This window comes from Pseudophryne corroboree, chromosome 2 (assembly GCF_028390025.1).
Source record: "Pseudophryne corroboree isolate aPseCor3 chromosome 2, aPseCor3.hap2, whole genome shotgun sequence".
NCBI lineage: Eukaryota > Metazoa > Chordata > Amphibia > Anura > Myobatrachidae > Pseudophryne > Pseudophryne corroboree.
This window is the reverse complement of record NC_086445.1, coordinates 945,204,642-945,348,820: the sequence shown is the minus strand read 5'-3', so window position 1 is coordinate 945,348,820 and position 144,179 is coordinate 945,204,642. Positions and strand designations below refer to the sequence as shown.

The 144,179-nt window shown below is 45.8% G+C and overlaps 1 protein-coding gene across 2 annotated transcripts; it reads left to right on the top strand.

Moving 5' to 3' along the window:
- Positions 1–31,240: 31,240 nt before the first annotated feature.
- On the top strand, positions 31,241–108,220 carry ZNF654 (zinc finger protein 654). 2 transcript variants are annotated; one of them, XM_063956302.1, is made up of 9 exons: positions 31,241–31,597; positions 53,498–53,643; positions 70,427–70,508; positions 71,493–71,628; positions 73,341–73,543; positions 75,207–75,346; positions 82,789–82,930; positions 95,912–98,234; positions 107,953–108,220. In XM_063956302.1, exons 1-9 carry the CDS (start codon positions 31,466–31,468, stop codon positions 107,961–107,963), a joined length of 3,315 nt encoding a protein of 1,104 aa, XP_063812372.1. In that variant the 5' UTR covers positions 31,241–31,465; the 3' UTR covers positions 107,964–108,220. The 2 variants fall into 2 exon arrangements, with proteins under 2 accessions (XP_063812372.1, XP_063812373.1); XM_063956303.1 differs by lacking the exon at positions 31,241–31,597 and having other exon boundaries at positions 53,520–53,606.
- Positions 108,221–144,179: the final 35,959 nt, after the last annotated feature.

The following is a 144,179-nucleotide window of genomic DNA, read 5'->3' as shown; positions in this document are numbered from 1 at the left end:
AGGGTATACCGCCAATAATTTTCTATCGGAGGAAACCCACGTATCATCACACACTTCATTTAATTTATCTGATTCAGGAAAAACTACAAGTAGTTTATTCACACCCTACATAATACCCTTATTTGTGGTACTTGTAGTATCAGAAATATGTAACACCTCCTTCATTGCCCTTAACATGAAACGTGTGGCCCTAAAGGAAAATACGTTTGTTTCTTCACCGTCGACACTGGAGTCAGTGTCCGTGTCTGTGTCTGTGTCGACCGACTGAGGTAAATGGGCGTTTTTACAAGCCCCTGACGGTGTCTGAGACGCCTGGACAGGTACTAATTTGTTTGCCGGCCGTCTCATGTCGTCAACCGACCTTGCAGCGTGTTGACATTATCACGTAATTCCTAAATAAGCCATCCATTCCAGTGTCGACTCCCTAGAGAGTGACATCACCAATACAGGCAATTTGCTCCGCCTCCTCACCAACATCGTCCTCCTACATGTCGACACACACGTACCGACACACAGCACACACACAGGGAATGCTCTGACAGAGGACAGGACCCCACTAGCCCTTTGGGGAGACAGAGGGAGAGTTTGCCAGCACACACCAAAAACGCTATAATTATACAGGGACAACCCCTTATACAAGTGTTTTCCCTTATAGCATTTTTATATATGTAATCATATCGCCAAATAAGTGCCCCCCCTCTCTGTTTTAACCCTGTTTCTGTAGTGCAGTGCAGGGGAGAGCCTGGGAGCCTTCCTCACAGCAGAGCTGAGCAGGAAAATGGCGCCGTGTGCTGAGGAGAATAGGCCCCGCCCCCTTTTCGGCGGGCTCTTCTCCCGGAGTTTGTGAGATCTGGCAGGGGTTAAATACATCCATATAGCCTCAAGGGCTATATGTGATGTATTTTAGCCATAAAAAGGTATTATACATTGCTGCCCAGGGCGCCCCCCCCAGCGCCCTGCACCCTCAGTGACAGTTGGTGACTGTTGGTGAAGTGTGCTGACAACAATGGCGCACAGCTGCAGTGCTGTGCGCTACCTTATGAAGACTGAAAGTCTTCTGCCGCCTGTTTCTGGACCTCTGGACCTCTTCAACTTCGGCATCTGCAAGGGGGGTCGGCGGCACGGCTCCGGGACGAACCCCAGGGTGAGACCTGTGTTCCGACTCCCTCTGGAGCTAATGGTGTCCAGTAGCCTAAGAAGCAAATCCATCCTGCACGCAGGTGAGTTTTCTTCTCTCCCCTAAGTCCCTCGTAGCAGTGAGCCTGTTGCCAGCAGGACTCACTGAAAATAAAAAACCTAACTTAAACTTTTATTCTAAGCAGCTCAGGAGAGCCACCTAGATTGCACCCTTCTCGTCGGGCACAAAAATCTAACTGAGGCTTGGAGGAGGGTCATGGGGGGAGGAGCCAGTGCACACCACCTGATCCTAAAGCTTTTATTATTGTGCCCTGTCTCCTGCGGAGCCGCTATATCCTCCCCATGGTCCTGACGGAGTCCCCAGCATCCACTAGGACGTCAGAGAAAAGTCTATGGCAGGTGAGGCAGTGCCTCACCTGGCTAACTTTTCCGCACATCTCTAATCAATTCAAAACGCGCAAAATTTTCAGGAGTTTATACTGCTGCACCTGTGTATAATGCCCCCATGTACCCTTTGGCTCATATATTGCGTGTAAATCTGGCTCTGGTGCAAGCCAGTGCCTCCTAAGCAATTTAGCTCACCGCACGTCCCTGCTACAGCAGCCAGTGTTATTTGCCCTGGTGTCTGGTGGCTCTGCACAGCACTACAATAAAGAAACTGCATAACCCACAGCTACCAGCAGCCCTTGCTACTGTGAGCTCTGGCAGCAAGGGCTGCCGGGAGCAGTGGTGCAGAGAGATGGGGGGATAGGGTACAAATTACCTGGGCCCAGGTTTGATGGAGGGGCCCAGTAAGGGCCCAGGTCCCCCCCTCCCCCCTTACCTGGAAGCATCAACTGCAGCTTTTCTTCTCAGCCCAGCACACACTGCTATGTGCTGTGCTGCAGTGTGGCCAGGGAAGTGCTTAAAATACAATTTCTTCTGTATTTTTTTTAAGGGTGCATGGCTATGCCTCCTGTGATTACGCCATGCCCCCTGGAAAGTACCTGTTCCCAGCCAGGCTCTCTACTGCCCTGGCTGGGAGGAATGCCATGCTTCTGTGAGTGGGTACTTCTCATGTGCTAGATACCCCCCCAAAGAGGTGTGGCCATGCCCCCAGCATGCTGTGGTCACACCCCCTCCAGGGGGGCCCAAGAAGTTGATGTACCGGGGCCCAGGCTTACTCTTGGCAGCCCTGGCCGGGAGCTGTAGTTTATGAAGAGTTTCTTTACTGTAGTGCTGTGCGGAGCCGCCGGACACCAGCGCAAATAACACTGCCTGCTGTAGTTGTAGCCGGGCGTCACTGCAGATGAGAAACTGAATGGGGGGTGGGGAAAACTGGTGCTGCCTCTACAGTGTGAATTTTATATATACTGTGAGTATATATATCAGGGGCGTCAGAACGTTTTTAGGTTGGGGGGCAAGATATAATTTCTGTTTGGCGCCCCTAAATCGCTAAATGTCGTCTCCTCTGTGTTATACCTCATAACAGAAATGGAGAGAGAGAGAGAGGTATACCATCATCAGCAGAATTTGAGGTGCCCAGGAGAGCAGTTACCTGGAGGTCTCCGGGAGGAGGCTGCATTGTCTCTCCGGCCAGGCAGTGGTTCTGCAGGAGCTATGCGGGGCTCCCAGGCCATAGGCAGTTGTACGGCAAAAATTTGGTGGTTGTGGGAGGGAGGTAGGCGTGAGGAGGAGAGGATAGGCTGATGCAGGATGGTGTGAGGCAGGGGTGTAACTGGAACTTTGTGGTTCCCACAGAAATTTTTTGAAAGAGCCCCCCCTGCTGTCACTATAATGCCACTAAGGGGTAGCAGGAGAGAGTGAGACAGACAAAGTGGGTATCAGGGGGAGAGAGAGAGAGAGAGGAGCGAGAAAGAGGAGGAGAGAGAGTTTCATGGAAAAAGAGGAAATGAGCATAAGAGAGGAGCGAGAGAGAGAAGGTGTCAGGAAGAAAGAGAAAGATGAGAGAGTGTCAAGGAAAGAGAGAGAGTGTCACGGAGAGAAAGAAAGGGAAAGAGAGAGAAAGAGAGGGAGAAACAGTGTCAGGAGAGAGACAGTGTCAGGGAGAGAAACAGTGTTAGCGAGTGAGAGGGAGAAAGAGAGCGAGGGAGGGAGGGAGAGAGACAGTGTCAGGGACAGAGAGACAGTGGCAGGGAGAGATATTTAGACAGCATCAGGGAGAGACAGTGTCACAGAGAGAGAGAAAGATAGAGTGTCAGGGAGAGAGACACAGTGTCAGGAATAGAGTGGGGTAGACAGTGACAAAGAGAGAGAGTGTGGGGAAAGGACAGAGAGACAGTGTCAGGGAGAGATATACAGGAGTATATTCAATAGGAGTCGGATCCATTCCGACATGCAGTTGTCGGAATGGATCCGGCAACCCCTATTCAATGGACAGCCAAATCTGACTGTCGGATTTGGCCGTCCTGTCAGACCACTGCTGTCAGCGGCTGCAGATGCGCTGACAGCAGCGGCCAGGGGAGCAGAGAGCGGCGGCCGTGAGTGGGAGGGGCTGGCTGTGGAGGACATATGTGGAGCTGCAGGCGGAGCAGGCAGCAGGAAGAGAGGGGCTGTGGTGGCGGGGGGAGCAGAGATCGGCGGCCGGCAGGAGGTGCTGGCAGCAGGGTAACATGTCTGCGGCGGGGGGGTGGTGCGCTGCAGAGAGAGAGGTGCCTGGCCTGGAGACGGCCAGGCACCTCTCTCCCTGAAACGCCTCCCCCCGCCGCCGCAGACATGTCCCCCCGCAGCCTGCTCCTCCCGCCGGCCGCCGATCTCTGCTCCCCCCGCCGCCGCACCACTAGTCTCCTCATCTCAATCTGACTTTTTTTAAAGTCGGATTGAGATTGTCGGAAACAGGGCTAAAACCTGTCGGGTTTGGCCCCGCTTCCGACAATGCACGCCGATTGGCGGCATTCCGATAGCATTCCGACAAGTCAGAATAAACGGGGCACTAATGAATAGGTCGGAACCCCTTCCGGCCTAAAACTGTCGGAAGCTGCCGTCTTTCTGACAAGACGGCAGCTTCCGACAGTTATTGAATATACCCCATAGTGTCAGGGAGAGATGGGTGCCGTCCACCTAGGAAAGGCACCGATGCAGGATTTGTCTCCTTGGGGACTGCTAGAGTGCGGGATCCTTTGTATGGTGTGTGTTTTATATATATATTATATATATATATATATATATATACACACACACACACAGTGGTCAAAGTGGAAATTTTGAAGTGGGGGTATGTAAAAGTGAAGGTTGCAATTATGCGCGCACCAGAAAAGTGGACGTGGCCACTCAAAATGGGGCGTGTCTTTCAGTGTAGTTTACCACACCATATACCCCTTATACACATTATGCACCACAATAGCAGGACCCCTTATACTATCTAGTTAGTACTGATGCCCCTTTCACATTATAGCACACAGTATGAGCCAAAATAAACATAATACACAGAATTATCCGAAATTCACATTATAGCACATAGAATGAGCCATAATTCACATTATAGCACACGGTATGAGCCGAAATTCACATTATAGTACACGGTATGAGCCTGAAATTCACATTATAACACACGTAATGGGCTGAAATTCCCATTATAGCACACGGTATGAGCCAAAATTCCCATTATAGGACACAGTATGAGCTGAAATTCACATTATAGCACACAGAATGAGCCGAAATTCACATTATAGCACACTGTATGAGCCTAAATTCATGGAATGAGACAAAATTCAGGGAGAGTAACAGCAGGGACATAGGGACAGGGAGAGTGACAGCAGGGACATAGGGACAGGGAGAGTTGCAGGGAAAGTGACAGCAGGGACATAGGGACAGGGAGAGTTGCAGGGAAAGTGACAGCAGGGACATAGGGACAGGGAGAGAGAAAAGCAGCAGGGCAAGATTAAACTATTTAGCCGCGGTGGTGGTAAGGATGATGTGGTCTGCAGTGCGATAGATGAGGAGGCTGTGGTCGGCATGGTGTGAAGGAGTCGGAGGTGCACAGAAGGACTAAGGGCGGTGGCGGAGCGGCTGAGGGCAGCGGCGGTGTAGCAGAGTAGGAGGCAGTGGGCGGCGGCGGTGCAAGGAGGAGGAAGCTGTTGTTGGTGGCACTGCGGCTCCTATGTCTGCGGCGCTACTATTTCAAATCTGCTGCGGGCCGGCTGCCAATCAGGAGCTTGTTCTTCGTTAGTGCCAGGTCATTTATATGTGCAGGCCAATATGGACAATCTCATCCATATTAGCATGCAGGGCTATGGGGCCGGGTGACCGGGGTGGGGGGGGTGAAGAAACTTCATGTCAATGTCATTGCATAGGTACTGAGCTTCCACTGCAGATACACAGAAGGTTTCCTATCTAAGTGACCTTTCAGTACCTTGGTTTCTGAATTTTTTATACAAGTTGTCTCACCATAAGGCCGCACTGGTTGTTTATCAGAAAAGCCCCGGTAATACATGGGATTTTCCACCATGCACGTGTGAACGTGTCATTTCGTATTATACTATTTGTATAAACAACTATACGTTCCAGTCATTTGAGATGTACCCCATATGAAGTCTTTTGTATAAGACGAAACGCGTTGGGTTGTCTGTGTTGTGATGCTATCTCCGAACAAACTTTCAGGAGAAGGAGGATATCACTGACCTGGTTTGGGAGCGTTGTGGACTCGGGGTTTCTTCCGGTGACCGGGAAGAGGAACCGCAACTGGGCCGCAGCAGGGATGGCCGAATGTAAGTTTTCCTCTTGCAGGATTAGGTCGGCAGACAGGAAGCACGTTTGGACGCTGAAGGTCTCCTGAAAGACAGAACTTGAAAGGCGCTGATGAATCAGTGAAGAATACCAGGTGCTGGAGGCACAAACTGCGCTAAAGTGCACTGGGTGCTTGGAGACACTGAGGTGCTTGGAGGCGCGGAGGCGCTTGGAGGCACCAAGGTGCTTGGAGGCACAGAGGTGTTTGGAGGCACAGAGGTGCTTGGAGGTATAGAGGTGCTTGGAGGCGCGGAGGCGCTTGGAGACACTGAGATGCTTGGAGGCGCAGAGGCGCTTGGAGGCACCGAGGTGCTTGGAGGCGATCAGGCGCTTGGAGGCACGGAGGTGCTTGGAGGGACGGAGGTGCTTGGAGGCACGGAGGTGCTTGGGGGCTCGGAGGTGCTTGGAGGCACGGAGATGCTTGGAGGCACGGAGGTGCTTGGAGGCACGGAGATGCTTGGAGGCACGGGGGTGCTTGGAGGCATGGAGATGCTGAGAACACTGGAGACTGTGAGATGGAGGGCACGCTGAATGCTGAGAACACTGGAGACTGTGAAACAGGGAACACGCTTGCACAAAGGGAGCACAGAAGTCTATCACTAAGGAGAGACGATACTCAGGCGCCGGGCTCTGTCCGGCGTCCACCTTTGAATTCCCCATCCTTCCTCCGATTGGTGGAGGGGAGCCAGCGACGTCACCCGCCCACCACCCACGTGACAGCCGGGCGCAATGGCGGCGCCCACGCTCTGGGGAACCGCCGGGAGCAGCGCCGCCAGACGCCGGGACCCAGCGACCACCGGAGACGGGGACCGCCAGGAGGACCAGCGGACACGCAGGGGTAAGCGCGGCGGCCGCTGCCCCTGGCGTGTGACAGAGGAGACTGTTGTGATCCATCAGCATTTGTATTCAACGCTAAGAGTTTTACCGCTAAAAGTGTGGAATAATACATCTCCTCTATCAATTTGGATAGTTGAAGTTGTTATGTTTTTAATAAATTTTTTATGATGGAACATGTTATTACCTTATTTCAAAAAGTGATAACTGTTTAAGGGTTAAAAATTGGAGGTTGATACGACCCCTTGGCGCCAATTCTCCTATTGTTGTATATCCCTATTTCTAGTCCCGTCTAACAGGGGACTTAGCTGAATTAGGCTGCCTGTATCAAATATTGTACTTTATCTAAGGTGACAGTCTTGACTAATTAGCGCAGAGGGAGAGTATTTGTTTGATATATATATATATATATATATATACACACACACACACATATACATACAGTACATCTGTACATATGTATAGACATACACACACATACAAACATCTTACTTACAAACATACGCACAGCATATACATAACATACATACACACAGAGGGGGTCATTCCGAGTTGATCGTAGCTGTGCTAAATTTGGCACAGCTACGATCATCTTCCCTGACATGCGGGGGACGCCCAGCACAGTGCTAGCCCACCCCGCATGTCAGGACGGCCCCCCCTCGCAGAAATGCAAAGGCATCGCACAGCGGCAGCGATGTTGGTGCGCGTATGGCCAGTGCGCGTATGGCCACTGTGGTTGGGGGTGGAGTCACTGCAGGGGAGGAGGTGGCATCATGGAGGAGGAGTTCGGGACCACCTGACCTAGGACAGTCGAGGAAGCAGGAGGAGCTGCTGCACATTAGCTGTACAGTGCGGCAGCCAGCAGCGGTTAAGCACCTGACCGTCTGCCGCTCCCCTGCTAAAGTAGACAGGCGCCTCTCTCATCTTTGCGGGGGGCAAGCTGCCCCCTTGCCCCCTCCATTCCGACGCCTCTGATATATATATATATATAGTAGTGTCAACAGCCCGGCACTCTCTTGAATAATGAAATATGAAATGCCCCGGTGCCCTCGGGATCAAATGAACACAAAGCAAGGAAAAAGGCTGCGGCACTCGGGGACTGCTGAAAAGTCACTGTATTAAATGCAATACATCATTCATCGACGTTTCTGGGAATTTAACCCTTTTCTCAAGATGTGAAAGATGTGTCTCTTTCACATCTTGAGAAAGGGGTTAAATTCCCCCGAAACGTCGATAAATGATGTATTGCATCTAATACAGTGACTTTTCAGCAGTCCCCGAGTGCCGCAGCCTTTTTCCTTGCTTTGTATATATACACACACACACACACACACACACACACACACACACACACACACACACACACACGTAGTTCATGTGGCGGATGCTGCTCTCATGGGTCTTGCTAACATCAGAACATCACAGGCATCTCCTGGCTGTCAACATTTCATTTATTTACATAAATGCCTGTGATCTGATGTGAGTGCTGCATCCGCCAAGATGAACTGTATGTGATTTCTTGATGGCACCCGGGCATAGTACTGCAAAGTGGATTGTGAGTGCCAGCTCTATCTTTATGATTTTATATATATATATATATATATATGGGTGTGGTATAGCTCGTAGACAGTTACAAGATAGACCGTCATTAGTTAGACACTATATGGTCAACAGTCAAAGGTCAGACAGTCAAAACTGAGATAGGGTCATAAGTCAGACACAAAAAAAATATGTTTTTTTTGTGTTTGTAAACATTTTTAACCCAAATTTGGTGAAATTCAGCCGCTCGCCACACTTCGGGCTTGGTGTCTCGCTCTGCTCCGCTTCGCTCGCCACAACTTTACTAAAAGGTAATAGTTTGTGACATGGATAGTAAATGAGGCAAAAGTTGTAAAATACACAGAAAACAAAAAAAATTTTTTTTTTGGGTGTCTGACTTTTGACCCTATCTGACTTTTGACTGTCGACCATATAGTGTCTAACTAATGACTGTCTATCTTTTAACTGTCTGTCTATAGATAGGAACCCATGCCATAAATGGTATCGTGCAGTCAGGCAAAAGTGAGATAGGGTCAAAAGTCAGTCACCAAAAAAAAAAAATTTTTTTTGTTTTCTGTGTATTTTACAACTTTTGCCTCATTTACTATCCATGTCACAAACTATTACCTTTTAGTAAAGTTGTGGCGAGCGAAGCGGAGCAGAGCGAGACACTGAGCCCGAAGTGTGGCGAGCGGCTGAATTTCACCAAATTTGGGTTAAATTTTTTTACAAATACAAAAAAAAAAAACATTTTTTTTTGTGTCTGACTTATGACCCTATCTCACTTTTGACTGTCGACCATATAGTGCAGGAGTGGCCAACTAGTCGGAGTCAAAAAGCCCAGAATTGTCTCCAAGAAAGCTGAAGAGCCGGTATCATGCGTGCGCCGTAGGCACGCGTGCAAAAGTGGGTGTGGTCTAGTAAAAATCGGTCCCTTGTGCCAGCAGCTCCGACAGCTGGCACAAGGTCACGCCCCATCCCCAGCTCTCAGAAAACTCCTCTCGCCTCTCCTTCCCCCCAGTTCTCAGACAGCTCTTCTCTCCACCCCCATCCCCAGCTCTCAGACAGCTCTTCTCTCCACCCCCATCCCCAGCTCTCAGACAGCACCTCTCCCCCCCAGCTCTCAGACAGCACCTCTCTCCTCTCCCCCCCAGCTCTCAGACAGCACCTCTCTCCTCTCCCCCCCAGCTCTCAGACAGCACATCTCTCTTCCCCCCATCCCCAGCTCTCACACAGCACCTCTCTCCTCTCCCCCCCCCCCAGCTCTTAGACAGCACCTCTCTCCTCTCCCCCCCAGCTCTCAGACAGCACATCTCTCTTCCCCCCATCCCCAGCTCTCACACAGCACCTCTCTCCTCCCCCCCCCCCAGCGCTCAGACAGCATCTCTCTCCTCCCCCCATCCCCAGCTCTCAGACAGCACCTCTCTCCTCTCCCCTCCCCCCCAGCTCTCAGACAGCACCTCTCTCCTCTCCCCCCCCCAGCTCTCAGACAGCACATCTCTCCTCTCCCCCCAGCTCTCAGACAGCACATCTCTCTTCCCCCCATCCCCAGCTCTCACACAGCACCTCTCTCCTCTCCCCCCCAGCTCTCAGACAGCATCTCTCTCCTCCCCCCATCCCCAGCTCTCAGACAGCACCTCTCTCCTCTCCCCCCAGCTCTCAGACAGCACCTCTCTCCTCTCCCCCCCAGCTCTCAGACAGCACCTCTCTCCTCTCCCCCCCAGCTCTCAGACAGCACCTCTCTCCTCTCCCCCCCCCAGCTCTCAGACAGCACATCTCTCTTCCCCCCCATCCCCAGCTCTCACACAGCACCTCTCTCCTCTCCCCTCCAGCTCTCAGCACATCTCTCTTCCCCCACATCCGCAGCTCACACAGCACCTCTCTCCTATGTCCCCCCAGCTCTCCGACAGCACATCTCTCCTCTCCCCCTCTCAGCTCTCAGACAGCACCTCTCTCCTCCCCCCCCCCCCTCAGCTCTCAGACAGCACCTCTCTCCTCCCCCCATCCCCAGCTCTCAGACAGCACCTCTCTCCTCCCCCATCCCCAGCTCTCAGACAGCACCTCTCTCCTCTCCCCCCAGCTCTCAGACAGCACCTCTCTCCTCTCCCCCCCAGCTCTCAGACAGCACCTCTCTCCTCTCCCCCCCAGCTCTCAGACAGCACATCTCTCTTTCCCCCCATCCCCAGCTCTCACACAGCACCTCTCTCCTCTCCCCTCCAGCTCTCAGCACATCTCTCTTCCCCCACATCCGCAGCTCACACAGCACCTCTCTTCTATGTCCCCCCAGCTCTCCGACAGCACATCTGTCTTCCCCCCCATCCCCAGCTCTCACACAGCACCTCTCTCCTCTCCCCCAGCTCTCAGACAGTACCTCTCTCCTCCCCCCCATCCCCAGCTCTCAGACAGCACCTCTCTCCTCCCCCCCATCCCCAGCTCTCACACAGCACCTCTCTCCTCTCCCCCAGCTCTCAGACAGCACCTCTCTCCTCCCCCACATCCCCAGCTCACACAGCACCTCTCTTCTATGTCCCCCCAGCTCTCCGACAGCACATCTGTCTTCCCCCCCCCATCCCCAGCTCTCACACAGCACCTCTCTCCTCTCCCCCAGCTCTCAGACAGCACCTCTCCCCCCTTCCGCTCTTAGACAGCGCCCACTGTCTGCAGTCTTCCCGCTCCTGGGACCCGTCCTCCTTGCGGCTCCGCATCTCAAGCGCTGTGCGGCTGTGACATCATGAAGTCACTTTGGACGCACAGAGCCGAGCGGAGATGAGCTGAGATACACATGAAGGGCAGGATGTACTAAGCGGAAAATGCGGTAAACCCCCTGTTTACCGCATTTTCCTAATATACTATCCCCCGGCCACCAGGTTAGCGCCGTGGAAGGGCTCGCCAGCTGGCGATACCCCATAGAAGCCTATAGGCTTCTTTCCGCAGTGTTGTGAGGGATCTGATCAGATCCCTCCCAGCATGCCCCACGGCTGCCCCCGTCATTCTGCACATGCGCAGAATGACACAGGCTGCCGGAAGTCAGGGAGACGCCGGGGATCACGAAGGACAGCTCTTATCGGAAGAGCTGTCCTTCGCAGCGCTAAGCGCATATGTAAGTACATATGCGCTTAGCATCGTGATGACGGGGGCGATGTCACAGAGTACATCCCGCCCGAAGCCTCCTCTGATTTGCTGAACGTCAGTCAGAGGAGGCTTCATGTGTGTAATGGTGAGCAGTGGCAGCCAGTGAGCCGGGAGCCGCATTAACACAAAGAAAGAGCCGCATGCGGCTCGAGAGACACGGGTTGGCCACCCCTGATATAGTGTCTAACTAATGACTGTCTATCTTTTAACTGTCTGTCTATAGATAGGAACCCATGCCATAAGTGGTACCGTGCAGTCAGGCAAAAGTCAGATAGGGTCAAAAGTCAGACACAAAAAAAAACAATTTTTTTTTGTTTTCTGTGTATTTTACAACTTTTGTCTCATTTACTATCCATGTCAATGTATGTGATTTCTGCTTGATGATTCCTGCAAACTATAACTCTTGATCTGTATTCACACCAATGTATAATTTAGCAGTGTATGTAATTGTATTTGTATAATATTAGTACTTGCTTATAGCTGATATTATCTCTTGTATGGATGTTGGTCAGTGGAGTGGAGTTTATTAGCATACATGGACTGGTGTTTACTTAACACAGGGTAATATAAGCCCTTTGATTAGATGTCCAATTGGCTTCAGCTGAAGCCTTTGTAAATTAGAACTAGTATATGTTAGCATTCAGTTATGGGGCAGTTGTCAGAGTTTAGAAATATACGAAGTTTGGAAATTACAAAGTTAGGAAATTTTAAAAAGAACAGTTAAACCAACAGTTGAACAAACATTGAAAAACTTTAGAAAGCAGGTAAAACTACCATTTAACTAACAATTTCCATAAGCATTTTCCTATCTATACTTTTCTCTTTAAAAACTCCACAAACTGTTTTTCCTCATAGCACTTCATGGTATCCTCTATAAAATGACATCGTCCTTTACTATTCCTGTTATGTATCGTTCTGTACACATTGCAGCCTCATTAATCCACTCCCCTCTTATTAACACTCATGAGCTTTTAACCTATCTATGTACACTAACTGTCACATCCTCTACCTGTCACCATAAGAAACTATCACACACCTCCCCCAACTATACCTATCTCTCTCTTCTTCTGCTTCTACTAGCTGGTGACATATCCCCAAATCCAGGTCCCATCCACATACCACGCTCACATTCAGCTGATTCACAATGGAATATAAAACCAACAAACCTTATCAACATCACATGTCTCCCATTTACCTCCAAGTCACTAAAATGTGTTTTATGGAATGCACGCTCGGTTTGCAACAAATTAACAGCTATTCATGACCTTTTCATAGCAAACAAATTCAATATGCTAGCCATAACAGAAACATGGCTCACACAATCAGACACTGCCTCCCCTGCAGCACTGTCACATGGTGGCCTCCACTTCACACCCCCCCCCCCCCAGGCCTGCTAACATTAAAGGAGGTGGTGTTGGAATATTACTGTCCAAATATTACACGCACATCGTTTTACCACCTGTCCCCTCACTCACATTTACATCCTTTGAAGTACACTCTATTAGGATTTTCACCCCTTTCTCTCTGCGTGTTGCAGCTATCTATCGCCCACCTGGGCAACCCAAAAAGTTTCTGGGAGATTTTTCTGCTTGGCTCCCTCACTTTCTATCCTCTGACATCTCCACCATCATTATGGGCGATTTCAATCTCTCTATTGACAGTCCACAATCTCCCCATGCCTCTAAACTACTCTCTCTTACCTCCTCTCTTGGCCTCTCCCAATGGACTGACTCCCCTACTCATCAGGAGGGCCACTGCCTTGATCTTGTATTCACCAGACTATGCTCTGTTTCTGAACTCACTAACACTCCTTTCCCTCTCTCAGATCACAACCTTATCACCTGCATGCTCTCCTCCATTACTTCAAACTCAATGTCCCTAAAAGGAAAAAAGGAAAAAAGTACTGCGCTATAAAACCAGCAGCTCCATTGAATATAAATGGTATATTTAATGTGTATATGGAGCGCTTGATAATGTGTCACTGTCTAATGCTGAAAAAGAAAAACAGGTTTAAACACAGTGGGGTATATTTACTAAGCTCCCGATTTTGACCGAGATGGCGTTTTTTCTTCAAAGTGTCATCTCGGTCATTTACTAAACACTAATCACGGCAGTGATGAGGTCATTCGTATTTTTTTGCTAGTCCAAGTTCAAAATTACGAATGAATACACCATCGGTCAAATTACGCCTGTTTAGATATGAATCTCGGTCATTTACTAACCATTCGTAATTGCATTTGCTGCCGCGAAAATGATTTCGCGGCCGCGAAAAATTACGATTCGCATTTTTTTCCTAAAAAAAAACGCGCCAGCCTTTGAAAACCGCGTTTACATGTGAACTTAATTATCCATTACTCACACCTGTTTTTTTGGGCCTATAAAAGTGTTTCAGGCACATTCTGAACTACTCTCACTCTGAAATGGCGGCTGTAGTGTGTGGCAATGGTTTTTTGTTGGCTGTGGGATACGTTAGACTGCTCCATGAGGCTTCCAGGAATCAGGACCAGGTAAGTGAACATGGCCAACAGGTTGTCCAGGTACCGCGGAGGCTGCGCCAGCCTCGTTTTTTTAGAGGGCGTTTAAACTTAAATGCATTGTCCGATGATAGGGTCATACAGATGTTCCGCCTAAATAGAAACAACATTTTCCACCTGTATGACCTTGTCAAACTGGGCATAGACCCTGAGACAGCACGCTCTCGCTCTGTCTCAGGCCTACACAAACTCCTGGCTGTGTTACACTTTATGGCTACTGGGAGCTTCCAGGCTGTGGCAGGCGACGTCATTGGGATCTCACAGCCCACCTTTTCAAGATTTTTGATGCAGGTGAGTCTAAAAATACATATGCGGTTATGGCTAAGTGTTGCTTGTGTAAGTTGAAACACCACAGTATTGTAGAGAATACCTAACATGACACTCACCTTAGCTTATTTAATGTCCACTCAGGTTTTGGATGTGTTGGAGCCACACATTAAAGCCTCAATCTGCTTCCCTACTGAGGAGTCGGAGTGGAGTGCTGTCAGGGTAGCTTTCTATGAGCTTGCAGGCATGCCCAATGTGCTGGGGGCCATAGATTGCACACACGTTCAGCTGAGATCACCTAAGGGCCGCCAGTATATATATACTAATAGGCATATGGATCAATCAACTAATGTCCAGGTGGTCTGTGATGCAAATTTAAAAATTATGAGTGTTGTTGCAGGTTACCCTGGTGCCTGCCATGACTCCTTCATCCTCAGTCAGTCATCGCTCTTCGATAAATTTGAGGAGGGACAAATGCCTGATGGCTGGCTGTTGGGTATGTTGAAAATGTTATGTGTGTATGTCTTTTAACCACAGCCTAGATTTTGGAGGAGGTGATAGAATAATCTAACATATGTCCTAATGTTGACTATATATGTTTTTCAGGTGATGGGGGTTACGGCTGCTACTCTTGGCTCCTTACTCCATTGTCCCAACCTGATTCTCCTGCTGAACACAGTTATAATCATGCACATAAGGCTACGCGGAATGTGATAGAAAGATGTTTTGGGGTGCTGAAGTCACATTTTCGGTGTCTGGATAAATCTGGTGGCCTTTTGTTGTATAGTCCCTCAAAGGTGACTCGGATTGTGTTCTGCTGCTGTTTTCTCCATAATCTGTGTTTAAGTCAACATCTGGCACATGGTGAGGGAGAAAGCAGTCAGCAAGCAGAGGAGTTAGATACATCTGGTGACAGTGTGAGTACAATTGTAGGGAGGCAGGTACGTCAAGAAGTGATCCTGCGATATTTTACAGGTAAGTTTTATTATGCTGTAATTATCCTTCACTAAACACTTTGCTCTACTTTCTATTGTGTGTTCTGTTACTTACTGTTTGTTGTTTATAGTGGTGTGTCCATTGTGCTTAGTTGATGCTAACAAAACATTTACAGTCATTACCCTTGAAAAACATAACTACATACATACAGACCAGCTTAAAAATTTTTGGAGACGGACACAGGAATGTGTTTTTTTAACAAATTTTTGTATTTATTTGCACAAAAAGATTGGTGTTATTTTTTTCGCTTGTGTGCTCTTGCTGGCTCACTGGCACGTGCTCTTGAGGAACGCCGGACAGGGGAGGTTACTGGCGTTTGAACAGGGGTCGTGGTCCCCGAGCTGGAGGTAACTTGCTGAGCTCCCATCATAGCAATATTGCTGCTCAAATTATTTAAACTGGCAATCAGCTGAGTGTTTGTAGCAGTGTGGCTGGCTACAATCCTGGATAAGGCCTCATTCACCACTTGATTGTGTTGAATGATCTGAACGAGTGCCTGCTGATGTCGCTGTTGCTCATCTATAATGCGGGATAAATGTGCATTCATTTGGCTGTTTTCAGCCCTAATTTGCTCCATTGAGGTAGCCATTCTCCCTACTTGTACTATCAGTCTGCCCGAGTTGCGACTAATACGCGGTAGATGATGGGGCAGACTGGCAAGGTGTTGTGTATGTTGGGTCAGGGTGGCATTGCTTTGGGCCTGTTGGCTTGTCCAACTGGCCCAAAAATCGCCAGGAATTTGGCTTGGGGGCGGAGCTTGTGCCAGTTGGGGACTGATGGATGGTTGGGGTATATCCTGCAACTGTATTGGCATGCTTGGATCAACAGCTGTAAGTTGCAGTGTGAAGGATGGCTCTTGTTCTGGTCCCTGCTGGTCCTCGGCGGACATCAAGTTGTGCTCTGTATGGGGTAGGCAACATGCAATGTTGTAATTTTTTTTAATTTGGCCTGGCTAATGCAACACATTAATACATTCCTAATACTACATTTTTGCATTATTAGCACTTGTTTTTCTCAACGTTAACAATTTATAATTTTTATATTTTAAAAAACCAACACAGGCGCAAACATTGCCAAATTTGCATATTCCTCACTTAACTAACTTCCCTCCACACCATTACACTGTTAGATTCCCTCCCCTCACCACGATATAGACTACTTACCTGTATAGTCCAGAGGAGCGGAGCAAGTAAGCCATCTACATACTGGACAGGGGCGATGTGTGAACACTCTAATGGTTTTTTTTTTTCGGTCCAACATTTAATTTTATTCATATTTTTTTAAAAATGTGAACGTGTGTGTGCTTAATGTATCCTCAAATCTGTTCTTTTTATACAAATAGGTTGTCTAGACCATCCACTAAGACCTTATCTAATTTTATTAAAGCACCTTGAGCAATTGAAGACGTTACATCACATTGATTGTTGAGGAAAACATGTAAACTCCAAACCAACTAACAACATCTTAAGTGTACTGTGTATATTATTGCTTATGTGTTTAATTTATGTTTTTACTCACCAGATAACTGAGGTGATCTGGCCTCATCACTCTGCGAACTCGACAATAGTGCCAGTGGTGGCTGGGGTGACACTGACGAAAGTCTTCGCCTGGGTGGGGATGATGGAGGTGCGGAATCAGAGCCAAGACGCCGTGTCTTAGTTGGCCTCCTGGGTAAGTGGCCCAAGCCCTGTGATGGGCGCCTTACAGGAGGTCGGCTTCCAGAAGCAGAACCTAGGTGCAAAATTTAAACTTAATATTTTGTACTTCTATGTGTTTTCAGAATATGTGACTACAGTGAAGACTTACCTGCAATACCGGCATCATCCTGACTTGTGTGAGGCCTGTCTGGGCGGCTGGTCTGTGTGACTGTGGAAAAAGTGACCCCAACATTATTACCATGTTTTTGGAAAAATGACCCACTGAAAACCATTAATGTACTGTAAGCATCTATATGGTTTTGTTTAAAACAAATTTTTAAGCTTAAGAGCTTCTACATTCATGATTTTGAGTTGAATATCAAAATGTACTTGATGTGGCACACAATAAATTTATTTAAAATAAGTTTTTGGTCTCAGATATTGCAGAGATTGAGTACTTGCAAATATTTTTAAAATGTAATGTTTTAAAAATTTCCCCGCTTTTCTGTTTTTTAAAAAAACAAAAACCTTTTGTGGATTTTAAACAAACACACATGTTCAAGCATTATCGCCAAAAATTGCAACAAAAAAGAAAAAAAAACATTCAAAACACAAACACACCTTAAGGGAGCATAGGCATGCAATCTGTTTTGTGAGAAAAAAATCATCCTTTAAACTTTAAAAATGAAATTAACTAAATTTTACAGACATTTTAAGAACAATATTACAAAACAAACTTACCATCCTGCGTGGGTCGGTCCGAATCCCGGACATGAGTAGCAGACACCACTTCGCCAGGAATCAATGCCCGCACAGGCTCCTCCCAGTCCCGATAGCTTACACGTAAAGGTGGCCCACCTCCGGTTCTCCGTGCAGATTTGGACTCTTTGGCCATCTTGGCCTTGACACGCCGCTTAATATCATAGAAACGCTTGCGGCACGTGTCCTCTGTCCGCCTCACCACACCCTCACTATTCACAGCAAGTATGACTTGCCCCCACAGGGCAGACTTCCTGCGGGAGGACACCCTGGCAGCATCCTGACCAAACAATTGGCGATGGTGCTTCATCAGCTCACGCACCAACGCCATGTTTTCAGCATAGCTGAACTTTATATTCCTGCCAGTCTTGGTAGTGGTGCGTGGCTGCGGTGCCACAACACCATCACTATCACTGGAAAATCCAGCAACAGGCACCCCCTCCTCCTCCTCCTCCTCACTAACCTCCTCCCTCTCACTACCCCCCTCCACCTCACTACCAGCCTCCACCTCACTACCAGCCTCCACCTCACTACCAGCCTCCACCTCACTAACCTCCGCCACCACACTGACCTCTGAGTCGGACATGACAAACAACATAAAACACACAAAAATGAAAACACAAAACACACTCCTCCACTACTCCTACTACACACCACACAGCCAACACACACGCTCACTCACTCACAAACAATGACAAAAGACTGGAAAAAAAAAACAAGGACAAAAAAGTTTACAAACTGGGAAAAAACAATACTACAAAGATCACAAGACTACTAACACACACAGTACAGCACTCAACAATCACCAAACTCCTCTCCAAATCCACCAAAAACTCCACCAAACTCACCAACTCCAAATACACCTTCCTCTCTCCTCTCCACTAGCTAAACCCACGAGGTGCGGAGTGTTTGGGGCGTTTTTATAGTAACATGCACAGACACTCCTCCTTCACGAATACAACCAATCACGGCCGCGTGACGTAAACGAAACTTAGGAGTAAAAACGCGGCCGCAAATTCCAAATCACTGCCGTAACAGACTTGTGACGCAGTCGTAAAAAAAACGCAACAACGCGGCCGCAAAATAGCAAACGCGGCCGCATTCAGCAGCAAAAAAGCACGAATGACATCGACATCGGAAGATACGGAAAATACGAATACGACTGCTTAGTAAATGAGTCGTAATCAATTCAAAAAGTTGCAGATTTACACTGTCGATGTCAGTCGTGATTGAACTTGAACATGATTCTGAAAAATACGAATCTTAGTAAATATACCCCAGTGGGTTAGTTGTAAACTCAGGGTGCCCTGTAATGTTTAAGCTCTTTTTTGAAAATTTTAAAAAGTCCCGATCTCCAGCTTAATGTGGACCCTCCAGGCACAATAGCAAGGTCCCCGGCAGGTGTACTAGCTGTCCCTATCCTACCTCTGGGTCCTCTGGTCTGTGGATCTCACACTGGTCAGTTCGTTCTCGGCGGCCGGCGTCTCTTCTTCCTAACCGGAAGTTGATGAGGCGCCGCGGGACGTCACTTCCGGGTGACGCGGTGACGGGAACTTCGTGTATCGACGCGTTTCATGCACTGCGGCACTTCGTCCCGTTAAGCGGCGCCTCATCAACTTCCGGTTAGGAAGAAGAGACGCCGGCCGCCGAGAACGAACTGACCAGTGTGAGATCCACAGACCAGAGGACCCAGAGGTAGGATAGGGACAGCTAGTACACCTGCCGGGGACCTTGCTATTGTGCCTGGAGGGTCCACATTAAGCTGGAGATCGGGACTTTTTAAAATTTTCAAAAAAGAGCTTAAACATTACAGGGCACCCTGAGTTTACAACTAACCCACTGTGTTTAAACCTGTTTTTCTTTTTCAGCATTAGACAGTGACACATTATCAAGCGCTCAATGTCCCTAAAGTCTACAAGGACACCTCTTACCCGCAGAAATATTAACGCTATTAATTTTCAACAACTATCTACCTCTCTGCAACCACAGCTCTCACCAATTTCTACATTCACCTCTCCAGAGACTGCTGTGTCACACCTTAACCAAACTCTAGAAACAGCACTTGATGAAGTGGCTCCAGCTACCCATCACACTCCACTAGACTTAGATGTCAACCGTAGCACTCTAAATACACTAGACACTTACAAAAACTCTCACGTAAAGTTGAACGCCAGTGGCGTAAATCTCGTAGTTCAAGTGACTTTCTCACATATAAGACCACCTACCACTCTTATCGTAATGCTCTGGACACTGCCAAACAAACATATTTTCAATCTCTCATCGTCTCAATCTCTCATATTTTCAATCTCTCATCTCTGCTCAAGCATCTAACCCCAAGCGACTTTTTAATACATTTAAATCACTTCTTGTCCCTCCCTCACCTAACCCACCAGCCACTGTCAGTGCGCAAGATCTTGCTTCCTATTTCAAGGACAAGATTGACAAGATCCGAAATGAAATGGTATGCTCTTCCACAGCAAGTGACCTGCTCAATTCCCTGCCTGAACCCTCTAACACCTTCTCTTCCTTTGATCCTACAAATGAAGATGAAGTATCTGCACTCTTTTCATCTGCCTACTCTAATACCTCTCCCCTGGACTCTATACCCTCACAAATTAGTAAAGCTCTGTCTACTGTGCTCATCCCAACCTTAACGAAAATCTGTAATCTCTCCCTGTCTACTGGTATCTTTCCTTCTCTATACAAGCATGCAGTGATTACTAGTGATGAGCGGATTCGGTTTTACTCGGTTTTACTCGGTTCTCAAAACCGAATCTTATTGGCTATCCAAAACACGTGACATCAGTGAGCCAATAAGATTCGGTTTTGAGAACCGAGTAAAACCGAGTAAAACCGAATCCGCTCATCACTAGTGATTACTCCCATTCTGAAAAAACAAAACTCTGACCCGAACTCTCTCTCTAACTACCGTCCCATCTCTCAGCTCCCATGCCCCTCCAAGCTACTTCAGAGACTTGCCTACACTCGCCTCACACACTTTCTTAACTCACACAGCCTACTGGACCCACTTCAGTCAGAATTTCGTGCCCAACACTCCACAGAGACAGCACTGACTAAGGTAGTGAATGATTTGGTCACTGCTAAATCTAAAGGACATTACTCTCTACTTATTCTCCTTGATCTCTCTGCTGCTTTTGACACTGTTGAGCACTCTCTTCTCATACAAACACTACAATCCCTAGGTATTCAGGACACAGCCCTTTCTTGGTTCTCATCCTACCTATCTAATCGCTCCTTCAGTGTTCGTTTCTCTGATTCACCTATCCTTCGCTACCTCTCTCAGTTGGAGTACCGCAAAGCTCAGTCCTAGGTCCTCTGCTTTTCTCTATCTAAACCACATCTCTTGGCAAACTAATCAACTCTTTCGGATTTCAGTACCATCTGTATGCAGATGATACTCAAATCTACCTATCCTCCCCTGATTTGTCACCATCTGTATTGGGCTGTGTATTACAGCGCTAATACAACTGATGCTAATGATATACAAATTTATTCATTAAAACAGACTGATGTTTAGTATACATAAAAATATAAAAATTGCTCTTAAACCAATTTATGGACATATAATAGACTCCTCAGCAATAACCTTATCTAGGCAAGTCCATATATTAATGTTTGGACAACAGGTCTAATTTTCAGCAGGACCAGTTTTAATTAGTTACCCATCAGGTGTTCCAATGCATGGATCCGGATCAAGGTCCTTAGTGGAATGGACTCTGGTTCACAGTTCGTTTTTATTTGACATTTCAATGTCCAGCACACTGTGTTCCACTTGTAAATGAATCCTGGAAAACTTTCCTTCCTTAGACCAAGTTGGATTCGGGATCCTGGTTCACAAATAGCATAAAGATGGGTGGTCCTGGGTGAAGAGCCTGATAATGCTGTCTTGAGTCGCGTCCAATGGTTAAGAGCAGTGTTCCCTTACGCGTTTCGCCGCTCCAGGCAGCTTTCTCAAAGGGTGATGTGTTGGTAAGAATTTGGCCCCTTTTTATAGGGGAAATGATGTCATCAGTCAATTAGCATAAACAATTTACTAAAATCAAGCATCAGATTTTTAATTTTCTATGAATACAGAAACAGCAGAGAATGATAAATAATAACATGTTTATTGATATTTAAATAACTACTAACAGATCGCCTAGAAAATTGCATTATAAGTTCCCAATTATTAGTCATGTGATCGGGTCACCGATCACATGACACTACGTGTGACAAGTTCCTCTAGTATTATCCACTTATAGGGGCAGTCTTCTGTCAATCTACATCTCCCGCCCCATTTAGGAATCAAATGTTTCTCTGACCTCGGAAGTGTATTGCTCCCCATGACTACGGAGCCGTCACTTCCTCAGTAACTCGTCACCATAACTACAACGTCGTCACTTCCTGAATGATCCGTTGCTGGGTGACCGCAACATAACAGGAAACGTAATTCTCGGAGGGGACGGTTTTGGCGGCCAGCGTGTTTACCGGAAGTGACTGGTTTCTATGGTGACGGGCCCGGCACATCCTGTTTTGCTTAGCTAATAGCCGTATGTCTCGTATAATAAAAGTAACCCGTTTTCTTTACCTACAAAACATGGTTACCTCATAACACGTAGTTCTGCTAGTTCACACAATATGTAAAAGGACTGCTTAAGAAACTTCATTATAATTACAAAATATTTATCAATTATAATTACAATTACCGGAAGTGATGGTTTCCATGTCAACGAAACCATCTCTACCCGATACACCGGAAGTGACCAATTTCTATGGTAACAATCCCTGCACTTCATGTTACATTTGGCTAATAGCCAATTATCCTTTGTATTAGAAGGGACTCAATAATTCTGACTACAGGATAAATACCTCATATCATATATTTCTACTGATTTTTATCACATATCGGAGGACTACATTAAAACTTATTTTAATTCATAAAGTGTTTATTAATTCTAAATACAATCACCGGAAGTGATGGTTTCTATAACAACAAAACCATCCATACCCGGCATATATTAATACTAAACACCCACATGGATGAAAGGGACAATATGTCAATTACCAAAATTAATAGAGGTTAATTGGATAATATAACAAAAACAAGGAGGCATATATAAAATATTATAGAAGTACTTTCCAATTGTAAATTTAGAGTTTATAGAGACAATAATTTAGGGATAAATTCAACTTATTTTTGGTAACCAACTATTTTATCAATTCTTATCGAAAATATAGTAACGAAATCAATCAAGTATTGTATTAAGTTCTAAAGCCTCATTAAGACCTTGTGGATGTAATGTGTTTAATTGAAACGTCCAATAAATCTCTTGCTTACACAACCTAGCGAATCTATCCCCTCCTCTTTTTGTTATTGGAATGTACTCTAGTCCAATAATTCTTAGGGATGCTGGATTACTATCATGATGTTTGTTAAAGTGTCTGGGTATACTATGATTAGTAATTCTATTAATTACATTCCTTCTGTGCTCCATGAATCTTGTTTTAAGTGGCCGGGTGGTTCTTCCCACATATTTCAAATTACAACCACATATTAGTACATAAATGACCCAGCTGGAGTCACAATTAATAAAGCTGGTAATGGCATAATTCTTTTGTACCCAATCTCGGGGCAGAGTTAGTGTTCTATTTATCGTATGCTGACAGGTAGTACATCTTGTTTTACCACATTTGAAAAATCCTTTTTGTTTCGTAGGCAGCCAAGATTGGCATCCAGTATTCGTCTCTTTTTCTTTTATTGGTTTCATATAACTGGGAGCAAGAAGGGTTTTCAGAGATTTATTTTTCTTAAATGTGAATTTTGGATCAACGGGAATACAATCTTTCAAAATCATATCATATCTTAAAACATTATAATTTCTCTTGATAATGCGTTTAATCTCCCCCGATTGATTATTAAAAGTAGATATAAATGAAATCTCTCTCTCATTGTTTTTCAATTCTTGTTTAGGTTTAGATGCCAATAACTCACATCGATCCATTAGTAAGACTTCGTCAAATGCTTTCTTTAACAATGATTCGGGGTAACCTCGACCTCTGAAAGTTTCCCACATTACTTTCGCTTGTGACTCAAATAAACTAACCGATGAACAGTTGCGTCTAATACGCATGAACTGTCCTTTGGGGATATTCAATTTCCAAGGCATGTAGTGGGAACTATTATAATGCAGGTAGGTCCCACTACCTACCTCCTTAATATAATTGGAGGTTTGGATGAAATCTCCATCTACTTTTAGGGTCACATCAAGGAAGGTAATTTCGGATGGATGATAAGTGTAAGTGAACTGTAAATTAAACGTGTTGGTGTTGAGAAAAGAAACAAACTCCTGAGCAGTGTTAAGGTCCCCATCCCAAATAAAAAATAGATCGTCAATGTAACGGCCATAGAGGACCAGGCTCCCCGAGAACCCCCCCCCCCCACACGAGCCGGTCTTCGACCATGCCCATGTAGAGGTTGGCGTAACTCGGCGCGAACCTGGTCCCCATGTCCGTACCCATGACTTGAAGGTAAAACGTGTCTGAAAAAAGAAAAAAATTGTGCTGAAGAATGAAAGAGATAGAGTCCAACAGAAATTTCCTATGTCTCTCCGTGAGGTCACCATCTGCATTTAGTCTTTCTTCGACTGCCTGCAAACCCAATGTATGTGGAATGTTAGTATAAAGGCTTTGCACATCTAATGTCAAAAAAGCGTATGTCGATTCCCATTTGACATTTTGAATGAGTTGTAAAAAGTGAGTTGTATCACGTATATGGGACCTCAACGAAGAGACACGGGGCTGGAGAAAACTATCTACATAAGCAGAAAGATTAGAGGTTAAAGAATTCACACCAGAAATTATGGGACGTCCAGGGGGTGAAGTGATGGACTTGTGGATCTTGGGTAAGTGATAATAGATAGGAATGACTGGAAATAAAGGAAACAGAAATCGAAACTCCTCTCTTGATATGACCCCATCGTGACAGGCCAGTGACAGCAGATGTTCCAATTCAACAGAAAATTCGGCAGATGGATTCTTTGACAATTTCCGATAGAACAGCTGATTCTCCAGCTGTCTATTTGCCTCTTCTATATAGTCACACCTATTTTGAACCACTAGCCCCCCCCCCCTTTGTCGGCCTGTTTTATTATTATTGATGTATCGCTGGTTAGTCTTTTTAAAGCAATCCTCTCTCTTTTACTTAGATTCCCACATGTTTTGAATTTTTTGTTTGATCTATCACATAAGGTTCTGAAGTTATCAAGTGTTGTTCTGTAGAAGCACTCAATACTACTGCTCTTCGAAGTGATAGGGAAAAAGTCAGATTTTAGTTTAAATTTTTTCCTATTAATATCAAAAATCTTATTCTGGGTGGACATGATCTCATTAGTCGCACCTTCCTGCTGTAATTCTTCTAATAGTGATAATAAAGGTTTATCTGTATCATCCAGCAGGACTGGGGAAAGATCATCATCAATTTTGTTGATTTTCTTTTGTGCAAAATATCTTTTTCTGCAGAGTGTTCTTATGAACCTATTAAGGTTCACAAACAAATCAAAAAGGTTAGGTTCTGTTGAAGGAGAGTATTTCAATCCTTTAGCCAATAATGAGATCTCATTTTTACTTAAAGTCTTACTAGACAGATTGAAGATACCTGTAGAGCCTGAACTCGTTTCTTGAGATGTTAGAAATTTCTTACATTTCTCCTTTTTCCCTCCTCTACATCCTCTAAACTTGGGCTTCTGTTTCTCTTGGGGGTCTGTGGTTGGTGCGTTTTGTTCTGTTGATTTTTGCGACGGCTTTCTTCTAAAAAAGAGTCGCTAGAATGGTCTACCCCCCATTTATTGCCTGTCTTTGGGCGTGCCCCCAGTTTTCTATCTTCATCAGAGTATCGGGGAGATGGTTGAGCATTCTTTCTATTATCCCTACTTGATTCTCTATTTTTCTGTTTTCTACTTTCTGAAAAACCTCTCTGTCTCATCTGTAGACGTCTAGAGGGATATCTATCTTCTCTATTTCTCCATCCAAGCTGTCTAGTATCTAGATTGGATGAATTGGTTCGTTCTATTTGATTTGTCTGTGATTTTTTCTTATAAGTCCTGACTTCCCCTTTCATGTAGTCATCTAAATCCCTTTTAAACTTTCTACACTTCAGATCAGTTATGGATTGTTCAAATTTTATGATTTTTTCAGTGATTGTTTGGTCTCGTTCTTTAAATTCCTTTGATAGACTATAGGGCTCAATTCTTTCTTTGATCTTATCAATCTCGCCTACTAGTGTCTTAACCTTATCACTTCTATATTTAATTACCAGTTCCATCAATGAGAAGGAACATTTATCTAAAATTGCCTCCCAGTTTTTCTGATATTCTTCATTTTCTTCAAAAATACTTGGTTTAAAGATGCGTAGTCCCCTCGGTATCATCCTTTTATCCAAATACTTTTGAAGATTAACACTGTCTAGCCAGTTCTTAGTTTCTTGTTTAAGCAAGTCCTCTAATTTAAAAAAAATCATCTCTCAAAGATGTTTCCTCACAGGTGAGATCAACTGATTCATTAGTCTCCCATTTAGACATGTAATTTTGTCTTCTGCTGTTTCTGTTTTCAAAATTGGAAAAACAACTAATTTCTGCTGCCCGGACTGGACTATGTGTAAATGCAAAAATGTAATATATATCAAGTATATATATACAGGCGCAATAAATGAGTGGTTTTCTCCTAGCTGCTGTAAATGGAGAAAGTCAATCTCCAGAACAAGGAAAACAAAAGGAAGTGAATTACAGCGCTAATACAACTGATGCTAATGATATACAAATTTATTCATTAAAACAGACTGATGTTTAGTATACATAAAAATATAAAAATTGCTCTTAAACCAATTTATGGACATATAATAGACTCCTCAGCAATAACCTTATCTAGGCAAGTCCATATATTAATGTTTGGACAACAGGTCTAATTTTCAGCAGGACCAGTTTTAATTAGTTACCCATCAGGTGTTCCAATGCATGGATCCGGATCAAGGTCCTTAGTGGAATGGACTCTGGTTCACAGTTCGTTTTTATTTGACATTTCAATGTCCAGCACACTGTGTTCCACTTGTAAATGAATCCTGGAAAACTTTCCTTCCTTAGACCAAGTTGGATTCGGGATCCTGGTTCACAAATAGCATAAAGATGGGTGGTCCTGGGTGAAGAGCCTGATAATGCTGTCTTGAGTCGCGTCCAATGGTTAAGAGCAGTGTTCCCTTACGCGTTTCCAGGCAGCTTTCTCAAAGGGTGATGTGTTGGTAAGAATTTGGCCCCTTTTTATAGGGGAAATGATGTCATCAGTCAATTAGCATAAACAATTTACTAAAATCAAGCATCAGATTTTTAATTTTCTATGAATACAGAAACAGCAGAGAATGATAAATAATAACATGTTTATTGATATTTAAATAACTACTAACAGATCGCCTAGAAAATTGCATTATAAGTTCCCAATTATTAGTCATGTGATCGGGTCACCGATCACATGACACTACGTGTGACAAGTTCCTCTAGTATTATCCACTTATAGGGGCAGTCTTCTGTCAATCTACATCTCCCGCCCCATTTAGGAATCAAATGTTTCTCTGACCTCGGAAGTGTATTGCTCCCCATGACTACGGAGCCGTCACTTCCTCAGTAACTCGTCACCATAACTACAACGTCGTCACTTCCTGAATGATCCGTTGCTGGGTGACCGCAACATAACAGGAGACGTAATTCTCGGAGGGGACGGTTTTGGCGGCCAGCGTGTTTACCGGAAGTGACTGGTTTCTATGGTGACGGGCCCGGCACATCCTGTTTTGCTTAGCTAATAGCCGTATGTCTCGTATAATAAAAGTAACCCGTTTTCTTTACCTACAAAACATGGTTACCTCATAACACGTAGTTCTGCTAGTTCACACAATATGTAAAAGGACTGCTTAAGAAACTTCATTATAATTACAAAATATTTATCAATTATAATTACAATTACCGGAAGTGATGGTTTCCATGTCAACGAAACCATCTCTACCCGATACACCGGAAGTGACCAATTTCTATGGTAACAAGTTCCCACTACATGCCTTGGAAATTGAATATCCCCAAAGGACAGTTCATGCGTATTAGACGCAACTGTTCATCGGTTAGTTTATTTGAGTCACAAGCGAAAGTAATGTGGGAAACTTTCAGAGGTCGAGGTTACCCCGAATCATTGTTAAAGAAAGCATTTGACGAAGTCTTACTAATGGATCGATGTGAGTTATTGGCATCTAAACCTAAACAAGAATTGAAAAACAATGAGAGAGAGATTTCATTTATATCTACTTTTAATAATCAATCAGGGGAGATTAAACGCATTATCAAGAGAAATTATAATGTTTTAAGATATGATATGATTTTGAAAGATTGTATTCCCGTTGATCCAAAATTCACATTTAAGAAAAATAAATCTCTGAAAACCCTTCTTACTCCCAGTTATATGAAACCAATAATTACGTTTCCTGTTATGTTGCGGTCACCCAGCAACGGATCATTCAGGAAGTGACGACGTTGTAGTTATGGTGACGAGTTACTGAGGAAGTGACGGCTCCGTAGTCATGGGGAGCAATACACTTCCGAGGTCAGAGAAACATTTGATTCCTAAATGGGGCGGGAGATGTAGATTGACAGAAGACTGCCCCTATAAGTGGATAATACTAGAGGAACTTGTCACACGTAGTGTCATGTGATCGGTGACCCGATCACATGACTAATAATTGGGAACTTATAATGCAATTTTCTAGGCGATCTGTTAGTAGTTATTTAAATATCAATAAACATATGTTATTATTTATCATTCTCTGCTGTTTCTGTATTCATAGAAAATTAAAAATCTGATGCTTGATTTTAGTAAATTGTTTATGCTAATTGACTGATGACATCATTTCCCCTATAAAAAGGGGCCAAATTCTTACCAACACATCACCCTTTGAGAAAGCTGCCTGGAGCGGCGAAACGCGTAAGGGAACACTGCTCTTAACCATTGGACGCGACTCAAGACAGCATTATCAGGCTCTTCACCCAGGACCACCCATCTTTATGCTATTTGTGAACCAGGATCCCGAATCCAACTTGGTCTAAGGAAGGAAAGTTTTCCAGGATTCATTTACAAGTGGAACACAGTGTGCTGGACATTGAAATGTCAAATAAAAACGAACTGTGAACCAGAGTCCATTCCACTAAGGACCTTGATCCGGATCCATGCATTGGAACACCTGATGGGTAACTAATTAAAACTGGTCCTGCTGAAAATTAGACCTGTTGTCCAAACATTAATATATGGACTTGCCTAGATAAGGTTATTGCTGAGGAGTCTATTATATGTCCATAAATTGGTTTAAGAGCAATTTTTATATTTTTATGTATACTAAACATCAGTCTGTTTTAATGAATAAATTTGTATATCATTAGCATCAGTTGTATTAGCGCTGTAATTCACTTCCTTTTGTTTTCCTTGTTCTGGAGATTGACTTTCTCCAATTACAGCAGCTAGGAGAAAACCACTCATTTATTGCGCCTGTATATATATACTTGATATATATTACATTTTTGTATTGGGCTGTGTCACTGAATGCCTTTCTGCCATTTCATCTTGGATGACATCTCGCCACCTCAAACTTAATATTTCCAAAACAGAATTAATTATATTTCCACCGGCCAATAGTAGTTTCCAACCTGATATCTCTATCACTGTTGAGAACTCGGCAATCACCCCTACCCCACAAGCTCGCTGCCTAGGTGTCATTCTTGACTCTGAACTGTCCTTTGTTACCCACATTCAATCTGTCTCAAGATCATGTTACATACATCTAAGAAACATATTCAAAATACGACCATATCTTACACAAGACACAGCAAAAACTCTAATCCATGCTCTCATTATCTCCCGCATTGATTATTGTAATAGTCTCCTGACCGCTCTTCCCAAACATAGGCTCTCACCACTACAATCCATTTTGAATGCAGCTGCGAGGCTAATCTTCCTTGCCAGACGTTCATCGTCTGCAGATCCGCTCTGTCAGTCCCTCCATTGGTTACTGGTATTCTACCGTATTAAATATAAAATACTTTTACTCACGTACAAGGCTATTAACCAAACTGCACCAACATACATCTCTTTACTCATCTCAAAATATCTCCCTACCCGACCTCTCCGCTCTGCACAAGATCTACGTCTCTCATCCACACGCATTACTTGTTCACACTCAAAATTACAGGACTTTATCCGGGCTTCTCCCACTCTGTGGAATGCCCTCCCACGCACAGCAAGACTCGCCTCTAGTCTCCAAACCTTTAAATGTTCCCTGAAAACTCACCTCTTCAGACAAGCCTATCAAATTCCAGACCCACCCACATAACCTTCAGTGCTTCCCTATCTAATTACATCCTCTGTAGAGTATTCATAACATCACATATCTTGTCTTTCTTTAGTCTCACACCCTCCTGACACTTGGCCAACTTTGTGGGGTATCATCATACAACCCATTAAGAACCTAGCAATCTGGTGGACCATTATGCAATAGGTAGCATCTATCCTTGTGTATCTATGCCTATTTCCCTATAGATTGTAAGCTTGCGAGCAGAGCCTTCCTACCACTATGTCTGTCTGTTTTTACCCAGTTTTGTTCTATTACTGTTGTTCGAATTGTAAAGCGCAACGGAATATGCTGCGCTATATAAGAAACTGTTAATAAATAATAAATAAATAAATGTCACAAACTATTACCTTTTAGTAAAGTTGTGGCGAGCGAAGCGGAGCAGAGCGGAGACACCGAGCCCGAAGTGTGGGGAGCGGCTGAATTTCACCAAATTTGGGTTAAATTTTTTTACAAATACAAAAAAAAAACACATTTTTTTTTGTGTCTGACTTATGACCCTATCTCACTTTTGACTGTCTGACTTTTGACTGTTGACCATATAGTGTCTAACTAATGACTGTCTATCTTTTAACTGTCTACGAGCTATACCACACCCATATGACATTTAGCATACTGTTATGCCACCATCAAGGATTGATGTATGTCTTTTAAATCTACGAAGAAGGACATCAGGTGGCGGCCCGAACCCTCCCTTGTGGTGCATAAACCGAACCCCTCTCTCCTTAGCCTAAACCCCCCGCAGTTTAACTCTAACCCTCCCTGGTGGTGCCTAACCTACCACCAGCACCCCCACCCCGGCACGGCAGCCTACTCTAGCCTCCCCTGGGTTCCCAAACCTGTGTGTACATGTGTTAGATGTATAGCTATGCATATATTTTTTCCTGCTTTTCTGACTGTTAAATGACTGCAGGTTGACAAACGTATTCTAGTCTGGATAAATGAGTAAGCAAAACATTACCTCACACACAAGGGAAACCATCATTAATGAAAATAAAGAACCATATAAAAATAGCAATGCGCACAATAAGCCTGCAGCCCGGTAGTTACAGCTCCCTGTCACATTATAATCACATCTAGTAGTAGAATCAGTGTGTGTTAGGAGACAGGGCTGCAGCACACAGCCAAGCAGCACAGGCACCAGCACTGAGTGTATACACACTACAAGGGGCGCACTACCGCCACCGCCCCGCCCACTCACTGTATGACAGACCATTCTAAAAGCTGTTACTGACAACTACACTCTCAGCCAATCGCTGGCGGCCGGGCTGAAACGTCATCTCTCCCAGAGACAGACTGTTGACGGATATAGGGGACGACCAATCGACGATGACCATTGAAACTTCGGCTAACACAGCCCCGCCCCATTCACTTGATCGAGTTCTCTCTTGGCCAGTGGCGTCGTGGCATGGGCGGAGCAGGAAGAGGTGGGGGCGGTTGCCCGGCGGTAGCTGTACGCGCAGGTCGGGGACAGCAGCATGGCGGAAGACGAGAGTGATCAGGAGTCGGAGAGGCTGGTGGAAGAGCTGGAAGCCATAACCGAGGAGGAGCTGGGGGGGCTGGGAGTGGGGGCGCTGAGGAGCCAGGAGTACTGCCGCCGCTTCTGTGAGGTGAGGGTATATGTGAGCGCAGGGAGATGTCTGCCAGGGGCAGTTACATTAGGTCTGTGCCTGTCTGTGGCCCGAGGCTTCCAACTGCCATACTCGTCTGGCCCTGCAGTCCTGCCCCTCACCTGAGTAATGCACTGCCCCTCACCCGGGTGTTGTTACACTGTCCATTACACCTGCCTGCCCCTCACCCGGGTGTTGTTACACTGTCCATTACACCTGCCTGCCCCTCACCCGGGTGTTGTTACACTGCCCATTACACCTGTCACTCACCCGGGTGTTGTTACACTGCCCATTACACCTGCCCCTCACCCGGGTGTTGTTACACTGCCCATTACACCTGCCCCTCACCCGGGTGTTGTTACACTGCCCATTACACCTGCCCCTCACCCGGGTGTTGTTACACTGCCCATTACACCTGCCCCTCACCCGGGTGTTGTTACACTGCCCATTACACCTGCCCCTCACCCGGGTGTTGTTACACTGCCCATTACACCTGCCCCTCACCCGGGTGTTGTTACACTGCCCATTACACCTGCCCCTCACCCGGGTGTTGTTACACTGCCCATTACACCTGCCTGCCCCTCACCCGGGTGTTGTTACACTGCCCATTACTCCTGCCCCTCACCCGGGTGTTGTTACACTGCCCATTACTCCTGCCCCTCACCCGGGTGTTGTGACACTGCCCATTACTCCTGCTCCTCACCTGGGTGTTGTGACACTGCCCATTACTCCTGCTCCTCACCTGGGTGTTGTTACACTGCCCATTACTCCTGCCCCTCACCTGGGTGTTGTTACACTGCCCATTACTCCTGCCCCTCACCTGGGTGTTGTTACACTGCCCATTACTCCTGCCCCTCACCTGGGTGTTGTTACACTGCCCATTACTCCTGCCCCTCACCTGGGTGTTGTTACACTGCCCATTACTCCTGCCCCTCACCTGGGTGTTCTAACACTGCCCATTACACCTGCCCCTCACCCGGGTGTTGTTACACTGCCCCTCACCCGGGTGTTGTTACACTGCCCATTATACCTGCCCCTTTACTCGGCTGTTGTTGTTACACTGCCCCTATACTCGGGTGTTGTTACACTGCCCGTTACACCTGCCACTCACCTAGGTGTGCCCTACACTGCCCGTTACACCTGCCACTCACCTGGGTGTGCCCTACACTGCCCGTTACACCTGCCACTCACCTGGGTGTGCCCTACACTGCCCGTTACACCTGCCACTCACCTGGGTGTGCCCTACACTGCCCGCTACACCTGCCACTCACCTGGGTGTGCCCTACACTGCCCGTTTCACCTGCCCCTCACCTGGGTGTGCCCTACACTGCCCGTTTCACCTGCCCCTCACCTGGGTGTGCCCTACACTGCCCGTTTCACCTGCCCCTCACCTGGGTGTGCCCTACACTGCCCGTTTCACCTGCCCCTCACCTGGGTGTGCCCTACACTGCCCGTTACACCTGCCCCTCACCTGGGTGTGCCCTACACTGCCCGTTTCACCTGACCCTCACTTGGGTGTGCCCTACTCTGCTTATTATACCTGCCCCTATCCTGGGTGTGCCCTACATGGACTATTGTTCCAGCCTCTCGCCCTGAGCTGCCATGCAAGCCTGCCTCCAAGAGGCACACTAACTTGATGTACTTATTATATATACTAAACTTAACCATTGCTCATATAGCATCTACATATTGTGCAGCACTTTTTATAGCAAACTTTTAATCATTCAAATGTATCCCTGCTCCTAGAAATGGAATGCATATTTTAATTAACCGCACAGTTTGTGTAGGTAGTTTTAACTAAATTCTCTGTTTCTTTGTAACTATCACAATTATTGATTTGAGTTGTGTATGGATTGCCTTAATACCTTTTGCAATACTACAGTTTGTGATCTCTTAGACATTATCATGTCAGCACGTTATTCTAAGCTTATTCAATATCAGGTTTATGGTATCATCCATGGTGCCAAACCATCTTTACTTTTTGTGGCCATTCTTGTTTCTCTGGATTTTTTTTGTTTTAAGTGTCACGTTGTTCCCCAGTGAGTCTTTCCTTTGCATTGTGTAGTTTGTGCACTGTTTTGGAGCTTTAACTTTACTATTCTTTGTTGAAGTGGGTAGTCAGTATTCACTTATAGGCCCTACACACTTGGCGATATTCTGAAAGATATGAACGATCTCGTTCATAAATGAACGAGAACTCGTTCATATCTTTCAGTGTGGAGACTTAAGCGATGAACGATGCGCGTCCCCGCGCTCGTTCATCGCTGGTCTCCCGTCGGCTGTGCATGCAGGCCAATATGGACGATCTCGTCCATATTTGCCTGCACTTCAATGCAGCCGGGTGACGGGGGGAGTGAAGAAACTTCACTCCCCCCGTCACTGCCCCCCCGCCGCCGGGTTGCTCGTCGGGCGTATCAGCCGTCGGGCACCTCGGCGGCGCATCGCCGAGTGTGTAGGGCCCCTTATTTTGCTTTCTGTTGTAAAGTGTTTACAATAACAGCCTTGTTTGTTCTGTGTCAGTCTTGTTTCCATATTTGCCCTCTACACAGGCACTTGTTACATTTATTGTTGCAAAGTTGTTTGCAATACATTTTAAATAAAAGCATTGAAATAGTAGAGTTGGGTTTGCTATGCTGTATTGTGTTAAGTTTAGTACATTGATTGATGAGCCCTGTAATGTGCCAGTACACTAGTAGTAGTGATACTCCATAACAAGTACCAGTCATGCACAACAAAACGTGCAGCGGTTAGTCTTTTTATACCAGGCCTGGCCAACCTGTGGCTCTCCAGCTGTTGTAGAACTACAGGTCCCAGTATGCCCTGCTACAGTTTTGCTATTAGGGAATTCTAGAACTGTGGAAGGGGATGCTGGGATGTGTAGTTTCACAACAGCTGGAGAGCCACAGGTTTGCCAGGCCTGATCCATTCTTTCCTTGTCACTGAGCTTAAACCCCCTTCTCCTGATCCAGCTGCTTGCTTCGTCCTTACATAATATTGCTCTGGCTACGTTCATGGTTTGGAGGGTAATTCAGACCTTATCGCTTGCTAGCGTTTTTTTGCTGCGATCAGGTCAGAACTGCGCTTGTGTATGCACCGCAATGCGTAGGCGCTTCGCACGAGTACAAAGCGGATCGTTGCTGGGCGATGGATTTAATGAAGCATCCATTCGCACAGCCGATCGCAAGGCGATTGACAGGAAGAGGGCGTTTATGGGTGGCAACTGACCGTTTTTTGGGAGTGGTTGGAAAAACGCAGGCGTGTCTGACGTCAATTCCGGCCTCGGACAGGCTGAAGTGATCGCAGCGGCTGAGTAAGTTCTGGGCAACTCAGAGATCCCTTGTCTTTTTCTAGAACTCAGAGACTGCACAAAGTTTTTTTTTTTGTTGTTGTTTTTTTTGTACCGCTCGGCTGCACATGCGATCGCACACATGCACAGCAAATATACATTCCCTAGTGGGCGGCGACTATGCGAACACTGGACTGCATAAAAACAGCGAGTGATGAGGTCTGAATTAGCCCCCTTGTCATTTGGTGTGAGGTTTGCTGCATGTGCAATATCAGTAACAATAAGGTATTTTTCTAATATAAAAAGTTGACTGCTTCCTATTGGGCAATGCGGCATTGTTTTGCCCTATGTCAGTGATTGCAGCTAGTGTTAGTGAGGAAATTATATTACAGACCTACAGTTTTCCATGCCAGAAGTAGTGTTGCCGGCTGTCACTAGTAATTTATCATAAAAATGGATATACAGTGCTAGTTTGTTTTAGATTATTCCGTGCAGATTGGGCATCATTAAAAGTTCTTGACAGGGATCTTATTGTGCTTGTGAATCGTCACATTCCGCTTATTGTGACTGCTCAGGAACATGTTGTTGGGGGTAACAAAGTGGTTTCTAAAGGCCCCCATACATCAGCAATTGACTGGGACGATTTGACGTTTTGCTGATAATTGTGTAATTAAATCTGCACTATATGGGGGATTAGAGATCACAGATTACAAGCAAAAAGTGAATGGGATTGGTAAATCAGGCTGTCCAACATGTTGGGTCTGTAGATTGTTACCATACACTAGCAAACAGCAGATTAGCAGACCTCTTCTACTAAACTGATGAGCCTTTCAAGATTGGCAGATCTGTATTTGCTGAAAACTATCTGTAATGTATGAGTGCAGATTAGGGAATCTTTAAAACTGGGGGGAAATCTCAGAACATGCAAATCTTAGAGGGGGTATTCAATTGTTTGAAAAGTCAGCTGCGTGTCTGTTTTTTCCTATCTAATAGACCGATAAAAGCAGACACCCAACTGACTTTTCAAACAATTGAATTCCCCCCTTATTTTGTGATTGCTCATGCCTTTATTTGCAAGTAATTAGCTCATTCAATAACTTGCTGTGCATGGTTTTATTGAATGACTGCGCTGTGTAATAACATTTGGGTATTGTTTTATATGCTACTGCATACAGTTCATAGTGAGCTGTTTATAAAACAGAGCTATCTCTATTTCTTTTGCTATTGTTAAGCTAACGGCTAATTTTTATTTATTCACTCTTTAGTCCTAGAAGTAATATCATCAACAGGTTGTAACAGTGGAGTCGCACTATAACTAATAGTAAAAATATACTTTATTACCTGTCATTACCCTATAAAAGAAACATTACTTTGCCCTGTTTTATTCAGCATGCAGGTACATGCTATTCACCTGTACTGTATTAAAAAAAATAAAAAATAAAAATTTTTCCCTTGTGTTGCCAATGCTTCTAGTGAAGAAGATATTATCGCTTCTTGTTGGGACATTGCAATAAGGATATGCGTTACAATTGAAAATAATGATAACATATTGTAGAAAGATATATGTACGTGTTATAGCGGTTTCCCTGCACTAAAGATTTGAGATGGTTTTTGGCTCTGAAATTAATTCCTGACTTCCACCTTCAAATTCTTTAACATTTTTGTGTTATAGTATAACCAAGTTTGGTTGTATGAACTACTCAATCTCCTTCTAATTACGAGGTGGGAGTGCTGTAATATTAAAGCCACCAGGACAATGCTAATACAAGTGCTATCATGAATTAGGATTTCAGTGATTTATTGGTTAGGGATCTGTCTATATATCCATTTATATACTTTTATTGCTCAACCTAAACCAGGGGTGGCCAACCCGCGGCTCTTGAGCCGCATGCGGCTCTTCCATCGTCCGCATGCGGCTCAATCCGCTCCCGGCCTCCGCTGCGCTACTTCAATGGACTCTCTCAGTGGCGTGTGAGGAGAGCGCAGCGCGCGCCTCTCCTGCCCTGACTCCTGCGGCGATGTCTAGCTTCAATTTGGTGCCGGACCATGAGCCAATCGGAGCTCGCCCTCCCCAAGTGTTGCTCACCGTGCTGCTGCTCTTGCTGCTGTGAGGGGAGGCGAGGAGAGCGCGCGCCTCTCCTGTTCCTCTGACTCCGGTGGCAGTGTATATCTTCAATACAGCGCCGGCCCATGAGCCAATCAGAGCTCGCGATCCGGCAGCTAAGGCTCCTGATTGGCTGCCGGATCGCGAGCTCTGATTGGCTCATGGGCCGGCGCTGAATTGAAGATATACACTGCCACCGGAGTCAGATCAACAGGAGAGGCGCGCGCTTCCTCACAGCAGCAAGAGCAGCAGCACTTGGGGGGGGGGGGGGGGGGGGGGTGAGCCACTGTAGGGACGTGTACCTGCACTGTGTGGCCATAGCTGGCACTGTGGGGGTATGAGTGTCTGCGCTGGGGGCATAGTTGGCACTGTGGGGGCATGAGTCCCTGCGCTGGGGGCATAGCTAGCACTGTGGGGGCATGAGTCTCTGCGCTGGGGGCATAGCTGGCACTGTGGGGGCATGTGTGTCTGCACTGGGGGCATAGCTGGCACTGAAGGGGCATGTGTGTCTGCGCTGGGGGCATAGCTGGCACTATGTGGACATGTGTATCTGGCACTGGGGGAATATCTGGCACTGTTAGGACATGTGTATCTGCACTGGAGGCATATCTGGCACTGTGGGGACATGTGTATCTGGCACTGGGGCATATATTTATCTGGCACTGTGTGGACATATGTGTATCTGGCACTGTGGAGGGGGGTATATATATCTGGCACTGTGGAGGCACCCATTTATTGGCATTTTTATATGTATGTGGCACTGTACTGGGACATTATATGTATGTGGCACTGTACAACATGACTAAAAACGGGGTTATGACACAAGGTCATACTCCTACAAATGTCATACCGAAAGGTGCGCGCACAAAAATTAGGTGTGGCTTGGTGAAAACTAGGCCACGCCCCCATTTTTGGAAGTTTCTTCACTCCACCCGGCTCCATAGAAGTGCAGGCAAATATGGACAAGATCGTCCATATTGGCCTACAGGCGACGGGGCACCAGCGATGAACGAGCGCGGGGCCACGCATCGTTCATCGCTGGTGCCTCCACACTCATAGATATGAACGGTATCTCGTTCATTAATGAACGAGAACGTTCATATCTTTGAGTATTATCGCCCAGTGTGTAGGGCCTATTACAGCTTATAGCCGTGTTGACACCTCTAGCAGTAAAATGAAGTTTAGAGTTTGCTTTAACAATTGACAGCTCCTTTTGAATGTGAATGGCACCATGTGAACTATAATGATTGGTAAACCTTTTAAAGAAATGTCAGTTTTAGAACTTTCAGATCCTTGACGAGTCTGCAGAGTTGGCTAAGCTTGAAAACGAGCACAAAAGTATTAAAATGTGATAAGTCATTATTTATGGTCTATAAAATTTCAAAACTTCAGCATTGTTTCTTGTATTTTCTGGGCCTTTGATTTGTATTTGCTAATTGTTTAACTGTTATCTGTTATGGTTAGTTCCTTATATAACATGTCTTTAGCGATTGTTGATTTGCTATGTTGCACTTGAAATGTAAAAAAAAAAATTGATAAATATAAAGGCACACACTTTATAATTTTTGAGTATTAGTCAGTCATAAATTTTCTTAAACATACTTTTGTTGCGTGGTCCACCATTCCTAGACAGGAGTAGCCCCATGAATGTGAATGAAAATCTAGACTTTGATCTCCTATCTGCAACAGGTCCTGTCAGGTAGTTGACACTTCTGTCGGTATAATTACTACTGGGCGATTTTACACTACCCCTAATTTATGCTTTCCCATGTTGGTAACTATAATTGAGTGGTCCTTAAAATAGTGGTGAATGCCCAAAAGGGCAAAAACACAACAAGGTTCATTCTGAGACCATTAGACAAAGTACAGCAAGTACTGACAGGCAGCATTTACCATCCTGTAAAACCGCCTGCACCTGTAAAATTTTATTTATTTTCTTTTCACTTTGTTTCAACAATTCTGCGGCAAAACTGTTAAATCTTAAGGTGTGTGTACACACGGTGAGATTCTTGCTATGCCCGATTTTGATTATGCGATTTCCCTTGAACTCCTCCAGATAGCACAGATTTTGACTATCTGTAATTTCTCTTACGTCCTAGAGGATGCTGGGGACTCCGTAAGGACCATGGGGTATAGATGGGCTCCGCAGGAGACATGGGCACTATAAAGAACTTTAGAATGGGTGTGCACTGGCTCCTCCCTCTATGCCCCTTTTCCAGACCTCAGTTAGATCCTGTGCCCAGAGGAGATTGGGTGCACTACAGGGGAGCTCTCCTGAGTTTCTCTGGAAAAAGAATTTTGTTAGGTTTTTTATTTTCAGGGAGCACTGCTGGCAACAGGCTCCCTGCATCGTGGGACTGAGGAGAGAGAAGCAGACCTACTTAAGTGATAGGCTCTGCTTCTTAGGCTACTGGACACCATTAGCTCCAGAGGGAGTCGGAACGCAGGTCTCCCCCCGCCGTTCGTCCCAGACCCGCGCCGCTGTCCTCCTCACAGAGCCGGAAGATTGAAGCCGGGTGAGTATAAGAAGAAAAGAAGACTTCTAAGGCGGCAGAAGACTTCAGATCTTCCCTGAGGTAAGCGCGCAGTGGTAACGCTGCGCGCCATTGCGCCCACACATTACACACACTACCAGGCACTGATGGGTGCAGGGGGGGCGCCCTGGGCAGCAATATAAACCTTTAAGTCTGGCAATATGGATATAGGCTGCGGAGGCAGTAAGTGTATAAATCCCCCGCCAGTTTTATAAAATAGAGCGGGACCGAAGCCAGCCGCTGGAGGGGGTGGAGCTTGGTCCCTCAGCACTAACCAGTGCCATTTTCTCCACAGAGCACTGCAGAGAAGCTGGCTCCCCGGACTCTCCCCTGCTGAACACTGTGACACAGGGCTGAAAAGAGGGGGGGGCACTTGTGTATTACACAATTTATTATATATAAAAGCGCTATTATCTGGGAATTCTGTTTCCAGTGTCAGTTGGCGCTGGGTGTGTGCTGGCATTCTCTCTCTCTGTCTCTCCTAAGGGCCTTGGTGGGGAACTGTCTCCTTATAGATATATCCCTGTGTGTGTGCGGGTGTCTGTACGTGTGTGTCGGCACGTCTGAAGCGGAAGGCTAATCTAATCCCCATCCCATTGTTTTGTATTGTATATAATCTAAGGAGGAGGTGGAGCAGATGATTGTGGTGTCTCCGTCGGCAACGCCGACTCATGATTGGGTGGACATGTGGAATGTTTTAAATGCAAATGTGAACTTATTACATAAGAGAATGGACAAAGCAGAGTCCAGGGAAAAGGCAAGGAGTCAATCCACGGATTGTACTGTCACAGGGCCCTTCAGGGTTTCAAAAGCATCCCCTATACCAAATAGCAGACACTGATACCGACACGGATTCTGACTCCAGTGTCGACTACGATGATGTGAGGTTACACCCAAGGGTGGCCAAAAGTATTCATTATATGATTATTGCATTTCACAGAGGACCCCTCTGTCCCTGACACGAGGGTGCGCATGTATGAGGAAAAGAAACCTGAGGTAACCTTTTCCCCGTCTCATGAGCTGAATGAGTTGTTTGAAAAAGCTTGGGAAACTCCAGACAAAAAACTGCAGATTCCCAAGAGGATTCTTATGGCGTATCCTTTCCCAGCACAGGACAGGGTACGCTGGGAATCCTCACCCAGGGTGGACAAGGCTTTAATGCGCCTGTCCAAGAAGGTGGCGCTACCGTCTCCAGACACGGCAGCCCTCAAGGATCCTGCTGATCACAGACCGGAAACTACCTTGAAATCTATTTATACGCATACGGGTGCTTTACTCAGACCGGCAATAGCATCGGCATGGGTATGTAGCGCAGTTGCAGCTTGGACAGATACCTTGTCAGCTGACCTTGATACCCTAGACAGGGATACCACTTTATTGACTTTAGGTCACATCTACCGTGGGTAAATCTACTTTTTTGCCTTTTGTTCCCCCACAGCAAAAGAAAACTCCACAATATCGGATGCAGTCCTTTCGGTCGCATAAGTCCAGAGGTAAGGGTAGAGGGAAGAGAACACCTGCTTTGGCTAGTTCCCAGGAGCAGAAGTCCTCCTTGGCTTCTACTAAATCCACCGCGTGACGCTGGGGCTCCACTGAGGGAGTCCGCATCGGTGGTGGCACGTCTTCGACTCTTCAGCCAGGTCTGGGTTCTGTCAGACGTGGATCCTTGGGCGATGGATATTGTATCCCAAGGATACAAACTGAAATTCGAAGAGGTGCCCCCTCGCCGATTTTTCAAGTCGGCCTTGCCGGCTTCTTCCCCAGAGAGGGAAGTAGTGTTAGCTGCAATTCAAAAGCTGTGTCAACAGCAAGTGATTGTCAAGGTTCCCCTAGTCCAACAGGGGAAAGGGTACTATTCAACCCTGTTCGTGGTCCCGAAGCCGGATGGCTCGGTCAGACCCATTTTAAATCTAAAATCCCTAAACCTGTACTTGAAAAAGTTCAAGTTCAAGATGGAATCGCCCCGGGCTGCGATCTCCAGTCTGGAAGGGGGGGATTTTATGGTGTCACTCGACATAAAGGATGCATACCTTCATGTCCCCATATATCCTCATCATCAGGCGTACCTGAGATTCGCTGTACAGGACTGTCATTACCAGTTTCAGACATTGCCGTTTGGGCTTTGCATGGCCTCAAGGATTTTCACCAAGGTAATGGCGGAAATGATGGTGCTCCTGCGCAGACGGGGAGTCACAATTATCCCGTACTTGGACGATCTCCTGATTAAAAGCAAGATCGAGAGATCAATTGCAGAAGAGCGTGTCGCTCTCCCTGAGAGTGCTACAACAACACGGTTGGATTCTCAATCTGCCAAAGTCACAATTGATTCCAACGACTCGACTATCATTCCTAGGCATGATTCTGGACACGGAACAGAAGAGGGTTTTTCTCCCGATGGAAAAAGCCCAGGACCTCCAGAACATGGTCAGAGACTTGCTAAAACCAAAAAGAGTGTCACACCAGTCATTTCTCTAACGTCCTAGAGGATGCTGGGGACTCCGCAAGGACCATGGGGAGAGACGGGCTCCGCAGGAGACATGGGCACTTTAAGAAAGAATTTAGTTCCTGGTGTGCACTGGCTCCTCCCTCTCTGCCCCTCCTACAGACCTCAGTTTGATTCTGTGCCCAGAGGAGCTGGGTGCTTTTCAGTGAGCTCTCCTGAGTTTGCTGATAGAAAGTTATTTTGTTAGGTTTTTTATTTTCAGGGAGCTCTGTTGGCAACAGACTCCCTGCATCGTGGGACTGAGGGGAGAAAAGCAGCCCTACTCTCTGAAGCTAGGTCCTGCTTCTTAGGCTACTGGACACCATTAGCTCCAGAGGGATCGGTACGCAGGATCTCACCCTCTCCATCCGTTCCAGAGCCACGCCACCGTCCCCCTCACAGAGCCAGAAGACTGAAGCCGGGTGAGTATGAGAAGCAAGAAGACTTCACAGGCGGCAGAAGACTTCGTGATCTTCACTGGAGGTAACGCCCAGCACTGCAGCTGTGCGCCATTGCTCCACACACCTACACATACTCCGGTCACTGTTAGGGTGCAGGGGGGGGGGGGGGGGGGGGAGCCCTGGGCAGCATTTGAGACCTCATTCTGGCAAATGAACACATATATACAGCTGGGTACTGTATATATGTAGGAGCCCCCGCCAAAGAAATAAAGTTTAAGCGGGACAGAAGCCCGCCGCCGAGGGTCGGGGCTTCTCCCTCAGCACTCACCAGCGCCATTTTTTCTCCACAGCACGCTGAAAGGATGCTCCCCAGGCTCTCCCCTGCTGATGCACGGTAGAAGAGGGTTGAATAGAGAGGGGGGCACATAATTAGGCGCAAAAAAAGTATATAAACAGCAGCTACTGGGTTAACATTAAGTTACTGTGTTATTCCTGGGTTATATAGCGCTGGGGTGTGTGCTGGCATACTCTCTCTCTGTCTCTCCAAAGGGCCTCGTGGGGGAACGGTCTTCAGAAAGGACATTCCCTGTGTGTGTGTTGTGTGTCGGTACGCTTGTGTTGACATGTCTGATGTGGAAGGCTATGTGGGAGAGGAGCGGGTGCAAATGAATGTGGTGTCTCTGCCGACGGCGCCGACACCTGATTGGATGGATATGTGGAAGGTTTTAAATGATAATGTAAATTCCTTGCATAAAAGATTAGACAAGGCTGATGCATTGGGACAGGCAGGGTCTCAACCGTTGCCTGATCCTATGTCGCAGGGACCATCGGGGTCTCGTAAGCGCCCACTATCCCAAATTGTTGACACAGATACCGACATGGATTCTGACTCCAGTGTCGATTACGATGATGCAAAGTTACAGCCAAAGTTGGCTAAATCACTCTGATATATGATTATAGCAATTAAGGAAGTTTTGCACATCACAGAGGAAACCCCTGTCCCTGACAAGGGTTTATATGTATAAGGGAAAGAAACCTGAGGTAACTTTTCCCCCCTTACACGAACTGAATGAGTTATGTGAAAAAGCTTGGGAATCTCCAGATTAAAAAATGCAGATTTCCAAACGGATTCTTATGGCGTATCCTTTCCCGCCAACGGACAGGTTACGATGGGAATCCTCCCCTAGGTTGGACAAAGCTTTAACACGCTTATCCAAAAAGGTAGCCCTGCCGTCCCAGGATACGGCTACCCTGAAGGATGCTGCTGATCGCAAACAGGAGGGTACCCTGAAGTCCATTTATACACATTCAGGTACCTTGCTCAGACCGGCAATCGCGTCGTCCTGGGTCTGTAGTGCAGTAGCGGCATGGACTGATACCTTATCAGAGGAGTTTGATACCCTAGATAGGGATACTGTTTTATTGACCCTGGGGCATATTAAAGACGCTGTCCTTTATGAGAGATGCTCAAAGAGACATTAGTCTGCTGGGTTCTAGAATAAACGCTATGTCGATTTCTGCCACAAGGGTCCTGTGGACTCTGCAATGGACAGGTGATGCCGACTCTAAACGACATATGGAGGTTTTACCTTACAGGGGTGAGGAATTGTTCGGTGAAGGTCTCTCGGACCTGGTCTCCACAGCTACGGCTGGAAAATCAAATTTTTTGCCTTATGTTCCCTCACAGCCTAAGAGAGCACCGCATTACCAAATGCAGTCCTTTCGTTCACAAAGAAACAAGAAAGTCCGAGGTGCGTCCTTTCTTGCCAGAGGGAGGGGCAGAGGAAAGAAGCTGCACAATACAGCTAGTTCCCAGGAACAGAAGTTCTCCCCGGCCTCTGCAAAATCCATCGCATGACTCTGGGAGTCGGGGCCAGTGGGGGCGCGTCTTCGGAATTTCAGCCACATGTGGGTTCACTCCCAGGTGGATCCCTGGGCAATAGAAATTGTGTCTCAGGGTTACAAGTTGGAATTCGAAGAGGTGCCTCCTCGCCGGTTTTTCAAATCGGCCCTATCGTCTTCCCCCCTAGAGAAGGAGATAGTGTTAAATGCAATACAAAAATTGTATCTTCAGCAGGTGGTCGAGGTTCCCCTCCTTCAACAGGGAAGGGGTTATTATTCGACCATGTTTGTGGTTCCGAAACCGGACGGTTCGGTCAGACCCATATTGAATTTAAAATCTCTGAACCTATACTTGAAGAGGTTCAAGATGGAATTGCTAAGAGTGGTCATCGCCAGCCTGGAAGGGGGGGATTTTATGGTGTCACTGGACATAAAGGATGCGTACCTTCATGTCCCCATTTATCCACCTCATCAGGCGTACCTAAGATTTGCGGTACAGGACTGTCATTACCAATTTCAGACGTTGCCGTTTGGTCTCTCAACGGCTCCGAGGATTTTCACCAAGGTAATGGCGGAACTGATGGTGCTCCTGCGCAAGCAGGGTGTCACAATTATCCCGTACTTGGACGATCTCCTCATAAAAGCGAGATCAAGCGAGCAGTTTCTGAACGGCGTATCTCTTTCACTGAAAGTGTTAGAACAACACGGCTGGATTCTCAATATCCCAAAGTCGCAGTTGGTTCCTACGACTCGTCTGCCTTTCTTGGGCATGATTCTGGACACGACCCAGAAAAGGGTTTGTCTTCCGATAGAAAAAGCCCAGGAACTTATGACTCTGGTCAGGAACCTTTTGAAATCAAGACAGGTGTCCGTGCATCATTGCACTCGAGTCCTGGGAAAGATGGTGGCCTCATTCGAGGCCATTCCCTTTGGCAGGTTCCATGCGAGGACTTTCCAATGGGATCTGTTGGACAAGTGGTCCAGATCACATCTACAGATGCATCGGTTGATCACCCTGTCCCCCAGGGCCAGGGTGTCACTCCTGTGGTGGCTGCAGAGTGCTCACCTTCTCGAGGGCCGCAGATTCGGCATTCAGGATTGGATCCTGGTGACCACGGACGCAAGCCTCCGAGGTTGGGGAGCAGTCACACAGGGAAGAAATTTCCAGGGTCTTTGGTCAAGTCAAGAGACTTGTCTGCACATCAACATCCTGGAACTAAGGGCCATATACAACGCCCTACGTCAAGCGGAGGCCTTACTTCGCGACCAACCAGTTCTGATCCAGTCAGACAACATCACCGCAGTGGCTCATGTAAACCGCCAAGGCGGCACAAGGAGCAGAGCGGTAATGGCGGAAGCTACCAGGATTCTTTGCTGGGCGGAGAATCATGTAAGCGCACTGTCAGCAGTGTTCATTCCGGGAGTGGACAACTGGGAAGCAGACTTCCTCAGCAGACACGACCTACACCCGGGAGAGTGGGGACTTCATCCAGAAGTCTTCGCACAGATTGTGAGTCGGTGGGAACTGCCACAGATAGACATGATGGCGTCCCGCCTCAACAAAAAGCTACAGAGGTATTGCGCCAGGTCCAGAGACCCTCAGGCAGTAGCGTTAGATGCCCTCGTGACACCGTGGGTGTTCCGGTCCGTCTATGTATTTCCTCCTCTTCCTCTCATACCCAAGGTGTTGAGAATAGTAAGAAGAAAAGGAGAACAATCCTCGTTGTTCCAGATTGGCCACGACGGACCTGGTATCCAGATCTGCAGGAAATGCTCACTGAAGATCCGTGGCCTCTTCCTCTAAGGCAGGACCTGTTGCAACAGGGACCCTGTCTGTTCCAAGACTTACCGCGGCTGCGTTTGACGGCATGGCGGTTGAACGCCGGATCCTAGCGGAAAAAGGTATTCCGGTTGAGGTTATCCCTACGCTGATAAAGGCTAGGAAGGAAGTAACAGCAAAACATTATCACCGTATATGGCGAAGATATGTTTCTTGGTGTGAGGCCAGGAATGCTCCTACGGAAGAATTCCATCTGGGCCGTTTCCTTCACTTCCTACAAACTGGAGTGGATTTGGGCCTTAAATTAGGCTCCATTAAGGTCCAGATTTCGGCCCTATCCATTTTCTTTCAAAAAGAATTGGCTTCTCTCCCAGAAGTTCAGACTTTTGTTAAGGGAGTACTGCATATTCAGCCTCCGTTTGTGCATCCGGTGGCGCCTTGGGACCTTAATGTGGTCTTGTGCTTCCTAAAGTCACACTGGTTTGAACCACTGAAAACGGTGGAGTTGAAATATCTCACTTGGAAGGTGGTCATGTTATTAGCCCTAGCTTCGGCTAGGCGAGTGTCGGAATTAGCGGCTTTATCACATAAAAGCCCCTATCTGGTTTTCCATATGGATAGAGCAGAATTGCGGACACGTCCTCAGTTCCTGCCAAAAGTGGTTTCATCCTTTCATATGAACCAACCTATTGTGGTGCCTGTGGCTACACGGGATTTAGAGGATTCCGAGTCCCTTGATGTGGTCAGGGCTTTGAAGATTTATGTAGCCAGGACGGCTAGAGTCCGAAAAACAGAAGCACTGTTTGTTCTGTATGCAGCCAACAAGCTTGGCGGCCCTGCTTCAAAGCAGACTCTTGCTCGCTGGATCTGTAACACGATTCAGCAAGCGCATTCTACGGCTGGTTTGCCGTTACCAAAATCAGTGAAGGCCCATTCCACTAGGAAAGTTGGCTCTTCTTGGGCGGCTGCCCGAGGGGTCTCTGCACTACAGCTGTGTCGAGCTGCTACTTGGTCGGGTACAAACACCTTTGCAAAATTCTATAAGTTTGATACCCTGGCTGAGGAGGACCTCATGTTTTGCTCAATCGGTGCTGCAGAGTCATCCGCACTCTCCCGCCCGTTTGGGAGCTTTGGTATAATCCCCATGGTCCTTACGGAGTCCCCAGCATCCTCTAGGACGTTAGAGAAAATAAGATTTTACTTACCGGTAAATCTATTTTTCGGAGTCCGTAGAGGATGCTGGGCACCCGTCCCAAGTGCGGACTTCTTCTGCAATACTTGTATATAGTTATTGCTTCAATAAGGGTTACGTTATTGTTGCATCAGGCGTGAACTGATGCTATGTTATTGTCATACTGTTTACTGGATTGTTATCACAAGTTATACGGTGTGATTGGTGTGGCTGGTATGAATCCTTGCCCTTGGATTAACAAAAATCCTTTCCTCGTACTGTCCATCTCCTCTGGGCACAGTTCTCTAACTGAGGTCTGGAGGAGGGGCAGAGAGGGAGGAGCCAGTGCACACCAGGAACTAAATTCTTTCTTAAAGTGCCCATGTCTCCTGCGGAGCCCGTCTCTCCCCATGGTCCTTACGGAGTCCCCAGCATCCTCTACGGACTTCGAGAAATAGATTTACCGGTAAGTAAAATCTTATTTTTCTTTTACAAAAAACTAGCCTAATGTCACTTTCCCTGATTCTGCAGAGTTAGATGACCTATTCAAGCTGGCCTGAAAAAATCCAGACCAAAAAAGTTTTTGCGCACTTTCCCATTTGCTTCTGAAGGTAGGAAATTTTGGGAGGAACTCCCGAGGGTTGATGTATCAGTCTCTCGACTGTCCAAAAAGGCGGTGCTGCCTACCCCGGGCTTCTTTACCATAAAGTGTCCTGAGGATAGAAAAATAGAAGCTACACTCATATCTATTTACATGGCAGCAGGTGTATCGCAAAGGCAGGTCATTGCGGGTTGCTGGATGACTCATGCCTAGTGTTCACTCTAGGGGACGGGCAGGGCGCCGGTCCATGAGGGGCACAAGCATGCGCCAAAAAGGGGAATGACCATGCAAATAGGGGCGTGGCCAATTACAAGTAATACCAGAGGGCGGTTCAGGCGGCGTCCCTGTTGGGGGCTTCCCCCAAGCGCTCTCACAGCGTGAATGGTGTGGCATCTTTATACGCTGAGAGAGCAGAAAGAGGGTGGCTGTTTTAGCAGGGCGCCGCAGAAAGGGCAGGGTGGGTTTTGCCCTTAAAAAATCGGGCAGGGCGTGGCGCCCTGCTAACACAGCCTAGCGTGAACACTGCATGCCATTCATTCATGGACCACTCAAATTCAGGAGGGCCTCTCCGTGGCTATGCCCCTGGTCACTATGGTGACCCTCCTAAAGCACAATCAGGTCACTACACACGTCCTCTGTGATTCGCTCAAGGAGATGAGCAACATTAATGCTAGGACTTCTGCCATGGCAGTGTCGGCGCAAAGAGCCTTGTGGTTGCGTCAGTGGATAGCAGACTCAGAATCTAAGCGCAGTGTGGAATCCCTCCCTTTTTCAGGGGAATGGCTCTTTGGGGTTGAGTTGGATACCTGGATTTCCAAAGTTAAGGCTGGGAAATCCACGTTTTCTCCCCTCTGGGGCCCCGCCTGCAAGACGCTCCTAGCCGGGGCCGTCTGTACAGTCCTTTCGGTCTCACAGATTTCGTTCTTAGGCCAGAGGTGCCTCCAATGCGACTTGAGGCACCAGAGGTAAGTTAAGAAAACCTGCAAGCACCAGCTCTCAGGAACAGACTACCAGTTCTGCTTCCACTAAGGCTTTAGCATGACGGTGCCAACCCAACCCGAGGGGATCTCGAGGTGGGAGCTCGATTGCGTCACTTCAGCCGCATCTGGGAGGCTTCCTGCCAGGATACCTGGGTCAGGGATCTAGTTTCTCAAGGCTACAAGCTGGAGTTCGACCGTGCTCCTCCCCAACGATTTTTCAAATCAAGCTTACCAGCTTTGGAGGATATGCAGGTTACGTTGTAACAGGCCATCCTAAAGTTGGTCCAGTCCCACATCATTGTCCCAGTACCAGTACTGCAACGAGGCAAGGGTTATTACTCCAACCTGTTTGTGGTACCGAAACCAGATGGTTCGGTAAGGCCCATTTTGAATCTAACATCCTTGAAGGTGTTGATGTTCAAGCTGGAATCCTTGCGAGCAGTGATTGCGGGCCTGGAAGATTAGGAATTCATGGTCTCCTTGGATATTAAGGACACCTACCTCCATATTCCGATATGGCCGCCTCATCAGGTGTACCTGAGGTTTGCCTTGCTGGACAATCACTACCAATTCCAGGCGCTGCCCTTTGGCCTGTCCACAGCTCCGAGGGTGTTCACAATGGTGATGGCGGAGATGATGTTCCAGCTCCGAGTCTAGGGAGTCCATATTGTTCCTTACCTGGATGATCTTCTGATTAAAGCAAGATCCAGGGAGCTTTTGTTGCTTCATATCGACCGCACTATCCAACTTCTGTCACACCATGGGTGGCCCCTCAACTTACAGAAGTCCCACCTGGAGCCAACTCTGCGCCTCCTGTCTCTGGGGATATTGCTGGATACTGTGGCCCAGAAGGACAAGGTGAGAACACTTCAGGAGATGGTCCGCATGGTACTCTGACCTACTTGTGTCCATCCATCTTTGCATAAGATTGTTGAGAAAGATGGTCGCTTCATATGAGGTGATCCAATATGAAAGGTTCCATGCCAGAACTTTACAGCTGGATCTCCTGTGCAAATGGTCCGGATCACAGTTTCAGATGCAGCGGATGATACGGCTGTCGCCTCAGGCCAGGATTTCCCTACTGTAGTGGCTGCAGTCACCAATCTACTGGAGGGCCGGCGTTTCAGGATTCAGGATTGGACCCTCCTCACAACTGTTGTGAGTCTGAGTGGATGGGGAGCTGTCACCCAAGGGGAGCAGTTCCAGGGCAGGTGGTCAGCCCACGAAAGCCTCCTTCCGATCGACATTCTGGGACTTCGGGCGATCTGCAATGCTCTGCTTCAGGCCTCTTCTCTGCTCAAGGATCATGCGATCCAAAAGTACAGTCAAACAACGCCACAGCAGTGGCGTACATCAATTGGCAAGGAGGGACAAAAAGCTGAGCCTGTATGTGAGAGGTGTCCAGGATACTCCTCTGGGCAGAAAGAAATGCAAGAGCAATGTCCGCAATCTTTATTCCGGGAGTAGAAAACTGGGAAGTGAACGTCCTGAGTCGTCACGATCTACACCCGGGGGAGTGGGGTATCCACCAGCAGGTGTTCCAGCAGATCATCCACTGGTGGGGCTGCCCACATGTAGACATGATGGCTTCTCGTCTCAACAAGAAGCTTCACTGGTATTAATTACAAACCAGGGACCCTCAGGTGAGGGCAGTGGATGCACCGACGTCGCCTTGGCCTTTCCGGCTCGTCTACCTGTTTCCTCCGATTCCGTTGCTCCCAAAGGTGCTCCAGCACATCAGAAATCAGGGAGTCCAGGCAATTCTAATTGCCCGGATTGGCCTTGGAGAGCGTGGTACGCGGATCTTCTGTACATGTCCGTTGAAGACCCTTGGTCTCTACCACTACGAAGAGATCTTCTTCAACAAGGACCATTCGTCTACCCGGACTTACGGCGACTTCATTTGACGGCATGGAGGTTGAGCGGAACATCCTAGCTCACAAGGGCCTTTCTAAAAAGGTTATTGCTACCATGGTTCAGGCCAGGAAACCTGTGACGTCAAAACAAAAATATGATAATATCTGGAGGAGATATGTCTCTTTGTGCGTGGAACGCACGTATCCGCCTGCTGAGTTTTACTTGGGATGTTTCTTGCATTTCTCCATTTTCTTCCAGAAGAAGTTGGCAGTGTTGCCAGAAGTTCAGACCGCTTCACATTCAACCTCTGTTTGTTTGTGCCGCCTATGGCACCCTGGGATTTGAATGTAGTGTTGGAATTTCTGCAGTCCTCCTGGTTTGAACCTCTGATGACTGTAGAAGACAAGTACCTTACGTGGAAGACTGTGATGTTACTGGCTCTGGCTTCTGCTCGACATGTCTCAGAATTGGGGGCCTTATCGTGTAAAAGTCCGTACTTGGTCTTTTATGAGGACAGATCGGAGCTCCGGACTAGACAGCAGTTCCTGCCGAAGGTTGTCTCCGCGTTTCACCTGAATCAACCTATTGTGGTTCTGTTGCGTTCTGGTTCTTCTGCTCCTACGGAGGCATTGGATGCTGTGCGAGCCTTGAAGATCAATATGAAGCGGAAAGCTCAGATCAGAAAGACTGATTCCTTATTCGTGCTCTATGATGCGCAGAAAAAGGGTTGTCCTGCTTCGAAGCAGTCCATTGCTTGTTGGCTTAGGCTTACTATCCAACAGGCCTATGTGTCGGCAGCCTTACCTGTTCCTAAGTCTCTAAAGGCCCACTCTACAAGATCGGTATCGGTGGGCTCTTCCTGGGCGGCTCCCCTTGGAGTCTCGGCCTTGCAACTATGCCGAGCGGGTCGGGGAAGAACACTTATTTTGTTAAGTTCTACAAGTTTGATACCCTGGCCAAAGAGGATACCCAGTTTCGGCAGGTAGTGCTGCAGCAGTCTCTGCACGTTCCCGCCTGTTCTGGAAGCTTTGGGACGTCCCCATCATACTAGATTCCCCAATATCCCTTATGGATGCTAGAGAAAATAAGATAATAAAATAAGATTTAAATTACCTACCGGTAAATCATTTTCTCGTAGTCCATAAGGGATATTTGGCGCCCGTCTCAGTGCGTTGACTATGCTGCAGGTTCTCTTTTAGGTGGTTACCTGTTCAGCTGCTGCTGTTGCCAGCAGTTGCTAGTCGTTATATGTTGGTGGTGTCCTGGTATATAAATCTCACCACTCTTTGTTCTCATGTTTCCTTCTCTTATATATGTCCTTTCTCCTTCGGCACGTTTTTACCTATAACTGCCTGTATGGGGGGGCATAGAGGGGAGGAGCCAGCACACCCAGTGAAGAAATTTAAAGTGCACCGGCTCCTTTGGACCCCATCTATACCCCATCGTACTAGATTCCCCAATATCCCTTAAGAGAAAAGGATTTACCGGTAGGTAATTAAAATCCTATTTTTAGCTTGAGGCAGCAGAAAAATAAATGAGATTGCAGTATTAGCAACTTAAACTACTGGTACATAAACATAGACCTTCAGAATGAACCGGTCTCCATGTTTAGTTAATTTTTTTTGTTATTGCGTAATGTCTTAGGCAATACAGCATCTCAATTTTAGAATTATGTGGTGGGAATAAGCTGTATTATTATGCATATTTTAAGATGTGTGCAAACTGGCATAAAAATGTAACTCCTTTAACCTATATGTAGGCCAAGATGAGTTTGAGCTGAAACACACATTTGTCTGATGTTTGTGTAAAAACATAGTAAGTGTATACATAAACACATTACAAATACAGTATCAATGTATACTTGGCATTACAGCGAATACATGTTATATAGAGATACATTTACTAAGCAGTGATAAGAGCGGAGAAGTGAGCCAGTGGAGAAGTTTCCCCATGGCAACTAATCAGCAGCTCTGTATAATTTTATAGTATGTAAATTATAGATGTTACTTCAGTGCTGATTGGTTGCCATGGGCAACTTCTCCACTGGCTCACTTCTCCGCTCTTATCACTGCTTAGTAAATGTCCCCCTAAATCCTTATATTTGCAAAATAGATGTTTACAAAGGTGTATCTTTTTTCCTAAGTGTACAACAGTACAGTGTGTGTGTGTGTGTGTGTGTGTGTGTGTGTGTGTGTGTGTATATATATATGTATGTATGTATGTATATATATATATATATATATATATATATATATATATATATATTTATATATATTTTTTTTTTTATTATTACAGGTTGAGTATCCCATATCCAAATATTCCGAAATACGGAATATTCCGAAATACGGACTTTTTTGAGTGAGATAGTGAAAACTTTGTTTTTTGATGGCTCAATGTACACAAACTATGTTTAAATACACAGTTATTAAAAATATTATATTAAATGACCTTCAGGCTGTGTGTATATGGAACATAAATGAATTGTGTGAATGTACACACACTTTGTTTAATGCACAAAGTTATAAAAAATATTGGCTAAAATTACCTTCAGGCTGTGTGTATAATGTGTATATGTAACATAAATGCATTCTGTGCTTAGATTTAGGTTCCATCACCATGATATCTCATTATGGTATGCAATTATTCCAAACTACGGAAAAATCATATATCCAAAATACCTCTGGTCCCAAGCATTATGGATAAGGGATACTCAACCTGTACTAGTTTAGTGGGACTCAGGTTCTGCCTGTTGATGCCTGCCATTGTAACAATATGAAATTACAGATTGGCTATGTAGATGTGTTATTCTGAGCCTACTGTTCCAGCTGTATGCTTATGATCCTGTTCTTGTGTCTCCACCAGGTTGTTGAGGAGTATACTGCGCGATGGCAAGTTCCACTGCCCCAGCTTCAAGTACTACAGACGGCTTTGTGTTGCTTCACATCCGCAAGTGTGTCTTTCCAAGCTGAATGTGAGCACGTACAGTATGTTTTGAGTAGACTAGCTTTGTAAGTACACTTTTACATTTAACATATTAGTCTCTTATTTTTCTCCCAGGAATATTGTTTTTATATTCTCCCTTTGTTATCCCTTGTAATGCTAAGTATTGTAGCTAGGTTATGCCCTTGAAAGATATACCCCTTTTCCACTAGCTTAAAAAACCCGGGTTTTCTCCGGCAGGGTCCACAGGTTATCCACGGGATAACAATAGGATATGATGAAGCGACAGCGGATTTACACCAATCGGTCAAAGCTTTTCCGAACTCCCAGCATGCAACGGGCCCATCCATATATCCCCGCCTCCTTGCTCAGGCAAATCAGGTTTTTGTTTGGTGCGGCAGGAGCCGGACCATGGTTAGAAGGCTGCTGGTTTTTAGCAGCCCTAAGATTTCTTATTTTATTTTTATAGTCTTACTATTTTTCTTGAGTGATCTTTCTAAACAGCGTCTTATACGTACCTTAGAAAGAGTCGCTACAACAACTCTCCGCCGGGTCGTGACAACGCATACCCACGAGTACAGTGCTGTTTCGGCGGGCGTCTGTGTTGGATATACTAGCAGGTCCAGCAGACGTTACCAGGCTGTGGCCGGAGCACGGGGAGAAGGTAAGGCATCAGTTCCGCTTAGTAGGGAAATACGGACACAGCCGCACTGTTTTGGGAGGAGACTACCAAACAGTCGCTGACGCGGCTGCCACCACAGGTGCGCCAGCGCTAGGCCTTAGGGATCAGAGGCTCCAGGAATAGTATGAGGCCGTGATCCCTAGGGTTGATGTCAGCAGTGGGGAGTCAGATGCTCTCCTGGTAGCCTCTCCCCCGGTTCTTGACCAGTTTCCTCTGAGTCTCCTGCCATGAACTGTAACAGGCTTCCGTCTCAGACGCTGTACATGCAGGGGACCCAGTCGCAGCATAGACGTCTGTATGACTGGTGCGTCGGTGTTCACTGAGTGTCTGTGCTCACTATAGGTACATGGAGCGGCAGTGTACACTAGTGGTGTCTGGATCCACTCAGCGTTCGCTAACGTATTGATCGGTCCTGGAAGCGAGGTGAGTCTCCCTGTATCCCACTCTACTGAGTACGGGTAATTCAGCACTAAGTCTCTATCTACCCTTTTGATTACGAATAGTTGGATAAGTGCCTATTGCATATGAGTCTGTATACATTTACTGTTTCTTTCGCAGTTGCGTCTGAATACGTTAGATCTGTTTAAACCTGATGCAGTAATATGTTCTCCTACATTCTTAAAATGTAGTTGATGATATGCTCATATTGCTTATTATACTAATGTATAACATGTGACTGCTAGTGTGATTGCTGACTTTACTATATTTCTGTCAGTTTGTTTATTCCGATCCTCAATGCTGGTGCATGGGTAGGGTCGGATTGTATGTCACTTTAAAAAGTTTAAAGTGATTACAGTCACAAATTGTGTAGTGCACTGTGGCAGTGTTGATTATTTATCATGTCTAAGAGCGGCAAAGGTGAAGAAGGTACACTCACAGCAACACCAACACTCATATCATGTTTGTCTTGCAAAGCTGTGTTATCCTCTCAGGATCTGGTTCAGGATGGTTTGTGTGCAAATTGTTTTAGCTTTCACCAGGGGTTAATGAAATATACAATGCAGATTAAGGTGCAGATGGATCCACCTTGGGCTATGTTTGCACAGACTTTATCCCAGTATAGCTGAACGGATAATTCCTCCAACTCCTGTACCAGGGATAGGTTACACTGTTAATCCTTACATGCAGCTCCCCACCTATGGTGTATTACTTCTAGCAGCAGACTCTCAAAAGAAACAAGCTGATAAGACGGTGGTAAGTAAATCTACACCCTCACAGGCTACACATGATTCAGATGAGGATTCATCAGAAGATGAAAGCTCAATAAAATCTACTTGGCATACGAAGAGGAGGAGTAAGGTCTCTGTTCAGTGGATGTAGCTGAGTTAATTAAAGCAATGAAGCTATTCTATCCTTAGAGGATTCAGCAGAGCCTGTGTTAAAAACCAAGGCACCTGTGTTTAAACTACCCAAAACAGTTAAGACTGAGTTTCCAGGGTCAGATCAGCTGACGGAAATTATGGAAGAGGCTTGGGCTATGCCCAATAAGAACTTTAGAATTTCTAAGAAATGGAATTCCAATTATCCTCTTCCAGCTGGGGATTGTTTAAAAAGGGAGGTGGCTCCTAAAGTAGATACGCATGTAATTCGATTAGTGCGAAAATCTACATTCCTATGCGTGACATCATTTAATGTTGTTGAAGGCAAAGGTAGAGTGGATGGTTTTCTAAAAAACATTTTTTTCCCTGTCTGGGACAGTCATAAGGCCAGCCTTGGCTTCAGCTTGGATGGCAAAGGCAGTGGCCGCCTGGGCTGATGCATTGGAGGGGGATTTTTCAATAGCTTCTAGAGACCAAAAATCTTATATAGCTCATATAAAACAGGCTGCAGTGTTCTTGGAAGAAGCAGCATTGGATATGGGTACTATTGCCTCCAGGGCATCAGTTTCAACAATAGCTGCTCGCAGAGCAGTTTGGCTACGAACGTGGAAATCTGATTCAGAATCTAAGAAGGTTTTGGAATCTTTGCCCTTTTCTGGAGATATTCTTTTTGGTAAAGAATTGACAGATATTCTGGAGTCAGAAGCAGACTCCAAGAAGGTCAAGTTTCCTTCCACGTACAATTTCAAACCCTAACGTTCCGGCTTTTTCAGCCCTTTGGGTCTCAAGGAAAAGCTAAAGGAAAAAGTGATGGCAAGCAGCCCCAATACAACAAGTCTGGTAAGACTAAAAAGCATTGGGCTACCAGAGGACCGGTTTAGATAAGCCATCAGCCTGATGGTGCGGGCCTCTACCTGAGGGACCCCAAGGGGGAAGGCCGACTTCTTTAGTTTGCACAGATCTAGCAGCAGTTTACAACAGATACCCTCGTCGAAGGTTTTTTTTTTTGTACCAACCCGTCTCCAGGGCTTTGTTAGAGGCAGTTCAGAAATTGCTTTGCTCGGGAGTAGTCATTCCAGTTCCTCCTGCACAACGAGGACAGGGTTTCTACTCCAACCTGTTTTTAGTTCAGAAGCGAATGGGTCATTTCGGCCCATTCTCAATCTCAAGTACTGAAGAAATACATTTGGGTACTCTGTTTCACATGGAGACGTTACGTGCCATCATTTTGGCCATGGAGCCCAGGGGATTATATGGTATCCCTGGATATACAGGATGCTTACCTACATGTTCCTATAGCACTGTCCCATTAGTGCTATCTCAGGTTCGCTATCCTCCAACAGCATTTTCAGTTCCAGGCCCTACCTTTTGGGTTAGCCACAGCTTCAAGATTATGGTGGTAGTGGCAGCTTATCTCCGCCAGCAGGAGATAAGAATATTTCCATACCTCGACGATCTTTTAATCCTGGCACGGACGCAGGAATTTCTCTTGCGTCATCTGCAACAGACAATAATGTGGCTGCAGAACCACGGGTGGCTCATAAATTGGGCAAAATCGTCTCTGGTTCTGTCACAACGGATGACTCACTTGGGTGCTGTACTGGATTCAAGTCTTCAGAGAGTAATTTTACCTCTGAACAAGATATCCAAGGATTCAGGACTTGCTATACAGTAAAAAGGTATCCATTCACGCAGCGATGCGTGTGATGGTGTCAACATTCGACATGGTGGAGTATGCACAATTCTACTCGAGGCCTCTGCAGCGTCTGATTCTTGCCAAATGGAATGGGTTGCATCAGACGATAAAAACAGACTATGGTTCTTACAATAGAAGTAAGAAGGTCATTAGCCTGGTGGCTACAGACATCCCATCTGGACAAGGGGAGACCCCTTTGGTAATCAGATTGGGAAATTCTGACGACAGACGCCAGTCTCCAGGGCTGGGGAGCAGTGTCAGGAAGGTTGTGTTTTCAGGGGCAATGGACCAAGGAAAAAAGTTGCCTGTCAATAAATATATTTGAACTTCGGGCCATATACATGGCACTGATTCAGGCAAAGGACATTCTTCGAGGAAAACCAGTCCAATGCGACGGCAGTAGCGCATCTCAACCATCAGGGACAAACTTGTAGCCGAAAAGCAATGAAGGAGGTAAGTCGCATACTAAAGTGGGCAGAACTTCATCATCCAGCCTTGTCCGCAGTGTTTGTTCCGGGAGTCCTAAACTGGGAAGCGGACTTCCTCAGTCGACATGCCATTCAGGAAAGCGAATGGACTCTACACCCGGAGGTCTTTCAGACTCTAGTAGACAAGTGGGGGTTGCCAGAGAGAGATCTCATGGCGTCCCGGCTGAACAACAAAGTACTCGCATATGGGTCAAGAACAAATGATCCCAGAGCGATCTTTGTGGATGCCCTGTCGTTGAGATGGGATTTTCATCTGGCTTATGTGTTTCCTCCAATCACCCTATTACCCAGGGTGGTGAGAAAGAGATAAAGCAAGGAAAAGGTGCCGTGATACTAATGGCTTCGGCTGGCCAAGAAGACATTGGTACACAGATCTGCAGAGGATGTCGATGGATGTTCCATTTCTGCTCCCTCAACGTCCAGATCTACTGATGCAGGGTCCTTGTTTTCACAGACATCTGGATCGACTGTCTTTTACGGCGTGGCTCTTGAAACCTCTATCCTGAAGTCAAGAGGATTCTCACAACAGGTAATTCAAACTATGCTCAGAGCAAGGAAACCTTCCTCAGCTCGCATTTATCACCGAGTATGGCAAACTTTTATATTCATTGGTGCAGTGAACGGAAAATGGACCCTAAGTCTTTCAGAGTTTCCAGGGTCTTAGCATTCCTTCAGGCAGGAATGGATAAAGGTTTGAAGGTGGCTTCCTTGAGAGTGCAAGTATCGGCATTGACTGTATGGTTCCAAAAGAAAATAACCAATTTACAGGATGTGCATACTTTTTTCCAGGGAATGCTGCGCATTAAACCTCCTTTTATTCCTCCTATAGTGTCTTGGGACTTCAGTCTAGTCCTGAAAGCCCTTCTAGTTGCCCCGTTTGAACCACTTAATAAAGAGGATCTTAAATGGTTGACAGTTAAAGTTCTCTTTATACTGGCTATGGCGTCAGCTAGAAGAGTATCAGATTTAGGAGCATTATCATGTCATTCCCTATTTCTGATTTATTTTTATTTTTTTTATCCAGATAAAGCAGTTCTCAGAACTAGATCTGGGTATCTTCCGAAGGTGGTGTATAAATTCCACCTTAATGAAGAAATTGTAGTCCCGGCTTTCCAGGTACCGGGCCTTTCTGCGGGAGATGCATCACTGGACGTGGTCCGTGCATTAAAGATCTACGTGGATTGTACCAGTGCCATCAGAAAGACCGAATCTCTCTTTATTCTCTACGGATTTCACAAGAGAGGGTGGCCTGCTGATAAGCAGACACTGGCAAGATGGCTTCAGATGACTATTTCAGAAGCATATTCTCAGGCTGATCTCCTCCTTGTTCCGGCTAATGTCTCTTCTCACTCTACTCGTAAGGTAGGTCCATCATGGGCAGCACAACGTGGTGCTTCAGCAGTACATATATGTAAGGCAGCCACATAGTCTTCCATTAACACATTCATTCGACATTATGCCTTGGATACCTTTTGCCTCTCATGGCGCTGAATTAGGGCGAAGGATTCTTCTGTCTAATCAGGAGCATCCCCACCACTAAATTGCTTTGGGAAATTCCATTGTTATCCTGTGGATAACCTGTGGACCCTGCCGGAGAAATATACGTTGTGGTAAGAACCTACCGTTGATAACGGTATTTCTCCTTAGTCCACAGGATCCACAGGGATCCCACCCTGATGCACCTGATTTGAGGATCCTTTTACTCACTAACTTCTTCCTTCTTGTACGGAAGTGTGTGCATGTGTGTTCTTATTGCCTGATTAGGGCTATCTATGATGCTCCTGCCTTGAGCTTTGGAATACAACTGATTTGCCTGAGCAAGGAGGCGGGGATATATGGACGGGCCCGTTGCATGCTGGGAGGCCGGAAAAGCTTTGACCCCGATTGGCTGCAAATCCGTTGTCGCTTCATCATATCCCATTGTTATCCTGTGGACTTAAGAGAAATACCGTTATCAACGGTAAGTTCTTACCATAATGTAGTGTTCCTTCTAGGATTAATACAGGGCAGTGCGCCGGACTCCGGGGGCATATTGCGCCCGAAACAGGGGAGCGGCCATGTAAATTAGGGGGCGTGGCCATGCAAACGTAATTTTAGTGGGCGGTGCGGCCCACAGATGTTGCTATAGGGGCGTCTGTGGCCGGCGACGTCACTGTTGGGGGCGTGCGGCTTCCCCCAGCTCTCTCCCATAGCGTGAATGGATGCGCACAGCATCTTTGCACGCTGGGAGGGCAGGAAACGGGCGGCTGTTCTAGCAGGGCACCGCAGAAGTGGCAGGGCGGATTTTGCCTTTAAAAAATCGGGCAGGACGTGGCGCCCTGCTAAAACAGCCTAGCGTGAACACTAATAATGTATATTTTGCACAGGAGCGCACATCGACCCGGGTGTTTTGGTAGTGGAAACAGCTCCCTCAAGAAAACCTTGGGACAAGAGACCTGGGAATCCTACCCGGGTAGCTACCTGGGTTGGACCCGGGTAAGAGTGTAGTGTAAACAGGTTACCTGGGTCATCCAACCTGGGACACGTTTACAGCATGCCTAGAGCCAATACCTCCCTGACCGCATTGTCCCGCGGTTGGGGGGACAGCGCATGCTGTCAGCGCTGCTGTCTGTCCTGCTATGCGGACAGCAGCGCTGGCCGGGAAAGGTGTGTGCTGGAGGCTGGGGACAGCCCAGCAGCTACCAGAGTGCCGGGCTTGCCCCCAGCGTGACGGTGGTCACCTTCGAATTGGGGGCATGGCCTAACAGGACTGTGGACATGCCAAGTGTCCCAATCTGCCAGTTTTCCCCGCGCTTGGAGATGACTTCATTTCCAAGCGCCGGCCAGAATACACTGCACCCGGGTGCAGTGTAAATGGCGCTGACCCGGATATTCCAGGGTCACACCGCAGTGGGAAAAGGGGTAATGTCTCTGGTCTGACCTGGCTTGGAACCGTGTTCCAAATCCCGGGTCGGACCCGCGACTTTAGTGGAAAATGGGTAGTAATTAAAAATGAGGTATCTGCATTGGATATTTGGGGATTTTTGCACTTTATCTTTTAGATCTGGCAGTTACTGTGTGTGAAGGGAATTTGTATATTTACAGTACTGTGCAAAAGTTTAGGCAGGTGTGGGAAAAATGCTGTAAAGTAAGAATGCTTAAAAAAAAATAGTTTGCATTTTGTTAATTGATTAAAGTGAATGAACAGAAGAGAAATCAAATCAACATTTGGCGTGTCCTCCCTTTGCCTTCAAAACTGCATCAATTCTTCTAGGTAGAGTTGCACAGTTTTTGAAAGAACTCAGCAAGGAGATTGTTCCAAACATTTTTGAAATCTAACAACAGATATTCTGTGGATGTAGGCTTGCTGAAATCCTTCTTTCTCTTCATGTAATCCCAAACAGACTCGATTTTTAGATCAGGGCTCTGGGGGCTATATCATCACTTCCAGGACTCCTTGTTCTTCTTTACGCTGAAGATAGTTATTAATGTCATTGGCTGTATGTTTAGGGTCGTTGTCCTGCTGCATAATAAATGTGGAGCTAACTAGACACCTCCCAGATGTTATTGCATGATGGATAAGTATCTATTTCTGAGCATTAAAGCACAAAGAGACGGGCAAAGTTGAGGACTGTAGATTCAGTGGTCGGCTGCGGAAACTTCTTGCATCAAATGAAATAACATGCTTACTTAAAAATCAAATAATGTCCAGCGGTGGCATCAGCTCAGAACTGGCAGAAACCAGTGGGACCCATGTACACCCATCTACTGTTCAGAGAAGTCTGGCCAAAAGAGGTATTCATGGAAGAATTGCGGCCAAAAAAAACCATACCTCCAACGTGGAAACAAGTCCAAGCGACTCAACTATGGATGAAAACATAGGCAGCAGGTGCTCTGGACTGATGAGTCAAAATGTTTAATATTTGGCTGTAACAGAAGGCAGTTTGTTCTCCGAAGGGCTGGAGAGCGGTACAATGAGTATCTGCAGGCAACAGTGAAGCATGGTGGAGGTTCCTTGCAAGTTTGGTGCTGCATTTCACCAAATGGAGTTGGAGATTTGGTCAGGATTAGTGTTGTCTTAAATGCTGAGAAATACAGGCAGGTACTTATCCATCATGCAATATCATCAGAGAGGCATCTGATTGGCTCCAAATTTATTGTGCAGCTGTACAATGACCCCAAACCTACGGCCAATGTCGTTAATAAATATCTTTAGCGCAAAGATGAACAAAGGGTGGTCACACCAATTTTTTTTAATTTGATTTCAATTTCTCTTCTGTTCTTTCACTTTGCATTTTTTAATATTGTGTGTATATATGTGTGTGTGTGTGTGTGTGTGTGTGTATGTATATATATATATATATATATATATTTTGTGTGTATATGTAATTGTTGGTTTTCTCATACGTCCTAGAGCAGGCATTCCCAACCACGGTCCTCAAGGCATACCAACAGTGCAGGTTTTAGTGATATCCAGGCTGCAGCACAGATGGTTAAATCAAAATACCTGAGCTACTAATGAAGTCACCTGTGCTGAAGCCTGGATATCACTAAAACCTGCACTGTTAGTGTGCCTTGAGGACCGTGGTTGGGAATGCCTGTCCTAGAGGATGCTCGGGTCCACTTCAGTACCATGGGGTATAGACTGTTCCGCAGGAGCCATGGGCACTTTAAGACTTTTTCAGAGTATGAATTGGCTCCTCCCTCTATGCCCCTCCTCCAGACCTCAGTTTAGAAAATGTGCCCAGGCAGACTGGTCGCATTCTAGTGGAGCTCTACTGAGTTTCACTAAAAGACTTATGTTAGGTTTTTTATTTTCGGGGAGACTGCTGGCAACAGTCTCCCTGCTTCGTGGGACTATGGAGGAAGAAGTAGGAACCAACTTCCTGAATAGTTTCATGGCTCTGCTTCTTGCTGACAGGACACCATTAGCTCCTGAAGGGTACTGAACACTAGCTGCGGCTATGGGCTCACTCCCACAGCACGCCGTCACCCCCCATACTGAACCAGAAGTCAGAAGACGCGTGAGTATTATTACCGGAGATCTGCAAAAGGGACCTCCGGTCATCATGACTGCTCAAGGTACCGCGCAGCGAGCGGGAACGCTGCGCCGACATGCTATCCATACACAGCGCATACCAAGGTGGGGGGGGGCGGGCCTGGGCAGCATGAAAACCTACTCTGACTGACAAACAGGTAGCATATTGGGCCGTGGCACAATCCTACACCCCCGCCAGTATATATATTACCTCATGTTTTCTGAGGGGAAACGCGCCATTGCAGGGTGCGGGGCTTCCTCCTCAGTCAGCCAGCGCTGCTCAGCGCCATTTTCTCCAGGCAAGCTGCAGGGAGCTGACACGCTGGCCCTCCTCCACATCTGAATCAAGTATCAGGGTGTATATTAAGGGGGGCAGAGTGAAAAGTGGTGCTCAAATTGGCATATAATAGTGCTAAAGGTCTTTGTAGATACACAGCAATTTTTTTACATTGGCGCTGAGTTGTGAGCTGGCAAGTCCTTTCTGTGTCCTTTTGACAGATTTACTGTGGGTCTGTCCCCTATAAGTCCCGGAGTGTCTGTAGAGTGATTGTGCATGTGTGTGACATGTCTGAGGCAGGGAGCTCTTCCCCTGAGGGAGCCATTTTAGGGACACAGAGTTGTAATGTGGTGGCGCTGCCGGCACACCATGAGTCTGAATGGGTGAAAGAATTACGTTATAGTGTGAATCATGTCAGTAAGAGATTGGATAAGTCTTGGTCTCATGCAGAAACCTGGAGAAAATCCGTGGAAGATGTGATTTTTAGTGGTTCTGTTTTTTCATCCACAGGGGATCCCTCTGGGTCACATATAAGGTAATTTGCAGAAATAGTACATACTGATACCGACACGGACTCTGATTCCTATGTCGACACTAGTGACTCCAGGGGAATAGATCCAAAATTAGCAAAAAAAAATTCAATACATGATTCTGGCTATAAAGGTGGTCTTAGAAGTTACGGAGCCTCAGGAGAAGGCTTACTTTTATAAAGAAAAGAAACTTAATGTAACTTTTCCTCCATCTCATGAACTGAACAGTTTATTTGAGGGAGTCTGGGCAAATCCTGAAAAGAAGTTTCAGATTCCTAAAAGAATTCAGGTAGCGTACCCTTTCCCTGCAGAGGACAGGAAAAGGTGGGCGTCACCCCCTGTTTTAGACAGTGCCCTGTCACGGTTAACAAAAAAGGTGATTCTCCCTGCACCTGGGACGGCTTCACTAAAAGCCGGCTGACCGCAAGTTAGAGAATACGTTGAAAACTATTTATGTGGCTAATGGGACATTACTCAGGCCTACCATTGCCTGGTCGTGGGTGAGTAGTGCTATTGAAAAGTGGTCAGAAAACTTGTCATCAGAAATTGACACAATAGATAGAGACGAGATACTCCTAACTTTAGGTCATATAAAAGACGCTGCTGCGTATATGCTAGAAGCCATGAAAGATATTGGTCTCTTGGGTTCAAAAGCCGCTACAATGGCAATCTCAGCACGGAGGGCGTTGTGGATTCGCCAATGGAATGCTGACGCAGATTCCAAAAGAAATATGGAGGCTCTCCCGTACAAAGGGGAGGCCTTGTTTGGAGATGGGCTGGATGCTTTAGTGTCTGCGGCTACCGCAGGTAAGTCGACATTCTTGCCTTATGCTCCTGCACCGGCGAAAGACGCATCACTCTCAGATGCAGTCCTTTCGGCCTAATAGATACAAAAAAGGTAAAGGTTCCCCTTTCTTTGCGGGTAGTGGAAGGGGAAAAGGAAAAAAGCCCACAGTGTCTCCGGGATCACAGGAGCAGAAATCATCCTCTGCTTCTGCCAAACCCGCAGCATGACGCTGGGGCTCCCTTGCGGGAGTTCGCTCAGGTGAGGGCACGTCGGAAACTTTTCAGTCACTTCTGGGTTCAATCTGGCCTAGACCCGTGGGTCGTACAAATAGTGTCCCAAGGGTACAAACTGGAGTTTCAAGACGTCGCCCCATGCAGGTTTTTCAAATCGGCCTTACCAGCTTCTGTTCCGGACAGGGAAGTGGTAGCAGCAGCAATACAAAAATTGTGTCAGGATCAAGTTTTTGTCCTGGTTCCCTTGTCACAACAAGGAGAAGGGTTTTATTCAAGCCTAGTTGTAGTTCCGAAGCCGGACGGCTAGCTCAGACCAATTCTAAACCTGAAAAATCTGAATCTCTACCTGCAAAGGTTCAAGTTCAAGATGGAATCTCTGAGGGCAGTGATTTCCAGTCTGGAGGAGGGGGAATTCATGGTGTCAGTAGACATAAAGATGCCTACTTACATGTTCCCATTTATCCTCCGCATCAAGCTTATCTGAGATTGCCATTACCAGTTTCAGACGTTGCCGTTTGGACTCTCCACGGCACCGAGGGTATTCACCAAGGTGATGGCGGAGATGGTTGTCCTCCGACAGCAAGGAGTCAATATAATTCCTTACCTGGACGATCTCCTGATAAAAGCGAGGTCCAGGGAAAAGTTGATGCAGAACATTGCACTCTCCCTGACGGTACTCCCAACATCACGGATTATAAATTTTCCAAAGTCACAATTGGAACCGACAACAAGATTGTCCTTTCTCGGGATGATACTGGACACGGAAGTACAGAGGGTTTTTCTTCAAGTAGAAAAGGCTCTGGAAATTCAGAAAATGGTCAAACAAATTCTGAAACCAACAAGTGTCGATTCATCAATGCATTCGGTTGTTGTTAAAGATGGTAGCGGCCTACCAGGCCATACAGTTTAGCTGATTCCATGCCAGAGTATTCCAGAGGGACCTATTGGACGAGTGGTCCAGATCCCATCTACACATGCATCAGTGGATAATCCTGTCATCCAAAGCCAGAATTTCACTCCTGTGGTGGCTACACAGTTCTCACCACCTAGGGGAGCGCAGGTTCAGGATTCAAGACTGGATCCTGGTGACCACGGATGCAAGTCTCTGAGGCTGGGGAGCAGTCACACAGGGGGAGAGCTTCCAAGGAAGATGGTCAAGTCAAGAAACTTGTCTTCACATAAACATTCTGGAGTTGAGAGCCATTTACAACGGCCTTCCACAACCGGTACATCTTCTTCAAGATCAACCCGTACAGATCCAGTCGACAGTGTAACAGTAGTCGCGTACATAAACCGTCAGGGCGGAACGAAAAGCAGATCGGCAATGACAGAGGTGTCCAAGACCTCCTCTGGGCAGAAAGACATGCAAAAGCTCTGTCGGCAATTTTCATTCCGGGAGTGGACAACTGGGAAACAGACTTCCTCAGCAGACACAATCTCCATCCAGGAGAATGGGGCCTCCACCAATAAGTTTTCGCAGAGTTGACAGGTCTTTGGGGAATTCCTCAAATAGACATGATGGCGTCTCGTCGCAACAAGAAGCTTCGGAGATATCGTTCCAGCTCGAGAGACCCTCAAGCAATAGCAGTGGATGCACTAGTGACCCAGTGGGTGTTTCTGTCGGTATATGTCTTCCCTCCACTTCCACGGATACCAAAAGTTCTCAAAATCATAAGGAGAACAGGAGTTCGAGCGATCCTCATTGTCCCAAACTGGCCAAGGAGGGCTTGGTATCCAGATCTTCAAGAGTTGATCATAGACGATCCTCGGCCTCTTCCTCTCCGCGAGGACCTGCTGCAGCAGGTGCCGTGCGTGTATCAAGACTTACCGTGGCTAAAACAAAGGAACAGGCCCAGACGCGCTGTCACAGCTGCCAGTAGGGATTGTCAGTCCCAATAAAAATTGCAAAGAAAAAGTGTAAACTGGCGCTAGGTGTTTCCCCAATAATAAAAACTGTGGATTGATTTCAATAAAATAACATGTAATTTATTAATTACTTAACTAGACATAACATGCTAAAAAACAGGAATAAATTCCAATGAACACAAATAGTTAGGGCATTGATGGAGCTCAAAAATTTTTTTTCAATGATGGCTGCTAGTGAGTGTCCACAAAGGATCCCGGACTGAAATGATAAGCAGAGTTCCCTGGGGAGAAGAAATGCAATCAGCTGGTGTTACCCTTTTTGATGGAGGCTTCCAGAAAGTTGCAATTGTCAGCAGGCAAGCTGTGCTGTTGATGTGAATACTGGGTCCCTCCAATCGGTGCTGTATAAGGTCAATCCCACACAGGAAACTTTTCAAAGTAGTTTGTTCAAAAGTCCATATCTGGATCCATTTGAAGAGCAGGACACTGATGTAGTAGCAGCATACACACTAGTGTGTATGCTGCTACTACATCAGTGTCCTGCTCTTCAAATGGATCCAGATATGGACTTTTGAACAAACTACTTTGAAAAGTTTCCTGTGTGGGATTGACCTTATACAGCACCGATTGGAGGGACCCAGTATTCACATCAACAGCACAGCTTGCCTGCTGACAATTGCAACTTTCTGGAAGCCTCCATCAAAAAGGGTAACACCAGCTGATTGCATTTCTTCTCCCCAGGGAACTCTGCTTATCATTTCAGTCCGGGATCCTTTGTGGACACTCACTAGCAGCCATCATTGAAAAAAAATTTTTGAGCTCCATCAATGCCCTAACTATTTGTGTTCATTGGAATTTATTCCTGTTTTTTAGCATGTTATGTCTAGTTAAGTAATTAATAAATTACATGTTATTTTATTGAAATCAATCCACAGTTTTTATTATTGGGGAAACACCTAGCGCCAGTTTACACTTTTTCTTTACCGTGGCTATGTTTGACGGCATGGCTGTTGAGCGCCGAATCCTAGCCCAAAAGGGTATTCCCAAAGAAGTCATTCCCACTCTTATTCAAGCCAGGAAAGGAGTAACGTCTAAACATTACCACCGTATTTGGAGAAAATATGTGTCTGGGTGTGAAACCAAGAAGGCTCCAACGGAAGAGTTTTAGGACGTTTTTTCCATTTTCTCCAGGCGGGTGTGGATGCGGGCCTAAGATTGGGTTCAATCAAGGTCCAGATTTCGGCTTTGTCTGTTTTCTTTCAGAAACAATTGGCCTCCCTTCCAGAAGTTCAGACCTTCGTGAAAGGGGTGCTACACATCCAACCTCCATTTGTGCCTCCTGTGGCACCATAGGATCTTAACGTGGTGTTGCGATTCCTTCAATCGGATTGGTTTGAACCTCTCCAGGAGATAGAGTTGAAATTTCTCACTTGGAAAGTGGTCATGCTGTTTGCCTTGGCATCCGCAAGAAGGGTGTCTGAATGAGGGGCCTTGTCTCACAAGAGCCCTTACTTGGTTTTCCATGAAGATAGGGCTGAATTAAGAACTCGTCAGCAATTTCTTCCACAGGTGGTTTCTTCTTTCCATATAAACCAACCTATTGTAGTGCCATGGCTACTGACACCATCGCTGCTTCAAAGTCTCTGGATGTGGTCAGGGCTTTGAAAATCTATGTCGCAATAACGGCTCAGATACGGAAAACAGAGGCTCTGTTTGTCCTGTATGCTCCCAACAAGATTGGGTGTCCTGCTTCTACGCAGACTATTGCGCGCTGGATCAGAGGTACGATTCAGCACGCTCATTCTACGGCAGGATTGCCGATACCGAATTCGGTGACTGCCCATTCTACTAGAAAGGTGGGCTCATCCTGGGCGGCTGCCCGGGGGTTTCTCGGCATTGCAACTTTGTCGAGCAGCTACTTGGTCAGGGGCAAACACGTTTGCTAAGTTTTACAAGTTTGACACCTTGGCCGATGAGGACCTACAATTTGGTCAATCGGTGCTGCAGGGTCATCCGCACTCTCCCGCCCGTACTGGAGCTTTGGTATAACCCCATGGTACTGAAGTGGACCCCAGCATCCTCTAGGACGTATGAGAAAACAGGATTTTAATACCTACCGGTAAATCCTTTTCTCCTAGTCCGTAGAGGATGCTGGGCACCCGGCGCAATGCGTACTTTACCTGCAGTTGTTATTTTATTAAAAATGTTTGCAGCATGGTTGCTTTAATGTTCATGCCGTTGGCATGTGTTTTGTTGAATGCCATGTGTGCAGCATGGTTGAAGTGTGAGCTGGTATGAATCTCACCAGTAACTTAAAAGTAAATCCTTTTCTCGAAATGTCCGTCTCCCTGGGCACAGTTCCTATACTGAGGTCTGGAGGAGGGGCATAGAGGGAGGAGCCAGTACACACTCTGAAAAAGTCTTAAAGTACCCATGGCGCCTGCGGAACAGTCTATACCCCATGGTACTGAAGTGGACCCCAGCATCCTCTACGGACTAGGAGAAAAGGATTTACCGGTAGGTATTAAAATCCTGTTTTTTAAGTGACACTAGCAAAAGTATAGATGATCTGTGACTTGTTGGTGTACTTCTACAGTTATGAACATCCCCTCAGAGTATGATGGGGAGGACAAGCTATGTGGCTTATATTAATGGCAATGATTAGGGAGTAGTATTCTTTATCAATATTGTTTTTGACTGTGTATTCGTCCTTCATGCAGCTTACTCACTTGAGGAGACTTCCTCAATAGCAAACTGTTACTGCTGTGACGATACAATGGGAAATCGTTAACAGTATAGGATGCAGATGAAGACTTCAACTAGCTACATTGGAGTGAAACACACAGAGAACTAGGTGTCTGCAGAGAATGGAATGAGAATTTGTATGTGGCCCCTGATCAGACAGGTGCAGCAGTCATCCAATCATTCCACACCATCTGCTGCATGCCTAGAGTCATTAGGGTATGTTCAGGTCTCCAGTGTTCTCTCACTCCTGTACCACACTGCAGTCCAACGGCCACTGTCAGTAGGAACTCTGAACGTCACAAAAGACATCCTGTGAGATGTATTATTTAGTGCCTTGGTGCCAAAGATAGGCTCTAATGTCAGAGAAGAACATGATACCCAACATACAACCGCTCTTCCTTATAGACATAGCTGAATTCTTAGTGGGGGCTTCATTTCAGTTATTGAAGAGTCTCTAAATGAACGTTTTGTTAATCTGATAACATTGTATAAATAGTATGAATATTATCGTCTGGTTTGCATGAGATTGCCAGGTCTGACACAGTATAGTCATTTTGCACTGTTAGTATTTCATAACCAGATATGTGAAAGCGGTTGATCATTATTGTGAGATGAACAAGGGCCTCATATTGGCCCTCATTCCGAGTTGATCGGTCGCAAGGCGAATTTAGCAGAGTTACACACGCTAAGCCGCCGCCTACTGGGAGTGAATCTTAGCTTCTTAAAATTGCGACCGATGTATTCGCAATATTGCGATTACTAACTACTTAGCAGTTTCAGAGTAGCTCCAGACTTACTCTGCCTGTGCGATCAGTTCAGTGCTTGTCGTTCCTGGTTGACGTCACAAACACACCCAGCGTTCGCCCAGGCACTCCCACCGTTTCTCCGGCCACTCCTGCGTTTTTTCCGGAAACGGTAGCGTTTTCAGCCACACGCCCCTGAAACGCCGTGTTTCCGCCCAGTAACACCCATTTCCTGTCAATCACATTACGATCGCCGGAGCGATGAAAAAGCCGTGAGTAAAATTACTTTCTACATAGCAAAGTTACTTGGCGCAGTCGCAGTGCGAACATTGCGCATGCGTACTAAGCGGATTTTCATTGCGATGCGATGAAAAATACCGAGCGAACAACTCGGAATGAGGGCCATTATGTGTAAGCCTGCTCAGATATACTGATTGTGTGGGATAATGCATGGCTGTTTTGTTCCAGGAGTCTGTTTGAGTTGCTGCTGTTTTTTGGAAAGGATGAATTCTACGAAGCCCCTTTAAAAGACATTCTTGGCTCTGTTCAGGTACTCTTTGCTGCTTTTATTATCAATATACAGATTTTGCATAGCTAGTTCTGACAATATTATCCAGGGAGAAATTCACATGTTGACTAAGGGCTAGATTTACTAAGGGGGTTTTGGGTTGCGGGGGGTCATAATACAGTCAGCGGCATCCCGATGTGCAGAATCCTGACACCTACTAGGTAAGTATGCTCTACCCCCCAAACCTTAACCCTCCCTCCCTGCAGCTTAACCCTAACCCTCCCCTTATCGCAGCCTAACCCTCCCCAGCATACGGGAGCAGTCGGGATTCCAGCGCCGGCATTGTGAACGATGTTGGGATCACGGCGTTTGTCTTGTGACTTGTGTCGGAGTTCCGGCTGCTAGCATCGTGAACTGACCGCGGATCCCTTTCCAAGCAGCCACTGCTATTCAATGCGATTGACCTTGAAAAGCAGCACTATTATTGTGACGCCCATTTATCGAGTTTTAACTATTTATAACTTGTTAATACGACAAATGGTGCTCCAGCTAATCTGCTCCCAACTGTCATTTTTCAAACACATGACAGTTAGGAGCTGATTAGCTGGAGCACCATTTATCATATGCAACAAGTTTTAAATGGCTATAACTCGTTGCTAAATGGGTCCCTATGTGTGAAATTTGCCATGTAGTGATTGCAAATGCTGCCTCTTAGTAAATCTGGACATTTCATATGTTTGTGTCTCTTTATTGTCTGCATTTTGGACTTGCATTTAAATATGATTAGAGGGGAGCAGTTAGAATTAGGATCTTTTTCAGGGACAACTTAAATTTTTATCCTGTTTGCGCGCGCGCACACACTGGAGTAAAAATAATTGTTAATTATGCAATGTCTAAAAAAAGAAATAATAAAACGCTAACCATAAAAATTAATTGAACGTGAAGTTTAACCAGTGTCCTATTACACAGTTACATTTACAGTGGGCCAAGACAGGCGCATTCATTGACCATAATATAATTTTTCAGGAATGCCATGACCTCTTAATCCGCTATGACAACATAGACCTACGGTTGGTTACTTGTGTTATTAAGGATGGAGGCCCTTGGGAGAATCTAGTATTACAAGCTATACTCAAGGGAAAATCAGAACCTCAAGATATTGGTAAGTGTTTTCCTTTTAGACCAAAGAAAGTCTCTGTTTCATTTATATACCATGAGAAATCTAGACTGGCAATTTAGCTGCCATTAATCCATTGTATGGGACTATTTACTAAATAGCGGCTTTGTAAACCCGCTATCAGTGCTTTTACCACAGGATCTAATATAGCAGGTTCTGTAAGCAAAAATGGGATTATTAATGAACCCCCAGTGTTGATGACGCAGGTAAGCTCTATTACTTGCAGTAGTAGTAGTCGTCGTCACATTTATGATGTATAACAGATTAAACCTTATGATACCGCTTTCACACGCATGGGAAAAAGCAAAGTAAACCCAGGTGGTGTGTTGGCGTGACAGGGTCAACCCAGGTTATGGGTGAGGGCGATTCTTTGGCCCGATCCGGATATGCTGCGATGTGAAACTGAGGACTCTGGTTACTTGACCCAGGTTATGTTTAAAAAGTGCTCAACGAACTACTTTTAGCATAACCTGAGAACACCCTTTCAGACAGCAGGCAAAAACTCTGGCCATAACCAGGTTCGCAGACCTGGAACACATAACCCGGGTTAACCCATTCACACCGACATACGACCTGACTTATTCCCAGGTCCTTGCCTCTGTGTGCAAGGGTCTCAACGTGGATTGAAACGGTGTTCATTGGGGGTAATTCCAAGTTGATCGCAGCAGGATTTTTTTTAGCAGTTGGGTAAAACCATGTGCACTGCAGGGGAGGCAGATTTAACATGTGCAGAGAGAGTTAGATTTGGGTGTGGTGTGTTCAATCTGCAATCTAATTTGCAGTGTAAAAATAAAGCAGCCAGTATTTACCCTGCACAGAAACAATATAACCTACCCAAATCTAACTCTCTCTGCACATGTTATTTCTGCCTCCCCTGCAATGCACATGGTTTTGCCCAACTGCTAAAAAAAAATCATGCTGCGATCAACTTGGAATTACTCCCATTATCCTGAATCGGACTCAGGATTTTGGTGTGAAAGGGGTATGACGGGAAAGCTGACCCCTCCTCTAGGAAGTTCTATGGCTTTAGATCTGTCAGTTATAGCTGTATGTGGGGTTGTTCATGACTGGACACTGCTGTAAACGTTTCCAACTCCATTGGAAGTACAAAAAGAAAATACATTAGTATTGGTGACAGTTTTGCTAGAACTCTGCATTATTGTACAGCCAGCGGTTCCTGCTTACTGCATTAAGGGTGTATAAAGTATTGTAACAAAGGGAAAGATTAATGTTAATATTTACAACAAGCTTGCCCACTAAATCTAGTGCAAATGTATGCGAGTCATTTGGTAGGGTTTAAATATTATTATTATTTTTTAAATGTTTATCGTTTTAATTGTGTTTCTGCAAGAGGTGTTTATGCAGTTCGCTTTATGATTTCACCTAATACATAATTTGTCCTGAATATAGAGAATTACACAATGTTATTTGGTATACTTGCAGATTTAATTTTTACTTCTGTGTGAATTTTGAGTCGTTTTATTGAAGAATGCTATATGGAGTATTTGTGTGTTAATATATTAGACCTTCTAATAGTTAGTCCAGCATAGAAGATGCTTTCCTGTATATAAATGTTTAATCTGTTATGTTTCTATTGAACATCTGGTCTAGTACAGTATATTGCAGAGATGTAAATTTAGAATTTTCAGAAATAACCAGGAGATGCACTAATTTGATTTAACAATTTTTTCTTCTAGTTGATAAATACTTGAGGTCTGAGAATCAGCTGTTCTTCGAATTGCGCGTTAGATACCTCATCGCCTGTGAACGCATTTCGGAAGCCGTGGCTCTAATAACAACTTGCCTAAGTCATCCTGAAATCGGTAGAAATCTGTATTACCATCAGGCCTATTTTACATGTCTGTATATGACTCGCTTAACTGACAGGCTGCTCTCTGAGGTTTGATACTTACTTTTTTGTCTCTTAATAGAGTTCATTTTTCTCTCATAATGTGTTAGAGCATACCAGGGTAGCAAATAAATTAATGCCAACACTTGTTATTATTATTATTATTTATTATTAAAGACCTTATAATAAACTTTTTTTTTTTTTCCATTTGTGGTTGTGTAAGATGAATATTAGGCAATAAAAGAATAATACAATTCTTGTTGTAGGACTTTATGGAGTTTCTATGGTGGCGCTAGCAAGTCTGCTTGCTGTCTTGTTGCTTTGGTATCTCTGCTCCATAATACTTTTATTGCCTCTGACCCCATTTGTGAGTCTAATTCATATTTGATAATCCTCTCACAACGTTTTAATTAGGAGCATGACCTTATGGCAACGTATGTGTTTGATATCATTGGGGCCACCGATAATATAACTCCTTTATGTACAAAGATGTGGCGAGAACTGGAACATAAACCTGTTAGTGGTGCCCTCCAACAGTAGCAGTAGTTTCTCCCATTTATATTTGTTTCAGAATACTACTAAATGGGTTCTTAAACTTTCCCTGTGACACACGCACAGTAATCCAAATAGAGAGTACCCTGGGTTCCCTGAAATGTGTATGGGTGCTGCTGGTCTTGGACATGTCTTCAACTCTGTAGTATCCTTTACCAGCTACTGGGTATGTAGCCCCGACCCTCCAGTGGCAAATGCCAGATTAGCCCTATAACTATGTGTCCACGTCCGATAGCGGGTCTCCTGGGGTGCTTATCGGGGTTTCTGCTTCGCGTGCCTCATCCCCGATAAGTGTCTGCTTACGAGGCTAAATGGATAGCCCCATGAGAGTCCTTTAGCTGCGGTAACTCACTGCTGCTAATAGGATACCGCCCAATGTCTGGCTAGCTAGAGGGATCTCCTCTGGACTATTCTCCATCTTTCTCCATCTTTTCTAGTTAGACAATCAATAGATAGACACCATATGTTAGACAGACATTAGGTCGACAGGGTCAAAAGGTCAACGTGAAAAAGGTAGACGGTACAAAATGTCAACAGGGTCAAAAGGTCGACATGAAAATGGTCGACATAAAAAAGGTAGACACAGGAGTAATTTTACATGTTTTTGGACTTTTTCATACCTTCTCTATCCATGTCGGCATAGAGGTGGTTATAAGCCTTGTGTAAATTGGGGGTCCCAGATGACAAAACTATCCACACAAACCCCAAAAATGCAAAAAAAAAAAGTTGTCTACCTTTTTTATGTCGACCTTTTGACTGTCTAACTAGACACTGTCTGTTATACCACACCCCTTTTTATTATATTTTAATAAAGCTTGGCCTTTTAAATGACCATCTGCTTCTACGTTGATGCAACACGCATTGCAATCTAATTTTCTTATGTTTGCATACTCGTTGAAATTGTGTTTCCACTTGGCTAGATAAAAAAAAAAACCGAAGTGCAGTTTTGTGTGTTTGTCTTAAATCGATTGCAATGTATGTGCGTCAATTGTACGCTGATGTGATTGTACAGAAAAGCAGCCCTGTTTTGTTTAGATAAGAAAAGTTTATATAAGTAAAGATCTTTAAATGCTAAATATTTACTAGCATCTGCTGGCATAATTCAGATATCTTCCTACTCTTTTCATAGCCTTGTCTAATTCTGTTCTTCCCACTGTTGCAGCATGTGCTCAGAATAGATTGCTGCGATGGAGTGAAAATTATTTGCGATATTGAAAAAGAAGGAAAAACGGCTTTGGCGCTGCAGCTCAGTGAGGCTTTTCTCATAACACAGTTACAGACTGGGAAAATGTATTGTGTTTGGTAAGTGTCTAAAAATAAATAAAATAAAATAGTAAATTTACTTTAAAATACAGCTTCTTATGCCTTATTGCTAAGCCGCATTATAGGAGGTGACAAGGAATGGCTAGTTGCTATAATCTGTTACTTAAAGATGTGTTCTCATACACGTACGCAGCTTGATATGTGTGTTGCAAGTGAGCTGACAGGTACTGTGCAACTCCATTAGCGCCAGGCATCCATTTTTACCGAAAATGCATCAGGAGACTGTGCTGATTAATTTGATATGCAACACTTGTATGTCTCTGCGCGACTGAGTCTGTATATGAAGCACAACAGAACTAAGTATGGGAAAAAGCCACAGCTGCTGCATTGTAGCTTTTCGTATGCAGATTCAGTCGCACACAGATATACAAGTGTTGCATATGGGAATTGTTAACAACCAAACAGTGAGTGTGTGGGGCTACAGTTGTTTATTATGGCATGATAAATGAGTCCTTACACTTGAAACTCATTAGCTGTTTCTCTGACGTCCTAGTGGATGCTGGGGACTCCGTAAGGACCATGGGGATATAGCGGCTCCGCAGGAGACAGGGCACAATAATAAAAGCTTTAGGATCAGGTGGTGTGCACTGGCTCCTCCCCCTATGACCCTCCTCCAAGCCTCAGTTAGATTTTTGTGCCCGGCCGAGAAGGGTGCAATCTAGGTGGCTCTCCTGAGCTGCTTAGAATAAAAGTTTAAGTTAGGTTTTTTTCTTTCAGTGAGACCTGCTGGCAACAGGCTCACTATAACGAGGGACTTAGGGGAGAGAAGTAAACTCACCTGTGTGCAGGATGGATTTGCTTCTTAGGCTACTGGACACCATTAGCTCCAGAGGGAGTCGGAACACAGGTCTCACCCTGGGGTTCGTCCCGGAGCCGTGCCGCCGACCCCCCTTGCAGATGCCGAAGTTGAAGAGGTCCAGAAACAGGCGGCAGAAGACTTTCAGTCTTCATAAGGTAGCGCACAGCACTGCAGCTGTGCGCCATTGTTGTCAGCACACTTCACCAACAGTCACCAACTGTCACTGAGGGTGCAGGGCGCTGGGGGGGGCGCCCTGGGCAGCAATGTATAATACCTTTTTATGGCTAAAATACATCACATATAGCCCTTGAGGCTATATGGATGTATTTAACCCCTGCCAGATCTCACAAACTCCGGGAGAAGAGCCCGCCGAAAAGGGGGCGGGGCCTATTCTCCTCAGCACACGGCGCCATTTTCCTGCTCAGCTCTGCTGTGAGGAAGGCTCCCAGGCTCTCCCCTGCACTGCACTACAGAAACAGGGTTAAAACAGAGAGGGGGGGCACTTATTTGGCGATATGATTACATATATAAAAATGCTATAAGGGAAAACACTTGTATAAGGGGTTGTCCCTGTATAATTATAGCGTTTTTGGTGTGTGCTGGCAAACTCTCCCTCTGTCTCCCCAAAGGGCTAGTGGGGTCCTGTCCTCTATCAGAGCATTCCCTGTGTGTGTGCTGTGTGTCGGTACGTGTGTGTCGACATGTAGGAGGACGATGTTGGTGAGGAGGCGGAGCAAATTGCCTGTATTGGTGATGTCACTCTCTAGGGAGTCGACACTGGAATGGATGGCTTATTTAGGAATTACGTGATAATGTCAACACGCTGCAAGGTCGGTTGACGACATGAGACGGCCGGCAAACAAATTAGTACCTGTCCAGGCGTCTCAGACACCGTCAGGGGCTTGTAAAAACGCCCATTTACCTCAGTCGGTTGACACAGACACGGACACTGACTCCAGTGTCGACGGTGAATAAACAAACGTATTTTCCTTTAGGGCCACACGTTTCATGTTAAGGGCAATGAAGGAGGTGTTACATATTTCTGATACTACAAGTACCACAAATAAGGGTATTATGTAGGGTGTGAATAAACTACTTGTAGTTTTTCCTGAATCAGATAAATTAAATGAAGTGTGTGATGATACATGGGTTTCCTCCGATAGAAAATTATTGGCGGTATACCCTTTCCCGCCAGAAGTTAGGGCGAGTTGGGAAACACACCTTAGGGTGGATAAGGCGCTCACACGCTTATAAAAACAAGGGGCGTTACCGTCTCCAGATACGGCAGCCCTCAAGGAGCCAGCTGATAGGAAGCTGAAAAATATCCTAAAAGTATATACACACATACTGGTGTTATACTACGACCAGCAATCGCCTCAGCCTGGATGTGCAGCGCTGAGGGGGCTTGGTCGGATTTCCTGACTGAAAATATTGATACCCTTGACAGGGACAAGATTTTATTGACTATAGATGCATTTCTATATATGCGAGATGCGCAGAGGGATATTTGCATTCTGGCATCAAGAGTAAATGTGATGTCCATATCTGCCAGACGAAGACACGACAGTGGTCAGGTGATGCAGATTCCAGACGGCACATGGAAGTATTGCCGTATAAAGGGGCGGTCCATCGGACCTGGTGGCCATGGCAACAGCTGAAAAATCCACCTTTTGTTACCCCAAGTCACATCTCAGCAGAAAAGGACACAGTCTTTTCAGTCTCGGTCCTTTCGTCCCCATAAGGGCAGGCGGGCAAAAGGGCCAGTCATATCTGCCCAGGGGTAGAGGAAAGGGAAGAAGACTGCAGCAGGCAGCCCATTCCCAGGAACAGAAGCCCTCCACAGCTTCTGCCAAGTCCGCAGCATGACGCTGGGGCAGTACAAGCGGACTCAGGTGCGGTTGGGGGTCATCTCAAGAGTTTCAGCACGCAGGGGGCTCACTCACAAGTGGACTCCTGGATCCTACACGTAGTATCCCAGGTGTACATTGGAAATTCGAGACGTCTCCCCCTCACAAGTTCCTGAAGTCTGCTTTACCAACGTCTCCCTCCGACAGGGAGGCAGTATTGGGAACAATTCACAGGCTGTATTCCCAGCAGGTGATAATCAAAGTACCCCTTCTACAACAAGGGAAGGGGTATTATTCCACACTATATTGTGGTACTGAAGCCAGACGGCTCGGTGAGATCTGAAATATTTGAACACTTACATACAAGCGTTCAAATCAAGATGGAGTCACTCAGAGTAGTGATAGCGAACCAGGAAGAAGGGGACGATATGGTGTCACTGGATATCAGGGACGCTTACCTACATGTCCAAATTTGCCTTCTCACCAAGGGTACCTCAGGTTCGTGGTACAGAACTGTCACTATCAGTTCAGACGCTGCCGTTTGGATTGTCCACGGCACCCCGGGTCTTTACCAAGGTAATGGCCGAAATGATGATTCTTCTTAAAAGAAATATGGACGCTTTCCTGATAAAGGCAAGGTCCAGAGCACAGTTGGAGGTCGGAGTAGCACTATCTTAAGTAGTTCTACGACAGCACGAGTGGATTCTAAATATTCCAAAATCGCAGTTTTTTCCGACGACACGTCTACTGTTCCTAGGGATGATTCTGGACACAGTCCAGAAAAGGATGTTTTCTCCCGGAGAAGAAAACCAGGGAGTTATCCGAGCTAGTCAGGAACCTCCTAAAACCAGGAAAAGTATCAGTGCATCATTGCACAAGGATCCTGTGAAAAATTGTGGTTTCTTACAAAGCGATCCCATTCGGTAGATTTCACGCAAGAACCTTTCCGTGGGATCTGCTGGAAAAATGGTCCGGATCGCATCTTCAGATGCATCAGCGGATAACCCTGTCTCCAAGGACAAGGGTGTTTCTTCTGCGGTGGCTGCAGAGTGCTCATCTATGAAAGGGCCGCAGATTCGGCATTCAGGACTGGGTCCTGGTGACCACGGATGCCAGCCTGAGTGGCTGGGGAGCAGTCACACAAGGAAAAAATTTCCAGAGAGTGTGATCAAGTCTGGAGACTTCTCTCCACATAAATATACTGGAGCTAAGGGCAATTTACAATGCTCTAAGCTTAGCAAGACCTCTGCTTCAAGGTCAGCCGGTATTGATCCAGTGGGACAACATCACGGCAGTCGCCCACGTAAACAGGGCGGCACAAGAAGCAGGAGGGAAATGGCAGAAACTACAAGGATTCTTCGCTGGGCGAAAAATCATGTGATAACACTCTCAGCAGTGTTCATTCCGGGAGTGGAAAACTGGGAAGCAGACTTCCTCAGCAGGCATGACCTCTACCCGGGAGAGTGGGGACTTCATCGGGAAGTCTTCCACATGATTGTAAACCGTTGGGAAAAACCAAAGGTGGACATGATGGCGTCCCGCCTGAACAAAAAACTAGACCGATATTGCGCCAGGTCAAGGGACCCTCAGGCAATAGCGGTGGACGCTCTGGTAACACTGTGGGTGTACCAGTCAGGGTATGTGTTCCCTCCTATGCCTCTCATACCAAAAGTACTGAGAATCATAAGAGGGAGATGAGTAAGAACGATACTCGTGGTTCCGGATTGGCCAAGAAGGACTTGGTACCCGAAACTTCAAGAGATGTTCACGGAAGACCCGTGGCCTCTACCTTTAAGAAAGGACCTGCTCCAGCAGGGGCCTTGTCTGTTCCAAGACTTACCGCGGCCGCGTTTGACGGCATGGCGGTTGAACGCCGGATCCTGAAAGGGCATTCCAGATGAAGTCATCCCTACCCTGGTCAAAGACAGGAAGGATGTAACCGCAAAACATTTTCACCGCATTTGGTGAAGATATGTTGCGTGGTGTGAGGCCAAGAAGGCCCCTACAGAGGAATTCCAACTGGGTCGTTTCCTACATTTCCTGAAAACAGGACTGTCTATGGGCCTAAAATTAGGGTCCATTAAGGTTCAAATTTCGGCCCTGTCGAATTTCTTCCAGAAAGAACTGGCTTTAGTGCCTGACGTTCAGATGTTTGTAAAAGGGGTACTGCATATACAGCCTCATTTTGTGCCCCAGTGGCACCTTGGGATCTCAATGTTGTTTTGAGTTTCCTAAAGTCACATTGGTTTGAACCACTCACCACTGTGGACTTAGCATCGTCACCTTCCATTGAGATATTTTATTAGCCCTGGCTTCAGCCAGGCGTGTGTCAGAATTGGCGGCTTTATCATATATAAAGCCCTTACTTAATTTTTCATTCTGACAGGGCAGAATTGAGGACTCGTCCTCAATTTCTCCTTAAGGTGTTTTCTGTTTTTCACATGAACCAACCTATTGTGGTACCTGCGGGTACTAGGGACTTGGAGGACTCCAAGTTACTTGACGTTGTCAGGGCCCTGAAAAATGTTTCCAGGACGGCTGGAGTCAGAAAATCTGACTCGCTGTTTAGCCTGTATGCACCCAACAAGATGGGTGCTCCTGCTTCTAAGCAGACGATTGCTCGCTGGATTTGTAATACAATTCAGTTTACACATTCTGTGGCAGGCCTGCCACAGCCAAAATCTGTAAAAGCCCATTCCAAAAGGAAGGGGGCTCATCTTGGGCGACTGCCCGAGGGGTCTCGGCTTTACAACTTTGCCGAGCAGTTACTTGGTCAGGGGCAAACACGTTTGCTAAATTCTACAAATTTGATACCCTGGCTGAGGAGGACATGGAGTCTCTCATTCGGTGCTGCGGGGTCATCCGCACTCTCCCGCCCGTTTGGGAGCTTTGGTATAATCCCCATGGTCCTTACGGAGTCCCCAGCATCCACTAGGACGTCAGAGAAAATAAGATTTTACTTACCGATAAATCTATTTCTCGTAGTCCGTAGTGGATCCTGGGCGCCCATCCCAAGTGCGGATTGTCTGCAATACTTGTACATAGTTATTGTTACAAAAATCGGGTTATTCTTGTTGTGAGCCATCTTGTCAGAGGCTCCTTCGTTGTTATCATACTGTTAACTGGGTTCAGATCACAGGTTGTACGGTGTAATTGGTGTGACTGGTATGAGTCTTACCCGGGATTCAATATCCTTCCTTATTATGCACGCTCGTCCGGGCACAGTATCCTAACTGAGGCTTGGAGGAGGGTCATAGGGGGAGGAGCCAGTGCACACCACCTGATCCTAAAGCTTTTATTATTGTGCCCTGTCTCCTGCGGAGCCGCTATATCCCCATGGTCCTTACGGAGTCCCCAGCATCCACTACGGACTACGAGAAATAGATTTATCGGTAAGTAAAATCTTATTTTTTTTTCAGTGCCAGATCTGCAGTGTGGTAATTAGTGAGTCATTTAGTCCACAACCATAGGGTTGAGACTAATTAAACTGAGCTAGATTACAATATGACGTGTTCTGCTGATTAAACCAGTTTCCAAAAAAATGCATGAAGTGAAAACTTTTGAGCTTCTGTGTTGCGTTAGTCTCAATAGGAAAACCTGTGGGTTACGTGTTTAAGACATCACAGTTTCACACTGCAGCAATATTCATTGATCATCCTTTGAATATACCGCAGACAACTATACAGTTGTAGGCTTTTACTTGTGTTAGGCACAATTTACATTGATTCGGCCTCGTAGTGAGCGGTTTGTGGGCACAACAAATGATCACCTTGGGACTAGTATCGCTTATTCACCGCCTATTGCTGCAGTAGTGAGAAACTAAGCATGATAATAGTGCCATCTAATAACTGGGGCACTGATTTATTAAGCTCGGTGAAGTGATAAAGTTGAAGTTGATAAAGTACCAGCCAGTCAGCTCCTAACTGTCATTTTTCAAACCCAGCCTGTGACATGGCAGTAAGGATCTGACTGGCTGGTCCTTTATCACCTTCCACTTTATCACTTTACTGAGCTTAATAAATTTGCCCCTGAGTTACTGCATACACCTCCTTTATCAGTTATCCTAGTGTGAAATCAAATGTCAGATATTGCTAATAAAGAATTACTATAGAGCTATCAGTGTGGAGATAGCAAATTAGAACTGGGTCACCATTTGGTGAAATACATTATTATTAATACAGCATACTCATCTCGTTGATTAACATAGGGATCTGAAAAGCACTTGGGAATTCACCTAAGTATTATCCTGTTACTCATCACACATTGATATATCCCCGAATTACGCAACCGCAGGAGGTTGACCCTTCTGTGAAGTTTTTCTTTTTCCCTTGAATAAATCTCGCTGCAACGATTTCTGTTAGTCAGATGTAAGAACCAAATGAAGATGTTTTGAATCTGCAAGATATCAATTTCTTTAGGTCACGTATTCTACTTTATGGGGGGGTATTCAATTAGTTTCGACTTATTCAATGCCCATGCCATTTTTTTGACTGGTCGAAAAATCCGGCACTGGCGAAAATCGCATGTATTGGAAAATTTGCCGCTGATGGACATGATTTGAAGAATTTGCGGACGTTTTCTCCCGGTTTTAGCGCAATTTTTTCACCCATGCCGATTAAAAAAAACAACCAAAAAGTGAAATGGCATGGGCGAAAATGGATTAAAAAATGGGCGAAGACACCCGCAGTTGAAAAACTGCAATTAATTGAATACCCCTCCCCCCCCTAAGTCCAAGAGAGAGAGCTTTATGATTTAACAATGTTATCTGTTTGCAGGGAGTTAATATTTATTTGGAGTAAACTTCAACTGAAAGTAAACCCCTCGAAGCAAGTGTTTGTTGAGCAGTGCTACAATATGTTAAGGATTGCGGCCAATGTTAAAGTCATATTTCCCTTCATGAAGATCTTCAAAGAGGAGGTAAGTGTGTTTGTGTACAGGTAAATACTGGTGACTACGATTCTCTGGGCAGAACTGAGAAACGTTGGTTTTCTAGAAACCGAAGAAATAACCGGTTAGGAATATTAATATATATTTTGTTTTGAATTATTTTTTATTTTGAAAACTACAAAGATCTCACCCTTTCCATTTTAATATGTGAAGAAAAAGAAGAGGAAAGAATGTCTCTCTTGCTGGCGCACAAATGATAATTAAAAATTAACCTTTAATAGATTCATTAAAATTCTCTAACCACGAAATAAAGAAGTGCAGTATGGTAATCACATTATATAAGCTTACTGCACTTCTTTATTTCGTGGTTAGACAATTTTAATGAATCTATTAAAGGTTAATTTTTAATTATCATTTGTGCGCCAGCAAAAGAGACATTCTTTACTCTTCTTTTTCTTCGTATAATTCAATTTGTCTCTGGTAGCACCTCCGAACGTCCAGTAATAGGCACCCAGTCAAACAGACGGACATTTGTCGGAGTTCTCCTTTTCAAATATTAAACATTCAGTATTTCTCTAACGTCCTTGAGGATGCTGGGACTCCGTAAGGACCATGGGGAATAGACGGGCTCCGCAGGAGATAGGGCACTTTAAGAAAGCTTTGGACTCTGGGTGTGCACTGGCTCCTCCCTCTATGCCCCTCCTCCAGACCTCAGTTTTACACTGTGCCCAGAGCAAGATGGGTGCACTGCAGAGAGCTCTCCAGAGTTCTCTGCCTAGAAGCATTTTTGTTTGGATTTTTTCTTTCTACCTTTTACTACATTTTCACAGGGAGCACTGCTGGCAACAGGCTCCCTGCATCGAGGGACTGATGAGAGAGGAGCAGACCTTTTTGTCAAAGATAGGCTCTGCTTCCTCGGCTAATGGACACCATTAGCTCCAGAGGGGGTGAACGCAGGTTCTTACTGGGCGTCCATCCCAGGAGCCGCGCCGCCGTTCTCCTCACAGAGCTAGAAGTACAGAAGACAGAAGTCGTCAGGCGGCAGAAGCCTTCAGCTTCACTGAGGTAACGCACAGCACTGCAGCTGTGCGTCATTGCTCCCATACACCTCACACACTCCGGTCACTGTAAGGGTGCAGGGGGGGGGGGGGCGCGGCCCTGGGCAGCAATATAAACCTCTGCATGGCAAAAAGACTATATACATGTACAGGTGGGCTCTGTACATGTATATAAATGAGCCCCCGCCATATTTTACTAAGTTTGAGCGGGACAGAAGCCCGCCGCCGAAGGGGCGGGGATTCTCCCTCAGCACTCACCAGCGCCATTTTCTCTCCACAGCACTGCTGAGAGGAAGCTCCCCGGACTCTCCCCTGCTTGCACACGGTGAAAGGGTGCTTAAAAGAGAGGGGGGGGGGCACATAATTGGCGGTTTATATATTATACAGCGTTTCTGGGGAAAAACAATTTGTGTTGGTCTCCAGGGTTATTGCGCTGGGGTGTGTGCTGGCATACTCTCTCTCTGTCTCTCCAAAGACCCTTGACAGGGATACTGTCTTCAGGAAAGGGGTTCCCGGTGTGTGTGTGAAGTGTTTCGGTACGCGTGTGTCGACATGTTTGACGAGGAAGGCTCGCTTAATGTGGAGGGGGAGTGCTTGACTGTCAGGTCGCCGTCGGCGACACCGGAATGGGTGGATATGCTGAATGTCTTGAATGCAAATGTCAATCTATTGCATAAAAGATTAGACAAGGCAGAAGCTAGGGATCAGTCAGGTAGCCAGTCCATGCCTGTCCATGGGGCGCCAGGTCCCTACGGGGTCTCAGAAGCGCACCATATCCCAGATAGATGACACAGATACCGACACAGATACTGACTCTAGTGTCGACTATGAAGATGCAAAATTACAGCCAAAGGTGGCTTAGGGTATACGGTACATGATTATGGCCATTAAAGAGGTTTTGCATATTACTGAGGAACCCCCTGTCCCTGACACGAGGGTACACATGTATAAAGGGAAAAAGCCTGAAGTCACTTTTCCATCCTCATTTGAATTAAGTGACTTGTGCGAAAAGGCTTGGGAATCTCCGGATAGGAGACCACAAGTTCCCAAAAGGATTCTCATGGCGTATCCTTTTCCACAAACTGATAGGATACGCTGGGAATCTTCGCCAAAAGTTGACAAGGCGCTGACACGTTTGTCCAAAAAGGTGGCACTGCCTTCTCAGGATACGGCTTCCCTCAAGGAACCTGCTGATCGCAGGCAGGAAATTACCTTAAAGCACATTTACAATCATTCCGGTACCATTGCTCGACCGGCTATGGCGTCGGCCTGGGTTTGTAGTGCGGTTGTAGCATGGGCAGATTCCTTATCTACGGAAATTGACACCTTAGATAGGGACGCCATTCATATGACCATAGAGCATATCAGAGATGCTGCCTTGTATATGAGGGATGCTCAGAGAGACATTTGTTTATTAAGCTCCAGAATAAATACTATGTCTATTTCTACTAGGCGGCTCTTGTGGACCCGACAGTGGACGGGAGATGCCGATTCAAAGCGGCATATGGAGTCCTTGCCTTACAAAGGGGTGGAGTTGTTTGGAGACGGCCGCTCGGATCTTGTCGCTACGGCTGGTAAGTCAAATTTCTTACCTTATGTCCCCCCGCAACATACAAAAAAGGCACCTCATTATCAGTTGCAGTCCTTTCGTTCCAATAAAAACAAGAAGGGACGTGGATCATCCTTTGTTGCCAGAGGGAAAGGCAGGGGAAAAAAGCTGCACACAGCTAGTTCCCAAGAGCAGAAGTCCTCCCCTGCGTCTTCAAAGTCCACCGCAGGACGCTGGGGCTTTCCGAAGGAAGGCAGATCTGGTGGGGGTTCGTCTTCGATTTTTCAGCCACGTCTGGGTTCACTCGCAGGTGGATCCCTGGGCATTAGAGATTGTTTCTCAGGGATACAGGCTGGAATTCGAAGACTTGCCTCCTCGACGATTTTTCAAATCGGCTCTGCCGGCTTCCCCGTCAGAGAGGGAGCTAGTGTTGGCAGCAATCCAAAAATTGTATATTCAACAGGTGATTGTCACAGTTCCTCATCTCCAGCAAGGAGAGGGATATTACTCAACCCTGTTTGTGGTCCCGAAACCGGACGGTTCGGTCAGACCCATTTTAAACCTGAAATCTCTGAACCTGTACTTGAAGAGGTTCAAGTTCAAAATGGAATCACTCAGGGCGGTCATCGCCAGCCTGGAGGGAAGGGGGGATTGGATGGTGACCCTGGACATAAAGGTTGCTTACTTCATGCTCCGATATTCCCCCCCGCATCAGGCATTCCTGAGATTTGCAGTGCAGGACTGTCACTACCAATTTCAGATGTTGCCGTTTGGGCTTTCCATGGGCCCGAGAAGTTTCACCAAGGTAATGGCGGAAATGATGGTGCTCCTGCGCAGGCAGGGAGTCACAATTATCCCATACTTGGACGATGATCTCATAAAGGCGAGATCTCGGGAGAGGTTGCTGGACAGCGTGTCTCTGTCCATGAAGACGTTGCAGATACACGGCTGGATTCTCAATATACCGAAGTCCCAGCTAGTCCCTACAACGCGTCTGACCTTTTTGGGCCTGATTCTATACACAGACCAGAAAAAGGTTTTTCTTCCGATCGAAAAGGTTCAGGAACTCCTAGCCATGGTCAGGAACATATTAAAACCAAAAAAGGTTTCAGTGCATCATTGCACGCGGGTCCTGGGAAAGATGGTGGCTTCCTACGAGGCCATCCCTTTCAGCAGGTTCCATGCGAGGACTTTTCAGTGGGACCTCTTGGACAAGTGGTCCGGGTCCCATTTACAAATGCATCAAAGGATCACACTATCTCCCAGGACCAGGGTATCTCTCCTGTGGTGGCTGAACAGTGCTCACCTACTAGAAGGTCGCAGGTTCGGCATTCAGGACTGCGTCCTGGTGACCACGGACGCAAGCCTCCGAGGCTGGGGAGCAGTGACACTGGGAAGAAATTTCCAAGGTCTCTGGTCAAGCCTAGAGTCTTGTCTCCACATCAACGTCCTGGAGTTGAGGGCCATATACAACGCCCTGCGTCAAGCGGAGGAATTGCTTCGGAGAAAACCGGTTCTGATTCAGTCAGACAATGTCACGGCAGTGGCTCATATAAACCGCCAAGGCGGAACAAGGAGCAGAATGGCCATGGCAGAAGCGACCAGGATTCTACGCTGGGCGGAAGGCCATGTAAGCGCGCTGTCAGCGGTGTTCATCCCGGGGGTGGACAACTGGGAGGCGGACTTCCTCAGCAGGCACGACCTGCAATCGGGAGAGTGGGGACTTCATCAAGAAGTCTTCGCACAGATCACGGATCGTTGGGGACTGCCTCAAATCGACAGGATGGCATCCCGACTCAACAAAAAGCTAAAGCGGTATTGCGCCAGGTCAAGGGACCCTCACGCGGTAGACGCTCTGGTGACACCTTGGGTGTTCAGATCGGTCTATGTGTTTCCTCCTCTTCCTCTCATACCCAAGGTGTTGAGAATAATACGAAGAAGCAGGGTCAGAACAATACTCATTGTTCCGGATTGGCCACGGAGGACTTGGTATCCGGAGCTGCAAGAGTTGCTCGCAGGGGATCTGTGGCCTCTTCCTCTAAGGCAGGACCTGCTGCGGCAGGGGCCCTGTCTGTTCCAAGACTTACCGCGGCTGCGTTTGACGGCATGGCGGTTGAACGCCGGATCCTAGCGGAAAAAGGGATTCCGGAGGAAGTCATTCCTACCCTGATCAGGGCTAGGAAAGATGTGACGTTAAAACATTATCACCTTATATGGCGGAAATATGTTGCTTGGTGTGAGGCCAGAGCTGCTCCTACGGAGGAGTTCCATTTGGGCCGTCTACTCCACTTCCTTCAAACAGGAGTGACTTTGGGCCTAAAATTAGGGTCCATAAAGGTCCAGATTTCTGCCTTATCCATTTTCTTTCAAAGAGAATTGGCCTCTATTCCTGTAGTACAGACCTTTGTGAAGGGAGTGCTGCATATTCAGCCTCCTTTTGTGCCTCCGGTAGCGCCTTGGGATCTTAACGTGGTGTTACGTTTCCTTAAGTCACCTTGGTTTGAAACACTCAAAACTGTGGAGTTAAAATACCTCACGTGGAAAGTGGTCATGTTGTTGGCGTTAGCTTCGGCAAGACGTGTTTCCGAATTGGCGGCTTTATCACATAAAAGCCCATACTTGGTTTTTCACGTGGATAGGGCAGAGTTGAGGACTCGCCTTCACTTTCTGCCAAAAGTGGTCTCATCTTTTCATGTGAACCAACCTATTGTCGTGCCTGTGGCTACACGGGACTTGGAGGATTCCGAGTCCCTGGATGTAGTCAGGGCTTTGAAGATTTATGTGACCAGAACGGCTAGAATCAGGAAGACTGAAGCTTTGTTCGTTCTGTATGCGGCCAACAAGGTTGGCGCTCCTGCTTCAAAGCAGACTATTGCTCGCTGGATCTGTAACACGATTCAGCAGGCACATTCTACGGCGGGATTGCCGTTACCGAAATTGGTTAAGGCCCACTCCACTAGGAAAGTGGGCTCCTCTTGGGCGGCTGCCCGAGGGGTCTCGGCATTACAGTTGTGCCGAGCAGCTACTTGGTCGGGGACAAACACCTTTGCAAAGTTCTATAAGTTTGATACCCTGGCTGAGGAGGACCTCCTGTTTGCTCAATCGGTGCTGCAGAGTCATCCGCGCACTCCCGCCCGTTTGGGAGCTTTGGTATAATCCCCATGGTCCTTACGGAGTCCCAGCATCCTCAAGGACGTTAGAGAAAATAAGATTTTACTTACCAGTAAATCTATTTCTCATAGTCCGTAGAGGATGCTTGGCGCCCGTCCCAAGTGCGGACTACTTCTGCAAGACTTGTATATAGTTATTGCTTACATAAGGGTTATGTCATAGTTTTCAGTGGTACCGTGGCTATGTTGTTGTTCATACTGTTAACTGGGTAAGTTTATCACAAGTTATACGGTGTGATTGGTGTGGCTGGTATGAATCTCGCCCTTAGATTTACAAAAATCCTTCCTCGTACTGTCCATCTCCTCTGGGCACAGTTTCCCTAACTGAGGTCTGGAGGAGGGGCATAGAGGGAGGAGCCAGTGCACACCCAGAGTCCAAAGCTTTCTTAAAGTGCCCTATCTCCTGCGGAGCCCGTCTATTCCCCATGGTCCTTACGGAGTCCCAGCATCCTCTACGGATTACGAGAAATAGATTTACCGGTAAGTAAAATCTTATTTTAACAGCCTGTGCAGAACATATCCCCATTCCCTGTACATTTTAATATGTGCACACATTTGGTCCTGAAAAAAAGGGTTTCTGATCTGTTGCCCCAGTGATTATTTAGTTCTATCTAAAAAAAAATGTAGCGTACAAAGTAATAACACATTTATGCAAGAGACCCAGATTAATTGGGAAAATCTTTTCCTGGGCCCATGGTTCAGGTCTTCTTTAATAATGTACTTTACTGTGGGGGGAGGGGGGAGCTACAACTAAAATATATTTTTTTCCATACACATGAAACCAATTTGATACGGGATCCGTGTGTTTAAGATGCCGACTGTCAAAATACCGACAACAGCATGCTGGAGCCTAGGATCCCGACAGATACTAATAAGTAAGGTAACCCTGAACCCATAACCTGCCTTTCTCTATCGTCCTAAGTGGATGCTGGGGTTCCTGAAAGGACCATGGGGAATAGCGGCTCCGCAGGAGACAGGGCACAAAAAAGTAAAGCTTTTACCAGATCAGGTGGTGTGCACTGGCTCCTCCCCCTATGACCCTCCTCCAGACTCCAGTTAGATTTTGTGCCCGAACGAGAAGGGTGCAATCTAGGTGGCTCTCCTAAAGAGCTGCTTAGAGAAAGTTTAGCTTAGGTTTTTTACTTTACAGTGAGTCCTGCTGGCAACAGGATCACTGCAACGAGGGACTTAGGGGAGAAGTAGTGAACTCACCTGCGTGCAGAGTGGATTTGCTGCTTGGCTACTGGACACTAGCTCCAGAGGGACGATCACAGGTACAGCCTGGATGGTCACCGGAGCCGCGCCGCCGGCCCCCTTGCAGACGCTGAAGAGAGAAGAGGTCCAAAATCGGCGGCTGAAGACTCCTGAGTCTTCATAAAGGTAGCGCACAGCACTGCAGCTGTGCGCCATTTTCCTCTCAGCACACTTCACACAACAGTCACTGAGGGTGCAGAGCGCTGGGGGGGGCGCTCTGAGAGGCAAATAAAAACCTTATTAGAGGCAAAAAATACCTCACATATAGCCCACAGAGGCTATATGGAGATATTTAACCCCTGCCTAACTTCAAAAATAGCGGGAGACGAGCCCGCCGTAAAAGGGGCGGGGCCTATCTCCTCAGCACACAGCGCCATTTTCTCTCACAGAAAAGCTGGAGAGAAGGCTCCCAGGCTCTCCCCTGCACTGCACTACAGAAACAGGGTTAAAACAGAGAGGGGGGGCACTGATTTTGGCGATATTGTATATATATAAAAGATGCTATAAGGGAGAAACACTTATATAAGGTTGTCCCTATATAATTATAGCGTTTTTGGTGTGTGCTGGCAGACTCTCCCTCTGTCTCCCCAAAGGGCTAGTGGGTCCTGTCCTCTGTCAGAGCATTCCCGGTGTGTGTGCTGTGTGTCGGTACGTGTGTGTCGACATGTATGAGGACGATGTTGGTGAGGAGGCGGAGAAATTGCCTGTAATGGTGATGTCACTCTCTAGGGAGTCGACACCGGAATGGATGGCTTATTTAGAGAATTACGTGAGAATGTCAACACGCTGCAAGGTCGGTTGACGACATGAGACGGCCGACAATCTATTAGGACCGGTCCAGGCGTCTCAGAAACACCGTCAGGGGTTTTAAAAACGCCCATTTACCTCAGTCGGTCGACACAGACACAGACACGGACACTGAATACAGTGTCGACGGTGAATAAACAAACGTATTTCTCATTAGGGCCACACGTTAAGGGCAATGAAGGAGGTGTTACGTGTTTCTGATACTACAAGTACCACAAGAAAGGGTATTATGTGGGAGTGGAAAAAACTACCTGTAGTTTTTCCTGAATCAGATAAAATAAAATGAAGTGTGTGATGATGCGTAGGGTTACCCCGATAGCAAATATTGGCGTTATACCCTTTCCCGCCAGAAATTAGGGTACGTTGGGAAACACCCCTTAGGGTGATAAGGCGCTCACACGCTTATCAAGTGGCGTTACCGTCTCCAGATACGGCCGCCCTCAAGGAGCCAGCTGATAGGAAGCTGGAAAAATATCCTAAAAAGTATATACACACATACGGTGGTTATACTGCGACCAGCGATCGCCATCAGCCTGGAGATGCAGTGCTGGGTTGGCTTGGTCGGATTCCCTGACTGAAAATATTTTATTCATGTAGAGCATTTAATAGGATGCATTCTATATATATGTATGTGAGATGCACAGAGGGATATTTGCTCTCTGGCATCAAGATAAGTGCGTTGTCCATATCTCCCAGAAGATGTCAGGGACACGACAGTGGTCAGGTGATACAGATCCCATACGGCAGATGGAAGTATTGCTGTATAAAGGGAAGGAGTTATTTGGGGGTCGGTCCATCGGACCTGGGGACCACAGCAACAGCTGGGAAATCCAACCTTTTTTACCCCAAGTTACATCTCAGCTAAAAAAGACACCGTCTTTTCAGCCTCAATCTTTCCTTTCCCATGAGGGCATGCAGGCAAAAGGCCAGTCATATCTGCCCAGACATAGAGGTAAGGGAAGTAGACTGCAGCAGGCAGCCCTTTCCCAGGAAAAGAAGCCCTCCACCGCGTCTGCCAAGTCCTCAGCATGACGCTGGGGCCGTGCAAGCGGACTCAAGGTGGGGGGGTAGTCTCAAGAGTCTCAGGGCGCAGTGGGATCACTCGCAAGTTGACCCCTAGATCGTACGAGTATTATCCCAGGGGTAAAGATTGGAGAGTCGAGACATCTTCTCCTCGCAGGTTCCTGAAGTCTGCTTTACCAACGGCTCCCTCCGACAGGGAGGCAGCATTGGAAACAATTCACAAGCTGTATATCCAGCAGGTGATAATCAAAGTACCCCTCCTACGACAAGGAAAAGGGTATTATTTTTCCACACTATATTGTGGTACTGAAGCCAGACGGTTTGGTGACACATAGTCTAAATCTAAAATGTTTTGAACACTTACATAAAAGGTTCAAATCGAGATAAAGTCACTCAGAGCAGTGATAGCGAACCGGAAAAAAGGGGACTATATGGTGTCCCTGGACATCAAGGATTACCTCCATGTCCAAATTTTGTCCTTCTCATCAAGGGTACCTCTGGTTCGTGGTACAGAACTGTCAATATCAGTTTCAGACGATGCCGTTTGAATTATCCACGGCACCCCGGGCCTTTTTACCAAGGTAATGGCCGAAAAGATGTTTCTTCAAAGAAAAAAGGCATCTAAATTATCCCTTACTTGCACGACCTAAAAAGGGCAAGTTCCAGAGAACAGTTGGAGGTCGGAAGAGCACTATCTAAAGTAGTTCTTCGACGGCACGACTGGATTCTAAATATTCCAAGAATCGCAGCTGTTTTCCGACGATACGTCTGCTGTTCCTAGGGATGATTCTGGACACGGTTCAGAAAAAGGTTTTTCTTCCCGAGGAAAAAGCCAAGGAGTTATCCGACCTGTCAGGAACCTCCTAAAACCAGGAAAGGTGTCTGTACATCAATGCACAAGAGTCCTGGGAAAAATGGTGGCTTTTTACGAAGCAATTCCATTCGGCAGATTCCATGCAAGAATTTTCCAAAGGGATCTGTTGGACAAATGGTCAGGGTCGCATCCTCAGATGCACCTGCGAATAACCCTGTCGCCAAGGACAAGGGTATATCTTCTGTGGTGGTTGCAAAAGGCTCATCTATTGGAGGGCCGCAGATTCGGCATACAGGATTTGATCCTGGTGACCACGGACGCCAGCCTGAGAGGTTGGGGAGCAGTCACACAAGGAAGAAACTTCCAGGGGGTATGGACGAACCTGGAAAAGTCTCTTCACATAAACATTCTGGTACTAAGAGCAATCTAAAATGCTCTAAGCCAGGCGGAACCACTCCTGCAAGGAAAACCGGTGTTGATTCAGTCGGACAACATCACGGCGGTCGCCCATGTAAACAGACAGGGCGGCACAAGAAGCAGGAGTGCAATGGCAGAAGCTGCCAAGATTCTTCGCTGGGCGGAGAATCACGTAATAGCACTGTCAGCAGTGTTCTTCCCGGGCGTGGACAACTGGGAAGCAGACTTCCTCAGCAGACACGATATTCACCCGGGAGAGGGGGGTCTTCATCCAGAAGTCTTCCACATGCTAATAAACTGTTGGGAAAGACCAATGGTAGACATGATGGCGTCTCGCCTCAACAAGAAACTGGACAAGTATTGCGCCAGGTCAAGAGATCCACAGGCAATAGCTGTGGACGCACTGGTAACACCTTGGGTGTACAAATCAGTATATGTGTTTCCTCCTCTGCCTCTCATACCAAAGGTATTGAAGATTATACGGTGAGGAGGAGTAAGAACAATACTAGTGGCTCCGGATTGGCCAAGAAGGACTTGGTACCCGGAACTTCAAGAGTTGGTCACGGACGACCCGTGCCCTCTACTTCTGAGAAGGGACCTGCTACAACAGGGTCCCTGTCTCTTTCAAGACTTACCGCGGCTGCGTTTGACGGCATGGCGGTTGAACGCCAGATCCTAAAAGGGAAAGGCATTCCAGAAGAAGTCATTCCTACCTTGATTAAGGCAAGGAAGGAAGTCACCGCGAAACATTATCACCGCATTTGGCGAAAATATGTCGCGTGGTGCGAGGATCGGAGTGTTCCGACGGAGGAATTTCAACTGGGTCGTTTCCTACATTTCCTACAATCAGGATTGTCTATGGGTCTCAAATTGAGATCTATTAAGGTTCAAATTTCGGCCCTGTCAATATTCTTCCAAAAAGAATTGGCCTCAGTTCCTGAGGTACAGACTTTTGTTAAAGGAGTACTGCATATACAGCCTCCTGTGGTGCCTCCGGTGGCACCGTGGGATCTAAATGTAGTTTTAGATTTCCTCAAATCCCATTGGTTTGAACCATTGAAAAAGGTGGATTTTAAATATCTCACATGGAAAGTGACTATGTTACTGGCCCTGGCTTCCGCCAGGAGAGTATCTGAATTGGCGGCTTTATCTTATAAAAGCCCTTATCTAATCTTCCATTCGGATAGGGCAGAACTGAGGACTCGTCCGCATTTTCTCCCTAAGGTGGTATCGGCGTTTCACCTGAACCAACCTATTGTGGTGCCTGCGGCCACTGGCGACTTGGAGGACTCCAAGTTGTTGGACGTTGTCAGAGCCTTAAAAATATACATTTCAAGGACGGCTGAAGTCAGAAAATCTGACTCGCTGTTGATACTATATGCACCCAACAAGTTGGGTGCCCCTGCTTCTAAGCAGACGATTGCTCGTTGGATTTGTAACACAATTCAACTTGCTCATTCTGTGGCAGGCCTGCCACAGCCTAAATCTGTTAAGGCCCATTCCACAAGGAAGGTGGGCTCATCTTGGGCGGCTGCCCGAGGGGTCTCGGCATTACAATTCTGTCGAGCAGCTACGTGGTCGGGGGAAAACACGTTTGTAAAATTCTACAAATTTGATACCCTGGCAAAAGAGGACTTGGAATTCTCTCATTCGGTGCTGCAGAGTCATCCGCACTCTCCCGCCCGTTTGGGAGCTTTGGTATAATCCCCATGGTCCTTTCAGGAACCCCAGCATCCACTTAGGACGATAGAGAAAATAAGAATTTACTTACCGATAATTCTATTTCTCGGAGTCCGTAGTGGATGCTGGGCGCCCATCCCAAGTGCGGATTATCTGCAATACTGTACATAGTTATTGTTAACAAATTCGGGTTATATTGTTAAGGAGCCATCTTTAAGAGGCTCTTTCTGTTATCATACTGTTAACTGGGTTTAGATCACAAGTTGTACGGTGTGATTGGTGTGGCTGGTATGAGTCTTACCCGGGATTCAAATTGCCTCCCTTATTGTGTACGCTCGTCCGGGCACAGTACCTAACTGGAGTCTGGAGGAGGGTCATAGGGGGAGGAGCCAGTGCACACCACCTGATCTGGTAAAAGCTTTACTTTTTTGTGCCCTGTCTCCTGCGGAGCCGCTATTCCCCATGGTCCTTTCAGGAACCCCAGCATCCACTACGGACTCCGAGAAATAGAATTATCGGTAAGTAAATTCTTATTTTCTTGCTGCCTGACCTTAACCTCTTCACCCCCATCCCCCCCTCCCCAACCTAAACCTAACTCTCCCACCCCTGCAGCCTAACTGTAACCCTGTCCAGTGGGGCATAACCCCCCATTCCCCACAGGCGGTTTTCTAGGCATGTATCTGACATCAGTTGCAATGGATTGCGACTAAAAACTTACTGCATTCTCATTATTCTGAGTAGCCATGGGTCAACCGCAATTGTCGATGGCACTCTGGGTATGCAGCGCAATTTTGCGATCATTTTGTTGAGCGTCTTTTACCTTTCTGGGCGGTTCTTCACGTGCGATTTTTAGCAGAAGCAGAAATGAGAAAAATCACAATATCTGTCTCAATAGCTATCCAAGCTGAATCGGGTCCATTGTTTGGTACTTCCATGCTGTTATTCTGTAGTTTACTCTACTTGGTACCACTTAGTGACAGTATCCACTGCGTATAATTTCTGCTACTATTAAGAGAGTGATGTTTCTCTCTTCTGTCTTTTTAGTATTTAAAAAAAAAAAAAAGAAGAAACCTACTTGTGAGGGTGCAATGTTTTCCATTCAACAGAAGATCAGACTTAATACTTTTTTTAGTTTATTTTATAAATAAATATGTTGTACAACATTTCATGATTTACCTTTTAGATGTACAACAGATTTTTTATTAACATGTACTTTTTTTTTATTATTTATCTATACAGATAGGAGAAGCTGGTGTACAACTGTCGGTCGAGCTATGTGGATGTGCGTTACAGTTGGACCTTCACAATAATCCTGAAACAAAATCTTTAATTTATAAAACTATATCTTACCTTTTACCCACTGACTTGGAGATTTGCAGAATCTGTGCATTATCCGTTTTCTTTTTGGAACGAACCCTAGAATTTTATAGGGATGTGGAACGTTTGTACAAATACTCAGATGAGGATTATAACGAGTTCACCAGCTACGTCGAAAACCGGGTGCGCTTTGAACTACTTCCAATCTTAAAAAGGGGTTTAGTGTTCGATCCAGAATTTTGGAGTTTTGAAATGATCCAGACAAACTGTGCTTCTCTGCTCGGAGAGAAGGCTGCAGTGGCTTTATCAAACCCTACTACACCGGAACCCCTGCAAACTCCAAACACTGTGTGCCCCGTTGTCTGTCCGGATGTTAAACAAAGTTTGTCTTCAGATATTTCTGGGATGCAGTTACGTAATGGCGTATTAAAGCACAAAGAAATCAGGAGCAGGCTGAGAGTTTCTACAAATGCTAGGAGAAACCATACCGTGTTCAGTCCTCCTATGCTGGAGCATTATGTTCCGAAGCATCTTTGTACTTTGTGTAATAAGGAATTTTTGGGCGGTCATATCTTTAGGCATGCACACACTCATCACACTAAAGGCTGCTTTTCATGTGTTATATGTGCCCGAAAGTTCAGGAATAGAATAAACATGGTAAGGCATTTAAAACATCACTTGAAGATAATGCAAAGGCATCCAGTTACAAGTCCACCAGAAGCTCCACCGAACGGTCCCCTCCATTTGGCTTCGGATACAAATGAAGTTCACTCCTCGGAAGCTTCATCTTTATCTTTAGAAAATGGAAATTCTAGTAGTTCAGCCAATGAAATATTGAGTGCTGCAGACTTGCCGTACCAGGATCCAGCCCCAGAACTTATCATTCCAGAACAAAATCACGTCAGTGAACTCAATACAGTAGATTTAAATCACTCAACTGCCACACAGACGTCTGTCTCCACTGATGTCAGTAATTCAGAAGATACGACTACAGTACATGAAATGCAAGACGTGAAAGAGACACCAAGTAAAAATCTGACTGAGTGTATTAAATTAAATGGATCTTTGTGTAGGAAAGTAGACACTGTAGTAAATAGGCAAATTAGCTACCAATGCCCTGCTCATGGATGTGACCGTCTTTTCCAAAGGGTAAGGGCTTTGAATAAGCATGCAAGGAACGCCCACCCATCTGACATGAAGGTACAGCAACACATAATGGCATGGAATAAGGGGAAATGTCGCTTCTGCCAGAGAAAGTTTTCGGATTGCAGTCACTTCATGGACCATTTAAAGAGGCACAGCTATCCCAATGTCTACTTTTGCCAGCAATTAAACTGCAATAAAAGATTCAAGCTAGCTACTCAGCTCACAGAACATCAGTTAAGCCATGAGTCTTTCATAGCTCAGTGCTGTTTCTTGAACTGTCGTGAAGTTTTTGAACAAGTTTCTTCCCTTTATGAGCACGAAGCTCTGCACTATGGACAAAATTCTCTGGTGGTTGGTCCTCCATTACTGGACATGACTAAGCCCATAGAGACTGTTCCTGTCCCACAGGAGGATATTATATTAGAAGACAAGCCTGCACTACCTAGTAAGAGGGTTGAACCTGTCCAGGAAGAGGAAGCTGTAGACTTGCCAGTTCCCATCTGGAGGTCCAGGAAGGATGTAGCAGAACCAAAGACGTATAAACAAGTGGAGAAAAAACTGAATGCCGAAAATAGTTGTAAAGTTTCAGAGGTAAATGTTAGGCCGGATCTAGTTCAAGAAGTGCCACCAGCTGCGGTTGAGGAACAAATCCCCAATGGATGTGGTATGCTTGAGCAGACTGCGGTGGAAGTAGAAACCTCAGGAACTGTAGCTAATACTACAGAAAGAGATGTAAATGATGCATTGGGCTCAGATACTGCACAAGAGGGTCTACTGACAAGCAGTGCTACTGTAAACACACAAACTCCCTCCAAGCCAAATCCCGCCCCTTGCACGAGTGATTATGGCACAGCTGAAAAGCGGCAATACAGAAGACCGTTGCCACCAAGTTACCTAGATGAGCAGTACCTTAGCATGCCAAAACGCAGAAAGAACAACCAAGGACAACTTGATGAAAACCAGACTGTTTCCAAAACTTCCGTGGACAAATTTAGATGCTCCAAGTGCCTAACGAATTACTGCAGCTCAGAAGCACTTGAACAGCATCTAGCACAAAAGAAGTGTCAGCTGTACTTTGGGTTCGACTCAGATGATGAAAGTGAGTATTTTACACATGCACAGTAAGGGGGAAATGTATCTAAACTTCTAAAGAGTGGACAAGTGGAGGCGTTACCCATAGCAACCTATCAATTTGTATCTAGCATTATTGAGTAATCTGCTTGGCAGAAGCTGATTGATTGGTATGGGCAACATCTCCACTTCTCTACTCTTCAGAAAGTACATAAATCTCTATCTAAAATGAGTCCATGTTATGTCACAAAGAATTACTTTAAAGTGAAGCTTTATAGGAAAGTGTCAATGACTTCTGAAAAAGCCTAAAAATAATTATGCTAAATATGACTAGGCAATAACTAATAAATTACAAATAATAGATTCATTACTTAATAGTGTCCTCCCTTTTTCTCAGCTCCCATTTTTTTTCTCATTCTCCTGATGAACCACTACATTTAGCATGTAAGGTGCCTGAAGCTACAAAACTCTACATTGCCTTAGAATAGTGAGAGGGGAACAACAGCTCAAGACAACTCTGCTACCTTAGAGTTGTCTAGTTACCTTACATTGATATTTGATCTTTCTCTTTCTTCGTGGCTGGTGGACATGTCCATGGGGTTGTAGGTCTTTGGACCGCTGGAGCAGGCACTTGGACTGTAGCTTTAAATTCTAAGCTACCCCCCCCCCCCACCAACCCCATCAAGCCAATGTACTTGGCTTTCCCTTGCATAGCTGCAGCTGTGTTCCAGTCTGTTCTGCTGCACATGAATCTGTAGCAGCATTCCCCAGCTCTTATCTAGAATGGAGGCTGTTCTGCAGGCTGGGATCACAATGATGCAGCTTTATCATCAGCTCCTCTCCTGCATTTGTTTTCTACAGGAAGGCTAAGTATGTGTGTTTTGTTGTCTTTGCTTTTTCTGGAGATTGTGCAGGTGCTCAATGACCTGTTTTATTTACCTGTTTGGGGTTTTTTGTTCCACCTGCGCCACTGCAAACATTGGGACCATGTGGGTACTATGTCAGACAAATCGAAACCTATCAAGGCAAAAAGTGCTACTAAGGCATTTGTTTTTCATTTGCGCCCAGTGTAATATTAAATTGCCATGTGAACAGGTGGACTGTCATACAGGGCCTGGTGTCACGCAGGCATCGGGGGGCACAACTTCTGCCCTGTCATCGGTCTCAGACTTAGTGAAGCTCATGGCGCTTCAGCGAGCGAACCAGGTTAGAGCAGCTGCTGCACCTGGTTCATTAGTGCTTGGTACCGAGTCACCTGCTCCTGGTGGTGCAGCTCTCCATCTGGTCTGATACACCCTGGCATTGTATCATGAAGCATATGGCGTCAGAGTTTAATAAACTTTCTTCTTATTTGGAACGTTTCTCTGAGTATCCTAAGCTGCGCGAGTCGCATAATTGTCTTCCTTCTTCCAGTGTACCTTTACAGGTTTCGGAAGAGGAGGGCAAACTGAGTTTGTGCCTTTTTCTAGACTGCTTAGATATGGATGGCTGTGGGTCTGTTAAAGCTTCAGTGCAAGAGGGTTGTTCCTTTCCCTTCTTTGGATGTCTCTGATCTCATCGAGGAGGACTGGAAAAGAAGTTCGCCATACCTTGCAAGTTTACATCCCTTTATCCTCTTCAGGCAGATCATGTGTTCAAGTGGGAGCTGCCTCCTAAGGTTGACACTGCAGTGGCTTGATTAGCTAAACACGCTCTTCCTGTTCAGGGCTCGACGTCCTTTAAAGATCAGCTAGATAAAAAAAATTAGCAGGTTGTCTCAAGTGCCTCATTTTTATAGGTTCTGGGATCGTTAACCGACTTTTACTAGCATGGGTGGCGTGAGCTATGGTTTCTTAGGCAAACAGACTCATCTCAGGGCTCCTGAGTGATTAATCCAGGGATTCCCTACTGGATTTGGTGAAGTAACTTTGTGGTGCAGCTATGTGTGAGGCCATGCAAGACTGTGCTCTGGTAGTTTCAAAGGTTTCTGATACAGCTGTCTAGACTTAGAGGGCCCTTTGGCTCTGAGCTTGGAATGCAGATTCAGAATACTTGGAATCTCTTACTTTTTGTAGTGGCGTTAGTTTTGGGCCAGAACTGGATACAATTATTGCCCAAGCTACTGGTTGTAAAAGCACTTTTCTTCTGGTAGCTGCTCCAAAACAGGGTATGCATTTGAGAGCTTTTTGCTCTTCCTTTCTGGGCGGAGTGTCCACTAGAGTTCAGTCTGCCAGAGGGTGTTTCTTCCCAGGAAGGGGTTCTTCACCTAAAGGCAGATTTTCTGGTGCTAACAAGCTCTTGGGGGCCAGGGTTTCTCCCCACCCAAGCCAGTCGCAGGTTTAAGGGTATTGGCTTCAGTTCAGAGACCATTGCGTGGTGTAATCTTTAGGCATCTGCGTGCTGGGTATCCTTTACAGAGGTTATGTCATTGACCTGGGTCAACTGCCATGGTGTTTTTCTGCTATTGCTCTTCCCAGGGATAGGGTGTGGCATAACATTGAGCTTTCAATTCTTTCCAGGGAGACTGGGTCATTGCTCTAGTGCTGGAATGCAAACTGTAGTTTTACTTAAACGTATTCCTTGTTCAAATGCTGAACTGCTCAATTTAAATTACACCAGGCTGTGTCTGGATAATTTTTTGCATGGAATCTCTGTGTTCATTGATCTACAGAATGGAGGCCATCAAATTTTCACCAGATGTCAGGAATTCGTATCTTCACGTTCTTATTTTGGGCAGGTCATCACTCTCTCTCTCCTCCATTTTGCAGCCGAATTGCATCACTATCTGTTCCAGGCACTGTCATTTGGTACAGCCACGGCACCACGCATTTTCACCAATATCATGTCTGTGATGGTGAGCCTTCTGCGCAAGGAAGGTATTGCGATCATACCTTATTTAAATGATCTGCTCGCAAAGGCCCATTTGTTTTCACAATTGAAAAGGCACCTGGGTCGCATTATACAGGTGCTTCAGCATCACGGATGGAACCTGAATATCGAAGTCTCAACTGATTGTCAGCGCCCCCTTTCTGGGTGTTGTCTTCTACACTTCTCTACAGAGCGTGTTCCTACCAGAGTCCAAAGCCTGGACCCTCCAGACCTTAGTCACGACGGTCCTGTCTGTACCTTGTTCGTCAGTCTTGATGTGCATACTTTTCTAGGGGACAATGTTCTCCACCTTCAAGACCATTCAGTATGCCAGGTTCCACTTACGAAAACTCCAGTGGGAATTGTCCACCAGTACTCATCAATCTCTCCAGTGGTGGCTAGTTTCCGATCATCTGCTCCAGGGGCAATCCTAGGTCAATCCTAGGTCACATCGAATTGGGTCAATCGTGACCACGGACGTCAGTCTCCAATTTTAGGGTGCTGTGATATTACATCTTTGGATCCAAGGTCTTTGGTCACAGTCGGAGACAGTTCTTCCAATTAATGCACATGGGCTCTGAGCCATTTTTCTGTATCTCTTGGGGGCCCAGTCCATCCTGGCCAGTGCTGATTCAGTCACGATGCCATGGTGGTGGTATATGTAAATCATCAAGGAGGCACCAAGAGTGCGGGAGCAATGGTGTAGGTGGCCCGAATTCTTTCCTGGGTAAAGGCTCACAGTGGAAAATTGGGAAGTGGACTTCTCAGCAGAACCACATTACTCCAAGGGGAGTGGTTTCTCCATCCAGAGGCGTTCCAACAAGTTAGTTCAGAAGTGGGGCCTTCTGCATGTGGAATTCATGGCCTCTCAACACAATTTCCACAGTTTTCTGCAAGATTCAGGGACCAAATGGCATTTTGTGGTGGATGTCATGACCTGTGGTTTTTTCGTCTGGTGTATCTGTATCCCCTGATCCCAGTGTTGCCTCGAGTACTGAAGCGGATGGAGGTTCAATGGGTGTCTGTAATCCTAATAGCTCCAGATTGGCTGCGCAGGTAATGGTACGCCAACTTTCTACAAATATTGGTAAATCGCTAAAAATATTGCTAGGTCTTATGTCGCATCTTCCTCTGTTGCCAGACCTGTTGCTACAGTGTCCATTTCTGCACAAGGACGTTCCTTGTTTGGCTTTAATGGTCTGGCTTTTGAGACCAAGCTTTTAAGGCTAAAGGTTTTTCTCTCTTGGGGGCCCTTACTATACTGTGGGCCCGGAAATCGGATTTGTCATGCAGTTATCACAGGGTATGAAAAATCTACATCTTGTGGTGTGAACAGAGGGGTCTAGTACTCCAGGTCGACACCAAAAACGTCGACATCAATTGGTCGACACAGGTAGACATGGAAAAAGGTCGACATGAGGTTTTTTTTAAATGTTTTTTGGGTGTCGTTTTCTTCGTAGAGTGACCGGGAACCCCAATTAGTGCAGCATGTTCGCTCGCCATGCTTCGGGCAAGGTGCCTCGCTGCTCTCGGCACATGTTACCGTTCCCAATCGTAGTCCACGTAGATCGTAAAGTATGAAAAAAAATGGGAAAAACTCATGTCGACCTTTTTGTCCATGTCGACCTTTTTGGTGTCGACCTCGAGTCTGGATACCGAACAGAGAAGGGTTCATGCTTCCAGGTTTCACCTCTCGTTTTCTTTGCCTTCCTTCAGGGGGGTTTTGGAGGTCAGTTTAAAGTTTTGTTCTTTGAAAGTACAAATTTTGGCCAGCGGCTTCTGTCTTTTCTTGCTAAGGTTCAAACCTTTTTTACAGTGTGTGTTGTATGTTCACCACCATTTCGTCTGTCCGTAGCTCTGTGGGATCTTAATCTGGTTCTCTTGTCACTCAATCAGTCTCCTTTCGAGCCTTTGTATTTGGCAGACCTTTGGTTCGTTACTTGGAAGCTGGTCTTCCTTATGGCCATTGCCTCAGCTCTGTGTGCTTCCGAGTTGGTGGCTTTATCTTGTAGGTTGTTACTTCTCATATTTCATGAAAATAGAGCAGTTCTCTGTACAGTTCCTACATTCCAGCTGAAGGATGTTTTGGCTTTTCTCTTAAACCAAGTAAATTCTATCCAGTGTTTCCTCTATCAGCGACTTTCCCGGACCAAGATCTGTTCTTTAAGACACAGGTGGTTGGCTGGCTACAAAGCAGACCATTGCACGTTAGATCCGCGCATCATCACTTGGGCCTTTTCTAGTGCGGGGCATCCGGGGTGTCGGCACATTCTACTGGTGCAGTGGCGACCTCCTGGGCAGGGCTTTGGTGAAACAGATCTGCTGTGCAGCTACATTACCTGGTCCTCTGTCCACATGTTTGCGCTTGTTTCTACTGGCTTCATGTTTTTGCCTCCTGCGATGCCACTTTGGGCTTACAGTTTTCTGATCTGGCAGCCTGAGCTTCCCCTCATCTGGAAGCGGCTGTTGAACGTCCCATGGTGCAGTGTCCCCCAGCCATGATGAAAGAGGAAAAAGGCTAGTTTTGATTCTTACCATTGAAGACTTTTTTTCTGAATCAGGCTGGGGTTTCTTGTCAATCTTTTCCTTATGGTTTTGTTGTATTGTTTTAAACAGTTTCACTGGTTCCTGCTACTCCTTACCAGGCTCTTTTAAAGTAGTACTGGCATGATGGGGTTGCAAGGGGGGGAAGCTTAGAATTTAAAGCTACAGTTTAAGTGCCAGCTCCAGCAATCCCAACCTGCAACCCCATGGTCCAATGTCCCCCAGCCTGATTCAGAGAAAAGGAAGTAACAAAAATCCACTAATTTCATTGTACAGACTATAACGGAAGAACAGGGCTGAAGCTTCCATGAATCATTATCATGAAACTAACAAAAAAATATGTATCTTCCATTTTTTAAGGTGGGGAGTGTAAGGATTAAATGGGAAACCCCTGTTTGGCAGACACCACATACTGATCTAGCAGTTGCTAGTGTCAGGTTTATTCAGTCTGAATTGTATGCACTGACTAAAGCAAAGGTTTTTTTCTTCCATTTTATAAACTGGCAATATTCCAACAATTACTATATTTCTGTAATAAATCTGTTGCGTTTTTTATTATAAGGCTGATAACTAGGTCATTTTTTTTGAGGACCTCCTTCTATGGAAACAAGTTGAATACATATTTGGCCCTATCAAATAAACGTATATTTAAAAAGACATTCTTAATTCTTTTGGGAATGTTTGAGAACTATTGTTAAGAATCCATTTGAGACTGATTGGGTTCTACTCCAACTTTTAAAGAAGAACCACATTCCAAGTTGAAAATAGTGTTTTAAATATACTTTCAGATCAGGGTTGGAATTAGTTTAAAAAAAGAAAAATGTATGATTTAATAAAAAAATAAAATTGAATCCTGTATTAGAAACCTTGTTCAGTCATGTTTTTAATGCTTTCTAACATTAATAATGTTGTTAGGCTTTGATTTATTTTACTTCTTTCAATAAAACCATTTTTTTTATAACTTATTATTCCTATTACATCTGAATATTTGTAAAGGGACTAACATATTAATACATACAAAGTACACTCAGGGATGGATGAAATTGAAAATAAAAACAAGTTAATGTTAAACATTAGTCCTACTTATTAGTTGTTATAATTAAATAAATCTGAATACAAAATGAAAAATGCAAGAGCACTTTTCAGAAAAACACACAAGCAGAAGTTAAGAATTAGCACGGAGCATGTCACACTGACTTTAAACATTTTGTATAACAATAGTTTTTTAGTATAGTAGGCTTTTATAAGAAGTCTCAGTGCCGTGCCAGCAGTCAAAGCATAATTTTTAAAAAAGCCAACCTTGTTTCAGATATTAACTATATATATTATACGTGATTGTTACCAGGCCCATCCCAGTAACAACCATTTATTTCCTTCTGTAGAATATCACTTACTTGATACCAGCAAGCGCAGTAGTTGTTGCCCTGTCTCTAATGCATTTGTCACAAGTGAATGTCTGTCTTATGGTCTGGTGTTGAATGTGAAAGGACAGATCTAAGGGGGTCATTCCGAGTTGATCGCTAAGGGGGTCATTCCGAGTTGATCGCTAGCTGCCGTTCGCAGCGTAGCGATCAGGCTAAAATTTGGCATTTCTGCGCATGTGTATAGGCCGCAGTACGCACGCGCAAAGTACTTTCACACAAAACTGTGCAGTTTTACACAAGGTCAAGCAACGCTTTTCAGTCGCTCTGCTGATCGTTGAGTGATTGACAGGAAGTGGGTGTTTCTGGGTGGTAACTGAGCGTTTTCTGGGAGTGTGCTAAAAAACGCAGGCGTGCCTGTGGAAACGGGGGAGTGGTTGGCCGAACGCAGGGCGTGTATGTGACATTAAAGCAGGAACTAAATTGTCTGCAGTGATTGCAAGGAAGGAGTAGGTTTGGAGCTACTCAGAAACAGCATGAAAATTTTTCCGAGCAGTTCTGCTAACCTTTCGTTCGCACTTTTGCTAAGCTAAGATACACTCCCAGAGGGCGGCTAAAAGCAGCTAGCGAGCAATCAACTCAGAATGAGGGCCTAAGTCCCATGCGTTAGACTGGCACACGTTTGTGACCCTTGAGGGAGGGACCAAGCAAGAGGTGTCTGCTATGGCGCTGACCTGTGCAAGCAGTGGTATACATACTATGGCATACAGATGTTTTAGAATGGGAACTGACACACAAATACTTTAAGACGCTTAGGTTTATTTAGTTGTTTACATTTAACATTGAATTGTTAATTTTGACTTGTTTTCTTTGTTATGAATAAATGCCGCATTACAGCATGTGTGTTTTAGAATTTATTTATTCCCCCCCTCATTTCAGTGCTATAGATTAGTTAATATCTTGGAGTGTTGTTGTGGGTTGGTGAGTGGTACTCTGTTGTTGACCCCTTAACATAATAGAGGAAGCAAACATGAAGCATCACTGTAAATAATACATTCCCAGTTAAATAACTTAAAATGTGGATGCAGTATTTAACGATTTACAGTTTTGTTGTTTTAATGATCTTGTGTCTGACTTGTATAGTTTTTCCTATTTTTGTTTCATAGTCTGCATGTAAGATCTAAAAGCTAATGTTAATATATTTTTTAATGTGAAAAGGTTGAAGATAGTAGTACAGACACACATAAATAAGCTATTTTGAACTTCTTAGTAGGTTACCAGTGTCCGTTCCTGTTTCCCTCTGTGTTCTCATTTTGACACCACTGTCTAAGAACCAGTGCCTTACCAAGGTTAATGTATATTGCAGAAGTTGTTTTGTAATAAAGTTACATAGTAACTTAACAGTCTTTGGTATAACCTTTATCCCTAAGCTTTATCATGTAGTCTTGTATGTGTGGGTTGAAAAACAGAATCTGGAATCCATCAAGTGATTAATATTTAAGTCCAGTGTTGTGCTAAAGTAGTTAAGAGTTTATCTGCCTTTTATAGACGCTATTTCTCTCTGACATTAGAATTTTTAAATCCATTGGGCTTAGCTATTTGCCAATGCAAATATAATTTCCCCCCTACTCCCATCTCTCCCCACTCTAGCAGAGTTTATGTAATAGGTCCGTGAACCTGCAGAGGTTTACAAGCAATTATCCTTGACTCCACAAACCTGTAGTGTTCTTATTGCTCCACATTGGGTGGAGACCAAACCTTGGAGAGAGAGAAAATACTAACCAATCCGCTTCTAACCGTATTATTACAGGTTGTGTTTGAAAAAGGTCAGATAGAAGCTGATTGGCTGGTACTTTATCTCTGCCCAAGGTTTGAGGCATCGCCTTCTGGGAAACCAGCTGAACAAGGCAGGTGACACCATGTTTTGAGTGTCAGTAATGTTTACGCTTGACCCATGCATTTATTACGGAAGCATACAGTTTGCTAGGGCTCTGAGGAAATTCTGAGTCTCGTGATCTGGCGCTTGGGAACCCTTTGGTTGGGGTAGAAGTCTCCTGTGTATGACTTTCTTTTAAACACTAATAACGTTGAAAGAACTGCAGTTCCCAACCCTTCTTGATTCTGTGATACACCTGCTGATATGCCTCTACATTTTGTTTTACTCTTAGTAATGACTAAAGTATCAACAAGTTAAGTTCAAACTAGTGTAGTTTGGATGAATATTTTATTTCCGGTGACCTATAGTTCTCTCTTCCTACAACACCTAGGGGGAGAATCAATTATTGATGAGGTTCCGTTCCTAAACTCTGTCCTCAAGGACACCCAACAGTTCTTGTTTTCCAGGTCACTTAGCACGTGTACAGGTGCATTCATTACTCACTGACACATTTTAAAAGATCCACAGGTGGAGCTAATTATTTCACTTGTGATTCTGGGGTGGGGCAGATGTAACATGCAGAGAGACTTCGATTTGGGTTGGTTATTTTGTTTCTGTGCAGGATAAATAGTGACTGCTTTATTTCTACACTGCAATTTAGATTTCAGTTTGAACACACCCCACCCAAATCTAATCTCTCTGCACATGTTATAACTGCCCCATATGCAGTGCAACATGGTTTTCCCAATTGCTAACTTATTGGTTTGGTAAGAAACCTGAATAAGGCCCTCTGTTAGGCGATATGGAAAACGTGAAGTGTTGGAGGTCCTTGAGGACCGAGTTTGGGAACCACTGCGTTAGAATCTCACACGTTAATACAACTCTGTTTATCTGGTAGGAAAACCTTGCTAATATTTGCTTGCACCTCGTGAGCAAGAATGTGTGAGGGTTTCCTTGTGTCATTACCCGTAAGGTGTGCAGTCCGTCAAGTAAAATATTCTGTGAGGTTTTTATATAAACACTTTTTTTTTTTATTTTTTAGAACTAAACTATGTAAGGGAGATGGTATTTAATTGGCTTGCTGTATTAAACATTAATATACTCCATTGTTTTCACAGGTGCCTGGTGAACGCTTGCACAAGAAGATAAAACAAACATCGTTTTTTTTGTTTTGTTTTTATAAATTTGGCCTTAAACAATGGGACTTAACCAGCTTTCACATTTTTACTAAGAATATTTGTAGAGTGCTAGGTGTGTATATTTCAAGTCCAGAAAAAAAATGTTCACTTTTCACATTTTAGCAACAACAAAAAATTGTGCCATGTAATTTTGAAGTGTGTACTGCCTTGAAGATTGAACTAAATAAAATATTTTATATTTATCACAGCTGCCTATGTTGAGAGTCATTCAACCAGGCAATACAATAACTAGTTTATTGTGTTAAACTGAGATCTGGGTTCTCCTGCAACTGATTTTTTTATTTTTTAATGCTAACATACAAGAAGTTGGGCTAAGTTGAAAGGCTCTGAAGATGGATATCTTTAATATGGACCAATCATCTTCAAGAGGCAGCTTTTTTGGCTAAGTCAATAATTATTAGGAACTAGTGATATCCTTGCGGCATGAGGCAACTTATGTTGTGGGAACTGTTATTTTATAAATGTGTTAGACCAGGTCTGTTACTGCTGGAGCATATCAATCCATTTTCCATTCTTCAGTGTGTGTGTATTTGGTGGCAGTGGGATCGGGTACATAGGTCAATACCAGAAACACAATATAAGGAAGGTGATTATCTTTAAAAGTCAAAATAGAATGACAACAGCAAGCTATTACTTCAACATTTTATTCAAGAAATAGTTTAAGTCCTATCAAGTGGAATAATTTTGCAGCTTTAAATATGAATATACCCTTTAGGGTGCTTAAATATTTCAGAGGGAATTACTTCACAACCCATGGTTTAGCTTTTCTTGTTAATATTATTTATACTTTGTCTCTATTGTTGCCTTGTACTTTTTTTTTTTTTTATAATTTAGTAGAAACTGTATGTACAGTATCATATGTATTAGGAGATGACCATCCATTTTTTTCTTTATCCTGTAGAGAATGTTGCAAACATCCCAAAAATCCATACAAAATAATAGGTAAACCATAGTTCTGCCATACGTTCTTGCTGTTCATGTGTGTGTATGTATGTATGTATGTATATGTGTAAATATGCGTGTGTGTATATGTATGTATGTATGTATGTATGTATGTATATATATATATATATATATATATATATATATATATATATATATATATATATATATATTAGTGAAATACTTGTTTCCAGCATTTAGCAATATGTTTTGTAGATGCCTGACATAATGGATTACAACCACTTCTGTAATGTTGCAATTGTGGTTCAAAGGATCAAGAGGATGCTCGATGACTATAATTTCAAAATTAATGGTCATTGAGCATCTTGTCATATACAGATGATCGAAAACGCTTTTCACATGACATTCAATGTGTTTATATTGTTTAGAAAGTCTATTAAATGAGTGGCTTTAAGCAATAACTCCATATAAAACAAAAAGTTAACTTGTGCTTCCACTTTCTTTCGGACCCGGAAGTCCTGTGATTCCTACTGTAACTGCACAAGTTTTAAAAAGTTTACTATCCAGATTAGCTATAGTAATAATTCACCAAGCCAAAATGTCCAAGTTTTTATTATGTTATGTCATATTGGTTGTTTTTTTGTGTGTTTTTTTATTGATGTAATCTTCGTTTTATATAAGATGCTCCTAAATGACTACATTCATGTGAAACTGATTCTAAAGAAAGTTAACAAACACCTATGGGCTTTTCTCGAAGAGCACCTAGGTACAAGCATGTAATGTGTGGGTGCAGCATTTTTAAATGAAGAAATAACTTTGAGCCAATTGGAGTATAAGTAATCAGAAGCTATAACTAAAACGTTGATCAGGTAAACTTGCTGGATCATCCCTTGTCTGCTCATAATCAAAGAGGAAACCCTACACACCTATATGGTTTTTAATGTTACCCACAAAAGTAGCAAAAATTCTTATTTTTTGGATTAATTCCTATTAATGTATCATCCAAGATGTCTGACAAAAATTGTTAGACTACAAGGTAAAATACATGTTCATGAATACAATAGTCATTGCGCTATTCCCTAAGGCATTAACCTCTGCTGTACGTAAAAGCTTGTCTGTGCTTGGCAACCATTGGGTAACATGCCTTGATATACATTCTCTGATGGGAAAACAGTTGAATACTGTCCAGACTTGCATCTATGCACAATAAGGGATAATGCATGAAATGCATAAGTGATCGTAAAGAACTGCAGTGCTAATGTGGATGATCCCTGGGACGGACGGTGATCTCAATCCTAAATTCTGATCATTCAGTAGTTTCATGACCATCTTTTGGTATAAAGAAGGCAAACTTGTTACATAAGCACAGACCGATTTAGGTTAGGAGAACAAAACTGTTCATCAGTTAAGGAATTATTTTCTCCTCTGTGATGTGAAATGCGTGGGCGTTTTCTCTAGAAGTTCACTGGTGGAAATTGCGTTTTATACATATCTGACGTGGAAGAAAAAGTATCAGTAATGTAAAACTTCCCAAAGCTTTTCTGTTTAATAGCGTGTTACATTTTCTATTTGTATAGTTATGTTCTCAAAACATAAACGCCAAATTACGCCGCATAAAACTTTAGGAAGCTGATGGCATTAATTTGTTGTACATTTGAGGACACAGATCTGTTATACTTATTTTATGCTGAATACTCTATTGTATACCTCTTCTAGCCAAGTCATCTTATGGTACTAGCAATGTTTGACTTTACATAACACTTTGCGACGTTCTTCTGCCATGTCTAGAAACTCGAAATTACAAGCAATATGGCAGCTGCAACCTCTGTAGGTAAATGCAAAGATGTAAGTTTCCCTGGATGGAACACATTTGTATTGCTGTTACACTTAAGTATGTAGGATGGTGGTAAATAAAATCCTTTGTATAAATCATACTATTTCTCAAATGTAATGTCAAGGGCTTAGTATTGGAAGTTTTGCCAGTCATACTGTAAGTCAGGAAATGGTTATTAGAAAAAGCAATTTCTCATGTATGCGCTTTAGGGTCGGCCCACACTGCAAGTCATCTTTGCAGATATTAGCCATTTACGTCGATAAGGGTTAGATTTGTGATTGAAATCAAAATATAACTTTTTGGTTGCAAAGTTTTAAAAAGTGGTAAGATTTCAGTGATCCCTTTTTTTATTTTTTTTACCATTATTACTCGTCCGTCTTCCTCAACCTTTTTCTTTTTCCTGTCTCAGCTGGGTGTCTGAGAATATGCTGAAGCTTGTATGACTTCTGTCCTGTTCATTGGATCTTCACAAAGTGAATTAGAGTTAATGGAGACCCTTGGGTCAGTGAGACGAAGCATATGGAAAATGAAAACTTAAGTTTGATAACTGGAATAATTTCATGTTACTTTTATTTAATATTTTCGGTGTCACTCGTTGAATAGTAACAAATGAACATTTTCCAGAACTCAAGAAGATCTCAAAATTCTTGTCTGTGGCCATTAACATTTTTCATTTTTTAGTGGTATAAGGTTGATCATAAAATCTTTTACTCTTTGATATTTTCATTTTTACACTTGCCTTGACATTTGAATTGAATTATTAAAATGCAATCTTTTAATAATTCAATCTTTGATTACATTGTATGAAAAATGTGTATTAAGGAGGTGTGTGTGTGTGTGTATAAGACACAGGTTCTCAAACGTGGTCCTCAAGGCACCCCAATGGTCCAGGTTTATCCATGCTTGGCCACAGGTGACTTTAATTAGCCCCTCGGTCAATTGTTTTAACCATCTGTGCTGAACCATAGATATACCTAAAACCTGGACAGTTGTGATGCCTTGAGGGTTGCCTGTGATAACCTCTGGAAAAAGGATTTTATTTTTGTTTTTACTTTGATATTTACACCTCTTAAACTGAAATTTAGAAAGCAGTTACATTTTACTTTGGGGATATTAAAATGCACATTTTCACTGTCTGGATCTGAAACTGTAACATTTGCAAATATATACATAAAAGTTTAAGTCATTGAATAACTTCCAGCAAATGCGTAGTAACTTTTTAGAAGCAGGTGTGCACATACACTTGGCTCCCAATGATCACAGCCTTCTACCGCTTGCAATTTAACTCACTCCTCAAGGCATACACTCTGTTTGAAGTATTGATCTACAAAAACTGGTATTACCTTGTTTAGACATCATTCATACTTTGCTATGACTTCTGTCCTTATTTGTGGACCTTTCTAGTTATCTACATTTTTGTAGAACTGTTGATGGTAATTATTTGATATTAAGTGCAATAGAAATTCTTACTGGTAGAGCAGTTACCAGTTTTTTCATTTTTGTAATTTGCTTTTTACCATGATTTTATATCATACAACCTAAAAACTGAATAGTCTAATGTTAATTTTTAAGTTTGTATAAATATTTTTTGGGTGGACAAATGCACTTTTTCAATGTGTCCAATATCTGAACGAACGTGTGCTATTATTATTGTTGTTGTTGTTGTTATTATTATTATTATTATTATTATACTTATAATATATATTTTTGTTTTTAAATCAGAATTTCAATAAAGAATGAGCCATTGAAATGCATTCAGTCATTAAGTGATTTCCTGAAAGACTTTTGTATTAGACATTTGTTCAATAAAAATAATTTTTGCTTGATAAAGTAGTGTGATTCAATGTTTGGCAAATATCTGATTTGTATTTGTGTGCCACTATATTTAATATCCATTAGTACAAATATGAAATAATTTTGGTCCATTATAAATAGGCATAATCCATACCTGCTGATTTTTATACCATTTCTGATTTAATGGATCCACAATTCCTTTTTTTTTTCTAAAGCACTTTATTGGACAATTGCACAATATAAACATATAATTAGTCAAAAAAGAAACTGCTTATAAGTAATTGACAATGTTGCATCAAAGTATACAGCACGTAAGGGTATACGGAGCAAAAGAACCATCAATCAATACACATCAGAAAAAGACTCAACTAGAGAAAACAGGAGAAATATACACATACGGATATATGCTTTTTTAAGATTCAAAAAGGTGGATGACCTAGGGTGAGCACCTCAAGATTGTACCATGTGGTGAGTATTACTGCCCGTCTAAGGGAATCCTTTATGGAGTCAGGTAACATTTTGACATATGGGAGCCAGATATCAAATAATCCCTCTACCCTCTCTTCTCTATTTATTGCCATCTCCAACCATTCCATATGGAAGAGATACGATAAGCGAGTCAGTTACAAAGTCAAAGACAGAGTGTCCGTGGATATCCATTGTGAAAGGATAGATTTTTTTACCCGCTGCAGCTATTTTAGCTAGTAAGCTATGTTGCCCTAGTGGAATTCTGGGGGTGTGGGTTGGCGAATAAATGTCCCATAAAGCCCACTCAGGGGATATAGCAATATTTATACCTAATTTCTCTTTGATGAAAGATTGAATTACTCCAGAATTTGGAGACCTCTGGACAACTCCACAGACAGTGATATATACCCGCGTCTACCATTTCACATTTAAAATATTTGGAGTCCGTTGATAAACCCATTTGAAATCGTAGTTTTGGGGTGATGTAGTATTAGAGTATGTAGAGCGGTGTAGTATTTGATAATTCGTTTCAGCGTATGAGGCTGATATAAGGTTTCTCTTACGTCCTAGAGGATGCTGGGGACTCCGTAAGGACCATGGGGAATAGACGGGCTCCGCAGGAGACATGGGCACTATAAAGAAACTTTAGAATGGGTGTGCACCGGCTCCTCCCTCTATGCCCCTCCTCCAGACCTCAGTTAGATCCTGTGCTCAGAGGAGACTGGGTGCTTTCAGGGGAGCTCTCCTGAGCTTCTCTGTAAAAAAGAATTTTGTTAGGTTTTTTATTTTAAGGGAATCCTGCTGGCAACAGGCTCCCTGCATCGTGGGACTGAGGAGAGAGAAGCAGACATACTTCAGTGATAGGCTCTGCTTCTTAGGCTACTGGACACCATTAGCTCCAGAGGGATCGGAACACAAGTCTCACCCTAGCCGTTCGTCCCAGAGCCGCGGCCCCGTCCTCCTTGCAGAGCCGGAAGATAGAAGCCGGGTGAGTATACGAAGAAAGAAGACTAAACAGGCGGCAGAAGACTTCGGATCTTCACTGAGGCAACGCGCAGCCATTGCTCACACACACACACACACACACACACACACACACACACACACACACGATACAGGCACGGATGGGTGCAGGGGGGGCGCCCTGGGCAGCAATAATCCTCTTGGCTGGCATAAATAATTGTATATTAAGCTGTGGCATTATTATATACAATCCCCCGCCAGGTTTTTATTTTTTTTATTTTGAGCGGCACCGAAGCCTGCCGCTGAGGGGGCAGAGCTTGATCCCACAGCACTAACCAGCGCCATTTTCTCCACAACACGCCGCTGAGAAGCTTGCTCCCCGGACTCTCCCCTGCTGAACACTGACAGAGGGCTTTAAAGGGGGGGGGGGGGGGGGCGGGTGGGCACATAATTTTGGCGCAGTCAGTATATAAAAAAAAAATAAGATTTTACTTACCGGTAAATCTATTTCTCGTAGTCCGTAGTGGATGCTGGGGACTCCGTAAGGACCATGGGGAATAGACGGGCTCCGCAGGAGACAGGGCACTTTGAGAAAGAATTTGGATACTGGTGTGCTCTGGCTCCTCCCTCTATGTCCCTCCTCCAGACCTTGGTTAGAGAAACTGTGCCCGGAAGAGCTGACAGTACAAGGAAAGGATTTTGGAATCCAGGGCAAGACTCATACCAGTCACACCAATCACACCGTATAACTGGTGATAAACTTACCCAGTTAACAGTATGAACAACAACGGAGCATCAGATCAACCCTGATGCAACCAAACATAACCCTTATTTAAGCAATAACTATATACAAGTATTGCAGAAGAAGTCCGCACTAGGGACGGGGCGCCCAGCATCCACTACGGACTACTATTTAAGTAAAATCTTATTTTCTCTAACGTCCTAGTGGATACCTGGGTACTCCATAAGGACCATGGGGATTATACCAAAGCTCCCAAACGGGCGGGAGAGTGCGGATGACTCTGCAGCACCGAATGAGCAAACACAAGGTCCTCCTCAGCCAGGGTATCAAACTTATAGAACTTTGCAAAAGTGTTTGAACCTGACCAAGTAGCCGCTCGGCAAAGCTGTAATGCCGAGACCCCTCGGGCAGCCGCTCAAGAAGAGCCCACCTTCCTTGTGGAGTGGGCTTTTACTGATTTTGGAAACGGCAATCCAGCCGTAGAATGAGCCTGCTGAATCGTGTTACAGATCCAGCGAGCAATAGTTTGCTTTGAAGCAGGAGCACCCAGCTTGTTGGGTGCATACAGGATAAACAACGACTCAGTCTTCCTGACTCTAGCCGTTCTGGCTACATAAACCTTCAAAGCCCTGACCACATCTAGTGACTCGGAATCCTCCAAGTCACGAGAAGCCACAGGCACCACAATAGGTTGGTTCATATGAAAAGATGACACCACTTTTGGCAGAAATTGCGGACGGGTCCGCAATTCTGCCCTGTCCATATGGAAAACCAGATAGGGGCTTTTATGTGACAAAGCCGCTAATTCTGACACACGCCTAGCTGAAGCCAAGGCTAATAGCATGACCACCTTCCAGGTGAGAAATTTTAATTCCACGGTTTTGAGAGGCTCAAACCAGTGTGACTTCAGGAAACTCAACACCACGTTAAGATCCCAAGGTGCCACTGGAGGCACAAAAGGAGGCTGAATATGCAGCACTCCCTTTACAAACGTCTGGACTTCAGGAAGAGAAGCCAGTTCTTTTTGAAAGAAAATGGATAGGGACGAAATCTGGACCTTAATGGAACCCAATTTTAGGCCCAAAGTCACTACCGACTGTAGGAAGTGAAGGCAACGTCCCAGCTGTAATTCCTCCGTAGGGGCATTCCTGGCCTCACACCAAGCAACATATTTTCGCCATATACGGTGATAATGTTTAGCCGTCACGTCCTTCCTAGCCTTCATCAGCGTAGGAATAACCTCATCCGGAATGCCTTTTTCTGCTAGGATCCGGCGTTCAACCGCCATGCCGTCAAACGCAGCCGCGGTAAGTCTTGGAACAGACAGTGTCCCTGTTGCAACAGGTCCTGTCTTAGAGGCAGAGGCCATGGGTCCTCTATGAGCATTTCTTGCAACTCTGGATACCAAGTCCTTCTTGGCCAATCCGGAACAATGAGTATTGTTCTCACTCCTCTTTTTCTTATGATTCTCAGCACCTTGGGTATGAGAGGAAGAGGAGGAAATACATAAACCAACTGGAACACCCACGGTGTCACTAGTGCGTCTGCAGTTATCGCCTGAGGGTTTCTTGACCTGGCGCAATACCTCTGTAGCTTTTTGTTGAGGCGGGATGCCATCATGTCCACCTGTGGCAGTTCCCACCGACTTGCAATCTGCGCGAAGACTTCTTGATGAAGTCCCCACTCTCCCGGGTGGAGGTTGTGCCTGCTGAGGAAGTCTGCTTCCCAGTTGTCCACTCCCGGAATGAACACTGCTGACGGTGCTCTTACGTGATTCTCCGCCCAGCGAAGAATTCTGGTAGCTTCCGCCATCGCCACCCTGCTCCTTGTGCCGCCTTGGCGGTTTACATGAACCACTGCGGTGATGTTGTCTGACTGAATCAGCACCGATTTGTCGCGAAGCAGGGTCTCCGCTTGACTTAGGGCGTTGTATATGGCCCTTAGTTCCAGGATATTGGTGTGAAGTCAAGTCTCCTGACTTGACCACAGACCTTGGAAATTTCTTCCCTGTGTGACTGCCCCCCACCCTCGGAGGCTTGCATCCGTGGTCACCAGGGCCCAGTCCTGAATGCCGAATCTGCGGCCCTCGAGAAGGTGAGCACTCTGCAGCCACCACAGAAGAGACACCCTGGCCCTGGGGGATAGGGTGATCAGCCGATGCATCTGTAGATGTGATCCGGACCACTTGTCCAACAGATCCCATTGAAAGGTCCTCGCATGGAACCTGCCGAAGGGAATGGCCTCGTACGATGCCACCATCTTTCCCAGGACTCGTGTGCAGTGATGCACCGACACCTGTTTTGGTTTTAAGAGGTCTCTGACCAGTGTCATGAGTTCCTGCGCCTTCTCCGTCGGGAGAAAAACCTTCTTCTGGTCTGTGTCCAGAATCATGCCCAGGAAGGGCAGACGCGTCGTAGGAATCAGCTGCGACTTTGGAATATTTAGAATCCAGCCGTACTGTTGTAACACTTCCCGAGAGTGTGTTACGCTGATCAGCAACTGCTCTCTGGACCTCGCCGTTATGAGGAGATCGTCCAAGTATGGGATAATTGTGACCCCCTGCTTTCGCAGGAGCACCATCATTTCTGCCATTACCTTGGTAAATATTCTTGGTACCGTGGAGAGACCAAACGGCAACGTCTGGAATTGGTAATGACAATCCTGTACCACAAATATGAGGTACGCCTGATGAGGTGGATAAATGGGGACATGAAGGTATGCATCCTTTATGTCCAGAGACACCATAAAATCTCCCCCTTCCAGGCTTGCGATGACCGCTCTGAGCGATTCCATCTTGAACTTGAACCTTTTCAGGTATATGTTCAGGGATTTTAAATTCAATATGGGTCTGACCGAACCGTCCGGTTTCGGTACCACAAACAAGGTCGAATAATAACCCTTTCCTTGTTGAAGGAGGGGAACCTTGACCACCACCTGCTGAAGATACAATTTGTGAATTGCAGCTATTTCCCTCTCTAAGGGGGAAGCTGGCAGGGCCGATTTGAGGTATCGGTGAGGGGGCATCTCCTCGAATTCCAGCTTGTATCCCTGAGACACAATCTCTATTGCCCAGGGATGCACCAGGGAGTGAACCCACTTGTGGCTGAAATTTCGGAGACGCGCCCCCACCGGGCCTAGCTCCGCCTGTGGAGCCCCAGCGTCATGCGGTGGATTTAGTGGAAGCCGGGGAGGACTTCTGTTCCTGGGAACTAGCTGTGTTGTGCAGCTTCTTTCCTCTACCCTTGCCTCTGGCAAGAAAGGACGCACCTCGGACTTTCTTGCCTCTTTGTGAACGAAAGGACTGCATTTGGTAATACGGTGCTTTCTTAGGTTGTGAGGGAACATATGGCAAAAAATTTGACTTTCCAGCATTAGCTGTGGAGACCAGGTCCGAGAGACCCTCCCCAAACAATTCCTCACCCTTGTAAGGTAAAACCTCCATGTGCCTTTTTGAGTCTGCATCGCCTGTCCATCGCCTGTCCATTGCCGAGTCCACAGGACCCTTCTGGCAGAAATCGACATTGCATTTATTCTAGAGCCCAGTAGGCTAATGTCTCTTTGAGCATCTCTCATATACAGGACAGCGTCTTTTATATGCCCCAGGGTCATTAATATAGTATCCTTGTCTAAGGTATCCAGATCCTCAGATAAGGAATCCGTCCATGCTGCTACAGCACTACACACCCAGGCCGACGCAATTGCCGGCCTTAGTAAGGTACCTGAATGTGTGTAAATGGACTTCAGGGTACCCTCTTGCTTTCTATCCGCAGCATCTTTTAGGGTGGCCGTATCCTGTGACGGCAGGGCTACCCTCTTGGATAAGCGTGTTAGAGCTTTGTCCACCCTAGGGGAGCATTCCCAGCGTAACCTGTCCGTTGGCGGGAAAGGATACGCCATAAGCATCCGTTTGGAAATCTGCAGTTTTTTATCTGGAGATTCCCAAGCCTTTTCACATAACTCATTTAGCTCATGTGAAGGGGGAAAGGTCACCTCCTGCCTTTTTCCCCCCATACATATGAACCCTCTTGTCAGGGACTGGGGTTTCCTCTGTGATGTGCAACACTTCCTTCATTGCTATAATCATATAACGGATGGCTTTTGCCAATTTAGGCTGTTACTTTGCATCATCATAATCGACACTGGAATCAGAATCCATGTCTGTATCTGTGTCAACAATTTGGGATAGTGGGCGCTTCTGAGACCCTGACGGCCTCTGCAACATAGTATCAGGCATGGGCTGTGACCCCGACTGTCCTAAGGTTTCAACTTTATCCAACCTTTTATGCAAGGAGTAAACATTGTCCTTTAAAACCTCCCACATATCCATCCACTCAGGTGTCGGCTGCGACCCCACATTCATTTGCTCCCGTTCTGCTTCCACATAGCCTTCCTCGTCAAACATGTCGACACAAGCGTACAGACACCACACACATACAGGGGATGCTCTTTTTTGAAGACCGTTCCCCCACAAGGCCCTTTGGAGAGACAGAGAGAGAGTATGCCAGCACACACCCCAGCGCTGTATGTCCCAGGAATCACACAGTAACTTAGTGTTAACCCAGTAGCTGCTGTATATAAGCTTTTTGCGCCTAATTTTATGTGCCCCCCCCCCCCCCCTCTCTTTTTACCCTCTTCTATCGTGTTTCTGCAGGGGAGAGCCTGGGGAGCTTCCTCTCAGCGGAGCTGTGGAGAGAAAATGGCGCTGGTGAGTGCTGAGGAAGAAGCCCCCGCCCCCTCAGCGGCGGGCTTCATGCATATATACAGTGCCCAACTGTATATATGCTGCTTTTTGCCAAGAGGTTCCTAATTGCTGCCCAGGGAGCCCCCCCTGCGCCCTGCACCCTACAGTGACCGGAGTGTGTGGGTTTAATGTGGGAGCAATGGCGCACAGCTGCAGTGCTGTGCGCTACCTCAGTTTGAAGACTGGAGTCTTCTGCCGCCGCTTTTGAAGTCTTCTTGCTTCTGTCACCGGCTTCTGTCTTCCGGCTCTGCGAGGGGGATGGCGGCACGGATCCGGGATCGGACGACAGGGTGAGATCCTGTGTACGATCCCTCTGGAGCTAATGGTGTCCAATAGCCTAAGAAGCAGACCTATCTTCAGTGAGTAGGGCTGCTTCTCTCCCCTCAGTCCCACGCTGCAGAGAGTCTGTTGCCAGCAGATCTCTCTGGAAAAAAAAAAACCTAACAAAATACTTTCTTATAGTAAGCTCAGGAGAGCTCACTAAGTAGCACCCAGCTCGTCCGGGCACAGATTCAAACTGAGGTCTGGAGGAGGGACATAGAGGGAGGAGCCAGAGCACACCAGTATCCAAATTCTTTCTTAAAGTGCCCTGTCTCCTGCGGAGCCCGTCTATTCCCCATGGTCCTTACGGAGTCCCCAGCATCCACTAGGACGTTAGAGAAAAAGCGCGCTATATATATATATATATATATATATATATATATATATATAGGAATTGTGTTTCCAGGGTCATTGGCGCTGGGTGTGTGCTGGCATACTCTCTCCCCCCAAAGGGCCTTGTTGGGGACCTGTCTCCAGATTAGAGATTTCCCTGAGTGTGTGGGGTGTCGGTACGTGTGTGTCGGCATGTCTGAAGCGGAAGGCTCTTCTAGGGAGGAGGTGGAGCAAATGAGTGGGGTGTCTCCGTCGGCAACGCCGACACCTGATTGGGTGGACATGTGGAATGTTTTAAATGCAAATGTGAATTTATTACACAAAAGATTGGACAAAGCGGAGTCCAGGGAAAGTACAGGGAGTCAATGATTATTGCAATAAAAGATGTGTTGCATATCACAGATGACCCCTCTGTCCCTGACACGAGGGTCCACATGTTTAAAGAAAAGAAACCTGAGGTTACTTTCCCCCCTTCACATGAGCTAAATGAGTTGTTTGAAAGGGCTTGGGAAACTTCAGACAAGAAACTGCTGATTCCCAAAAGGATTCTTATGGCGTATCCTTTCCCGGCAAAGGACAGGATACGGTGGGAATCCTCCCCCAGGGTGGACAAAGCGTTGACGCGCTTATCCAAAAAGGTGGCGCTGCCGTCTCAAGATACCGCAACCCTCAAGGATCCTGCTGATCGCAGGCAGGAGACTACTTTGAAGTCGATATACACACATACTGGTACATTACTCAGACCGGCGATAGCGTCAGCTTGGGTTTGTAGCGCTGTAGCAGCGTGGACAGATACCTTGTCTGCTGAAATTGATACATTGGATAAGGATACCATTTTATTGACCTTGGGTCATATTAAGGATGCTGTCCTATATATGAGAGATGCTCAGAGAGACGTTGGCCTACTGGATTCCAGAGCCAACGCCATGGCGATTTCTGCTAGGCGAGCCCTGTGGACCCGCCAATGGACGGGTGATGCCGACTCAAAGAGGCATATGGAGGTTTTGCCTTACAAGGGTGAGGACTTATTTGGGGAAGGTCTCACGGACCTGGTTTCCACAGCTACTGCAGGTAAATCCACTTTTTTACCTTATGTTTCCTCACAGCCAAAGAAAACGCCACATTATCAGATGCAGTCCTTTCGGTCGCATAAATCCAAAAGAGTACGGGGATCTTCCTTTTTTGCCAACTACAGCTAGTTCCCAGGAGCAGAAGTCCTCCCCGGCTTCTACAAAATCCACCGCATGACGCTGGGGCTCCACATAGGGAGTCCGCCCCAGTGGGGGCACGTCTTCGACTTTTCAGCCACATCTGGGTTCAATCACAGGTGGATCCCTGGGCAATAGACATTGTTTCCCAGGGTTACAAGCTGGAATTTGAAGAGGTGCCTCCTCGCCGGTTTTTCAAATCGGCCCTACCAGCTGCTTCTCCAAAGAGGGAGGAAGTTTTAAATGCAATTCAAAAACTTTGTCTTCAAAAGTGGTGGTCTAAGTTCCCCTGCTTCAACCGGGGACGGGGTACTACTCAACCCTGTTTGTGGTCCCGAAACCAGTTCGGTCAGACCCATTCTGAATTTAAAATCCTTAAACCTATACTTGAAAATGTTCAAATTCAAGATGGAATCGCTCAGAGCGGTCATCGCCAGCCTGGAGGGGGGAAATTATATGGTGTCCCTGGACATAAAAGAGGCATACCTTCATCTCCCCATATATCCTCATCAGGCGTTCCTGAGATTTGCTGTACAGGATTGTCATTACCAATTTCAGACGTTGCCTTTTGGGCTTTCCACGGCCCCGAGGATTTTCACCAAGGTAATGGCGGAAATGATGGTGCTCCTGCGCAAGCAGGGAGTCACAATTATCCCGTACTTGGACGATCTCCTGATAAAAGCGAGATCGAGAGAACAGTTGCTGAACAGCGTATCACTCTCCCTGAGGGTGTTGCAGCAGCACGGCTGGATTCTCAATCTACCAAAGTCGCAGTTGGTTCCAACGACCCGATTGCCTTTCTTAGGCATGATTCTGGACACGGAACAAAAAAGGGTTTTTCTCCCGTTGGAAAAGGCCCAGGAACTCCAGAGCTTGGTCAGGGACCTGTTAAAGCCAAAAAGGGTGTCGGTCCATCAATGCACTCGAGTTCTGGGAAAGATGGTGGCGTCTTACGAGGCCATTCCCTACGGCAGGTTCCATGTGAGGACCTTTCAGTGGGACCTTCTGGACAAGTGGTCTGCGTCACATCTATATATTCATCAGATGATCAGCCTGTCCCCCAGGGCCAGGGTATCTCTCTTGTGGTGGCTGCAGAGTGCTCACCTTCTAGAGGGTCGCAAGTTCGGCATTCAAGACTGGGTTCTGGTGACCACAGACGCGAACCTCCGAGGATGGGGAGCAGTCACACAGGGAAGAAACTTCCAGGGACTGTGGTCAAGTCAGGAGGCTTGTCTACACATCAACGTACTGGAATTGAGGGCCATATACAACGGCCTGCGTCAAGCGGAGAATGTTCTTCGCGACCTACCGGTTCTGATTCAGTCAGACAACGTCACAGCAGTGGCTCATGTAAACCGCCAAGGTGGAACAAAGAGCAGAGTGGCAATAGCAGAAGCCACCAGAATACTTCGCTGGGCGGAAAAATAAGAATTTACTTACCGATAATTCTATTTCTCGGAGTCCGTAGTGGATGCTGGGGTTCCTGAAAGGACCATGGGGAATAGCGGCTCCGCAGGAGACAGGGCACAAAAAGTAAAGCTTTAGGATCAGGTGGTGTGCACTGGCTCCTCCCCCTATGACCCTCCTCCAAGCCTCAGTTAGGTACTGTGCCCGGACGAGCGTACACAATAAGGAAGGATTTATGAATCCCGGGTAAGACTCATACCAGCCACACCAATCACACTGTACAACCTGTGATCTGAACCCAGTTAACAGTATGATAACAGCGGAGCCTCTGAAAAGATGGCTCACAACAATAATAACCCGATTTTTGTAACTATGTACAAGTAATGCAGATAATCCGCACTTGGGATGGGCGCCCAGCATCCACTACGGACTCCGAGAAATAGAATTATCGGTAAGTAAATTCTTATTTTCTCTATCGTCCTAGTGGATGCTGGGGTTCCTGAAAGGACCATGGGGATTATACCAAAGCTCCCAAACGGGCGGGAGAGTGCGGATGACTCTGCAGCACCGAATGAGAGAACTCCAGGTCCTCCTTAGCCAGGGTATCAAATTTGTAGGATTTTACAAACGTGTTTGCCCCTGACTAAATAGCCGCTCGGCAAAGTTGTAAAGCCGAGACCCCTCGGGCAGCCGCCCAAGATGAGCCCACCTTCCTTGTGATATGGGCATTTACATATTTTGGCTGTGGCAGGCCTGCCACAGAATGTGCAAGCTGAATTGTATTACACATCCAACTAGCAAAAGTCTGCTTAAAAGCAAGAGCACCCAGTTTGTTGGGTGCATACAGGATAACAGCAAGTCAGTTTTCCTGACTCCAGCCGTCCTGGAACCTATATTTTCAGGGCCTTGACCATATCTAGCAACTTGGAGTCCTCCAAGTCCCTAGTAGGCGCAAGACACCACAATAAGCTGGTTCAGGTGAAACACTGACACCACCTTAGGGAGAGAACTGGGGACGAGTCCGCAGCTCTGCCCTGTCCGAATGGACAAACAGATATGGGCTTTTTTGAGAAAAAAACCACCAATTTGACACTCGCCTGGTCCTGGCCAGGTCCAAGAGCATGTTCACTTTTCATGTGAGATGCTTCAAATCCACAGATTTGACTGGTTTTAAACCAATGTGTTTTGAGGAATCCCAGAACTACGTTGAGATCCCACAGTGCCACTGGAGGCACAAAAGGGGGTTGTATATGCAATACTCCCTTGACAAACTTCTGGACTTCAGGAACTGAAGCCAATTCTTTCTGGAAGAAAAATCGACAGGGCCGAAATTTGAACCTTAATGGACCCCAATTTGAGGCCCATAGACACTCCTGTTTGCAGGAAATGCAGGAATCGACCGAGTTGAAATTTCTTCGTGGGGCCTTCCTGGCCTCACACCACGCAACATATTTTCGCCACATGTGGTGATAATGTTGTGCGGTCACCTCCTTTCTGGCTTTGACCAGCGTAGGAATGACCTCTTCCTGAATGCCTTTTCCCTTAGGATCCGGCGTTCCACCGCCATGCCGTCAAACGCAGCTGCGGTAAGTCTTGGAACAGACATGGTACTTGCTGAAACAAGTCCCTTCTTAGCGGCAGAGGCCATAAGTCCTCTGTGAGCATCTCTTGAAGTTCCGGGTACCAAGTCCTTCTTGGCCAATCCGGAGCCATGAGTATAGTTCTTACTCCTCTACGTCTTATAATTCTCAGTACCTTAGGTATGAAAAGCAGAGGATGGAACACATACACCGACTGGTACACCCACGGTGTTACCAGAACGTCCACAGCTATTGCCTGAGGGTCTCTTAACCTGGCGCAATACCTGTCCCGTTTTTTGTTCAGACGGGACGCCATCATGTCCACCTTTGGTAATTCCCAACGGTTTACAATTATGTGGAAAACTTCCCCATGAAGTTCCCACTCTGCCGGGTGGAGGTCGTGCCTACTGAGGAAGTCTGCTTCCCAGTTTCCATTCCCGGAATGAAACACTGCTGACAGTGCTATCACATGATTTTCCGCCCAGCGAAAAGTCCTTGCAGTTTTTGCCACTGCCCTCCTGCTTCTTGTGCCGCCCTGTCTATTTACGTGGGCGACTGCCGTGATGTTTTATCCCACTGGATCAATACCGGCTGACCTTGAAGCAGAGGTCTTGCTAAGCTTAGAGCATTATAAATTTACCCTTAGCTATATTTATGTGGAGAAAAATCTCCAGACTTGATCACACTCCCTGGAAATTTTTTCCTTGTGTGACTGCTCCCCAGCCTCTCTGGCTGGCCTCCGTGGTCACCAACATCCAAAACTGAATGCCGAATCTGCGGCCCTCTAGAAGATGAGCACTCTGTAACCACCACAGGAGAGACACCCTTGTCCTTGGATATAGGGTTATCCGCTGATGCATCTGAAGATGCGATCCGGACCATTTGTCCAGCAGATCCCACTGAAAAGTTCTTGCATGAAATCTGCCGACTGGAATTGCTTCGAAGGAAGTCACCATTTTTTTACCATGGCCCTTGTGCAATGATGCACTGATTTTAGGAGGTTCCTGACTAGCTCGGATAACTCCCTGGCTTTCTCTTCCGGGAGAAACACCTTTTTCTGGACTGTGTCCAGAATCATCCCTAAGCACAGGAGACTTGTTGTCGGGATCAGCTGCGATTTTGGAATATTTAGAATCCACCCCTGCTGTTGTAACAGTATCCGAGATAGTGCTACTCCGACCTCCAACTGTTCCCTGGACTTTGCCCTTATCAGGAGATCGTACAAGTAAGGGATAATTAAGACGCCTTTTCTTCGAAGAAGAACCATCATTTCGGCCATTACCTTGGTAAAGACCCGGGGTGCCGTAGACAATCCAAACGGCAGCGTCTGAAACTGATAGTGACAGTTCTGTACCACGAACCTGAGGTACCCTTAGTGATAAGGGCAAATTTGGGACATGGAGGTAAGCATCCCTGATGTCTCGGGACACCAGATAGTCCCCTTCTTCCCGGTTCGTTATCACTGCTCTGAGTGACTCCATCTTGATTTGAACCTTTGTAAGTGTTCAAATTTTTTTAGATTTAGAATAGGTCTCACCTAGCCTTCTGGCTTCAGTACCACAATATAGTGTGGAATAATACCCCCTTTTCTTGTTGTAGGAGGGGTAATTTAATTATCACCTGCTGGGAATACAGCTCGTGAATTTTTTCCCATACTGCCTCCTTGTCGGAGGGAGACCTTGGTAAAGCAGACTTCAGGAGCCTGCGCAGGGGAAACGTCTCGACATTCCAAACTGTACCCCTGGGATACTACTTGTAGGATCCAGGGGTCCTGTACGGTCTCAGCGTCATGCTGAGAGCTTGTCAGAAGCGGTGGAACGCTTCTGTTCCTGGGAATGGGCTGCCTGCTGCAGTCTTCTTCCCTTTCCTCTATCCCTGGGCAGATATGACTCTTATAGGGACGAAAGGACTGAAGCTGAAAAGACGGTGTCTTTTTCTGCAGAGATGTGACTTAGGGTAAAAACGGTGGATTTTCCAGCAGTTGCCGTGGCCACCAGGTCCGATGGACCGCCCCCAAATAACTCCTCTTCCTTTATACGGCAATACACCTTTGTGCCGTTTGGAATCTGCATCACCTGACCACTGTCGTGTCCATAAACATCTTCTGGCAGATATGGACATCGCACTTACTCTTGATGCCAGAGTGCAAATATCCCTCTGTGCATCTCGCATATATAGAAATACATCCTTTAAATGCTCTATAGTCAATAAAATACTGTCCCTGTCAAGGGTATCAATATTTTTAGTCAGGGAATCCGACCAAGCCACCCCAGCTCTGCACATCCAGGCTGAGGCGATCGCTGGTCGCAGTATAACACCAGTATGTGTGTATATACTTTTGATGATATTTTTCCAGCCTCCTGTCAGCTGGCTCCTTGAGGACGGCCCTATCTATAGACGGTACCGCCACTTGTTCTGATAAGCGTGTGAGCGCCTTATCCGCCCTAAGGGGTGTTTCCCAACGCGCCCTAACTTCTGGCGGGAAAGGGTATACCGCCCATATTTTCTATCGGGGGGAACCCACGCATCATCACACACTTCATTTAATTTATCTGATTCAGGAAAAACTACGGTAGTTTTTTCACATCCCACATAATACCCTCTTTTGTGGTACTTGTAGTATCAGAAATATGTAACACCTCCTTCATTGCCCTTAACGTGTGGCCCTAATAAGGAATACGTTTGTTTATTCACCGTCGACACTGGATTCAGTGTCCCTGTCTGTGTCTGTGTCGACCGACTAAAGTAAACGGGCGTTTTAAAACCCCTGACGGTGTTTTTGAGACGTCTGGACCGGTACTAATTGTTTGTCGGCCGTCTCATGTCGTCAACCGACCTTGGCGCGTGTTGACATTATCACGTAATTCCCTAAATAAGCCATCCATTCCGGTGTCGACTCCCTAGAGAGTGACATCACCATTACAGGCAATTGCTCCGCCTCCTCACCAACATCGTCCTCATACATGTCGACACACACGTACCGACACACAGCACACACACAGGGAATGCTCTGATAGAGGACAGGACCCACTAGCCCTTTGGAGAGACAGAGGGAGAGTTTGCCAGCACACACCAAAAACGCTATAATTATATAGGGACAACCTTATATAAGTGTTTTCCCTTATAGCATCTTTTTTATATATTTCTAACGCCAAATTAGTGCCCCCCCTCTCTGTTTTAACCCTGTTTCTGTAGTGCAGTGCAGGGGAGAGCCTGGGAGCCTTCCCTCCAGCCTTTCTGTGAGGGAAAATGGCGCTGTGTGCTGAGGAGATAGGCCCCGCCCCTTTTTCGGCGGCCTCGTCTCCCGCTCTTAACGGATTCTGGCAGGGGTTAAATATCTCCATATAGCCCCCGGAGGCTATATGTGAGGTATTTTTAGCCAAAAAAGGTTTTCATTTGCCTCCCAGGGCGCCCCCCTCCCAGCGCCCTGCACCCTCAGTGACTGCCGTGTGAAGTGTGCTGAGAGGAAAATGGCGCACAGCTGCAGTGCTGTGCGCTACCTTAAGAAGACTGAGGAGTCTTCTGCCGCCGATTCTGGACCTCTTCTCGTTTCAGCATCTGCAAGGGGGCCGGCGGCGAGGCTCCGGTGACCATCCAGGCTGTACCTGTGATCGTCCCTCTGGAGCTAATGTCCAGTAGCCAAGAAGCCAATCCATCCTGCACGCAGGTGAGTTCACTTCTTCTCCCCTAAGTCCCTCGTTGCAGTGATCCTGTTGCCAGCAGGACTCACTGTAAAATAAAAAACCTAAGCTAAACTTTTCTAAGCAGCTCTTTAGGAGAGCCACCTAGATTGCACCCTTCTCGGCCGGGCACAAAAATCTAACTGAGGCTTGGAGGAGGGTCATAGGGGGAGGAGCCAGTGCACACCACCTGATCCTAAAGCTTTACTTTTTGTGCCCTGTCTCCTGCGGAGCCGCTATTCCCCATGGTCCTTTCAGGAACCCCAGCATCCACTAGGACGATAGAGAAATCATGTAAGCGCTCTGACAGCAGTCTTTATTCCGGGAGTGGACAACTGGGAAGCAGACTTCCTGAGCAGACACGATCTCCATCCAGGAGAGTGGGGACTTCATCAGGAAGTCTTTACAGAGATTGCAAGTCAGTGGGGACTGCCTCAAATAGACATGATGGCGTCACGCCTCAACAAGAAGCTTCCGAGGTATTGTGCAAGGTCAAGGGACCCTCAGGCGGTAGCTGTGGACGCCCTGGTGACACCGTGGGTGTTTCAGTCGGTATATGTGTTCCCTCCTCTTCCTCTCATCTCAAAAATATTGAGAATCATCAGACGAAAAGGAGTACAGACAATTCTCATTGTTCCAGATTGGCCTCGAAGGGCCTGGTATCCGGATCTGCAGGAAATGCTCACAGAAGATCCGTGGCCTCTTCCTCTCAGAGAGGACCTGTTGCAACAGGGGCCCTGTCTGTTCCAAGACTTACTGCGGCTGCGTTTGACAGCATGGCAGTTGAACGCCGGATCCTAGCTGGAAAGGGCATTCTGGATGAGGTCATTCCTACTCTGATAAAGGCTAGGAAGGAGGTGACAGCGAAACATCACCGTATCTGGAGGAAGTATGTGTCTTGGTGTGAGACCAAGAATTCCATCTGGGCCGTTTTCTCCACTTTCTACAGACTGGAGTGAATTTGGGCCTAAAATTAGGCTCCATTAAGGTACAGATTTCGGCCCTGTCCATTTTCTTTCAGATGGAATTGGCTTCTCTCCCAGAAGTCCAGACTTTTGTGAAGGGAGTGCTGCATATCCAGCCTCCTTTTGTGCCTCCAGTGGCACCATGGGACCTTAACGTGGTGTTACAGTTCCTTAAGTCTCACTAGTTTGAGCCTCTTCAAACCGTGGAATTAAAGTATATCACTTGGAAAGTGGTTATGTTGTTGGCCTTGGCATCTGCAAGGCGAGTGTCTGAGTTGGCGGCTTTGTCTCACAAAAGCCCCTATCTGGTTTTCCATGAGGATAGAGCTGAGTTGCGGACTCGTCCTCAATTTTTGCCTAAGGTGGTTTCCTCTTTTCATATGTACCAACCTATTGTGGTGTCTGTGGCTACAAGGGACCTGGTGGATTCAGAGTCCCTTGATGTGGTCAGGGCTTTGAAAATTTATGTAGCCAGAATGGCTAGGGTTAGGAAAACAGAGGCTCTGTTTGTCCTGTATGCAGTCAACAAGGTTGGTGCTCCTGCTTCTAAGCAGACTATTGCTCGCTGGATCTGTAACACGATTCAGCAGGCTCATTCTACGGCTGGATTGCGGTTACCTAATTCGGTAAAGGCCCATTCCACTAGGAAGGTGGGCTCTTCTTGGGCAGCTGCCCGAGGCGTCTCGGCATTACAGCTTGGCCGAGCGGCGACTTGATCGGGTTCAAACACTTTTGTTAAATTCTTCAAGTTTGATACCCTGGCTGATGAGGACCTCATGTTTGCTCAATCGGTGCTGCAGTCTCATCCGCACACTCCCGCCCGTTTTGGAGCTTTGGTCTAATCCCCATGGTCCTTACGGAGTCCCCAGCATCCTCCAGGACGTAAGAGAAAATAAGATTTTAAACCTACTGGTAAATCTTTTTCTCCTAGTCCGTAGAGGATGCTGGGTGCCCGTCCCAAGTGCGGACTACTTCTGCAAGACTTGTATATAGTTATTGCTTGCATAAGGGTTATGTTACAGGTTTGTTCAGTCTTTGACTGATGCTGTTCTGTTTCATACTGTTGACTGGTTCGTATATTCCAGGTTATACGGTGTGGGCTGGTATGAATCTTGCCCTTGGATAAACAAAATCTTTCCTCGTACTGTCCGTCTCCTCTGGGCACAGTTTCTCTAACTGAGGTCTGGAGGAGGGGCATAGAGGGAGGAGCCAGTGCACACCCATTCTAAAGTTTCTTTATAGTGCCCATGTCTCCTGTGGAGCCTGTCTATTCCCCATGGTCCTTACGGAGTCCCCAGCATCCTCTACGGACTAGGAGAAAAAGATTTACCGGTAGGTTTAAAATCTTATTATTTATTCAAACGGTTGAAAGCAGTAAGTATAGTTGGGGTCGTGATTGATGGGAAATCTGTGGACCACTTAGCCAACCCTGTGTGAGTGGTATCCCAATCAGTAGTTTTCCTAATATATGTGTATAAGAAGGCTGTTGAGTGGTTCCTTCCCGGACTAGATCTTTAGTAATTTATCCAAATCATTAGCTTTGTCTTCAACTGTCAAATTAGCAAATAAACTGTGGACATAACTACGTATTTGGAAGTACATAAATAGTGGAATATTAATTTGTGGAAGCGCTTCAGAAAGCTTTGTATAAGAATGAATTTGGAGTGTTCTTTGCCCAGTAGTTGGTATAGTAATCTGACCTTATGATGCGATGTGATAAGGCGGTCAATGTTGAATGAACATTAGTCCCTCTGAATTCTACACAGTGAGTCAAAGGGAAGAATACAGTATTATAACTGGAGACGCCCATTCGAGAACGCGCTAACCTCCATGCAGTACACGTAGAAGTTATCAGAATGTTGTTTTTGACTGAGCTTGGGAAAGTAGAAGGGCGCATGTGTAATAACTTGACAAGGGAGATGTCAGAACAGAAGGCCTGTTCCACGCCAGTGCTGGCGAAATGTTCAGTTGCATGTATCCAATCAATAGCATAGCGGTAATTCGTGACCAACATGTAACTTCTAAAACAGGGGAGGTTTATGCCCCCCAATTTTGGGTATTGGCTCAATTTAAATAGAGATCCTAGGTTTCTTATTAGCCCAGATGAACTCACTAAAGGCTTTGGCTAAAAGTTTCAAATCAGTGTCCGATAACAATAAGGGTAACATTTGAATGGGATATAATAATCGTGGGAAGGTAATCATTTTAATCGGATGACACCTTCCTAAATAAGAAAGCGGTAAGTGCTTCCAGGCCTGAAAGTCAGCTAACGTGCAGGCAATGATTTGTGGGAAGTTGGACATGTATAGGTCAGATGGATTGACGGGGATTTGAAGTCCCGAATATGTAATTTTCTGGTTTGCCCAGTGGAAGGGAAATTGAATATTCCAATCCTTGGACGCCATTGGATGTAAGGCCAATGCTTCCGTTTTTGATTTATTAATTAAAAACCCCGAGACGGATTCAAAGATTGTCAAGAGATGTAGGAGATCCGGAAACGCTATGTGAGGGTTCGAGAAATCTAACAATAAGTCATCGGCGTATGCCGAGACCTTGAGGTGGTAAGGTCCAATGTCAATCCCTTGCCAGGTGTCATTTAGGAGGCAATGTCTAATAAATGGGTCTAACGCGAGGATAAAAAGGAGCGTAGACAGGGGGCAGCCTTGTCTGGTGCCTCTCCTGCAATTTAAAGGTATTGGTGTTCATCCCATTCACAGTAAGGAATGCCAAGGGCGATGCATATAAAGTACGAAAAAACTTGATAAAACTAGTGCCGAATTGTTGCCAGTGAAGTATTATCAGTAGGTTAGACTAAGACACACGGTCGAATGCCTTGTCGGCATTGCAGCTCACCAGTAAATATGTACCATGTGGCAATTGGCTCGATTTGGTCAGAGCAGCTATCAACTGACTTATATTATGCACCTATGTTCTCCCCTTCACAAAACCAGTTTGGGAAGAATGGAATAGTCTAGATAAAATAGGTTGCAATCTATTTGCCATGAGGACAGACAAGAGTTTAAAGTCTTGATTCAACAGAGAAATTGGGCGATGGGATTGCACTAAAGTAGGGTCCTTACCCGGTTTCTGTAAAATTATTATACGGGCTTGATTAAAGGTAGGGGAGTGTTATTGCCAGATAATTACATAAGGCCAGCAGGTGTGGCACGATATGTGGTAATAGCTTGTAATATTCAGAACTCAATCCATCTGGGCCTGGAGATTTGCAGTTGGCGAGCTGTTTAAGTGTTGTCGTTAATTCTATTTCGGTATTTGGTTCCGAAAGTGAATCCCTCTCCGTCAACACAGGAGAACCTGCCGACCGGAGGAAGTCCATGCCTCCAGTGGGATCATCTGGGAGGGCTGTATATAGTTCTTTGTAATAGTCCAGGAACAAATTAGCAATATCTACCGAGTCAGACACGGGTTGGGTATCAGCGTGGAGCGTAAGAACGTGAGATATAGGACGTTGGCCGTGAACTACATTCGACAAAAGTTTTCCGGCCTTATTGCCCCATCTGAAATATTTGTTTCTGGTAGTCTAAAGCGTATTGAGCCCTTTCCGTACAAAGCGTATCATACAGATTCTTAATTTCAAGGTATACTCCACGGTTATGAGCCGTCGTGGTGTAAGAATTGGTGAGTTCTAGACCCAGTTCCTGAAACTGACGAGCGAACGACATACGCTATGACGTGACTTCTCAGCACCAGCTTGGACGCTGACCAAAACAGATCGATGTCATCCAAATGTTGGATGTTATCATCCACATAATTTAGGAAATTAGTTTCCAAATAAGATCAAAATTAAGAGAATTCTAATGCGCACTCTAGGAGCAGCAGTCTATGGTCGTATCACTTGGTGTAGCACCACACACACCAGAAAAATGGAAACTTTTACAATCAAAATTGGAATCCACCTTAGACAGCGCTCACTTCAGATATTTCACAAACCATAAATGTAACCATACATGTGAGTTAGTACTCATAAATTGGGAGACAGTCCTTAGATGTTCCTCACTGTTCTGACTGACCGGATATAAACGATTTCTTCTCAGTCCCACGTAACTTGATTTCTTTTTCATCCACTAGGGGTCACTGGAGTACTCTTGGGATATGGACGGCTTCCACCGGAAGAAGGCACTGAATAAATTAATTTTTGAGACTACTCCTCCCCTCCATATCCTGCAGCACTTCAGTGTTTTTTCTGTGCTCGACACAGTTAGAAGGCATAGTGGAGCTCATCCACAAAGTATTGGATTTTTTTCTAAGTTTTTTTTTCTTCAATTTCCACGTCCTTTCCCCCCTTCTAACAGGCGTGGGTCAGGGACAGTGGAAGCGGCTGAGTAGCCGTGAGTGTCGGACCTCTCTGTAAAGAGCTCCCTCACTCCACTTGCAGGCTGCCTGCAGGAAAGCTGGACGGAGCTTGGATGAAGGCCCCGTCATAGACTTTTGTCACGGTCCAGGTATGTTGGGTTGGGGCGGTCAGCGCTTGCTGCCGCTCCACTGTTGGGGATTGTTGGGTACTCACCGCTGCCCGGAGCGCGTGTACATGGGCCGCTTCACGGTCCATGCGGCGCGCTCTCACTCTCCGGCTCCCAGCATCCTAAAAGACCGCTGCTCCCTGCGCAGCAGCAGCGCTGCTTGGCTACACAGACACGCCGTTATGCTGTGTGTGGCGGGCGGGAGCACGTGTGCATGGGCCGCTCCACGGCTCCATGCAGCACGCTCTCTGCTTCCGCCATCCGCCCGCAGCAGCCGAGGAGTTCCGTTGTCCGGGGTCTATAGACAGGCCGCTCACACGGCCCTTTGCAAAACTTCCACAGGCCCAGACCCGGTGCTGTACACGGAGGTCGTGGGAGTGGGGGGGGGGAGACTTTAACAGTATTTGGCAGTGCAAGAAATGCTTAATATGTTTAAATGTTCTCCTGTCTGTTCCAGGTTTCCTATTTTTACATCTCGGCTAAGAGTGGTACTAGAGGAATTTTGGGGTCAGTTTTCGTATTTCTGGCAGGCACTGCACTTGCCTAGATATATACCAGGAACTTTGGTGTTATTACTGAGTCGTGCAGTCTGTCTGTGTGGAGTTTGTATTGTCTGTCTTCATAATGAGTAAGACACCAGCAAAATCTAAGAAACATTTGTCATGTCATGTCTGTAAGAGTGTGTTGCCTGATGGATCCACCACATGTACAGCATGTGTTGTTAATACAGCCATAAATACGATTTCCATTCCAGAAGTAAAGGCATCTCAGGACCCGCCATGGGCTTTACTTGCAGATGTATTAGTTGGTTTACAATCAGAACTGGCCGCCTCTCGTGAAGAAAGAGAGGCGGCAAGATCTGAGTTTAAGATGAGACCATTTGAGTTACCTGGGGAGTCTCAAACTGGTCATAAGTCCACCTTGAGTGGAAAAGATAAGTTTCCTTTTCCTACTAATTTTCCTGTCTCTGGGATACTAGACCTCACTGAACAGGAGTACGAGGAGGGCGAAATAGAACAACAGTCAGAAGGTGACGACTTTGACAGCCCAGGTATTGACAATCTCATCAGAGCAGTTCGTCAGTCGCTGGAGTTTACGGAAACTGAGGAGCCACTGACGAATGATGAGGTAGTCTTTACTAAACGACAGAGATCTCCGATGTGTTTCCCTATCTCGGAATCTCTTAATAAAATGTTACTGGAGTCACGGAAAAATCCGGACAAACGGTTTTCTATTCCTCGTAGATTTAAATCGAGTTACCCGTTTCCAGAGGCCATGACAGCTACATGGGAGAACCCACCTTTGGTGGATTCATCCGTATCTAAACTTACGAGGAAGTTAACCATACCAGTCCCAACTGCTACTACGCTTAAAGACCCTGCAGATCGTAAAATAGAGGCTATGCTAAGGTCCATGTACACAGCAACTGGAGTGCTGTTAAGACCTGGGTTGGTTGGCATTTGGGTTACTAAAGCTTTAATGGTATGGATAAAAGAGCTCAAGTCGGCTCTGCAAGATGATCATCTTATACTTCTCGCGGATCAAATCTGGGAAGCTGCTGAATATCTATGTACAGCTTCTACTGACGTCTGTCAGCTTACTTCTCGCCTGTCCTCATCGCTAGTCACAGTACGACGAGCACTTTGGCTGCGTTCGTGGCAGGCGGAGACGGAGGTTAAAAAAGGTATAGAGGCATTGCCTTATGATGGCGAGAAACTTTTTGGTCCTGAATTGGACAAATGGATTTCTGAGGCTACTGGAGGGAAGTCTGTTTTTCTTCCATCGCCTACAACTATACCTAAACGGAAATATTCTGGTCCGGCGTTCAAATCCTTTAGAACTCAGCCCTTTCGTGGGCAGGGAGGAGCAGTCACGCCGGGCAGAAGAGGTCGGGGACGTAGTGCCCGACAATCCAATGCACGTCGTCAAGACACCAAGACCACTAACAAACCAGTGGCATGACGGGCTCCCAGCCCATCTCGGATCTCCAATTGTGGGAGCACGCCTTCAGAGCTTTCAGGGGGCGTGGCTGCAGACGTCCACAGATGGGTGGATCCGCAATTTAGTATTAGAGGGTTACAAAATAGAGTTCGATTATCTTCCGACAGGAAGATTTTTCACGACAGGACTGCCTGTGTCGGACGACAAGAAAGCAGTTCTGCAGGTTGCCATTCAGTCTCTGCTGAATGCTGCAGTGATAATTCCGGTCCCTGTGCAGGAACAGGGGCAGGGTTATTATTCCAGTCTGTTTCTGGTACCAAAACCAGATGGCTCAGTCAGGCCAATATTGAACCTAAAAGGTCTCAATCATTACGTCACTTACCACAGATTCAAGATGGAATCTCTCAGGTCAGTAATTGCAGGGTTAGAGCCACAGGAATTCATGATTGCACTAGATCTCAAGGATGCGTATTTGCACATTCCGATTTGGCCACCTCACCAGAGTTTCTTAAGGTTTGCGATAAGACGAGACCATTACCAATTTCAGGCTCTACCGTTTGGCCTCTCATCAGCGCCTCGGGTATTCACCAAGGTAATGTCCGTGATGACAGCTCATCTCAGGTCCCTAGGGGTAATAATTGTTCCGTATTTAGACGATCTACTCATAAAGGCTCCGTCTCAACAATTGCTTCTCCAACATGCCTTACTAACGTACAATGTACTAGTTCAGCACGGTTGGATAGTCAGTTTAAAGAAATCACATCTAATTCCGTGTCAGCGACTTCAATTCCTAGGGATGATTCTCGATACAGTAAAACAAAGGGTTTACCTGCCACAACAGAAAGTACAGGGCATTCGTCATCTGGTGCAATTAGTGCTCAAGCCACGCACAGTCTCAGTACATTTGTGCATTCGCCTTCTAGGCACAATGGTGGCGGCTTTCGAAGCACTTCAGTTCGGAAGATTTCACTCACGTCCGTTTCAACTGGAGGTGTTAGCACAGTGGTCGGGATCACATCTGCAGCTGCACCACAGGGTGAGGTTGTCACCACAAGTCAGGGTGTCTCTTCTCTGGTGGTTAAAAATACACAATCTATCTGCAGGGAGACGATTCGGCGTCGCGAATTGGATAATTCTGACAACAGACGCAAGTCTCAGAGGTTGGGGAGCTGTAGTTCAGAGTTATCGGCTCCAGGGCCTCTGGGCGGATCACGAAAGATCGCTATCCATAAATGTTCTGGAACTCAGGGCGATTTACAATGCTCTAAGACAAGCGGTGTACATGTTTCGTTTTCAGACTGTTCAGGTGCAGTCAGACAACGCGACGGCAGTCGCATATATAAACAAACAAGGAGGAACGAGAAGCCGCATGGCTATGCGGGAAGTAGCTCGGGTCCTCAGATGGGCCGAATATCACCAGGTGATATTATCGGCAGTGTTCATTCCTGGAGTGGACAACTGGGAGGCAGATTTTCTCAGTCGTCGGGATTTTCATCCAGGAGAGTGGGCATTGAATCCAGAAGTATTTCAGATGTTGATCCAGAAGTGGGGTTACCCTCAGGTGGATCTAATGGCATCCCGCCACAATCATCAGGTGTCAAGATATGTGTCCAGAACAAGAGATCCAGGGGCAGTGGCGGTGGATGCTCTCACAGCCACGTGGCCATACAGCCTTGTGTATCTGTTTCCACCGTTTCCGCTGCTCCCGTTGGTGCTAAAACGGATCAAGAGAGGGTTCGTCACAGTCATTCTAATAGCGCCTCATTGGCCTCGGAGGGCTTGGTTCTCGGATCTCCTCGGGTTACTCGCAGACGATCCGTGGCCACTCCCACTACGTCCGGACCTGTTACAACAGGGTCCGTTCCTTTACCCCGATTTAGCGCGGCTGCGTTTGACGGGGTGGCTGTTGAAAAGGCCATCTTAAGGAAAGAGGGCATTCCTGAGTCTGTTATACCAACCATGGTACGAGCTAGGAAGCCGGTTACGGCAGCTCATTATTATAGAATTTGGCGTACTTATATAGGTTGGTGTGAAGCTCGGAAATTTCCGACATCGTCTTTTAAATTATCCCGTCTTTTGTTATTTTTACAAATGGGGTTAGATGGAGGACTACGTCTTTCCACATTAAAGGTGCAGGTATCTGCGTTGTCAATTTATTTTCAAAGGAAATTGGCCTCGTTGCAGTCAATACATACGTTTCTACAGGGTGTAAAGAGGATACAGCCTCCTTTCATTCCACCTACAGCACCATGGGACTTGAATCTGGTTTTAGATTTCTTACAGTCCGATTACTTTGAACCCTTACAACAAGTGGATATTAAATTTCTCACTTGGAAAACGATTTTTCTTTTAGCCTTAGCTTCGGCTAAGCGTGTTTCAGATTTGGGTGCCTTGTCATGCAAGTCACCGTATTTAATTTTTCATGATGACAGAGCGGAACTTCGGACGAATCCCGCTTTTCTACCAAAGGTAGTGTCGTCTTTTCACATCAATCAACCAATAGTAGTTCCTGTGTTAACAGGAGACTCTGGAACGTTGGATGTGGTTCGCGCATTGCGTATCTATGTTTCCCGAACGTCTACTGTGCGTAAGACAGATACGTTGTTTGTTCTCTATGACGCAGCTAAGAGGGGTTGGCCAGCCTCTAAGCAGACCTTATCCAGATGGATCAAACTGACTATACGTCAGGCTTACCTTTATGCTAAGTTACAGCCACCTACTTCAGTAACAGCTCATTCCACACGTTCTGTGGGGACGTCATGGGCAGCGAGTCGTGGGGCTTCTACGACACAGCTTTGCCGTGCGGCTACTTGGTCGTCAGTGCACACGTTTGTGCGCTTTTACAAGTTTGATACGTTCGCGGCAGCAGCATCTAGCTTTGGCCGTTTAGTGTTACAGGTGCCAAACAGCTCTCCCGCCACGGAGGAGACTTTGGTACATCCCAAGAGTACTCCAGTGACCCCTAGTGGATGAAAAAGAAAATAGGATTTTGGTACCTACCAGGTAAATCCTTTTCTTTGAATCCATAGGGGGCACTGGACGCCCACCCAGAGCAGTTTACCTGTTTTAGGAGTCCAGTGGTTCTTATGGTAACACACTTTCACGACTGGTTTAAATTTAACAAGGGTTAATCAGTTATGGTGTCAACTGTTTAGTTGTCTGTTACGTTGTGTCAACTTTATTGTTGTCTGTGAGACTATATGTAATTCTCCTTTTGTCAATCTCTCTATCGATCCTGTTCGGCTCAGTAAAAAACACTGAAGTGCTGCAGGATATGGAGGGGAGGAGTAGTCTCAAAAATTAATTTATTCAGTGCCTTCTTCCGGTGGAAGCCGTCCATATCCCAAGAGTACTCCAGTGCCCCCTATGGATTCAAAGAAAAGGATTTACCTGGTAGGTACCAAAATCCTATTTTCTCGATTTAAAAGGAAAAAAAACAAACAGAGGGAAACAAGATTGTAGTGAACTCTGGAGGTGAAAATTTCTTTCCCCTTTTATCTACCCCCGTAATGAATCAAACAGGGTAGGTCCGTCACCCTATTCTCCTTAAAGCAGGAGATGGGAGTATTCTGATTGTTCTTTAAACTTTCTTCAGAAAGGGTGTGTCTCTCCTTTAGGGGTCCACCACAGTGAAGGATAAGCAGGTATGGTACCAGACCGTACCTTACTTACTAATAATAAAACTGTACAAATCCTATAAAGGTATCTTTTCACCAAATTCTTTAGGGAGATGAGATGGTGTTAGGCGTACCCGACTTACTATTTTTCTGGAGTAGTCTTCCACATAAAGGTATCTTTATTTCAACTCTCTTCCTTTCTGCGCTCAATAATTCCCTTCTATCGCCTGGTGGTTATCCCAGTCTCGATCATTGAGGATAGCAAGACAGAGAGAGGGGAACAGGAATTATAGTAGATCTGAAGACGGGGATTCTCCTTACCCCTTTCTTTCTCCAACCCCTTAATAAATCGAAAAGGGTGGGTCCGTCACCTTATTTCTCAGAAGGGTGTGAATCTCCTATAGAAAGGTCCACCACAGTGAGGGATATAAAAGTATGGTATCAAACCGTACCTTAATTACTATAAATAAAACTGTATAAATCTTATAAAGGTATCTTTTCACTAAACCTTAGGGAAATAAACTGACATCCAGCATACCCGATTTACTATATCTTGCGAGTCGTCTTCCACATAAAGGTATCTTTTTCTAATTGTTAACTTCCTTCCTCCTTCCTACTCCTCCCTCCTAGTCAGATAGCCACACTTTTTACATCCCGCTCTGATATTATCCTTGTTTACACCTGGGACAGCCATTGATAGGAAGGCCTCAACCGGACAGCTACACGTCTTACACCCCGCATATTACAGGTATCCTTGCTGCACGCTGCCTCAGAGATGCTGGGGGGGGGGGGGCAATAGTTTCCAAATAAGATTTACAATCAGGTGCTGTAAACAAATAAGAGGGAAATCTCCAGTTACAAAAAGCTGTTTTGGGGTAAGTAGAGAGAGGGTGAACCATGTAGGTGCGTGGTCAGAAATGGCTATATTTTCTACCTTTGAATCACTTACTCTAGATTACAATTCAGCAGAAATTAACCAATAATCTATTCTGGTGGAAGTATTATGTGGATGTGAGTAAAAGGTGTTTCTCCTACGTCCTAGAGGATGCTGGTGTTCCATTTAGTACCATGGGGTATAGACTGGTCCTTTGGGAGCCACTGGCACTTTAAGAGTTTAACAGTGTGGGCTGGCTCCTCCCTCTATGCCCCTCCTACCAGACTTGGTTTTGAAAATGTGCCCGGAGGAGCCGGTCACAGCTAGGGGAGCTCCTTGGAGTTTTCTTAGTATTATTGTTTTCTAGAGTTTTTTATTTTACAGGCAGGCTGCTGGCAACAGCCTCCATGCTTCGTGGGACTTAGGGGGGGGAGTAGTGTCCAACCCAGAGAATTAATGGCCACTATCTCCGCTGACAGGACACTGAGCTCCTGAGGGTGATGATCGTTAGCCGCCCGAGGCTACCGCTCACTCCCGCAGCATGCCTCCACCCCCTAACAGAGCCAAAAGAAAGAAGAGTGGTGAATCTGACGCCGGAGTCCTGGTAAGCGGATCCCCGGCGAGAATGGCAGCGCAAGGGTGGGAGCGCAGCTCTGACAGGCTGCGCTCCGGAAGGCTCAGTGGCACACTGTGCATGGCGCTGTGAGGGGCGTCCTGAGCCAGCGGGATACCCTGCACTGGTCATACATAGCTTTCAAGGTCTAACCCACTGTTTGCTGCAAAAATTACCTCAGGCCAGTATAATCTCTAAGTGCGGGAAGATGTGCCATTACAGGGGGCGGAGCTTCTCAGAGCGGATTCAGCACTAACTAGCGCCATTTTCTCCCTGCAGACACACGCTGACAGGGAACGCTGTCCTCCACATAACTACACTGAGGTAAAAGGTGTTCTAAACAAGGGGGGAGTGATATTATGTACTAGCTACCCTGTTAAGGTTATGTTAGTCAGCGGGGTTTTTATCTTTATAAAAGCCTATAAGGGCGCGCTGTGGCTGGCTTCTTGTGCTCTGTGACTCTCTGAAGGGGGGGAACTGTGTTGACATTTTCCTGTGTATGTGTAATCTACTTTACCATGTTTAAGGGACTTTGTCCTGTACTGCAGAATGTATATCTTCTCCTGGGGAGTCTATACCGTGCTCAAAACTGTACACATCTCAGGCTTCAGTGGCAGATCCCCCTGGGGTGGCCTCCATAAGGTGTACGCAGTTTTGAGAAGTGTGGGGTTTCAAATCCCACTGCTGTGCCTCTCACCCCAACTCCGTACCCTTGTCCATATAATGCATTTATATGAGGGGTCCAACATATGTTTGAGGCTATTAGGGATGAGGAATATTGTCTGGTTTGAAAGCAGGCTGACTGGTGGCCCAAGACCGTTTAGGTTTGGGCTTAGAGGACTTGGAAGTGCGAGCCTGTCTCGGGTACGCCTGACCCTTTGCTTTACCTGGAGGTCGAAAGAAACGAAAAGTAGTACTCTTAGCCTTCGGAACCGAAGGATTAGTACTTGGGAGATACGCAGTCTTGGCCGATGCCTAGTCGGTCACTATCTTGTTCAGGTCATCTCCAAATAGTATGTCTCCCTTAAAAGGGAGTACCTCTAAGGTCTTCTTAGAGTCCAGGTACACCGACCAGGACTGTAACCACAGAATCCGGCGCGCCAGGACAGACGTAGTAGATGCCTTGGCCGCCATAACGCCTGCTTCAGAGACCGCCTCCTGAATATAGTGGGAGGCTGTGGTAATATAGGACAGATATTGTCTGGCAGTGTCTGAAAAATTCAGAGGTAGCTCTTCCTCAATTGCTTGAACCCATGCTTCAATGCCTTTTGCAGCCCAAGAGGCTGCCATAGTGAGTCTATGTACAGCACCTGTAAGAGTGTAAATAGACTTCAAGCATCCCTCCACACGCTTATCCGTCAGTTCCTTCAAAGAGGTGATGGTGGTGACAGGCAGAGTAGATTACACCACAAGACGGGTTACATGCGAGTCCACTGTTGGCGGGGTTTCCCACTTGTTACTCAACTCTGCAGAGATAGAATAACGAGCTAGCATCTTTTTAGACAGGGAAAATGTCTTTCCTGGAGAAGACCAGGGGGTAAATTTACTAAGATGGGAGTTCTATTTTATATGGGATGTTGCCCATAGCAACCAATCAGATTCCAGTTATTATTTTCTAGAAGGTGCTAGATAAATGAGAAGTAGAATCTGATTGGTTGGTATGGGCAACATCCCATCTTAAATAGAACTCCCATCTTAGTAAATTTACCCCAGGATTCCTGACGTATGTCAATTAAATTGTCAGAATGTGGTAAGACTAATTTAGTAACCTTCTCACGTTTGAACTTAGGTTTCTTAGACGTATCAGGAGGGTCGATCTCCTCATCAATCTGAAGAATTAGCTTGATAGCCTCCACTGGGTCAGGAACATCAACCTGTGTTGTAGAATCTTCATCAGAAGCAGCATATTCCTGTCAAAGTCGAAAAATATTGCAGTACACACATCATGTGCAAACTACACACAGGTGGCCTCCATGCGCATACTTGCTCTGCTGTGCGTGCGCATATTCGCAATTTGCGTATGGTCGCTCCCGCGACACAGGTCCTTATTGTGTTTTAATATTCCCAACTACTGAAAACCAGGAAATTGGGAAGTGACGTGGAATAACCAGACGATGACCTTTTCACACAGAGCTGATAGGATACCCATAGACTCTGAATTTGTACGCCAAATAGCCAACAGTGGGAGGTATTTTTGGTATAGGTATACTCGTGGAAGCAAAACCATGTAGGTTGGAAAAGTATCGCTAGGGTATTGTGCTCATATCATCCAGCCCGATACTTGTACTGAGCAGATGGGAGAACTAGGGATTGGTGTCTTTAATGGGAAAGTTTGTAATATGGTGATGTTATATTTTGTCCCCTATGTCCTCCCAGATAATGCCTATTTCATATGTGGGAGGAAGGCGTACAAGTGGCTTGCCCCGAGCTCAGAGGGATTGTGTTATATTGGGAGAATACTGCCAGAGGTCATGACCATAACCCATGATAAGATGAAAGACGTTCACCGCAGTGCTCAGGCTCCTTATACTCATACTCACTATGAACACTTCATCAAGAGACACCTCATAGATAGGACAGAGCACGCAGCCTCTGATTTGATCCACGAATCCACCGGGATTCAATTCCTTCTCGCATTAGACATCACCCGTACTGCCAGAGGAATTCTAAATTATAGGTATATCCATGCGCTAGCGAACTTGATAGATAATATCACTGAGATGTATGACGACACTTTCAGGTATACGGGAAGGGAGTTACAAGCTTACAAGCAGGAACTGATACCACGCAATTGGTTCTCAGGTTTAGGAAAGTGGGCTCAAAATGTCATCATGAGTGTAGGGAAGTTTCTCCTTTGTATCCTGGGAGGCGTCATAATTATTGGTTTGATATTTAGGTGTGTTCGAATTCTGACCCGGCGCAAGCACGGCACAAAATTGATGAGTCTAAGGAGCAAGGGTACTGTTACAGCAGCAGATTTAGTTTACGACCCATCCATAGAGACTGTGATATGATAAGGATTGCAAATTAATTTCATGGCCTGTTTCGTTCACCCATTTTTCATTTGTCTCCCCCTCTGCCCAGATACATCCATCCGGAAAAAGACATCAGCCCTACCCAAAATATTTATGTGAATGTATTTTATTTATGTTTTATCTTCATCTCTGCAACCTTCAGTTAATGGCACACATAGTCAACAGGTGATATCCACATATACTAGCACTCACATGTGTTTCCCCCTCCATGTATCATCAACTAAATGTGCACCCCATTTGTTGGAACAAGAACGCCGATAAGAGCTCGGTAGTGTTTGTTGGCCCATTTACAGACCCTTAATATGGGATGAGAAGGATTTAATGTATACTTCGCAATACCTCGAAGCTTATGTAGAACATATAAGGTACGATGATACATGCCCCTCAGACATGGATTCATACATACATACTTTTACTATCCCACTAGTTCATACATTTCCCACCTACAACTCTCCTCTGACAATTCCAAGCTTCTGTAGATATTGTGTAGATATTTTTCTGTTTAGTGATTAGATAGTGGCAGTTATTGGTGACTGCCAAAGGGTGGACTGTCAAAGTCGAAAAATATTGCAGTACACACATCATGTACAAACTACACACAGGTGGCCTCCGTGCGCGTACTTGCTCTGCTGTGCGTGCGCATATT

What these genes read in the sequence shown, in the direction of transcription:
- ZNF654 (XM_063956302.1), top strand. Translation starts at nt 31,466, where the DNA reads ATGGCGGAAGACGAGAGTGATCAGGAGTCGGAGAGGCTGGTGGAAGAG. An exon ending in GTTTTGAGTAGACTAGCTTT is followed by an intron (nt 53,644 to 70,426) that starts GTAAGTACACTT and finishes GTTTTGTTCCAG; the next exon opens with GAGTCTGTTTGAGTTGCTGC. An exon ending in ACATTCTTGGCTCTGTTCAG is followed by an intron (nt 70,509 to 71,492) that starts GTACTCTTTGCT and finishes ATAATTTTTCAG; the next exon opens with GAATGCCATGACCTCTTAAT.